Raw genomic sequence first — 118,717 nt, 5'->3', positions numbered from 1 at the left:
CTCCCCTCCCTCTTATCCTCCCCCTCCTCCATCTCTCACTTCCCTCTCTTACACCCCCATCTCCACCTCTCCCTCACACTCCAACCTCTCCCTCCCTCTTTCTCTCATGACCCCACCTCTCCCTCCATCTCTCATGCCCCCACCTCTCTTTATCTCCCCTGACCCCACCTGTCTCTCCATCTCTCACACCCCTACCTCTCTCTGCCTCTTCTACACCCCCTTCCACACCCCCAGCTCTTTCTCCCACACCCCCAGCTCTCTCTCCCACACTCAATAAACCTCTCCCAATACACATAACTCCCTCCACTCCACCAATACCCATAACCCTCCTCACCTCCCCAATACACATACTCCCCCACCCCAATACACATAACCCTCCACACCTCCCCAATACACTTAACTCCCCTCCCCAATACATATAACCCCCACCCCAATACACATAATAACCGCCCCAAATACATGTAACAACCCCATACACATAACATCCCCCCAATATACATAAGCCCCTCCCCAATACACATAACACCCCCATACACATAATAACACCCCACACACATACCCTCTATACACATAATACCACCCCAATACACATAACCCGCCTCCCCAATATACATAATAACCCCCCAATACACATAATAACCCCCCCCCCCCATACACTTAATAAACCAACACACACCTAACTTAGGGACCCCCTCCCGCAAGGGGGGGGGGGGGGAATGCAGAATTTGGGACCGACTTCCGGGTGGGCCCAACTTTTGGCGATCGGGGGTGGGGCCTACAGGGGAGGCCAGGCAGCAGCAGGGGAGAGAGGCCCACTGTAGGGGAAGAGTTGGGGCCCGGCAGGCAACAGAGGCCCTGCAGTCAGGCACGGATGTTGGACCCGACCTCTAGCCGGGCCCAACTTCCAGTGCTGCCCAGCTGGGCCCCCTGCAGTCGTTGGGCCCGGGACAGCTGTCCCGGCTCTAGCCCCCCCCTCCCCCCTCCCCCCTGTTGCTGTTCTGTAAAAACTCCTGTCCAAATTGGGGGAGATATATCAACTTAAAGAAAGTATGAAAATAAGTTTGTTTTGACATATTGGTCCTTTCTTGCATCAAATCTAAAAAAAGTGTTTACTGCCTTTACTTGTTAACCAGAAAAGTTTACACCACCTTGTACCTGGCCAATATTTTTTATTCAAATATAAGATAGAAAAGTGACACACGCAGACATCCCATTATAATCTGTGCGTCATATAACTTAACCTAACTCTTCCTATTGACCAAATTGGAAGTGGACGTGCACGGGTGAAAACTTAGAGCAAAGACCTTGATACATTGACATACAAGTCCATGGAAGTTTACGTCGGATTGATTTTGATAAACCATTCCGGCACTTGATACATGTGCCCAAAAGAGAGACGCACGATGAAAATTACGCAGTCCTCATACGTTTTGCAACAAATTTGTCTTGATTCGTCAGGCTCTTTGAATTATTTATTTATTTTGAAAATACATTGCCAGGAAAAAATGCCTCTCCTTTTTAAGTATGTCCCGGGTATTACATAGTTACGTAGTTACATAGTAGATGAGGTTGAAAAAAGACATGCGTCCATCAAGTTCAACCTATGCTAAAGTTAGATGACAGATACTTTATCCTATATCCGTACTTACAGTATACTGATCCAGAGGAAGGCAAACAAAAAACCCAAATGAAATATCATCCAATGATATCTCATAAGGGAACAAATAAATTCCTTCCGGACTCCAAGAATTGGCAATCAGATTACTCCCTGGATCAACATCCTTCCCATGTTTACTTTTTTGGTATATCCCTGTATACCTTTCCTTTCTAAAAAGATGTCCAACCTTTTTTACAACAAATCTATTGTATCTGCCATCACAGTCTCCATGGGTAATGAATTCCACATTGTAACTGCCCTTACTGTAAAGAACCCTCTCCTTTGTTGCTGGTGAAATCTCCTTTCCTCCAACCTTAAGGGCTGGCCCCGAGTCCTTTGTACTGCTCTTGGATAAATAGCCCTTGGGGTACAGAATATTATGATGCCAACATTATATAATACAGTTACAAACACTGTTAAAGAATGAAACAGCTGAAGTCTTGAAAGATGTTTATTATTGAATCCCTTCCCTGCCATGGGCACCAGCAACATATTGCAAAGGGCACATGAGAAACTTTATTGACATCAAAATTTCTCCAAAACACAAAACTGCTGGATGGTTTTATTACAAGACGTGAGATTATGGTGAAAAGGGGAGAGCAAGGGAACGTTGCCCAAAACTATGGGACTGTGCTTGAAAGCAGGGGAGTCACAATCTGGATAAAACAAGGGATATATTTATTTGCACCCAAACTCATTAGGGTTATTGTTCTAAAAAGAGAATGGTGATTTGAAAATCCGAGAGAATGTGATAATCAGCGGTATCCAGTACTTTTATTCCACTGGTCAATGTCACTCATTTTCTGTTTACTGATTTTGAAGCAGTTTTATTGACTTTTTGGCACCAACAGTCTTACTGATAGAAGTCAGTACTTCTGCATTAAAATGTCATTATTGGTCCAGAACATCCAAATTTAACTGACTTGTGTCTTCAAGGTTGACATTTTTTAATCACACAAGCAAAGCAATTCCCAGATCTAGCTAGCTGTATTTTACCTACTGCAGAACACTGTGTTAGAAAGCAGAATATTGTAGTTTACATAGAATTCAATGGCAGTGATGACACAGAATATCTTCTCCCATGGTGCGCCCGCAGGAGCAGTAACTCTAGCTTCATCTGTATTTCAGGCCCTTCTTGCCGCAAAAGTTTTTAAGCATCCCACATGTTGTCCGTGTGAGAACGTAAAGACACGGATGTTCCAGTTCTTTCACTTTAACAAGGGCTTGTGATTCCGAACTAATCAGTACCAAGGACTTGTTTTCCCAACAGACAAAGGGTAACAATTAGCAGATCGGTAAATTGATGCCATACTTCAGGGATGGCGAACCTTATGAATGACGTGCTGATAATTAGTCTTACTTCCGGTGTGTCAGAGGGGTCTGCAAGTCTTTCTAGAGCGATGTGATTCTTTTCTTGTGGGATGGTTGTTTCTACATTTTGTCTGCTACAGAATGCTCTTAAGAGGGAGAAGGAGCGGCTCAGTGAGTAACGACACTGACTGGCACTGAGAGTTTGAAGCAGGGGAGTCTGGTTCAATTCCCGGTGTCGGCTCCTTGTGACCTTGGGCAAGTCACTTTATCTCCCTGTGCCTCAGGCACCAAAACCATAGATTGTAAGCTCCATGGGGCAGGGACCTGTGCCTGCAAAATGTCTCTGTAAAGCGCTGCGTACAACTAGCAGCGCTATACAAGAACATGTTATTATTATTGTCATCCTGGGTACATACTGTATGTATTATGGTGAAACACATTTCAAGCTGACCAAGTTTCTTCACTGAGTGTAGTAAGAAGACTGGACAGCCAGGTGCCACCATGTGCCAGATTTGCACTTGAGCCATAAATTTGCCATCTCCGCCATAGGATCGATGTAGCACTGATGCAGTGCAGTTTTTGCTATGAAGCCATCTCCCCCTTTCTTGGGATACTCAAGCTCATGCATGATAACAATGCTAATATTTGAGTTAATTGCATGTATCACATTTCTGTATCTCTTGTCATCAGTATTTTCCAGAATATTCTGCACCAGTACAATCTGTCTGGGTGTGCAGGGCATAAACTGACCTGGCATGTATTTATAAAGCCAGGGCAGCGCTTACAACATATTACCAGCTGTTCCTGAGCGGCACCACTACAAAAACGTCCATTTGAAATAATCCTGGAGCAGAGGGGGCAAAGATACAGACGGCCGCGCTAATACGACGGGGTCCGTTCTATGGCCCCGCCGCAAAGAAAATCGCCGGAAAGCGATTTTCGGCATCTCCTGCAGGTCTACGCATGCGCAGACCTCCAATCCCCCCTTCTGAGCATGCGCGACCTCCGTTCTGCACATGCGCGAGCTACGGTCTGCGCATGCACAGCCTCGGCACTCCCAAATCAGCGCATGCGTGGCCTCGGCAGCCACCGTTCTGTGCATGCGCAGACATGGCGCCCCCCTTTCCGGTACTGCTGTATGAGTTGGAACGCCAAAAAGCACACATATCTGTAACGGTCAGACACCCACCCAATCTCACATTGGCCCCTGTGGTCTACTGGCCCCCCATTACATGTCTTTGTATGTTGTGGTGCACCTGCTGGCTTACAGAACTCCTGAGTCTCCCGCTGGTTGGTATAGGGGAATATCACCATGACAGGCCCCTGAGGTAGTGTCTCTGAGTCCTACTCACATTCGATGCAGCGCCTCCACCCCATCAGGATCTCTGCGGCCGCAGGGGGATGTATCTGATGGGGAACTCCTCTGTGGTACCTCCTTCTGCAGAATGACTCCACACTCACACAGAAGGGATGTAGTGAACAAGGGCATCTTTATTTGCATCTGATTAGGCAGACTGCCCCTCATCGCGGTCGTGCTCAGCCACTCATCTTCTTGAGGTACCCCCTTCAGAAGGTTCCTCCTCTCTCAATAGAGTTGGCTCACCTCTCCCCTAAGGGAGATCACCATCTGTGTCAGGTCCCTGGACACAGTGTGTAGTCAGCTAGCACTTGAATCTGACAGCCTTGAACTGCTGCAGACACTCCTTGTTACACTTGGTTTCCACCTAGACTCAACCAACTCCAACCCTAACTTTTGGCAGTGCTGTGTCTTATATAGACTCAGAAAACAGACACACCTCTGTGTCACTAACAGTGGACACAGAGCATGTTGTCACTTCCCTTGTTACATACGACACCTCACCAGGGTGTGAGGGCAAACCTCCATGATTGTTGCTGGCAACCCTGCATACTTACCAGGTTTACTGCCAGCATGAGAAAGAGATGTATACCATTTTTTACACATGGCTACATATCCATATACTGTACAGACACCCATGCACATATATGTATACACAGACACACATATACAGACACTCATGCACATATACATGCAAACACCCATGCACACACATACAGTATACAGACACATATGTACACATATATACATATACAGTACAGACACCCATGCACATATATGTATACACAGACACACATATACAGCCACTCATGCATACACATAGTTAATACATCTCACAGGAGATGCAATTGAGTCTCAGTACAGGACAGAAGTAAGAAATTAATTTAATAGAGGCTGCCATCGGGGTGAGGAGATGGGAGCTCAATACCGCCCCCTGTGGTCTGACCCTGTACTCATATAGACCAGAAGCACTAAGCTCTGTTAGCCTAGCACTGCCCTAAATTAACATCATGCTATGACGTGCAAAAGAGGCATTCCCCCTAACATCCCATATACACTAAAGGCCGTTCAGGGTAATACAGGGGTTTAACCTGTAAAGTTATTTAGGTCATACCAAAAGGTCGCATTACTCCTATCTGGACCCTGAAATATGGGTTTTGCTGGAGAGGAGAGAGGGAACGAGAGAAAGGATGGGAGTAAACCACCATTAGGTAAGACAGGCATTACAGGTGTCAGGTTATTTGATCCTAACGCGAGGCAGGGCTAAATTAACCTGGTGCTAAGCCTATGCTGATCAGTCAAATGATGTCCGTTGTCTTTGCATATAATTACCTTTGTGGATATGTGTTAAACTCAGGGAAAATAACATCTGTTACTAATTTAGGTAGGCCAAATGCAAAAAAAGGGGAAGAGAGCAGAGCACTTCCCATAGGTATAAAAAGGTAATTTAATGGATCATGAAATATAAAACAGAGGCAAGTACCCCCCCACCTGTGTTCGTGATCCATTAAATTACCTTTTTATTCCTATGGGAACGCATCTCTCCATTTTGTCTTGAAGCCTACATATGCGCAGTGCTCTTCTCTCTTCCCCATTTATTTTTTTGCATTTGGTCTACCTCTCGAGCAGATTGCACATGGAGTACCCCAGGCCCAAGGGAAACCTAATCCGGACACTGCACCAATACGTGAGTCCTTCTGTGAATATTACACAGCACAAGTCCATTTCCCAGATGACTACACAAGCAAGGAATTAACCATTTATTCTATTCGCAGTTATGTCTAGACAATAAGATGTTTTAACCTCACCACAGTGAACTGTGGTGTTCTCCAGAGAAGCATTATTGGTTCATATAACTAGTCACATAATATACATTATCAAAATAAGATACTTCAAGGGTGCCATATGAATTGGCATAATTAGGTGTGTTCTTGAGCACCGCACAGTTTCTGGATATTACTAATTTAGGTAACCTGACATTATTTGCCCTGATTTACCAGAGCCTCGTATATATGGGCTATAGTGAGCTCTGCGTGACAGGGACCCACAGACAGGACACAGCACTGTACTGCATCCTGCCAAGGCAGATACTTCAAAAGACTTGGACAAGTATGAGAGAGGCCCGGGGCCGTGATGGAGCAACTGCAACTGCACACGTGAACATGGTGTCACATGTAAAAAGCTTTGATTAACACTCATCTTGTTATAAACCAAGTCTGCTAGATATATAGTCCACGTGCTTTTTTAAATTGAGGGCCTCTTTATCCACTGTTGCTGGGAGATGGAAATGCCATTTAAGGGTTAAAGAAGGACTTTAGCCCTCCTGTCCTCTGAGAGCAACAGGGCTCAAAAGTGTCCTGCCACTTGATTTCTTTGTTATCCAAACCCTCAGACACACCCTTTTGTGCGTTGTTAAGTGAGTCTTTGATTGATATGGGGTAATGCTCCAGAGTTTTATGAACGGTTACATTTTCTGCTGCTGGCTTTCTGTTGGAAACGTTGGTTTCAGGACAAATGATTTATATGGAGAATTTTGGAAAGTATACAGCTTTAAAAAAAAACGTATTATGCCATGTTCCTACCCACAGATATATTGAGCCATTTAATACCTCCAAGTGTCTGAAAGCAGGACTGGGGTACTTCTCACTAATACCGAACAATGATGCGAAGTTGGTGACAGTTGTCATTGGTCTGTGCATTGTTGTGAAAGTGGAGACACTGCCTACACAAACACACATAGAGGTTTCCAAAAGATTGAGATCCAGATTTTCTAAGCGGAGCTAGTGCATGAAACACTTTCTTGCACTAGAAGATATTTATGGCCCAGAATAGGCTGTAATGTGTCTTTCAAGCCCAGGAACCCCGGTGTCGGCGCTGCACGCACGCCTGCCAGACTGGCGGCGCGTGCAGCTGAGATCTCTGGTCTGCACGGGGAAGTGACGGGGGGAGCGTGGCATGGGCATGGCCATGACATCACCCGGCAGGTTCACCCTCATTGGTTGAACAGCCTGGGGGGCGTGGCCAGCGCTCCGTCGCCAGTTCTGAAGACAGCTTTTCTGCCTTGAGAAAAATCTGGCCATGCAGCACGGCAGTATGTAGCGGGCCCGGCCCCATTGAGGGGCGGTTCTTGTCCCTGCATCGCACGCCATAGCGCGCACTGCAGCGGGCAGTGGGGACCTAGCCTTATGGGACAGCACCGCTTATAAATGTCCCTGAGTATACTTATGGAGAGTGATTCACATCTAATGGGTACTCATCCCTGCCTTCCTTCTGTTGAAAAAGGGAGATTGCTTCTTTAAGTGAGCGACCATTGATGTCATTCTGTAGGTCAGGAGTTCTATTTCTTCTTTATGCAAAGCAGTGCGTGGTTCGCTTTGTTCCTTCATTTCCTGTTGTTGTCACCTCACACCTCCTGCCTTCCTCTGCCTCATATTCCCGAGTGTTAGTGACCAGTGCTACATGGTAACCATTGCCCTGTCACTGGAGAGAGAGATTCTAACCCAAGGTGTACAGCAGTGCTGGGTGATAATTCCTGTGGCCGTGCTGTATTAGCCATGGTTGGATGTTGTGTTTTTTACATTAATTGACAATCATCTTCAAGAGTGAAAAGCTTATACCTCTAGCCTGATAGGAGATTACCTCATAGACTTAGAACAGTGCGAGTATTACATCTTGACATGTGTATAGCATAGTGCTTAACAAAAGCAGTATTATTACATATACCTATTTTTAGCTTAATGCTTTTGAATGTATTGATACCTTTATGCAGAGAAGGCCTTTCAGTATTTCAATGCAGGGGCACAAGATCACATTTTCACAGGGGGATAGGCTAGGATTTATATGTTGTTAGCGTTAACGCTATCATAGCAATAGACAATCAGGAATTTGGTCACCTATTGGTGGGTAAACTCCAGTGCGCCTTATTGTATTACAAATCAGGTATTTCAAGGCAAGTGGTCACAAGCTCAGCCCTTTTGATTGGAAGTTGGAAGTGTCCTTATATTACAGAGAGAGGATACAACCATCCAAGCCTTTCCACCTAGTAATGCTTCTGCTACAGAACTATTGTTTATTGTTTGTCTTTGGCTTCCTCAAAGCAAGGACTGTGAATAGGAGTCATTAACTACAGCTCAAATTGCAACAATCGCTGATGAAAAACGATTGCTAACGCTTTACCGTATTAGGCCTCGGTTATTGTGGGGGCGCACGCGACTGAGGACGTGATGTCACACGCGCCTGTCGGACAAGCGATCTGTGGCCTGTGATCCACAGCGACGGGGAGATGTGCCAGTGACGTCACGTGAGCGGTTCGCCCTGATTGGCTGAACCGCGCACGTGATCCGGCCATCGTGCGACAAAATTTGGTCTCCTGAAAAATCGGACACTCCTTCACGCGCTCTATGGCTGTCTTCATTGAGGCACAGCCTTTTGTTTGCGGCGCGCGGACTATGGAAGCGGCCTTACTCTCCTGCTGGAGCACAATGAAACCTTTATTTCTAGGGGTGCCATTAAATGACTGCTTTGCAGTGCACTTTCAGCAGTAACTGGTTTATTAACCATAACAGTCTTGGTGTGTTTCTTGGTGACTTTAATCCACAAGAGTTTCCTTGCCTACTCCATGATGTAACATGTTAATATGGGTTTGTTGCCATTCCTCTTTCTGATATGCCTTAGCCCCAGTGACAGATTGGTACCAGCTGGGCAGCTGTCTCACCCTGTGATGTCTCTGTAATTTCCCCACCCGGTTTACATTCCTCCCTCTTCGCTGTTTTGGTTATGCTGTGAAGTTCTAACATGTGCCATAGGAATTTTATTTGATGTGAGATGGTGAAATGATGTGCCCTTCTCTCTTTTCCTTCTTCTATTTTGCCCCTCAACTCTGTTTTGGGTAAAAGTTGTATAGCTGGACATTGGTTAATAAAATCATCTGGAAAATACCTGACCTGTGTTGCCTTTTCTTTCCCTGTCCTGTAAGTGAAGGATGAGTCCTTTGATGTTGTTGGTAACACTTGCAAACAAGGCATTTGCATGTTACACATAAAATCTGAATTACGGAGAGTTCCCGGACCAATGACGTTGCTGAACACAAAATAAAAAACAAATGTCACTGCAGATCCTTTGGTCATTTGCATTATATTGCAGGTATATTTTACTATTTTACTATACATTGAAAGCACTACAAGAACTTGGGAAATCTGACCTCCCTGCCTCACAGTTTTCTTCCTAACAATCCATTCACAATACTGCTGCTCCTCCAATCATTTCTTACTGTTCAAGACTCATGTCTGCATCTGACCTCCAGAAATCTCTTTGCTGGCTTCCCATTAATGTCTGTATAAATTACATCATTTTCTTCCTTTCCTTTTAGGGTCTACACCCCCCTGCACCTCCATATATCTCAACTTTGATCTCTCCTTGCATCTTATGCTCAACGCAAGGATGTCTCATAACCGCCTCTACAGCCCTCTCACACCTTAAACCTTTCTCATTAATCTCTCCCTACATATAGAATGATCTTCCAGTGAATATTCGTCAAGCACATTCACTTTCGACATTCAAAGCCCAGCTGAAAATTCACTTGTTAAATTATCTACGCCTGTACTACTGACTCCAGATGCACTTGACCTCCTTGACTGCACTTTTAATAATGCTTTTTTTTTTTACGTTGTGCCTTTTTTTGTGGAAAGTGCTGCGCACACTGTTGGCACTATATAAATACAATTATACATGCATACAGAGAAATGTGAATCCATTCGAAGCAAAAATTGGCTTTCAGGATTTATTTATCGTGCGATCATTTTCGGGGTCTTACGCCCTCAACATAAAGACAGAATTGTGCTAGTTTTATCTTTATTTAGTCAGTAATTGTAGAAATACTTTTTTTGTCAAATATAAATATGGCACACAGCAAATACATTCACAAGGTAGAGTATCAGTTATAACAAATTAGGCATCATTTTAATTAAAAGTTGTTAGCACATAAGTTTAGGGTGACCATATTTGTCCCGTCCAAAACTGGGCCAAATATCGCACATGCGTAATCGGCAGCTGCCGTCTGCGCATGTGCGAATGACAAGTGTCGACCGCGCATACACAAAGAGCTTTTGCCAGCTGTGCATGCGCGATTGGCATTTGCCGGTTGCTTACGCACATGCGCGATCGGAGCTTGCCGATTGCGCATGCGCAGTAGCAGCTAGCAAGCTCCGATCGCGCATGCGCACAAGCAGATAGCAAGCTCCAATCGCGCATGCACATAAGCAGATAGCAAGCTCCGATCGCGCATGTGCACAAGCAGATAGCAAGCTCCGATCGCGCATGTGCACAAGCAGATAGCAAGCTCCGATCGCGCATGCGCACAAGCATATAGCAAGCTCCGACCGCGCATGTGCGCAAGCAGCTAGCAAGCTCCAATTGCGCACATGCAGCTAGCAAGCTCCGATCGCGCATGCGCACAAGCAGCTAGCAAGCTCCGATCGCGGGTGCTCACAAGCAGCTTGCAAGCTCTGATCGCGCATACGCACAAGCAGCTAGCAAGCTCCGATCGCGCACAAGCAGCTAGCAAGCTCCGATTGCGCATGCGCACAAGCAGCTAGCAAGCTCTGATCGCGCATACGCACAAGCAGCTAGCAAGCTCCGATTGCGTGTGCACACAAGCAGCTAGCAAGCTCCGATCGCGCATGCAGCTAGCAATCTCCGATCGCACATTTGCATGAGTGGCCAGCAATCTCCGATCACGCATGTGCACAACCAGCTAGCAATCTCTAATTGCGCGCATGCAGCTAGCAAGCTCCGATCGCGCACGCACACAAGAAGCTAGCACGGTCCGATTGCGGTTGCGCACAAGCAGCTAGCAAAGCTATGATCGCGCACACAAGCAGCTACCAAGCACCAATAGCGCATGCGCACAAGCAGCTAGCAAGCTCCGATCGTGCATGAGCACAAGCAGCTATAAGCTCCAATCTCGCATGCACACAAGTGGCCGGCAAGTGTCAATCGCGCATGTGCACAAGCAGCTAGCAAATTCCAATTGCACACAAGCAGCTAACAAGCTCCGATTACGCACAAGCAGCTAGCAAGCTCCCATCTCGCATGCACACAAGTGGCCGGCAAGTGCCGATCGCGCATGCACGCCCAGCAGCATAAAAAACCGGGACAGTACCCCCAAAAGTCAGGACAGAGGCCTAAAAGGGGGACTGCCTCGGCCAAACCGGGACATCTGGTCACCCTACATAAGTTGCTATACTTTTTGTAAGCACTGAAGTGATAGCTAGAGAGAATTACTGTACTTAGTCACAATAGGTTAAAAGTGAAAACATAAATAAAATTATTCTGCACGACTATTAAGCCATTTCTATTTCATTGCAGTGCAAAACATTACGAAAACACCAATGTTTTGTAGAGACCTTTTCCCAGGCTCAACAATGTAGTGACATCACATAAAATGTTACACGTGTTCACATTAATGTATTGGTGCGATTTCATGCTAGGGTTTACTTGAAATCACTAAATCCAAGGTATTGTTGACATCTATGATGTTGTCACAGCTCTGTGGTGTCCAGGGCTTTATTGTTGTATGCCACCGGGCCCGGCATCTCTTGGGAAGTCTTCTGCCTCCGATTGTTCAGAGCAGCCGCTAAGGGTTCTTCCCTGTCACCGGTCTCCTTAGAGGATCCTGTGGGCATGTGTGCTTCTGTGCTCTCCTGGAAACCCTGTGGGAGTGGGAGAGAATTACATGATCCCAAAGTAAAAAACTCGGTCTATAGGCAAAGAGTAGCTGTGAGAAAAACAGAGAAAAGTAATGTCCTCCTTGCCCGGCTCCTAATGAGTTTACATCAAGAGTCTCATTAATTGGCTTCATCTCTATTACCTTGTCAGGGTGCTGGATTTGTGCAGTCTGGGCGTTGGAAATGCAATGCAATGAACTTTATTCATACAAACAGGAGCTTTAATAGGCACCGTTGATAAGTGCTCAGTCACCACATACAGTTCAATGTACATACTGTATAGTCTCTGATGTATTCACAAGTTGTACTGTTTGTATTATTTTCCCTAGCTGCCCCAATCTCAGCCCGTTAGGGAGGTACTGAGGCCTTAATCAGCATTAGTGACCTCATTTCCATTTCCTATATAGTGTATGTAGCACTCCATTCCATGGGTGCCCCTTCTGGGCCTTGTGGTATCTCCACTCATGTTGTCCTCAGTATCCCATGCTTGGGTACTGAATGCCACCTCATGGCATTCTGAATTAGAGTTAGCTATGGACCCTTCTGTTGGGCTGAGCCTGCTAAGCCTTCAGGTTACTACTTGGGGAACTCCATCTAGGCATAGGCTTCCTCCATGTGCAACAGGAGAGTAGGGATTAGCCATGTCTATGTGGGAAAGGAACTATCCCTAACTGCAAAACAAGAAAGGGGGGATCCCTTCCCTATTACCGGATCATATATACACTTATGTATTTACACTATACTCTGTGAGGCCCCTCCACAATGTCTGCTCTATGGACCTGAGTTTCAGAGCCTTCTCCCTCACTATATATACACCCTACTGTGATGTCACTTTCACCAGGCGGAAGTGGGTGGGGCTTACACTCTGCCAAGTCATCCCGTACCATCTGAGAGGGCATTACTCTCTGTGACCCCACACAGCTAACGCTCTAAGGCCATAGTTATACCAAGGGGTAGGTTACCGTAAGAAATTTCTGATTGATCAGCTACTGGAGAATGGACAGCGGATAACAAACTTAGTGACATGACATCTGTGGTTAGGTAGAAGTGATAAAGAGCAAGACAATAAAGACAGACACTGATGCCAAGGAACTGAAACAGTAGATGAGAGTAAAACACTTGCGATTTAAAATAGAGGATGGCCAGATCTCCATTTATCTGTTAAACAAGGTAACTGTTTTGGGTGTTACATGTTTACAGACGGCACACGTTCTCTCATGTACCGTATGGGATAATATAGGGCATCTTCACAATTTATCCCAAAAGATTAAATATTTGTGCAGACAATACCACGAATGCCCATTCTGGCCATTTCTTGAAGATGCTCAATGCAAATTGTGATTAGAGGCAGGTGACACTTGTCAGGAAGACATGTTCCACAAAGTGCAAAGAAATACACTGACTTATTGACAATTAATGATGACTGTGACCATTTCATCATCTTTAGTGGCTGCAAATGAGATTACTTGAATCATTCATTACCGGCAATATGGTAGAGGAACCCCCCATCCTGTCCATCATATTGTCATCAAGAGAGTTCACACTGCAAAACAAGTGGGACATTCAGTTTTATACAGTGTAGCATGCAGCCAAATACACAAGTACTGGTGTGTACACATGTATAAGCACTCGTGCATACAAACATATGTATACATTTATTCATACTATATAAATATACCAGATAACATAACTGATTATAACTCAGAATATTAGAATTTCCATATTATTCAATGGCTGTATTGATGTACAGTAGAATATCACGGCATAACTCACCAGAGAGTACAATGAAGCCCATTGTGTACATTGTTCACTCTTTATGTACAGCTCAACCCCCTTATAACGCTGTGCTTGGGGTCCAAAGAATCACATCGCGCTATAAGCGGATCGCGTTAGAAATAATGTAGAATTGTGTGCATTGTATTGCTGTATTACATGTATAGTAGTTGATTGATATTGTCATGTATTCACAGCGTTTGATAGTGGTTGTTGGACTCACCTGGAGGTGTCACTCGTGGAGCTGTTCTCTTCAAAGCCCAGATCTATGATGGGGTCCAAAGTGAGATTCAGCATGGGGTTGGCTCTGGAGAACACAGAACTAAGTAAAAACCCAGAAAGGCCAGAGATGGACTGTAGCCCAAACAAAACCTGCTTCACCACTGCCCACAGATGCAAGGCCAAACACAGGCCAGTACCCATAGATTATGGTGAGAAATTATTTTGGCTACAGCTGTGTGAAGTTGAGCTCAAAAGTATTCTGTGACAGTGGTGCTACCCAGCAGCTAGTTTAGCTCACACTTCTAGAGCTGTTAATTTGAACAGCAGAGGTTGTGTGTTCTGATCATGTTGGGCGTGACATCAGTACCCCCTTCACCATAACGTGCCTTCGGTACCCGCTTCATTATACAGTAAGGTGCCTTAGGTACCTGTTTCATTGTAAGGTGCCTTGTCAATATAGGTGTTACGGAAATCCTTGTGTGGAGTATGGGCCATTTAAATATACTTTGCATATTTCCTAGATATCTAAATGTGCTTCTTTTCGAGCACAGGTGTCTCTCCATGTGTTATTTGAGAGGGGGTATAGATATAGTCCATGGGACTCTAGTAAAATAGGTTTCTCTCTCAGCCTGCATAATAAGACTGTTCACAGACTGAACAACACATGAAACTGTAGTGCAATAACTGTCTTAAACCTGCAGAGATGGTGATCAGAAACAAAGCATTGTGATTGCAAACCAGAGCCTGATTTCAAGGTTGTGGAAATGCTACTGGTAAATGCAGCAACTTCACACTTTAGATAAGAGTTTTACTTTTTCCCATTGTATACAGTCAGTAACTACAACGTGGCCAGAAGTTTCCTTTCTTCATGTGTGAGATTCTCACCCATCTGAATTATACTTGTTGGTTCCAGGTATGGCACCCCCTCCTTGTGCAACCTCCACAGACAAAGTGTTTGCCATCTTCAAAGCTTTAACGGCCATTAGCTTCCTGTTGTGACTGTAACACAATATGGGTGAGACACATACTAAGCTAGCCACGCACCATACTCACATACTTGGCTACTATATGATGGATTGAAGCTATTACACGCAAGTCTAGTACATGACCAATTCACACACAAGACTAGGAAAGACAAGGAAAGTCAGGGATTAAGTCACCCCGTTTTCAGGCAACTCACAAAGGAAATCACACTAAGATTAGCAACACAAGCTATTTAAATACCAGGTGCGCCACATACCAGGTAAGTGATACAAGATGACATCACATACAAAAGGAACCACACATTCCATGGGTATCTTATTGGGCAAGCTAAGTATCAGGTGAGAACGATTTACCTCTTCCTCAAGCAGATCAAAGCTATGATCATAATCAAGAGGATGAGCAACACCGCACAAGCCAGACCTGCAATAACTCCATACAAGTTGTCATTCTTATTTGTGTCTCCAAGGCTGTCACTACCACCCTGCACATAAAGAAAAACAAAAGCTGATCCTTGCCGTCCCATGATGAAAAGCAAATCCCAAGACCACTATCGCTCCCCGATTCCCCTACCCCACAAGTAACTCTTCTGCCATCACAAGTAATCTCTCTCTCCATCTCCCTTCCCAATGTTTTTTGCCCCCTCCAAATCTCTCTTTCTGTCCATTCTCCTGCCCGCCTCTCTCTCCTCCGATATCTCCCCCTCTCTCTATCTTTTTAATGACCCCCCTCCAACATAATCAGTGCTCCGTTCTTTCTGTCCCCCATATTCGAAATGTTGGGAAATGTAGCTTACATTCCCTTGATGCATTCTTAACTATGTAGTAGCCTTATTTTCACCCTAGTTATAAATCCAAACCATTGATGAATGTGTTTGAACCTAGATGGGAGAGAAAACACAACTTCCTCTATATGCCTCACATTCCTTCTCCAATATTACCATACTGAATAGTTCCTATATCTCCTACCCATTCTCACTATTTCTGTCTCTCTCTCTCCTCTATTAAGTAAGATTCCAAATCATCTTATTTAATAGGGGAAATGTGTTTATGTTTTTTCAAGTGAATGGAAACGAATACAAAGCTAAATTCACCCTTCTGTATCCCATGTGAGAGGTTTGGATCAATAGTAGCTGTAAGATACTCACAATAATATATAGACTCAGCTGTAGAAGTTCAGATAATGCTTCCGTGTTGCTCTGAATAATCCTGTAACATCAACAAAAAACAAGTCACCTGGCACCATACTTACCAAAATAAGCAACATATAAGCAATGAGAGACAGAACCCCGCATCCACACAACAAAGCACTCAGAGAGATGTACTAATAACACACAGACACACAACAAACCATTCATATGGCCATACTAAGACACATACAGTACAAACAGCAACACACTCACAGAACTGTTATAACCCACATACATACAAGCCACACATAGAGCCGTACTAACACACTTACACACATTGGGTCACTCACAGAGTTGTACTAACACACAACAAGTAGCTCGTACAACCCCTTCCCATCTCCTTCAATGACTTGAGGCTGCACTCACCTGTTCAGTTCAAGTGGTGTTATTGCCGTCCCATTACTGTACACAAAGTATACATACATGATGCTTTGAGCTGTAGCACTGAGAGAGAAAGTTTGATAAGAGAGCACTGTATAATTACTATTCATTTGTAATATTAATATAGTCATCCATTGCACTATAAATATCTAGTTCACTAGGCTGAGAATGGTTTTATGATAAAGTCAACAGTGTCCAAAAAGCTTCAAATGAAATGATTGAGGCATGGCAACTTGCCAAAGGTTTACAAAGTAAGTGTCAGCAGCTGAGACTAGAATGGAACCAACAAGTCAATCAGTGTCGGTTTTGGGAGTTTTTAACTAAAATAGGTATTTTAAATGAACAGTACAATTTTTTTTTATCAGTGAGTCCCAAAGGAAGTCTATGAGATACTGATGCTAAAAATCAGTGAAACCCACTCACAATTAGGGAGATGGACAGAAAATCAGTGAAAGTGGATGGTCCTGGTGTTTATGCAATATATTATTCAAACTGATTATCATAAACTACACCAGGAAGACTTTATTGCAGTTTATAAAGGGTGGGTCAGGGGCCTCTTAATCCTAACCCTTCCTCCCTGGCGGAATGGGACCTTTGTCCCATGGTACAGTTAAAGATAGTGCATCGGAGCGGCGGCCGTGGGACTCCAAACGACTGGTGGCCGAAGTTCATTTTCGGAGCAACTAATTATACAGCGGTGACCTGCCCGGTGGCGAATTGTAGTGGCGGCGGACTGCTGGTGGTGCTTTGGTCACGGCCAATTGGCCACAGCCAAAATATCTTAGACCGCCTCCGTGGTGCATTATTGTAATGGTAAAATCCCCAAATGTTTTCAGCAGATATGGAAAACAAATAAAAATGCTCAGCCCTCTATTTCGATTTATTTTTTTTCAAAAATCTTCACAGCACATGTGTTAAGATCCGGAGTCATCCGAGCGGGATATCTCGCCCGATCTGGCAGGAACTGTAATTCAAGTCAGTTTTAATAAAAGTAATAATAACACCAGCATGGGAAAGGACAAGAAGATATCTCTTAACGAATGCAAAAAAATGAAATGGTGATCAGCAGGGACTGCTGTTTTAATAAATATGTCCCTTTATCCCTTCTGTGGATGACTATCAATTCCGTGTCTCCATTCAGAGGTGGAGATATCAGAACCTTGAGTGTGAAGCAGAACAAGTGCATGCTGATTTACTAGTGAAAACCCAAGGAGTTATGTATGGTTTAATTAATGTACCGTACATACAACTCCAAGTGCTGAATTGGGAAAACATGTTTAGGAAATTCCCCCTCTTAATAACCGTTTTTAAGCATTGCGACACTTTTTTTTTTTATAATGTTGAACTCCAAAGATATCAATTTCTCTGGGTTAGCACAACACGGGAGGCATTTTTCTTTGTAAGAAGTAAGGATTTTCATTTAGCGCAAATAATGTAATAATTAAAGTTTTTAAGGATAACAATGAAAATAAATAAACAGGGGGTTGGATAAATTGATTACATGATTTTGCCTTCTTTTAAAAAGATTTAGGGAGGATTGCACCTTATAAAAGGTTTAGGCTACTATACTTCTCGAGTGAAGGCGGACCTGCCGCGCATTACAAGGCAATGGTGTACCGGGTCCTCTGACACTTAATGGGTTAGGACATGAAAAGCTGCTTTTGGGCAGTCCCTGATTTTCCTACACAAGTATAAGCTTTTATCAGCCAACTCTTTGTGTCCTTCTAATTGACTCACCGGGGATTGATGTTTTTCGTGGAGTCAGCAGCTGTGATTCCAGCCACATACACGGTCGCTTTAGTTGCCAGGGTCAGAGACCTGTCATACAAAAAAACAACAAGAGTGCATCTCCTGGTTACAGAGGATATGAAAGTAAAGTGTCCTGCAGGCCTTGTGACCTACCCTGAGACACCTATAGGCAGTATTCCCCAGTGTGTGCTGCTCTGTGGTACTCTCCTATTCCTGAATGTGCTCTGTCATATTCTCTTTGTGTTCTGTGCTTAGAGTGTAAGCTCGTTGGGGCAGGGACTCCTTTACCTATTGTTGTATGTCTGCATCGCTTATTCCAATTATGTGTTATATAATATTATGTCACGTTTATTACTGCTGTGAAGCGTTATGTAACTGGCTGACGCTATATATAGTAAAAAAATGATATACACACACACACACACACACACACACACACACACACACACACACACACACACACACACACACACACACACACACACACACATACACACACACACACACACACATATATATCTATATCTATCTATATCTATCTATATCTATATCTATCTATCTATATCTATATCTGTCTATATCTATCTATATCTATATCCAGTGGTTGACAAATCACCAAAAAATCTACTCGCCACACAAAAAAATCTACTCGCCACCTAGTACCAAACGTGTGCTGCTTGGGCCAATATTTACTCGCCCGGGGGTTAAATCCACTCGCCCGGGGCGAGCAAATGTATAGGTTTGTCGAACACTGTCTATATCTATCTATCTATCTATATATCTATATATATACACATATACATATATACATACATTTGTGTGTGGTTGCATGATTCTCTCTGTGTGTGCTGCTATATGATACTCTCCTCATTTCCTCCGTGCTGCTCTGTGATACTCTCTGTGTGTGTGTGTATGTGTGCGTGCGTGCGTGTGCGCGCGCGCGTGTGTGTGTGTGTGTGTGTGTGCGTGTGTGTTACAGTGTAATATTTTCCCCCAGTTTTTGCTTGCTTCTTTCCCCTGTGCGTTCCTCACCTCTTGATCTCCTCTGATTGGTCACGCACCTTGTCTGCAGGGTTTAAGAAATACAGACTGACCCGATAAGACTGGTCTACAGCAAAAATCTACAGGTCAGGAAACAAGAGGAGAGCACAGGAAATGTCAGGGAAGAGAGGCTAGCATGCAGGGAGAGGTCAGGACAGAGATATGCCTTTAGAGGTCAGTGGCCAATCACCACTATGGTGACCAGAAAAAGCAGGAATCAAAGCTCAATATGGCAAGGGTTAGGGATTGAGGGTCAGTATCAAGGCAAGGGTTCAAGGTCAATATGGTAAAGACATTGATTGTTAGTCAGTTTGGTGAGTACTATACTACTGGATGGGACAACAGAGATCAGTATGATGAGGTCAGGAGCCACAGGTTAATACAGACTAAGAGGTTTTATGGAGAGCTCAGTAAAATGAGGTCAAGAAAGTATGGGAAGGTCAGACATGAATTTAAGGAGGCAATAGGTCAGAGACTAATATCTTATGTTAGGAGTCAGATGTCAGTATGCCCTGGAGACATTAACGCGCAATCCGTTGAATTGCGCCCGGCTTGTCGATAGCCACCATTACCTGTAATGGCAGATATCGCTGATTCTGGCACGATACAGCGGATCGCACTGTGATGGCTCTGGGGCCTGGAGAGTAATCATGTCTTACACTTACTGTACGTTAAGCCTTTGTTAAGAAAACAAAAGCATGTGATTTTGTTTAGGTTTGGTCTTGATAATACTTAATTAGCCGTGCTTATTTGAATACATTGAATGAGCAGTGTGCCGTGTTGTGCTGTCACTGCTAACCACATCATCACGGTAAAAAGTAGCAAGGCTAACTTCCGTCTTAACATGGTTACACTTCCCCATGTCTTCATTTGGGTATATGACAAAGTCAGCATACACCTCTTTTAGTTTGTAAAGTGAAAAGGCTCCAGCTCATTGCAATGAAGTAAAGGCAACATCAAGAAAAATGACAGTAATACCGTGTGTTACTTTAACAGATTGTGCTGCTTTCTATGGGGATTCCTCCTTTCTTTTACATACTGCAACTTTCCCAAGATATCTGCTCGTATTTTTTAGGTTATTTTAAGATTGTATAAAGTGGCTGCGGTTTGCTCCCACAGAAATGAATGATTTTGCTGTCTATTAATTCAATGTATATCATATGATTTCTATAAGAAAAAGGGTGAGCTGAACATGTGTAAAAATACTTTGATCTCCAGACTTTTTATCAAAACCTGTAAGGAAAGCACTGCACTCATATAAATATAAATAATGTAAGATGCTGTGCACTTTACCCTTCCATTGTATGCTAGTCTCTTTAGCATTGGTATAGTAAATATGGTAACTCATAAGTTTTCATGATTCGCCCTATATTTTGGGTGCCTTACATCCAGCACACGAGTGGAGCTGAGTGGAGGGGATCCTGCATCCGTTGCTTTCACGGTGACTTGATATTGACCTTTCAGAGATACATCCAGAGAGCTGGCGACCCTGCAAGGCAAACACAGTGTAAATATTTCAACCTAGTATCCTTGAATAACAGTCTATAATCCCCAAGAACGCACGGCCCAGTCCTTGCCATTTACCCTCTGACATTACTATGGGAAGTGGAGAACTGACCTAACACTACCCACGTAACCATCCTTCTCAGCAGCAGTGATGATGGTGAAGATGTTGGAGAGTGGTCGGACTTGTCCATCAGAGAAGACGAATTCCACCGAGATGATGGAGAAGATGAGCACCGCATTCACGCCAGTGTCTTTATCTTGGGCCTGGTGAAGGGAGAGAGGCATATATATATCAAACTGCGTTATTGGCCTACCATTCCATTTTCCACCCAACCCCTGTGAGAGAATTGTGGACATTGGCTGAAGTGCATTATGACAAGTAGTGGTGCTATGCTTGAATGCAGTCATGCGCAACCCTGATAAACAAAGGAGGATATTTACTTGGGCCCCCCAAAAAAATTATGATACAGGTCAGGACATGAAAGGCAAATGCTATTTTAAACGTGGTAACTCAGAAAGCTTTCAATAGTGTCACACTTTAAACACTGGGAAGGGAAAATTATATAAGGGTTACAGAAAGATAAAGAAACAGGGGATCAAAATCAGTTACCTTGACAAGGGCCACCTGGTAATCAATCGGAGCAATATCAGGCACAACCACTGTGTAGACAAAGCAACATCTGTAGCTCATGGAAACAAGCCCCTCACCAAAGCATGTTATACTGCACTACATCGTAGCCCCTCAAAGCCACCACACAGAGGGGGGCATATGTTAAAGTGACAGGAGAGCTGTAGTTGCAAAAATTAGCATTATTCATAATTTAAGATCACTATGTCCTTAAAGATGCAGTTCAGTCAATATCCTGCATGTGTGTTTTTTTTTAACAAATCAGTTCTGTAGTAAGAAAAAATACTTTTAGCATTTTCTCTTTTTAAAAAAACAACTTTGAAAGACCAATTTTCTTGTATTCTATTTTAACAACCATTTACTAAGGCACTGCCCCTTCATGTCATGTCACAAGCCCTGGAACACCCCTTTGTCAGCCCTGCCCTCCCTCTAGCACATGTCAGTGCAGGAGTGCTCATGAATATTCATGAGCTTCCACTGAGTGACAGAAGTAGAGGAAAAACATATCCCATATCTAAAGATTTTGCCCAATTTCGCCGATGAATACATGGAGAACGAATTGACTGGCAGCTATACAGTTCTTTAGGTAATTAGAGATTGCACACATGAAACTATTGAATTAAAAAAATAAATTTTTGTAAAAAAAGACTGAACTGCAGCTTTAAGTTGTCCATTGGTATTATTTTTAAACTCTTCCATCCCCCTGACATCCATCAGCCATGTGTTTTACGGTAGGTCTCTCCATAACATTATACAAAGTTATGAAAATTGTGTAGTCATAATGTTAGCAGGACTAACAATAAATGACCCCCAGGAAATAAACCCTTACAATCCCATCTCTTGATACCCATGTCAGTGAACATCACAACACTGAGCTCTGACCTCTTCATACCCAAACTACTAAGCATTTAATCCATACAGCATCACAAAGTAAAAAACTCATTTACCAAATGCTTCATCAATATCTGAGAACTCTGGAACATGATCATTAATATCTTCTATCACCACACGCAGGGAGACTAAACATAGAGACAGAAAGTCAGTTCGACATCTCCATAGAACCAAAAGACTTCACAAGTAAAATAATTTACCCCATACAAACAACATAAAAGAGGTGAGAGATTGTGTTGACTGGGATTAAAGGACAAATGAACAGTGGTAAAAGGACTGATGTAGATCATGGTTAAAAGCTAGATGAAAATAGGCCTGAGGATGGCTAAATAGAGGTCAATTGATAGTCAGAAGGTCAGAGGTTACATGGAAAGGAGTTAAATGGGTTTATTCGTTAAACTGTGATAGTGCTGATTTGGGTACTATTTCCATTGACTTTAATGGGACATTAAATGTGATAGTGCCTCGACCGGCACTATCACAGTTTAATGAGTAGCCCCTAAAGAATATTTTTTAAATAATATACAGTATGGTGAAAGATGGATGAACTGAGGGACAAAGGAACTCATAGATAGAGATTAAGGAATAGATGTGGAGAGGACTAGAGGATAGATGAATGAGTGTGAGAGAATGGATTCACAGGGTGCCAAAGAACAGGATGGATGTACAGATGGAAGTTTCAATGGTAGGTTACATGGTATATCAGAGGATGATTTGACATGGTTTCAAAGGATGAATGGACCAAATGTCAAGGTGGGGATGGACACAGTATCATAGGATGGAGGGACAGAGTATCAATGGGAGGATGGACAGTGGTCAGATGATATGAAGATAACATGTCAATGGGTGAATAATTGATTAATGGCTTTGTGACAGGGTGAAGTCAACCACTAACAGTTATGCCTGGCAGACATACGTCTGAGTGCTTCATCCAGCACTCAGAGGGTTAACCCAGGAGGAATGGTTGGGTAATCAGAAGGGAGCCGACACACCTGACAACCAGCATGAGATATAAGGAAGTCATTGCTGGTAATCAGGTGGCTCTCTCAGAGCTATCCTAGACAAGTTGCTATGCAGATGGATTCACAAGTATCTCTCTAAAGCACAGCAAGAACTGTTCATATTGTTTTTGGACTGTTTGATATGTTAATGGTTTGGTAATGGATTAGCCAGCCAGCCTGATAGATAGGCTGGAGTGTTAGTAAGTCCTCCCAATATGGAGCAGGTTTTATTTTGCTATGTTTTGTTTATGCCTTAAAGGGACAGTGTGCCCCCATGTTTAGTTATGCTGTGGAGCAATAAAGCCATTCAACCTTTGCTCTAAGGAATATGGAAAATAGCTGAAGCGCTCAAATGCAGGTATATCTCAAAATGATAATAAGCCAGACCACTGCTCCTTCTTTTGCGAACTTATTTATGGTATGGTGGGAAGCACTTTTTATCTATTCGAGCACTAATTTATTTCGTCACAATATTGTTTTTTATAAAAGATTTGTGGACGACCTAATTATTAATTGGAGGGGGGATGTCACTACACTTCACACTTTTGTATCTTATCTTAATAATAATCTTTATAATCTAAGATTTACATTAAATTTTCATTTCCATCACATTGAATTTCTGGATCTACAATTATTTGTAGACATAGACAAAAAAATCCAAACCGATGTTTATAGGAAGCAAAATGCCAGGAACACCTTTCTTAGGGCGGACAGCTGCCACCCATCCCATGTCATAAAGGCCATACCAAGGGGACAGTTCCTCAGACTGAGAAGGAATTGTTCCACTATGAGTGGTTTCCTTTCTCAGTCTGAGGAACTTACAAGGAGATTTTTGGAAAGGGGATACCCCAAATCACATTTAGCAATTGCATTTGAAAATGCATTACATACAGAGAGAGCATCATTGTTGCCCACACATCCAATTGGAGATTCTCGCCTTGCTAACAATGTTAAGACAATTGGTATTAAACAGGACTCACATGGACTGACAGAATTAAAAAACAAATGTCCTCTTTTTATTTCACAATTTAGTAAACAAAGTGGAAAAGTAAACTCTATAATTTCAAAACATTGGAATGTCTTATCCATGGACCCTGTCCTTAAAAAATATGTGGATTCTGGTCCTACTTTTGTATATCGTAGAGCGAGAACAATTGGATCTCATGTTTCACCAAGTGAACTCAAATCTTCTGGTCTCAAAAAACCTTTTATCACTAGGGGTTCCTTCAAATGTGGCTCTTGTAGTGCATGTAAACACATGAAGCCTGCCAAAAGTTTTTTCCAGTTTGCCTTGCCACCGCCACATGGTGTGAATATATTACCAAATAAGGAATTTAAGATTAACAGTTTTATAAATTGTAAAAGTCAATTTGTGATTTATCTAATAACATGTGGTTGTGGCAAGAGGTATGTGGAGAGGACGACTAGAGCCCTTAAGGTCAGGATGTTAGAGCATTTAAGGCTCATAAAATTGAGAGACACTAATCATCCAGTCTCAAAACATTTCACTGAATGTGGTCAGGGAGGAATTAATAATTTTTCCTTTTTGGGGATTGAATCAGTTATTTCTAAATCTAGAGGAGGTGATCATATCAACCTTCTGGACCGTAGGGAGGCGTATTGGATCTTCACTCTCCAAACGCGCTTCCCTATGGGCTTGAACATTGACTGGCAACTAACACATTTTTTGTAAACATTTTTGTGATAGACGTATTATGGTGTAATTAGTTGGTAATACAGATTAAATAAGACAATTGTCATTATATTGGACATTATATTCTTATCATTATAACCTTTGAACCTATGCCTTATCATGCAAATATTATGCTAATATGTAAGCTTAAATTGTTCTTTGATGTATCTTGTGGATAATACTTCATATTTTATAATGGTTGTATTTCCCTGGTTCCTATGATTTAGGTACACAATCTGTGTTATGCAGTATGTATGTGTAATATGTCTTTAAATTTACTTTTCTTGCACATTTTTTTAATCATGTCTAGAGGTTTTTATTTTTAACTTTTTTTTTTTTGTATATAACTTAGTTGCAACACAGCTAGTTTTTTAATCCACCTTGTTCATGTTTTTTCTTGATATAATAGTACCCTTTATTAAGCATTAGTTTAGTTTAATATAGCTTTATTTCGTTTAAATATGCTTGTCCAGTTAGCAGCAATGTATTTTGTTCTGCTGGAATGGTCAATAAAGCTTTGTTATTGTGTTCCTATGTTTGCCCACATCCAAGATGGCCACACTGCCTTTGGTACTTCCTTTTGCCCTTAGATCGGCACTGAGTCGCTCTGTTATGACGTCATCAGGTTCTGATTTTTGGCGCGAAATGGCCCACAGGTAAGAGGGTATATAATGGATGTTATCACATTGTGTTTTATCCTTGAAAAAGAACGCTGCGACGTTCGAAATGCATTGGATGGGTCTTTTGCCACATTGAAGTGCCCTTTTAATCATTTTTTTGTCTTGGGTTCTTCCTGCTCCGTTTCTGCTGGTGCGCTTTTTGGTCTCCCTTTTCCCTGTAACCTTTGCTCTAAACCTGAAAATACACGTGTGGACTACTGTCTGACCCGGCTACAGGCCGTCCTGCCACAGGCTTAATCTTAATGGATGGATAGATTGAGTGTCAATGGAAGGATGGACAGTGTCAGAAGGGACATGGACGGAAGGTATGAAAACAGATACCATGGCTGTCAGAGAAAAGATAGACAGTGGTGAGAGCATGTCAAATTGGGTTAGGATAATTGGTAGATGCAGGGTCAAAGGAAGGGCAGTGATGGGAGAATGCATAGAAAGGACCTCACATAATGGACTATTAAGGTGTAGGAGTATTAAATAGCAAGTTCTATAAGATGGATTAATAACATGTTAAGAATGGAAGGAAAGTATATGGATGTAAAGAAGTAAGGTCAGATTGATAGAGGGTCCAAGGTAGATGAATATTTTATGGGTGGAGTAGAGGGTGGAAGAAAAAAAAAAGATGTGTGAGCACAGTTTAAGAGTTTGCCTTACCATTCTGACTGTATCTGTCCCCAATCAATGTCAGCTTGTCCTCTACACGCAGTAACATCACCATCAGATCACAAAGCTCGTAGTCAACATCCTCAGTCCGATTTACAAAAAGCTCCCCACTGGGAGCCAACCAGAGCCAGTCATAGCAAATGCTGCCCACGTCATTCCCACTCTTAAAGCATTGCACAGACAGCTCCTGGAATTCCAGTGAATGGACCGTGTCAGGGTCCATTGCTTTTAGGGTGGTGAGCCTCTCCTGACCCACTGTCCTGTTCTCGACCAGATAGAGGTCCCCCAAAGAAGAGGGTTCCACATATGGTGGCTCATCATTCAAATCCAGCACTTGGATAATGGCAGTGGCACTTGCAGTGTGAGAGACACCCTGAAGCCCATTGTCCTGAGCCTCGATGATCAGAGTGAAGTTTTTCTGCTTCTCATAATCCAGTTCCAGTTCAGGGTCCAAAGAGAGCTCCCCTCTGTATTGACCTGTGCCCTCTTGGTATGCACGGATGAGAAAGTTCCCTGATCCACCCTGGGAAATCCGGAAACTGACACGGTTGTTTACCTCAGTCTGATCTCGATCACTGACCTGCAGACTTCCAATCTTTGCCCCTGAAAGACAAAATGAGGCAGTGGCTTTACCCCACAGAACAAAATGATCACCATATTACACGTGTTCAGCTATTAAGGGTTCAAGGTAAAGTGAGTTACATAAATGAAAATTCTAATTGTGTGTAGTAGATGGATTATAAGAGGTGTCCTGGATTTAAGCAATTTGCTAATGGATTATGAACAGCTTTATATAACTGGGGTTTTCCTCAGTCCACACATCGAGCACTATAATATGAAACTTTTATTACACCGATGTAAGCATCATGTTAACATTTAGTTAACATTTAGATAACATTTGTATTTCTACAATGAGAGAGAGGACCTTTTTTGTAATAAACTCTGTATATATGCAACGTAAATTAAATACATAAATATATGAGACACATACACACCCTTTTCAGAAAGGCTTTGCGGGTGATCTTGCAGTAAGAAAAACACTACCAATCTTCCTCTTTCTCCACCACCCTAGTGTTATAGGACAGACCTTCCTACAGTACAGTATATATACAGCCCATTTCTCATATACCATGATTTTATTTTAAATAATTTATTCTGACACATTTCTGTATGTAGACATAATAATAATAATAATAATAATAATAATACTGGTATTTGACATTGTCTGAACACATAAATATACTTTTTTCAATTACATATCAGAATACAAAAAAAAGAGACTAAACAAGCACCAACATTCTGTATATATGCAGTTTAAATAATGAATAAAGTGTCCATTAATATAAACATACAGCACATGTAACCTTCATATGCAATTGTCTGCCCCTATGCTATGAATGAGATAAAGAGACGGTGCGGCCTACCTTTTGTGCTCTCATTGACAAAAAAATGATACTCAGAGAGGTTGAACACTGGTCCATTATCATTCAGGTCCTGAAACAAAGATAACAGAGAAGGATAAAATAAGATTTATTTTTTCTACTCATACAAGCTATCATGTCCTTATCTTATACTGTTACCCCTGTACACCTTGGGATCACGTCCTTATCTTATACTGTTACCCCTGTACACCTTGGGATCACGTCCTTATCTTATACTGTTACCCCTGTACACCTTGGGATCACGTCCTTATCTTATACTGTTACCCCTGTACACCTTGGGATCACGTCCTTATCTTATACTGTTACCCCTGTACACCTTGGGATCACGTCCTTATCTTATACTGTTACCCCTGTACACCTTGGGATCACATCCTTATCTTATACTGTTACCCCTGTACACCTTGGGATACTCTGTTATCATATGTCAATCTTAAACTACTAAACCTAATAATACTCTGCTGTTGTGAGTCAAACTTAGATTGTTACACCTACTTAGGAATACTCCGTCTTCGTGATCAAACTTGATCCACAGAACTTCAGTTAATGACTTGTTAAGTGCTAACAGGGATCTTCAACGTTCCCTAATGATGCGCTAAGTTTTGTCTTAATGCTAAGGAAGCCTGCCGTTAAATGTAACCATTGTTAGTGTTGGTGCTATGCAAAAGAGGTGTAGAACACCTCAATGCATATCTGCAGCAGGCCATAAAATGTAACGCGAGCCTTAACCCAATGTTATTTTAGGCCATAATTATACCTGGTGTTAGGTGCCTATACCCGAACGCTGTGTTGCAGAAATGTTTTGACCTTGTCCATGGTTCTGAAGTGGCCATTCTGGCTTCCTACATTGCATTAGTGTGACAGGGTCTCTTCCCTGTCTAAAGGCTTGGAAGGAAAATCCTCTTGTTAGCTACCGAGCTAAGCAGAGAGCTGGTTAATCTGCAGCCTGCAGCAGTTAATCAGTCCCCACCTGGCTCATTAGCAGACTTTAAAAACCCTGCAGTAGTGACTGCAGGAGCTCTCCCTGATCCAGACACACAGACTGGACCATGATATAGAGCAGGCATACCTGGAATCTTCCTTGGCATATGACTAACGCGAGGCAGCATTACTGCCAGCTAGTGCCGGGCTGTCGTATCTTGATGTTAGCAGGCTAACACTGCATTGGGCATATGAAAATGAAGGCCCTAACAGACATTGTTTTTGCATATATTTAGCTTTGTGGGTGCCTGTTAAAGACAGGGACGCCAGCGTCTGTTAACTATTTTGTGATTTCCCTGATTTAACGGAGCTTTGTGGATCTATCCCTTAGACAGATACATCCAGCAATACTCTGCTATTATGTGCTGATTCTCAGCTATTACATCTGGTAATATTCTGATAATCACGGACTAGTACTTCTAGGAACACCGTGCCATTGTGTACTGATTCTAGTCTGTTAATTCAGTGCTATAATATTCCAGCATGCATTCTAGAAACACAACGCTCCTGTACAGTATTCCAGAGTCACGGGATGTAGGGATACACGGTTATAATATTCTAGACGCATGGCATACCTGCTAAACATTCAAAGCTATAGTATTCCAGAATCCGCTATAGGTCCAGACTCAGAGGGGGTTATTCGTTAATCTGTGACAGTGTCAGACAGGGCACTATAGCACATAAACTCCAATTGACTTTCCATGCCCATTTAGTTCCATTGACTTAAACTGCAATAGTGCCCCTATTTGCATTATCACAGTTTAATGAAACCCCCCAGAGTGTGCTATTGTTTGTCAATCCTGATGGTTATATCTATGAATGTCTTATTTTAGGGGGAGATTCACCAAACTTCGTTACGAGTTAACGTACTGTGATTCCACTTAAACTGCCATTCAAGTCAATGACAGTTAACACAAGGTAGGGTGTATTAGCCCATGCCAGTTCTTCATGAATAGCCCCCTTAGTATGCTAAGACTAGTGTTACAACCTGTAATATGTTTTTTTTTATAGACCTAGACTATTACATCTAAAGAAAACAAAAAACATGTAGCAATAAAGACCCTGGGGCAGTTGCTCTCATTTATGAAGATGTTCACCCTAGTCATGGTACGGTAGAGCCATCGTCCTCTACACACAGTTGCTACAAAAACCTTCTAGAACTACAATGAGATAGATGACAATTAGAACTTAAAATCTGGAAATTAACTTCTTTGGAAAACTTGGACAAGGTGATGATTCTAGTTATGACTAGGTCGGCAGTGCCTAAGTTATGTGAAGTAATTGTGTTAGTTGGGTGTTAAAAGTCATGTCTCAGGTTACCTCAACGTTGATGGTGACGTTAACATAAGAGGACAGGGAAGGAATCCCCAGGTCATACAACTCCACTGTCAGCACAATGCGCCCCCTCTCTGCCTCATCAATAGCTTCTCGGTCTAGAGGAGCCAGGCTTGTGATCAGCCCTGTGGTGATATTGATGGTGAAGTTACCACTCGCATCACCTGGCAGGAGGCGGAACTGAATGCGGCTATTATTGGTGTTTGGCTCATCGGCATCAAAGGCCTGTGAAAAAGACACATTTAGAACAGGGTCACAGGATCATAAACACAGAAAACACCCTACTAAGGACTCATAACATGACCATGGCCACCCAGATCTTTTTTTTTTTTTACCTCGATCTGGATGCTGATGTCATCAGTGTTCTCATTCACAAACACATTGTATAAGCCAGTTGCCTTGGGTATCTCGTCATTAATATCCAGCACCGTTATCTCCAACAGCGTGGTGCCTGTTGCATTCATCCCATCCTGTGCCTGCAAAGTCGCATAATACAAAGAACGGCGCTCCCGATCCAAGAGGCTTCCATCAACCACTGTGATTTCCCCAGTGACAGTGTTAACCTGGAAATTGTCACGTCTGGGGGGGAAGAAAAAAACAGCTGTCTAACTTACTTGGTGTCCCCCCCCAAAAAAAATTATATTATTTTTTAAATTGTTTCACCCTGATTGCATTGTGAAATTCTTCCACAGTTCTGGGAGGTGCAGATTTGGAGTAGGTTGTGATATTTTAATGTCCCAACTTGAAAGCTCTTCATAGATTACATTTATTGAAAAATCCTCTTCCTCACTTCTTTAACTGTTTGTCCGTTAAAAGGTATCAGAATCTACTACAAATCTACACGTCTTCAGGATCAACACAACTACAAGAAAATTGGAACCACTATCTTGGAGACATAATACTTTCTGGGACTCTTAGACGAATGCCATACTTGGCCCTGCTTTAGAAGAGGCTAAATGTAAATTAACTACTACAACTCAGAATACAGAGTCATTGTGACTAGCTCATTACATAGAAGGCAGGTGCAACTAACTCTATGGGGCTTATTCTGTATGCTCTGTTAGCGCTGTACCGAGCGATCTGCACGAAAAAGACTCATTGATTTGAATGGAGATTTCCATGTAGAACGCACGGTAAAGCGCTAATGGAGCTTACAGAATAAGCCCCTATGTATTTACGACAATAGTTCTTGTACAAATTTATTTATTTATATAAATGTTTTACCAGGAAGTAATACATTGAGAGATACCTCTCGTTTTCAAGTATGTCCTGGGCACAGAGTTATAAATAATACATGGTTACATTAAAAGAACAGGGTTATACAATGAATTCAGTGAATAGTGATCCACAGAATGCTCTGATATACTCCTGGGTAAGCATAGGCATTTAACTTCTCACTACTCACATAGATTCCGGCAAAAGCTCGTAGGTGATTTCTCCAAGCTTTCCAGAGTCCAGATCTGTTGCCTGTAACAAAAGAACGGCATCATTCCCCAGCAGACACTATCCCCTTTTCACCTTCTCATGTGTCCCCTCACTATCCAAACTACCATGGATTGAACAATATATGTAGCCATAAAATACTGGATGAGATTACAAATAAAATTAAGGCCATGAAACATACCGTGTATTAATTTTCACTGTATTCTGCTTTCTTTCATTTGAGAAAATGCATTTGGAAGGAATGAAGACTTATAGTTCTTACTTATTTACCCGGTGTATTTGCATGCACCCTGTACGCATGCAAAAACTTGATTATATACTATAGGAGTTATGCAAACTCACTGTAATATAAATGGCCTTATCTACTAAGGGGTGCTATTCCATAAGACGTGTTTGGAAGACACCTTAAAACCAACTACACCATAACCATAGAAAACAAAATATGTTGATCCTTATTGGATGCAACAATGTAGAAAGGGAGTAATGTAGATTAGTTAGGGTCTGAATAAATGTGTGTGCTTATTGACTGTGCTAGAAACATGTACTGGAAGCACCTTCTTTAAAGAACCACTCTAACCTAGCAAGCATTTTTAGAAACAACTCACCCACAACACCTCCTCTGACAATTTTAATGTTTGATTCATACTTACTGTAAATATCATATACGTAACAGATCTACTAACGCATAACTGAAAGCAACACTCTGAACAGCCCAATGGCACATACTGTACCAACAAATATAAATTATGTAGGGCCATATTTACTAAGCCGTGCTATTTCACAACACAGCTTCAAGGCTACTTCTAGAAGACACAGTGCATTCCATTAAATAAGCTGCAAGGTGCCTTCCAGCACTGGAAGATATCATATAGGATAGCACCGCTCACTAGACATGTGCCATAATGTTTTCATTTGATGCACCCGTCTAACTAAAGAGAGAATGCTGCGCTGCTTAAGATGTTGCAGTAATCAGGACCGAATTACACCGCACTCTGGAAAACATTCCCAGAAGTGGCAAATTTATGTTGCCACTGAAAATGTTTGGACCAAACCAGAGTCGATGGTGTTTTATATATATATATATATATATATATATATATATATATATATCTATATATAATTTTTAATTTTTTTTGCATTTCTGGTGTGTGGCTAATTCAGGCCTTCCTTGATCTTTGAGTAGGGCATAGTGTCACTTCTCTTATCGTACTGAAGTGTGAGCGGCTATTACTGCCTCTGGTGTTGTATCTGATGCCTCGGCATGAGAAGACATGCTGCGTTTATCAGAATCAGTCCTGCCATGTTATTATCGCCCGTCCCCCTTCTCACCGTGATGATTCCCATGGAGGTGCCATTGGCGCAGCTTTCCAGCACTTCGAGTTTGTACGTGGTCTGGGAAAACTCGGGTCTGTGGTCATTAATATCTATGATGTGGATCAACACAAAGGCAGAGGAGCAGCAGTTTTGGGGGTAGCCTGTGTCATTGGCCACTATCTAATAAGGAGACAGCACAGGCAGCATAAGAATAAGCATCACATATGTCAATATGGTTATCAGGCAGTCTAAATGATCATACGATACAGGGGGTCATTTTTACTATGTGGTAAGGAACGCTATGGGCTGTAAGGTGTCTTATGGTGCTTTAAAGCAGTATTAGCACCACTTATATGTGCGGAAGATTCTCTAAGGAAGAGGTTAACTCTGCTAGGGGCCCCAGTATGACAGGACTGTCATACACCCTGTGAGGCACAGAGAAGTGCAAAGGGTGATAAAAAGACAGACAATGGAGAACAGAGAGAGAGAGAGAGACAAAGCGAGAGAAGGCAGTTTGCCTGCATCAATAACCAATACATTCCTTATATTCCATATTGTTTTAACAAGGATTTTTTAGGGGACTTCTATCCAAATCTTGATCATTTTGCTTTGTGCACTGAATAGAGAAGAGGGGTCTCCAATATAAAACCAATAATGTGGAGGGAAGTTTAAAACGATTGGGAGCCACTGCTTTAAGGGGTCTATGTTTGAAGCCCCCCTTTTTAGCCCTGTTTGTAACGTTTCATACATATGATGCAAGTCTATAGTCTGACTGATCCCACGCCAACTCAGAACTGGAGATATGGAGACTGTGGAGACTAATGATTTGATGTATCACTTATCTTATACCGAACTGCTCCTGTCGCATCACATGCATTCACCATCCGCATATGAATGTGAGTGGAGCAAAGCACTTAATGACTAAAAATGACTCACTGAGCATCAATTTCAAGGCAAATCAGATGTTTTTGAAACTTGATGCACAGAGAACATACACAAGGGTATACTGTCGACTCTGTAAAGTAATTGTGAATTTTGACAGACATGGAAAGCTTATAATGTGCATTTTTTTCTACCACTAGTAGTCATTTATCATGCAGAAAGCTGAATATATCAGTTCTTTCCTGCATAGTTTTGTTCCATTGCTCCCAGTGAAACAATGCAACTTTTAATTGATGTACTGTGTTCATTTTGCCTTATTTTTAAGCCACAATGGGGCATTTTTCCCACTTTTTATATATTAAGTACAATAGCTCAGGGCACATGTGCAAGTAACATAAAGAAGAAAAGATTCCCTTTAGAATGCACTCAGGGCGTCTTCATTAAGTGAGTGAAGATTTAAATCCTTTTACTTCTTAATAATATAAAAAGTATATCAGACTGGTAACATCTAAGGCCAATCAGTGATCTATATACAAAAAGCAACAAGAAAATAACTGCTGTTAATTATATTCCCTATTGGGTCCACTTGGTATAGTATTGGGGCGGTGTCTATTTTTCTTACCACTTTGTATACTTAATGAGCGAAAATCAATAGATCTAGTAATAATCAAACTCCAGATCTATAAATGAGAGCTGGAGCACTAGAGACCCCCTATTTGTATTATGGGGTCAAAATGTGGACTGGGTTACAGTTATACTTGTATAATAAAACAGTGTGCATGCACAATTAATTGAAATCATGTATGGTCTGGACGCTCAATGTAGACCCTGCTGATAGATTATACTGGGAGCCTTATAATGAAGTCTTAGGCTAAGGCCCCGCTGCCTCAGACCACGCGCCTGCACTGCAGACAGGCGGCGTGTGGAGAGGCACTTGATTGCTACATGCGGTCTTTAATGTTATGTTATAGATAGGGACCAAACCCTTTTAAGTAAAGATCCCAGGGGAAGATTAAGGGAGTCCAAAATAAGCTTTGAAGTATGCAAACGGCATGCCACAGAGGGCGTCAGTAACGAGGACTCCTGGGTGCCGGCGGATCGGCTCTAACCCGCTGATCTGCATTAACAGTCCTCTCCGCAGGAGGGAAGTGGCAGTTCCCGCACTGACAAAAGGTATTGGGGTTACTTGTATAGGACCAGCTAGGATTCCCAATGGAACTAGCATTACTGGGTTAATACAGAGGGGTATCCAGAACAGAAGAGGGCCCGGGTCTCAGAACAGTTAAGCAACTAAGATCTAATATACCTCCCTCTGAGTGTTAAGATTGGGCATTCATGGAAGCACATAAAGCATTGATAACAATAAAGAAACCCTACAAGATTGTATAACATGTGGTGTGTGTGGTCCCTGTGCCTTGGGAATCTGAATAAAAGACTGTTGTACTGCACCGACACACTTTATTCGAGCAAATACCCAGTATGTACCTGGCAGATACCTGGAATGCGCCGCTCCTCACCTCTGACAAGCCCCGTTGCATTTGCCTTCCCAGCCTGGGTTCATGCCTGGCTGACGGGCGGCTGATCTTTTAAATGATAATGATTAGGATTTAATAGGCTGCAATGCTTCGCGTGTCTACCAGATGGCATAAATTCATGAATTGTAATGCAGTATATATATATATACTGTGCAGTATTGCAGCCAGCGGGAATAAAATGCTTCAATCCCTGCCGGAAAATAACCCAATGCACTCGGGCAGAAAACAGTCACAAACCTCAATACACCCGGGTATACCCGAATTCGTGGGACTAGCCGAGCTCGAATAAAGTGTGTCGCCAGTGTATGACAAAAGGTCCTGGAACCCATTATTCTACAAGCTTGCTACCTCATCGCCCAGCTGTCTGAATCCAGCCCCTGAGTCCAGGTAACCCATGCAGAGTAGATACATATTGCATACCGATGTGATCTCCTTAGAAGCCGGGCAGGGAGGGTAACATAAACATTGACTGACAGTTAACATAACAGCAATGATTATATAGTGCACCAGATACAAAAAGAATGGAGGCAGCCATCTTTCTTTTGACCCTCAGAAGATACATACTGTACACTGTTTCTTCAATGGAGTCAGTACTTTTGTTGAAAACTGCAATCATGTAAGGACAGGTATTGCATACCTCTGCTAGTAAATTTATTTTCATCAGGAATGTGAGGGGTTGCACTTTACACCCCTTCATTGCTGGACAGACTTGCAACACATCTCTCTGTGGTGGCTCAGGGCCAGCTCTGTGACAGAGCCGCCCATAAGTGTCCTTGCAATGACCTCCTTACCTCCACGCTCATTTTATCCACCTTCTCATAATCCACAGCGGCAGAGTCTCTGATCAGGACCTGCACCTGTCCAGTGTTTAGCACCCGTGAGGGAGACACTGAGAAGTAGTTGGCATCCGGGCCCTGCAAGTACAGCTCGAAGGCTCCGTTTTGATCCTGCACATGGAGAGGGAGAGATATACTGTAGAGCTACTGAACTCAGCAGCAACTATCACCTACAGCTACCATCTCCCATAAAACTATATCCCATGTGCAGCTCTCTCCTTGTGCTGCTCACCTCCTCATCTAAATCAACTCTTTATAGAGCTCTGCAGCTAACACAACTTCCTGGTAAAGCCCACTTGCTCATACAGCTTTCTCTTATAAAGCTCACCTCCAGATCTCCTTTCCGTACCAACTATCATACAATTCTCAGTTACACAGCACTGCCTTGTAACTCATACTCTCCTCTGCTTCTCACACAGCACAGCATCATATGCATCTTATAAAGCACAATACCTTATACAATTCTTAGCACATATTGCATCTCTATGCTGCTCGGCAGCTATTGCAATCTACTATATATTTCTGAAAGCGTCGTATGTGGCTATGTCTGTATGTGTCTCCCTGTGTCCCTCCCTTTGTCCCTAGCGGCAATCCTATTGGACCTTGGGCCAGGCCAATGAGATTGCTCCCTTGGGCCGGCCGCCCCCGCACACCTCTCATTGGCCTGAGGCGGAGTAACGGGCCAAAGGGGACACACACCCCTCTGTCCCCCCCCCCCCCATCACGTGCGCCGCCCTGCACCGGCTCCCGGACGGAGGGGAAGCGCAGCCCTTCTGCCCCTGCCGCCAACTGCAGGTTCCTCCCCCCTCGCTCTCAACCGGCTCCCGGAAACACGGAGGGTAAGCGCGGCACGGCCCTCCTACCCCAGCCGCCAACGCTCCCTTACCTCACCGGCGCTACCTTAACTCCCCGGCGCTCCCTTACCTCACCGGCGCTACCTTAACTCCCCGGCGCTCCCTTAACTCCCCGGCGCTACCTTAACTCCCCGGCGCTCCCTTAACTCCCCGGCGCTCCCTTAACTCCCTGGCGCTACCTTAACTCCCCGCCCGCTGGGGGGGGCCAAGCAGCCTCCTCGGATGTGTGTGTGTGTGTGTGTGTGTGTGTGTGTGTGTGTGTGTGTGTGTGTGTGTGTGTGTGTGTGTGTGTGTGTGTGTGTGTGTGTGTGTGTGTGTGTGTGTGTGTGTGTGTGTGTGTGTGTGTGTGTGTACATTTTACTCCTGCCAACAATTTGTGCCTCACTTTCATGCCCAACCCCTGCCCTTCCCCACCCCCCCTACCCGTGCCCTTCACTCCCCCTACCCTTGCCCTTCACCCCCCTACCCTTGCCCTTCACCCCCTCTACCCCTGCCCTTCACCCCCCCCCTGCCCTTCACCCCCCCTACCCTTTACCCCCCCTACCGCTGCCCTTCAACTCCCCTACCCTTCACCCCCCCTACCCCTGCCCTTCACCCCTGCCCTTCACCCCCCCACCCCTGCCCTTCACCCCCCCACCCCTGCCCTTCACCCCCCCCACCCCTGCCCTTCACCCCCCCCACCCCTGCCCCTGCCCTTCAGCCCCGCCCCCTACCCCTGCCCTTCACCCCCCCCTACCCCTGCCCTTCACCCCCCTACCCCTGCCCTTCACCCCCCCCTACCCCTGCCCTTCACCCCCCCTACCCCTGCCCGTCACCACCCCCGCCTGCCCTTCACTCCGCCCGCCTGCCCTTCATCCGCCACCCCACCTGTCCTTATCCCCCCCCATGCCTGCACTTCACCCCCCCCCCCACGCCTGCCCTTCACACCCCCCCACCTCTGCAGGCGCACACAGACACACCCTGACTGATGCATGCACACACCCTGACTGACGCACGCACACACCCTGACTGACGCACGCACACAAACCCTGACTGGCGCACGCACACAAACCCTGCCTGACGCACGCACGCACACAAACCCTGACTGGCGCACGCACACAAACCCTGCCTGACGCACGCACACACACACACACTGACTGACGCACGCACACACACACTGACTGACACATGCACACACTGACTGGCACACACACACAACCCCTGACAGCCGCACGCACACAACCCTTGACAGCGACACGCACACACACCCTGACGCACGCACACACACACACACACACTGACTGACACTGACTGACTGACTCACACACACACACACACACACACTGACTGACACACACACTGACTGACACACACACACTGACTGACACACACACACACACACTGACTGACAACCACACACACTGACTGACAACCACACACACTGACTGACACACACACTGACTGACACACACACTGACTGACACACACACTGACTGACACACACACTGCCTGACACACACACTGACTGACACACACACTGACTGCTGCGTGCGCGCACACACACACCCCCACACACACACACACACAGTGACTGACGCACGCACACACACACACTGACTGACTGCCGCACGCATGCACGCACACACTGACTGACGCGCACACAAACACTGACTGACGCACATTCACACTGACTGAGGCGCACACGCACGCACACACTGACTGAGGCACACACGCACACAGTGACTGTGTGTGTGTGCGTCAGTCAGTCTGTGTGTGTGTTTGTGTTTCTGCGTCAGACTCACTGACGTGCGCGCGCACACACACAGTGACTTACTGACGCACACACAATGACTGACGCACACACACTGCATGAAGCTGTAAAGGGGGACAAACAGAGCTGTAAAGGAGGGAGGGGGGGACTGGATTGATGTGAATGGGGGACAAACAGAGAGAGGGGGGAGGAGAGAGGAGAGAGAGAGGAGCGGGAACATTACATCCCCCCTACCCCTGCCCTTCACCCCCCCTACCCCTGCCCTTCACTCCCCCTACCCCTGCCCTTCACCCCCCCCTACCCCTGCCCTTCACTCCCCCTACCCCTGCCCTTCACCCCCCCTACCCCTGCCCTTCACCCGCCTACCCCTGCCCTTCACCCCCCCCCCCTACCCCTGCCCTTCACCCCCCCCTACCCCTGCCCTTCACCACCCCTACCCCTGCCCTTCACCACCCCTACACCTGCCCTTCACCCCCCACCCCTACCCCTGCCCTTCACCCCCCCTACCCCTGCCCTTCACCCCCCCTACCCCTGCCCTTCACCACCCCTACCCCTGCCCTTCCCCACCCCTACACCTGCCCTTCACCCCACCCCTACCCCTGCCCTTTACCCCCCACCCCTACCCTTCACCCCCCAACCCTACTCCTGCCCTTCACCCCCCACCCCTACCCCTGCCCTTCACCCCCCACCCCTACCCCTGCCCTTCACCCCCCCTACCCCTGCCCTTCACCCCCCTACCCCTGCCCTTCACCCCCCCTACCCCTGCCCTTCACCCCCCTACCCCTGCCCTTCACCCCCTACCCCTGCCCTTCACCCCCCCTACCCCTGCCCTTCACCCCCCCACCCCTGCCCTTCACCCCCCCCACCCCTGCCCTTCACCCCTGCCCTTCACCCCCCCACCCCTGCCCTTCACCCCCCCCCCACCCCTGCCCTTCACCCCCCCACCCCTGCCCTTCACCCCCCCCCACCCCTGCCCTTCACCCCCCCACCCCTGCCCTTCACCCCTGCCCCCTACCCCTGCCCTTCACCCCCCCACCCCTGCCCTTCACCTCCCTCCTACCCCTGCCCTTCACCCCCCTACCCCTGCCCTTCACCCCCCCTACCCCTGCCTGTCACCCCCCCGCCTGCCCTTCACCCGCCCCCCCACGCCTGCCCTTCACCCCCCCCCCCCACGCCTGCCCTTCACACACAGCCGCCGCCTCTGCAGGCGCACGCAGACACACCCTGACTGATGCATGCACACACCCTGACTGACGCACGCACACACCTTGACTGACGCACGCACACAAACCCTGACTGGCACGCGCACACAAACCCTGCCTGACGCACGCACACACACACACTGACTGACGCACACACACACTGACTGATGCATGCACACACTGACTGGCACACACACACAACCCCTGACAGCCGCACGCACACAACCCTTGACAGCGACACGCACACACACCCTGACGCACGCACACGCACACACTGACTGACACTGACTGACTGACTCACACACACACACACACACACACACTGACTGACACACTGACTGACACACACACACACTGACTGACACACACACACTGACTGACACACACACTAACTGACAACCACACACACTGACTGACACACACACTGACTGACACACACACTGACTGACACACACTGACTGCTGCGCGCGCGCACCCCCCCCCACACACACACAGTGACTCACGCACACACACACACTGACTGACTGTGTGTGTGTGCGTCAGTCAGTCTGTGTGTGTTTTTGTGTTTCTGCGTCAGACTCACTGACGCGCGCGCGCACACACACAGTGACTGACTGACGCACACACAATGACTGACGCAGACACACTGCATGAAGCTGTAAAGGGGGACAAACAGAGCTGTAAATTAGGGAGGGGGGGGACTGGATTGATGTGAATGGGGGACAAACAGAGAGAGGGGGGAGGAGAGAGGAGAGAGAGAGGAGCAGGAACATTACATCCCGGGCAACGCCGGGTCTCTCAGCTAGTATTTAATATTCATCCACTCTCTTACCATCACTCAAACGGCTTCATCGCCCATAACATTAAACTTGCCAACATGTCTGCAGATCCCCGCGATATCTGAATATCTCATTTGACCACTGCCTAACCTGATCCTATGTGAAGTAATACAGAATATGTTGGCTAGCCATGTCTGTGAGATAAAGGGCTGAGTACCTTGTCAGGGTCATGTGCAGTGATCGTCAGGTTGGCCACTGGTACACGGACTGAGGAATGTTCCTCTACCTCTCCCACAAAGTTGATTGTGGTTGGGAGAGAGTTGAAGTCACAATCGGGCATCTCACAGTTATAAAACTCCGGCTTATTATCATTCATATCTGTCACGCGGATAGTGACAATGGTGCTGCTAGTTGCATTCTCTTTTTGCACATTTAACTCCTTCTCTTGTGCCTGCAGAGAAAAAAGGTGGATGTAATGAATGAAGGAACAAATGAATTTGCTAACGAATAAGCAAATGAATGTGAGAAACAGAAAGTGTTAAAAAGTAAAAGTGGGAGAGTTGACAATTCTTAATAATGCTTATATCTCTACCCTTTCCTCTTATCTAGATCGTCACGCTCCCCTGCCAAAACAGCACACTGGTCCCCCTATTAGCATACTATGACTAAACAAAGCACAATCGCCTTCTTCACTCCTGGGCTTCCTTCTCTGATTACCTCCGCAGGCACTGCTCACTAAACAAAGCTACTTGTACATGTTAATCAAAGTGTAAACCACATCACCTATACCTTGTCTCTCTCCTCTGATCTATACTTGCAACATTTTTCTCTTTCTACATTACAACTCAAGGCCAGAGTCAATTGTATCCACCTTGCAATCCCCGATGTACATTCTTCCTTTTTCTATAGTTCTCCTTTCACACATCTCCCGCCACCTTTGACTCCTTCCCTTCTACTGCAGAGGATGAATGAAGGAGGAATTAGAGTTTCCTCTTTTCCTTCAACACGTCGTCTTGATCCAATTCCCTCCTATTTAATTAGAACTCAGACTCCCACCATGGTCACCACACTAACTCACGGATTTATTTACCTCCTCTTTCTGATTTTGTTAGAATGTCCCTCTCCTTCCCACATGCAATAGCCACATACATTCCCAGAAGAGCACCCTTTGCCCCTCACACTAACCCTTTATTCATACATGCTACACATCATTTATACTCTCTTAGAGCCTCTGTGAACAGGCTTTCATACCGTTCACACTATTGGAGAGGGAGTGGCTCAGTGAGTAAAGACACTGACTGGCACTGAGAGTTTGAAGCCTGGTTCAATTCCTGGTGTGGACTCCTTGTGACCTTGGGCAAGTCACTTTATCTCCCTGTGCCTCATGCACCAAAAACACAGATTGTAAGCTCCACGGGGCAGGGATTTGTGCCTGCAAAATGTCTCTGTAAAGCGCTACGTAGCTGGTAGCGCTATACAAGAACATGCTGTTATTATTGTTATTATTATTCTAACTATCCTTGCCAGGGTATTCAAAGACCTCAAGACCGCTGTAAATCAAGGTCTCTTCTCTATCATTCTATCAACAGTAAGATAGGAGGGTCAGGTTGGGAAGAAATATGAGTAGCTCCGTTTTTGACATGTTAAGTTTGAGTTAGTGGAGGGCCATCCAGGATGATATAGAGGAGAGATATTCAGAAACTTTGGTCTGTACAGCAGGTGTAAGTAAGGTCAGGGGTTGAAAAGTAAATGTGTGTCATCAGCATAGAGGTGACATTTGAACCCAAGGGATGAGATTAGGTCACCTACAGAGCGTGTGTAAAGAGAAAAGAGAAGAGGTCCCAGGACAGACCCATTTGATACACCTTACAGAGAGAGCGATAGAGGAGGTGGTGTTGGCAAACGGGACACTAAAAGTAAGATGGGAGAGATAACAGGGAATCTAGGATAGAGTTTTGTTACAGATACCAAGAGTATGGAAAATGTGGAGTAGAAGAGGGTGGTGCACAGTATCAAAGGCAGCAGACAGGTCAAGCAGAGTGTAGTGACCTTTGTCCTTGGCAGCATGGATGTCATTAGTTATTTTAGTGGGGACTGTTTCAGTGGAGTGAGCAGTGCGGAAGCCAGATTGTAGAGGATCTAGGAGAGAATATGAGATGAGAAAATGGAGCAAACAAGAGAATACAAAGACGTTCAAGGAGTTTAGAGGTAAAAAGTAGGAGTAAGACAAGACAAGAGTTAGAGAGACAAATAGGATCAAGCTTGCTGTTTGAGTCATGGTATAACTGTTGCATGTTTGAAAGAGTAGGGAAAGGTACCGGAGTAGAGGGATGTTATTCTTAACAATGCCTTTTCCAGACGAAAGCAGCACAAAACACAGCTTTATGAAGCTTTGAAGATACAAGTTAGCACTTAAAGAGGCGTTAACGTAGGGTAATACCTCATTAAGTCAATAGCGGACCTCCGTGTATCTGGGCATAAATCTTTTATCACCAAAACATCTCCCTGTTTAACACCTTTGCTGTATGTTGCAAGCATCCATGGTAGCAAAGGAGTTAAATATATATATTTTTAAAAACAGGAGATTTTCAAGTTCTGTGCTGTATGCTGCACGTCAGACTCACCACCACCTCCAGCAGGATCTGTTCATTTTCCTGCACCAGGGCCTCCCGGTCAATTACTCCAGACACATAGATCTCTCCAGTTATACTATTTATGCCAAGCAGGCCAGGTACAGAAGCATCTGCGTATAAAACAAAGGCTGACATAAGACTTTCATTAGAGACAGTCCAAGCGGCACTTAAAATATATATTTTTTTGTTTGATTTAATATAAGCAGCCTTTGAATACTTTTAATGAAAACGAATTACCTGAGCTGCCGATTGATTCATTCTACCATAATCTACCAGTAACGATTCTTCTTTCCTGGGTTCACTAAATGGCTGCCTTTCAGTTTCAATCAATCCTTCAGTCAGTGTAACTCAGCAGCTACAAAGTATTCTTAAATTGCTACAGTAACATTATTGTTACAGTTTGCAGCTCAAACTGCTGGGAATCTTGGCAACAAATGATCACAAACAGGAAAGTGTTACAAAGATCTGGCACTGCTGGGGAAGTGTGTTAAAACCTGGTATAGAAAATCAAAGGATGCTCATTCTATAAAAACTCATTAAAAATGCCATTAAGAGTTGACTTAAAAATGTAGTAAGTTTTATCTAAAACTACAGAACTGATTAATTCAAAACATTTATTTATTTATTTTAAACCCATGTAGGATATTACATGAATTGTTCCTTTAACCCGGCCAAAACCTGTGGTCCAGTATTTCATACTGATCAGAGTCTTTGATGTTTATCTCCTCTGAAAAAGCATGGGTCCGATTTCTTTTTTTCGATAGGCAAATGTGCACCAGAAACTACGCTGAAATCCCTAACTCCTTTAATTTATGTATATGAATGGTTTTAAGATTATTGATCCTTCCAAACTAGATCGCAGCTGGCAACCTAAAGTGTACTACAACAGGCATTAAAGTCCCCAAATGTTTACTGTCATACATTGAGGTAAAGCCTGTCACCTTCAAACGTTGGAGCCTAAAATGAATGTTTGTTCCATGTGGTCTTTGAGGATTCGTACTTTGCTGTGAGTCCACCGACTAGTATTCATAACAAGAAACAGTGAGGTACCTTGAGTGTACTTACTCTTGATGTAATACAGAATTTGATCATCAATTCCTTTGTCCCCATCAATGGCATAAACACTCAGTATTGGGGTATTCTGCAGAGAGGAAAGGATTTGTTAAACCATTGTGGGTAGACACATGTTGTCAGCTTCAGGGGGGATTCCTGTCACCCAGTCAGTGTGACCCTCTTCCTGAACATTCCATTTAGAACGCCACTGCATTATCAGTCTACCCCCGTCTACCACCCAACACAGAGTTGCAGTTTCAATTCAAGAAATTCAGGGCCAGCCTTGGGGCCAAGGCAAGCCAGGAGGTTTCCTTGGGCCCCATGCATTCGGGGGGCTCTGTGCTTCCTTCTCTCCCTCCTCCTGTTGGTGCAAGGATCCATATTCTGCCCGACCGGAGGAGGGAGCTGGGAGCCAGGACCGCTGCTCTGCTGCTCATCCCAAGGTGGGTGCGTTTGTGTGTGTGTGTGTATCAAGATGTCTAGGGAGGGGGAGTCTTACCTTCTCCGGAGCGGCAACGTCACCTCTCCTCCTGCAGCATCACGTTGTCATGGCGACCCAACGTCACATACTGCCATGACATAATGACGTTGTGATGCTGCCGGAGGAGGGGCCCCGCAAGAGGTAAGGCCAGCCCTGCGAAGTATAACAAGTTATTGGGTCATTTCACTAAGGTGTGAAAAATATAGAGGAGAGTCAGGCACACCAAACATCAGAACAAATCAAAATATAGCAACAAAGGCCATTTAATGACTAAAGAGTCAAAGTTGCATCCATCGTTTCGGTGCACATGCACCTTCATCAGGGATATACCCTGATAAAGGTGCATGTGCGCCGAAACGTTGGATGCAACTTTGACTCTTTAGTCATTAAATGGCCTTTGTTGCTATATTTTTATTTGTTTCGCTGTTTCGTTTGCTTGGCTCTCTTCTATATATTGCTTTGCCTTGACTAGAATATTTTGCCTTTAGCACCCTGCTCTATTGTTTTTTGCTTAGACCCCTGCGTTTACGGGCATCCCAAGTTGCTTTACCTGATTCTCCCCTCCTATTATGTTACTAAGGTGTGAAAGCCATAATAATTGCCCAGGTTGAAAGAGTTGAACCCACCTGAGCATTCATAGCTAGGTAATGCCCTACCCTGAGAGGATTATTACTATTATGTGCTAAATTTGTATATTTTCATCAATATAATAACACAAAAATTAAACACGGCCATACACTCTACTGCTGAACTGGATGGGTAGGCTGCCCACTGTGCTGCTAGTTTATCTCCTGCAAAGCCCCCAGATCTAATATCTAGTCTACCTCCCCGCTCCTCAGGATCACATCACCTTCCTCTGGAACAATTCTCTACCCGCCCCTATGCATTACATGCCTGACCCTCCGTAACATATGACCACCACTCTTGCCCATCTGGAGCCCATGCCCATTGCCGTACACTCCCCCATAACACTTGCCTGTCTCTCCACAAAACATGCCCATCCCTCAACAACATATGTGCCCCCACCACCTTCGCCCTTCTGACCCTCCAGATTACGTTCCCTCTCGTGCTTCCCCCTCCGTATCCTCTTTCCCTCCCTGCAAAATCCCATTCCCCCTCCTGTCCCCCTCAGGATCACACATCCTCCCCCACTCTTCTTGATCACATCCTTCCACTCCCTGGCTCTCGTGGATCACATCCTCACCTGAACCTCCAGATTTCTTCCTCGTCCGCCAGTCCCTCTGGATTCAATTCTCCCCCTCCCTCTTCCCCACCCATCCAGATCCTCTCCCTGGATCACATCCCCTTCTGCCCACACCCCCAACCTCCATATTACATCCCTGCCGCCTCTCCTCAGGATCACATCACCTTCCTCCTACCTCCCCACGCTCCTTTGGACATCCTGCCTGCACCAGCAAAGCAATAAAATCCCTGCTCTCTGATTTGGCAAACTGCCAAAAATTCCAGGCATTACAAGCCCTAAAGTTCTCCTCAATAGAACATTTAGAAACTTTAACCCTCAACAGTTTCTGGCTGATCTTACCAACTGCCCTTAGTACAGAATCGACTTAATTACCAACCCTGATTCTGCGCTCGACTATTTCCAATCCAAGTTCTTAAAACTCTGTGATAACCATGCTCCACTATGCAGAATAAGAGTACGGGGGGCCACCTACCGTGGGTTACAATTGACCTTATAGCGCTCTACCATTTCAGGGATGCCTTGTGGAAAAGCTACAAAGTAACTTGCACTACCAAGGATCTCAATCACTACAGATGCCTGCGGAACATGTGCACAAGGCAAACAAGACATGCAAACGCACAATATTCCTCTGACAATCTTCTCAAGAATACATCAAACCCAGCTAACTTCTGGAAGGTTATCAACAACATATTCCAGCCTTCTAACCACCAACAGCCAAGTAATATCACTAAGGAGGATATTACTCTGACAAACCCCACTGACATTGCAAATGCATTCAATGATTACTTTGTGGGCTGTGCTACTAACTTATTAGCGAAACGTAACCCAAACCACAAACATGAATCTCATTCTGTGAGAACCCCTATAGCCCCACCCTCTCCCAACACTGCCCACAATTTTCAATTTGTCCCATTATCCAAAGAGGAGATTACACAAGCGCTCCTCAAATTAAAACTAAGCAGCCAATGTGGACCTGACTTACTGCAATCTACGTTCCTAAAACTTGGCGTCCCAGCCATTGCCAAACCAATTGCTTCCATAGTCAACTCTATCCTGTCTGCAGGCCATATCCCTAAGACATGGAAAACTGCCAGAGTTGTCCCAATCTTCAAAAGTGGGGACAAAAACACTGTCTCAAACTACAGGCAAATCTCTCTTCTCCCAATACTATCCAAAGTCATGGAAAAATGTGTTCACTCCCAATTAAGCGATTACTATACCAAGACAAATTTCCCTAGCCAATTCCAATCTGGCTTTCGCCCCAAACACTCCACCGTAACTACCCTGCTAAACGTTTAAAATGAAATCCAGTGTGGAATGGAACGGGGACAACTCACTGTTGCAATATTCCTAGATTTTGCAAAGGCTTTTGATACTGTTGATCATGTTATCTTGCTTAACAAACTCCAGTGCTCTGGAATAGGGAAGCATGCTTTAAACTGGTTTCATTCCTCTCTATCAAGTAGATCCCAACATGTGTCCATCTCAGGCTCTAACTCCAACCCCTTGGATATCACCTGTGGTGTCCCACAAGGCTCTGTTTTGGGGCCCTCACTCTTCTCAGTGTTCATCAATGATCTTCCTACAGCTTGTAAGGGAGCTTCAATACACATGTATACAGATGACACACTCTTATATGCACACAGCCATAGCCTCTCCGACCTTGAACACATACTTCAATCTGACTTTTTGAGACTTGAAAATTGGATTTCCCAAATCAAACCGTTTTTAAACACTGACAAGACAGTAACAATGGTATTTGAGACCAAGGCTAAATTTTAAAGCTTCCAATGACTGAGCTCCAGATCAAAACCAACGCTAAAACCACCCTAACTCCTGTTACTAGTTTTAAATACTTGGGCATATGGTTTGACTCTCATTTAACATTCGGGATGCACATTGATACCCTGACATCCAAAACCTATGTCAAACTAGGTGTACTTTACAGGAACAAATGCTCCTTAAGTCTGCTGGTCAGAAAGCGTATCGCACAGCAGATGCTAATGCCAATTATCGACTATGGGAACATAGTATACGGCCCGGCACCCCAAACCCACCTTAGCAAACTTGACGCCCTCTACAATTCAATATGCCGTTTTGTTCTCCAATGCAACTATAACACATATCACTGCAAAATGCTCAAAGAACTAGATTGGTCATCACTTGTGTCTAGGCGCAAAGTTCATCTTTCCTGTCTTCCCTTCAAATACTTTCTGGGCAAGCTACCCATCTATCTGAACAAGCTCCTCACCCCTACCACATGCAACACTTATCCTCTGAGATCTGACTCAAAAAGACTGTTCATGGTCCCAAGGTTCAGCAAAGTATCCGGCCGCTCCTCTGTCTCTTATGGTGCACCCCAAAACTGGAACAATCTACCGGAGACTCTCGCAGCCGCCACCTGGCTAAGTTCTTTGAAAAGTAAAGCTGTCTCACATTTTAATCTGGTATGTAACTGTTACATACGCCAATAATATATATATATATATATATATATATCTCTAACTGTGCATGCTATGTCTTGTATATAATGTATACCCTGTTCACTTAAGTAACTGTATTTGTAACCATGTATTATTTGTCATCTTAACTCTATGCCCAGGATATACTTGAAAACAAGAGGTAACTCTCAATGTATTACTTCCTGGTAAAATATTTTATAAATAAATAAAATAAATGACTGACTATTAATTATTAATCCCCAGAGTTATGACCAAGCAGAGAGCAGAGATTTAATTAATGCCCATAATTTACATGCAGTAAACCTATAATGGCCAGATAATGGTCTGTCCTTTGGGGATTATAACTTCATTAATCACCAGTGGTAATTCATAGTGTGAATAAACCTTTGGGAATTCCCCTTTGAGTGCATATTAATATGATATTTTGTTTGTAAGAGATATAATAAAACCAGTTGTTAAAATGCCACTTAAAGTGGATATTATTTTGCTCCTTACCAGTGCTATATTTTCTGAGATAGAAACCACATATGGTTCATTAATAAATTTGGGGTCCAGATCGGGCAAGTCCATAATGTCCAGAGACACATAAGCTATAGTGCTTTGATGAATGAATGAGTTGTTCAGGAGGCCCCCTCTGTCCTGTTCATAAGAAAAGATAAATGTTATTCCTCTAACACAAATGGAACACATCCCTCTCACCCTAAGTCTACATTGTCACTTGACACAAAGAGTAGTACACTGTCGCCTGACACTGAATCTGCACAGTCATCCAAAAGTGAGACTACACTGATACAGTGGATTCACTGTCACCTGCTACAGAGACTACATCATCAGCTGAAACTGAGAATACTCTGTCACCTGAAACGGAGACTACACTGATACAGTACATTGCCTTCACTGTCACCTGAAACGGAGACTACACTGATACAGTACATTGCCTTCACTGTCACCTGAAACGGAGACTACACTGATACAGTACATTGCCTTCACTGTCACCTGAAACGGAGACTACACTGATACAGTACATTGCCTTCACTGTCACCTGAAACGGAGACTACACTGATACAGTACATTGCCTTCACTGTCACCTGAAACGGAGACTACACTGATACAGTACATTGCCTTCACTGTCACCTGAAACGGAGACTACACTGATACAGTACATTGCCTTCACTGTCACCTGAAACGGAGACTACACTGATACAGTACATTGCCTTCACTGTCACCTGATTATGATTATCTTTTATTTGTATGGCGCCAACATATTCTATATTCTGCAGCACAGTACAATGTGGGAGTGAGAAGAAGAATATTGTATGACAAAAGAGTACATATATATGTTAAGACAAACTGAGACAATAGTAAGGAGGTCCCATACAGGAGATACACATCACATGAAACGGAGACTACACCAGCATCTAAAGCTGAGACTACGCCATCAGATGAAATTGAATCTACACTGTTAGCTGTTACAGTAAATACACCATGACCTGATACGGAGACTCATCTTCTACTGCTAATACTATCATCACATCAAATACAGTGACTACACCTTCCAAGATTCCTGATGCAAACTGGAAAGCTTACCGTAGCTCGGATCTTCAGCTGGTAGAAGGTGCTCTTGCTGTTGTAGTTCAGGCTGCCATTGAGTACCAGGCTACCATTAGTAAGTATGTAGAAGAGATGCTGGGTCTCTGAATTTTTCGGTATGACCTAAAAGACCAGTTCGTAAACATGGGTGAATGCAGAGGATGCCATTCCAGCCACTCTAGATCTGGGTTTTATGGATCCACTAACTCTTTCACTCCTTCCCTCTACTCTTCTAGCATTTGCTGGTTTGCACGTTTTTGATGTGCCATATATAACTGCAATGTAATGAGACATTACAACACTTTGGCTACCCTTTAGCCAGTAAGCAAGGTAACAGCATTAAGGGGCTCACAAATGACACATGGGGTACGTGCACAGTTGGTAAAAAGGGGCAGTTAGTACAATGTGTAATGTTTTAGGGGGCTGTGCAATAGCTTTTAAATGCATGCGGACAGTGTAAATCATTATTATGACCCCAATTAAAAGCCTTTATGGTCACAATAACCCCTTTGCCCTGTAGCAGTGAAAGGGTTACAGTGCTAGAAATATATAACAGCACTTGGGTGCACCATTGTGAAATGTTTTTCATAGTTTAGCTCATCGTAATTTGTCCCCCACAGGTTAGCACACTATCACCTCATCAATGCCATACGTCACTGACACTTTTCCTCCATTGTCCAGGTCTGTTGCTGAGATATACATGATTATAGATCCCACTGGTTGATTCTGTAGAGGAGAGAGAACATTCATTATTTATGTCTCTGGCTATATGTGAGAATGTGAATTGCACATGTGCTATAAGTGAGGTGCATGGGTCTGTGTCAGTGTGAGCTATTCAGTACATGATGTATGTGAGAGATGGGCGTGTAGCTTCATCAGGATGACTTCTGACGAAGCTACACACCCAGTGAAACGCGTAGAGTCACTTGAAATGCCTTTCTTTGATTGAAACCATGTGAGTCTTCACTCGAAAGAATCTCTCCGAACACATTTTAATTCTAAAAAACTTTAGTTGCACTATGTTGTGTTTCTATTTGTTTTTCATTGCATATTGATACCTGCGCTCTCCCTAATCCTCTGACAATCCATTTAAAGGGTTTTTGAGCAGCATTGTTATATGTTTATGTTTGTTTTCACTTGATTATAACCAATTTGCTGTGTGTATGGGATATAATCCCAGTATTCAGGGCTCAGCTGTTTGTGGTATACATTTGATTATACATTTAATCACAATCCATCCAGATGCTTGAGCATGGATAAAGCTGTATGAGACTCACTGTGGTATATAGGCAGACAGGTGTACAGGCTATGCTGGAGGAATGACACAGAACTCTATATATACCATAAAGGCACTGTCTAAATCCCCAGTAAAACCAAAGTACATACCTTGTAATAAACAATTCTTTGTTGGAGCCTCAGTGGAACAGCTGCTCAGTCTTTAGATGAATGCGTGCATCACGCCAGTGACATAGATAGGTGGTGTGTGGTCCCGTGGGATCCGACGGCGGAGCACTGCAAATGTAAGCAAATGGGGCTGCAAACCAGTTCCGGATTAAAAAGAATTTATTGGGTGGTCATAAGGAGTACAAAAGAACACTCTGACGCGTTTCAGGACCTGCGTCCCTTTATCAAAGAGTAAATGCGCGTCTGCTAGGTTCTCCGTTATAAGCTCTGGCTCCCGCCCCCAACGATGACGTCACAGGGACTCCAAATATCGCGCGAGTTGCTGGATAAGCTAGCTCATTGGTAGGTATAACAACCAATAGCGCAACTCGTTGGAGAGTAGCCTCCCCTGTAGGAGTGGCCTAGGAGTCATATGTATAACGGAGAAATAGCAAAATAAACAAAAGACAACGTGAATAGAAACAAAGAAATATTTGCTAACACTATACTAATTAAAAAGCGCGACGTTAAAAACATAAGAGATGGAAAACTGTCTAATGTCTAGCACATAGTATAATTATGTATGTGCTAGACATTAGACAGTTTTCCATCTCTTATGTTTTTAACGTCGCGCTTTTTAATTAGTATAGTGTTAGCAAATATTTCTTTGTTTCTATTCACGTTGTGTTTTGTATATTTTGCTATTTCTCCGTTATACATATGACTCCCAGGCCACTCCTACAGGGGAGGCTACTCTCCAACGAGTTGCGCTATTGGTTGTTATACCTACCAATGAGCTAACTTATCCAGCAACTCGCGCGATATTTGGAGTCCCTGTGACGTCATCGTTAGGGGCGGGAGCCAGAGCTTATAACGGAGAACCTAGCAGACGCGCATTAACTCTTTGATAAAGGGACGCAGGTCCTGAAATGCGTCAGAGTGTTCTTTTGTACTCCTTATGACCACCCAATAAATTCTTTTTAATCCGGAACTGGTTTGCAGCCCCCATTGCTTACATTTGCAGTGCTCCGCCGTCGGATCCCACGGGACCACACACCACATTATAACCAATTTGTACACTATTTTACTCACTTGAAGCACTATATATAGTGTTTTATGTTTGGTTGCACTAATTAGGGCTTTTTATCACTTAAGTGCCCACCCTTGCACTTTGTTCTCACATGTAAGGAGAAGTCCCAGGAAGAGAACCAGACGATCCTGTGACTTGGGCCGGTGATGCAAAGGTGGGCTTTTCAAAGTTGCTCTGTTACGAATAGCAGAGCAACCGGCTTCATTTTTAGAGCTAAGAAAGCCTGCCTAGCTGAGGCTAAGTCAGACGTGAAGTCCAAGTTCTCATTTTAGTACGTAACGGTCGCGGCTAGAGCTAGCCGAAAAGAGGACCAGAAAACCTGGGTGGATATCCCAGTCAGGATAAGCCTTCCGAAGCAGGCGCCCTGCACCTATTTTAGCCTAGTTTTCACCCCCAGAGCCCCAGTAAGTGTGTTTTTCGTCTGTATTTTGTGTATTCATTGTGTGTACGAGGGTTTACCCTAATAAACTACATTTTATTCCACTACTGTGTTTTAGGTTTGTTGTGTGTGACAGAGCACAGCCAAATGACGTTCCAGCTTGGTAGAAAATCAAAAAAATCCAGGACAAACTCCAAATGAACTAATCAAATTATTGCAGGCTTCAACAGCTTTACCAGCAGTAGGACTACATGAACGCACCTACGCGTTTCATGCCAGAGCACTTTATCAACTTTATCAACACTACTGTGTTTTGCCTAGTGAATGATCCAGGTATAAAAGTGTTAAAAGTCCTGGTCTCCCATGACACACAAACATTTTTTTACCTTGAAATAGACACACTGGTATTAGGTGATGACTTGTGAGCAATATCTAAGTGATGTATGCGAGCTGTGTATGAGCTTTTGTGTAAGTAATGTGTGACTTTTTGTGGTTTATGCGTTTGCTCAATCCCTGCACACCAAATAAACAAAAAAAATTGATTAAACATTATAATTAAAATACATCATAACCACTGCACAACCATATAAGACCATACCTCCAGGCTAACAGTGAAGACCTCACTTAAACCCTGGACTAGCGCCTCGAACCCTCGACTTGCACCTCAAACCTCCTTCAGTACTTCTTATGGTCCTGTCAGCGGCTCTCTGTACGCTGTTCTTTATATACTATTGTAACCCTTCATGCCTGGCTCTTAAGGAGTTTATATCAAAGAGTCTATCTACATGGCAATGCTCAGTCTTGGTTAGGGTGCAGGTTTCGTGCAGGCTGGGTATTGGTAAGAAATTATGGGTGCCAGGAACATTATTCATTTAAACAGCAGTTTCATTATCTTTAAGATACAGTCTCACACATTATATACAGTGTATCTTGTATATCCACTTGTGTCATTTTGGCTATACTGTTTGTGCTGCTTCCCTAGCTGCCCCTGTCTCGACCCACTATGAAGGCGCTGAGGCTTTATAATGCTCATGTTATCTAACTGATCTCTCTGCTCTAGCGTTGGTGGTGCTCCATATCCACTGGGCCACTGGCGGACCTGGTGCTACTCTCTGTCTGTGATCAGCTTCCCCATCTTGGGTACTGAATGCCATCCCATGGCCTTCTGGGTGAGAGTCAGTTATGGAACCTTAGATGGGGCTAGTCCACCTGTGCCTCAGGGCTGTGACCTGTGGTGCCCTGTCTGGGCATAGTCAGCCTCTCTGAACTTTTAGAGTAGTGTGGTGCCATCTCTGTGGGATGCTATCTAAACAGCGTAATGTCCTTAACTAGAAAACAATAAAAGGGATCCTTATGTTAAACCTATCTATATACTGAACATATATACACTATACTACACAGTGAGATCCCACCTCTGTGTCTCCTACATGGACCTGACTTTCTAGAAGCCTCTCCTCTATATATAGATATCTTTACTGTATACATAAAGTCATGTGAAAAAGAAAGCACACCCTCTTTGAATTTCATGGTTTTACATATCAGGACATAATAACATTCATCTGTTCCTTAGCAGGTCTAAAAATTAGGTAAATACAACCTCAGATGAACAACAACACATGACATATTACCCCGTGTCATGATTTATTTAACAAAAATAAAGCCAAAATGAAGAAGCTATGTGTGAAAAACTAAGTACACCCTTACTGTTTCCATAGGAATTAAGATGCTAAGTAGCAGACAGGTGCTGCTAATCAAATGCCCTTGATTAATTGATCATCAGCAAGTGTGACCACCTCTATAAAAGCCAAAGTTTTAGCAGTTTGCTGGTCTGGAGCATTCAAGTGTGTGTTAACACAATGTCAAGGAGGAAAGACATCAGCAATGATCTTAGAGAAGCAATGGTTGCTGCCCATCAATCTGGGAAGGGTTATAAGGCCATTTCCAAGCAATTTAAAGTCCATCATTCTACAGTGAGAAAAATTATTCAAAAGTGGAAAACATTCAAGATAATTGCCAATCTTCCCAGGAGTGGACATCACAGCAAATTCACCCCAAGGTCAGACCGTGCATTGCTCAGAGAAATTGCAAAATACCCAAGAGTTACATCTCAGACTCTTCAGGCCTCAGTTAGCATGTTAAATGTTAAAGTTCATGACAGTACAATTAGATAAAGACTGAGCAAGTATGGTTTGTTTGGAATGGTTGCCAGGAGAAAGCCTCTTCTCTCTAAAAAGAACATGGCAGCACGGCTTAGGTTTACAAAGTTGCATCTTAACAAACCACAAGACTTCTGGAACAATGTCCTTTGGACAGACGAGACCAAAGTGGAGATGTTTGGCCATAATGCACAGCACCACGTTTGGCGAAAACCAAACACAGCATATCAGCACAAACACCTCATACCAACTGTCAAGCACGGTGGTGGAGGGGTGATCATTTGGGCTTGTTTTTGCAGCCAGAGGACCTGGGAACCTTGCAGTCATTGAGTCGACCATGAACTCCTCTGTATACCAAAGTATTCTTGAGTCAAATATGAGGCCATCTGTCCTACAGCTAAAGTTTGGCCGAAATTGGGTCATGCAACAGGACAATGATCCCAAGCACACTAGCAAATCTACAACAGAATGGCTGAAAAAGAAAAGAATCAAGGTGTTGCAATGGCCCAGTCAAAGTTCAGACCTCAACCCGAATGAAATGCTGTGGCTGGACCTTAAGAGAGCTGTGCATAAACAAATGCCCACAAAACTCAAAGAACTAAAGCAACGTTGTAAAAAAGACTGGGCCAAAATTCCTCCACAACAATGTGAAAGACTGATAAAGTCATACATAAAACGATTACTTCACGTTATTGCTGCTAAAGGTAGTTCTACAGCTATTAAATCATAAGGTGTACTTAGTTTTTCACACATAGCTTTTCCATTTTGGCTTTATTTTTGTTAAATAAATCATGACACGGTGTAATATGTCATGTGTTGTTGTTCATCTGAGGTTGTATTTACCTAATTTTAAGATCTGCTAAGGAACAGATGATTGTTATTATGTCCTGATATGTAAAACCATGGAATTCAAAGAGGGTGTACTTTCTTTTTCACATGACTGTATATCTCCTGCCATGATGTCACCATCACTGGGCAGAAAAGGGTAGGTCTCTGACTATGCCTAGTCACCCAGCAATATGTGATGGGGAAGGAGTGTTACTCTGTGTAGGCCCACACAGTTAACCACTTAAGGCCCTAGTAATCCAAAGGGGGGGTTACGACATCTTGATGTGGTGTATTTCCTTGTTGTACAGTGCTTATGATGTATTGTAATTAAAATGTTTAATACATTTTGATATCGTTTTTATATTGGTATGCTGGGACTTCTTGTTATTTTTTTTGGTTATTTTTCTGGTGGGTAAACCTGTCCTTTGTCAGCCTTTGTATTTAGTTTTTTTTTCATTGTGTGCTGTCCTTACCATTATTTTTGTGATCATTTGTGTCTTTGGTTAAGAAGTAAGCTTTTTGTGAGTTATAATTAAATACTTTGTAAGCAAGTAAGGTTGTGAACTGTGGAAGCAACATCTACAAGTGAGAAAATGTAAAGCTGTGATTGGGTTACTTGTTAGAAATATGGGAGCTATAAGTGAGCTAAGTGTGACTGATGCAGGTGATACGGGAACTGTGGATCTGCTATGTGTAAACTCTGAGTGACAGATGCATGTGCTACTTGATCTGTACATATTCAACATATAAGCTTTGCGTGAGCTATTGTATGCAGGCATATATATTTGCAATGTTTGATTTATGCATTAGCAATAAATGTGCTTTGCATGAGCTATGTGTTAGCTGTGTGTGAACATTGCATATGCTATACGTGCGTGATGTTTGAGATATGCATGAGCAATACATGTAATATGCATGAGCTGTATGTGAGCATACCTCAGGGATGGTGTCCACATAGGGGGTGTTGTGAAATATAGGTGCATTATCATTGCAATCCTCCACTATCACATCCATGTTCTGGATAACCTATGAAGAAAACATGTATTGAGAATCATCATCTCACATATGACCTATTGCAGATTGCTCATCCATACAAATTTCCTTTAGTGCAGGTGATACTTAGTACTCATCTTAACACATTTCACAGACAACAGTTAAATAGAATAGAGGAGACACTGCACTTACCGGCGCATTGCTTAGATCTTGTACTTTGATGAGGATTTTAAGAATTTCTTTGGTCTAAAAAAAATTAGGAAATGTGTATTAGGTAATCATGGCTGAGTGGTGGATAAACATGTCCCTTTATAGCAGAGGTTCTCAACTCCAGTCCCCAGGCCCCCACCCCCCACCCCTCTCCCCCCCCCCCCCAACAGGTCAGGTCTTAAGGATATCCCTGCTTCAGCACAGGTGGCTCAATCAGTCACTCAGTCTTCAACTGCACCACCTGTGCTGAAGCTGGGATATCCAGAAAATCTGACGTGTTGGGGGGTCTTGAGGACTGAAGTTGAGAACCCCTGCCTTAAATGACTAAAAGCATCCTGTGTTTGAACCTTCGGATATTGACAGCTTAATCCATCTAGAAATTATTGTCCAATGTTATCATTTTTCTACCTCTCACATATTTTGTTACATTTCTATCACAAATGTATATGAAACTTTGATCCAAATGAAACGTGGTCATGTATGCCTTTGTTTCTCCACTATATTCTCATATATGTCACCACTAACTCATATACATCATGTTCAGAACAAAACTTCCTACCCACCATCCTAACATCTAAATTGTGTAGTATCGGTCTCGTACACACAACGTGTGTGTGTCACTACAAATGCGCACTCCTACCCCCAAAGCGGTAACAATGCACCCCAATTATGCTGTCATTACCAGGATTATTTCCGGACTTATACCTCAGGAGTCCTACAGATGAAGCAAGACTTACTGTCCTCGGCATCGCAAATGAACAAGCAAACGTCTGCTGTGCCGGGGGACAGAGTGCATGCTTCTGAATGGAACCCACACAGTGTTAATCCTTCGGTGATGCAACCGCTCATGGCAGCGGCACCGAAGATAGTAAGACTTGCGACATTTGTAGGTTACCCCAGTCTACCAGAAAAACATACAAATTAAACAAAAACACAATTTTGCAAAATCATTATTTATATGATTGTCACATGTATTACTACTGTGAAGCGCTATGTATATTAATGGCGCTATATAAATAAAGATATACATACATACATACATACATACTTCATAACACTCTTCCCGTAATCACCAGATTGATGGCACCCATAGCCTTGCATTCTGGGGATTGTATGAAATGCTTACGTATCACTAATGACAGTCCCCTTTATATCCAGGAGTGCGAAATCATGTATCTGATATTAATAAAAACTATATCGTCCCATGTTTTACAAGACCACATTCGTGTATTCTTCCCATTTACATATTTATATCTGACAACCGAGGGTGGTACTGAACACAAATTATCTTATAAAATATCACTCTGTAATGATATGGAAACAGTGTCCTATAAATGACGCGCAGGACACCTCATTTTGGTGGATGCAAGGTACGGTCCAGGACATTGTGTCACGACTGTTCCGCCACAACTCTCCGCCGCCAGAAGCTACTGCCGTCTGTGCATGCGCAAGTGCCGGATGCGTGTGCGTGATTAGCGCTTGCTGGACGTGCATGAGCGATGTGCGCTTCCAGAGTGCTGATCGGCGCTTGCTGGTTACGTGTGCGCATGCGTGGCAGGCGCACAGAAAAACCGGGACAGAAGGCGGAAAAGTTGGACCCAGGGCAAACGGTCAAAAACCTAGCCTATCCTGGCTAAACTAGGATGACTGGTCAATATAGAAATGTGATGGGTGCTCCAACAGTCCTGGAATCTTTATATATATATATTCATCAATCATATAAAAACAGTGAAGACTCAGATGATGGAGTGGGTAAACTACTGGGTGAGTGACTATAGCCACTGAAAGCATGAATCTCCTGAAGGCAACAGAAAAAATATGAATAGCACACTTCGCTGTACCTCATTGGAAATAAGTATGATAAAGTCCAGCACTCACCCCAGGTTGTAGTAATGAGGATCCATATAACAGTATATCTTTGAAGATCTTACCCACTCCTAGAGTCCACTAGATTTCTGGGGGCTTGTCCAGCCGCTGATTAAGTTCCAAACGATCCAAAAAATGCAAAAGAATGCACAAAGCAGCGCACTGCCCAGGGACACAGGTGTATCAAAAGTAAAAAGTAGATTTGTTGTCAGTCAGACATAGCAAACAAGGAGGTACAGACCCTCCAACGCGTTTCACACAACAAGGTGCTTTATTAAGGAGTAAGGTACAGTACATGGAGGGACCTTTATATACCTGGTATAACAAGTGTGGTGATTTAGTCAAATTTCGCACCAAAAACGCATATAAATTACGTCATCAGAGCGACTCTGATCATCCCTATAATGTGTATACCTAAAGACTTCAGGTCCCTCCCTAATCACGCCCCTCCGTGACGTCACTACCAATCCGCTCCCTGGCATGGCTAGTCTATGCGATCGGTACACTTTCCCCTTCACAGCGGAGATCCCAACACTAAAAAGTGTGGGTTACAGACTCTCCGCTGTGCTGGTAACAGTGCCACATCCCCGCGCTGCCAATACCTCAGAAACGGGGTAGCGCCGAAACAGCTGACGCGATCGTGGATAGATACGCCCCTTAGTGACGTCAGCATATCGTTGGTCCTTGGTATCTATGGCTAAGATGGCAGGAACGCCCCCCGCCCCCCCTTTATCCCCTCTCTCACAGACAGAGAACTGCTGTCATCATGGAGGGGGCAGCGCTAACAACCATAGCAACCACAAATAACAATACGGGGACAAATGGTATTAACCCCATATAAGACCTTCTGATATGCTGCAGTCAGATAAAAGGGGATGTATCAAGGACACTGATAACAATATCTCAACCATAAGTCTAACAATTGAGATACTCTGGGTCCCCCAATGGTCCCCCAATGGATAAAGACACTAAGGGGCGTATCTATCCACGATCGCGTCAGCTGTTTCGGCGCTACCCCGTTTCTGAGGTATTGGCAGCGCGGGGATGTGGCACTGTTACCAGCACAGCGGAGAGTCTTTAACCCACACTTTTTAGTGTTGGGATCTCCACTGTGAAGGGGAATGTGTACCGATCGCATAGACTAGCCATGCCAGGAAGCGGATTGGTAGTGACGTCACGGAGGGGCGTGATTAGGGAGGGACCTGAAGTCTTTAGGTATACACATTATAGGGATGATCAGAGTCGCTCTGATGACGTAATTTATATGCGTTTTTGGTGCGAAATTTGACTAAATCACCACACTTGTTATACCAGGTATATAAAGGTCCCCCAATGTACTGTACCTTACTCCTTAATAAAGCACCTTGTTGTGTGAAACGCGTTGGAGGGTCTGTACCCCCGTGTTTGCTATGTCTGACTGACAATAAATCTACTTTTTACTTTTGATACACCTGTGTCCCTGGCAGTGCGCTGCTTTGTGCATTCTTTTGCATTTTTTGGATCGTTAGGATGCCTGGTCACCCTACCCCTACTCTAACGGTTCAAACCCTTAAATTAACCCCCTACCCTAACCAATAATAAAACTTCCCTTCGAAGCAGCCGGCTTCATTGTGGGCTGGCCTTGCTAATCTAATCAAGGACACAACATATAATGAATCCCATAGAATTACATACAACATTTTAAAATGATCTAATTACAGAGAGCAGCAGCACATAATAACTTGTGACAGCTGGCTAACTCACAGTTGCACATTATACCTAGGCTGGCAACCATCTTGTCACTTAAGATTGCTACTGGGGCCCAGTTATTTGGTCGCCATCTTGACGGGTAGGGGCAACCGTGGGTTTAGCCTTTAATATACTGAGCCAGGCTGCCCCTACAGTCACAACAAGCAATTAGGTGTTTTGCATTTTATTAAATATTGTATATTTAATTCAGTAGTGACAAAGCCATTTAGTATTTTTGGCCCATTATGATGGCGTTGGTTCTTTTGATGAAACACAGAGGTATTTTATAGCAGATGTTTCAGTGTTAAATTCTGCAGCTAATGAAAGGGGTAATCCACCTAAACATTGTGCATTTGTCCATACACCGAGAAATTAAATACACTTGGATCTAATCTACTCAGGAACCATTATTGTCTTATTCAAGTGCAGTGGATAACTATACATGATTTATTGAGTGATATTGAGAGCAGATTGAGGGTTCCAGGTATGTTCACGCCAACACCAAAATAGCAATACCACAGAATACTAAGGGGCACATGCATCAAATTGCCGGTACAGGTTATCTCACCCACTCCGGCATGAACTCATATTCAAGTCAATGGGAGTACCAGCACTGGATGCATGTGCCCAGATGATTCCAAGTGAATACTTAAACTGGAAACCAAAGCTGAAGTTTGTCTTCTTTAACACATTTATTTTGACAATTTACTTTATTGGCTATGAGTAGAGAGAGACAGGGATTGATATTGAGAGAGAGATTGACATTGAGAGAGAGATTGATTGAGATATTATTTACAGGGGTTAATTAACATAATAATAGGCCCACAATCCCTTTAAGGAAAAACTAATCATAAAAATAAAGCCTACTCCTATCAGGAGACTATCTAAACATCAGCTCTTTCTCTCTGATTGTTGCTGGCCAACTAAACTGGTTCCCAGATTTAAATAACCCACTCGGTTAGCAACCATATCAACAGTCCTTAGGTACCCCAAATATACATTATTTAGTCCTTATCTATTGTTGGGACTTGGTCCACCAATAGTTCAGGAAATCCCTCTGAATCCAATGACCTGGACAGGACAGCCCTGCTTTCACAGCAGTCGCACGTCCTTGCTTCTTCCTGGGTGTTCAACTCAGGCAGTCCCAGCAGGCTCTGCGACCAACATCCAGCAAGCCTGTGTCAGCAAGCTTCCTCCTGGCTGGGAAGAAATCTCTCTCTTCCACCTCTCTGGGGGCAAGCAATCTCCATGTGTGCAGCTCTCTGTCTGCCTTTTACACCTTCTGTTCAATCAGGAGTGCTGCTTGATGATTTGTTGCAACTGCAGAAAACCTCACCAGGGGAGGTTAACTCCCTGTAGGCTGGAAAGCACAGTTGCTGCACCGCTCCAGCCCATACAGAGACAGTAACTGTATCACATATCCCCCTCCCCAGCGTAACATTGTCCTGTGAAGCAGCCCGTGCACCATTCTCGTGCACCAGCCTCTTTCTCTGAGACGTCCGACTCATTTATTTATTATTTATTTATTTATTTTCTTTTTTTCCAGTTGACGCTTTTTACCTTTTGGGCAATTACCATGGTCCGGGGGTCTGCACAACAGTATTTCGCCTCCTCCTCTTCCATGTCACTCACACAAGGATCTGTGTCCGGTTTCACACAAGTTAGCTCCAGTACTTCAACGTGGGTGAGATTCTCATTTTCCCCACTTGCACCCCATGGCGCCGCTCTATTACAGTTGGCAGACTTGTAGGCTTGCGCCTTTCTTGATTCCTTAACTTACTCTGATGGAGTATTGCTGGATAATCTATGAGGCCTTTCTCGGCATATGATCACGGACACCCTTCTGTCCCATTCTCATCCTAGACTGCATCTTTACAGTGGCTGCCCTCATTGCAAGGAATCCACTTTGGACCCCATGGGCACTGCAACACGACTGGATTCTTACTGTGCTACTCAATCGCAACTTGGCAGTCTCTGCAGGGCAGGCTTTCTGAGCTTCAGAAATGAAGCCGGTTACTCTGCTATTCATAACAGAGCAACTTTGAAAAGCCTGCCCGCGCGTCATCGACTCAAGCCACAAGATCGTCTGGTTCTCTATCTCGGCCAACTCCTTATATACCTTCCCCTGTGCTATCTTCAGCATGGAAGTAGGAGGAGCGACCAATCAGAGCGTGGGAATTCCCTCCCACTAGCCAATAGGAACAGCGGCTCATGCTTTGGCTGATGTCAGTGGGGGAAGCGTGCCAAGCTGACTCGAAAAGCCGGGTGGGTGGAAAATATGGATTAGCCAATGGGAAACGTCCTACGAGCACCATCTTCCCTCAGCTAGCCCATTGCCACCCGCTGGGCAGGCTCCGATAGGTCTGGCAGACACAAAAGTTGTCCCCAAAGGGTGCCCTATTTTCTCTGGGCCTGGCAATTCACCCTTACTCGCCCACCAAACGGTTTTGTCACCTCTGGACATCCTCCCTCCTTTGAACTCCGATGTCTATGCAGACATCCCGGCACCTATGTGGATGCCCGGGCTGACTGCATAGACATTTATAGAAAATGCACCCAACACAATAAAATATGTTTTAGTACAGAATATGACTTGGGGGGATCCATACCTGTGAGGGAAATGGGTCTGGGATATCTGGGTTTGAAAACCAGGAGTCTGGGGGATACTGGGTAGCCCCGGTGTAATTCAACCCGCGTACCGGCAAATCATGCCTGCTCGCCGGGGAGAATTGGGTAACTTTAGCCCCCGAACTCCTGCAAACAAAATAACTGCTTTTCCACCCAAATATCCCACCTAAAACTTACACTCCTGAAGTTTTACGTTTCTGGGGTAGGGGAACAGGGAAAGTGGAAAAGCAGGGCATACTTTGACTTTTACAGTTTACATTACATGGCCCTGGCTTATGGTGCTACGTAGCTGCCAGGAACCCACGGTTTTCAGGTGTAACCAGTCGGGCTTAACCTTTATTATGCAGACCGGCTACCCCCTACCGGCACAATCTAATTGGTAAGTAGGAAGAACATAAAGAGACAGTAGGAAGGTGTTCTGGTAAGTGCATCTGCAGGGGGCCAAGCTTGATGTATGAGGTGTAAAGTATCAGCCACAGAGCTACTCATATGCTTCATTAAGGAGTTGTGTTTTAAGATGGGTCTTAAAGGTAGTATGACAGTCACTGACTCAGTAGGCTGAAATGGAGGATATGTGTACCTTCCAGCACTCAACCAGTTAACCTGCCTGCACCTGCAGCCTAATTAAGCAGGATTCCTGAGAGACTGCAGGTTCAAAAGATGCAGGAAGCTGTGAGACAGAGAGCCAGAACAGAAAGCCAGTGAGAGAGACTGACCGTTTGCCCTCAGAGAAGGAGGGAGGCAGAAGAGGCTCCCCAGCTACCAGAAGCTGGTATAAGAAGCTGTTAAAAAGTGAGATACTGTTGAGAGAGCTGTGCTGAAGCAGTGTGAAGAAGCTGACAGAGTGAGAGACATTGCTGAGAGAGCTATGCTGAAGCAGTGTAAAGAAGCTGGCAGAGAGTGAGACACACTGCTGAGAGAGCCGTGCTGAAGCAGGGACACCTTCGCCAGATGGATTAAGGTAAGCAAACCCTTTATTGCTACAATATGACCAAAGACTGTGCTGTTTGTTTATTGCCTATGCCAGGACATGTTTTGGGGTGGGAACTGGCTTAGCTGGCTGCCCGGTAGACAGGGCTGAAGAAGTAAGTTAGATCCCTGACCGGGATAGGTTTTTATTTATGCTTTTTTATTTTGGTTTGGTTTCTTAAAGAGACGGTGGGCCTGCGAATACATTACTTAACCCCTATAAATAAACCCCACGTAAATAGAAGTACTGTGTTTCCGGCCTTATTTGGGATAAAAGGGACCTCAACATGATGTGGTTGTGAAACAGTAGTTAGAGAGGTTGCTAGTCAGATATTGAGGAGAAGGGCAGTCAGTGAGAAGGGTTTAAGGCGGGAAAGGGCTTTAGACACACAAGGGGTAGAGAGAAGACATCCTTGAGCAGAACGCAAGAGTCGGGATGGTGTATAGGAAGGTTGCAGTGAGATCCCTGCACGGTGTCAAGAGTCCAGTGCTAGGGTGCTGTTTTCCTACCACCAATACACATTAAAAAGAGACCTTTACACACTTTTGTATCTATAAAGAGTGTTGGTGCATTAAAAGGTTTTCACAACCTGTAGTATATGTAGACTCCTCCAGGACCAATATGGCTACAAGAATTCCCTCTCATAGTGATATATGCAGTGCTGGGGTGCAGTGTGTTCCCTGCACAGTGTGAGAGATTCAAAGCTGAGGTGCAGTGTAGACGTGTACTGATTTGCTAGTAAAAACTGAGATTATAAAAGACCTACCTCAAAATCCAAGGGAAAAGCGAGCTCCACCTCTCCTGTGTTTTGGTTAACATTGAAGTAGTAGGAGTCTTGTCCCTCTATGCTGTATGTCAGGGGGTCATTTTCCTTGTCCACAGCCACCATCCAGAATACCGCCACCCCTGATGAAGGAAGGGATACCATGACATAATGTAATAAGAGGATAAAAACAGAGGCCATCTGGAGCAAACTAATCAAATGAAAATCAAAAGCACCATAATATGACTCCATAAACAACTTGGTATTATCACTGTACCCTACCGTATGTCAGCACACAATCGCACATTGGTGACTGTCACGCTGTGCTCTGGTATAAGAGAATGAGAGGCCTACTGAATCTGGAATAAAAGAACCTGGTTTGCAGCTCTGTGCCAACACTTTGTGATGCTGGGAATATCCTTTCACCAAAAATAAAGCCCCATGCATAGTGTCTAGTGAGCCATAGCTTGATACATGTACAGTAATGGCTAGTCTGTCAAACAGATGTAACACAGTAGGAGGGAGATGGGGCTGAAGCATGAAATGGATGTAAGTGCAAATATAGACACTGTCACATGTACTCAGGGGCACTGACAGGGGGGGACCGCCGGGAATCCTCTCCCGGCCAGTGAGTCAGTAAAGAAACACAATGACTAGCTTAGCTGTAGAGCCAATCAGGACATTCCTGGTGAGAGGGGACTAGCTGAAATAAGTAACTACACATGCAGGAAAAACGTGTTTGAATCTTCCTGGCTGTGCAGCTGCTTATCCCTAATCATAAACCACCCCAGGACCCGCTTCCGCCGTCCAGAACTCTCTCTCCACTCTCCACCCCCCACTATAACAACCCCCCGCCCCTCTAGCCCATAACAACCCACCAACTCCATCCGAATAAATGTGTTGTGTCTGCACATAGGGCTATGCAGAGTGAATTTGTTTTCTTAGAAGCGCTCTTACTCTGCCTTATTTTATGTTACTGTCTGCAGTTATATTGCTGCACTGTACGTGGTCACGGTCTGACGTACATTGTGGCCGCAGGATTCATACGCGTTCCACTCCTGTATAATGTGAATGCTGCTGGCAACCTAAAGCAACTGGCCCAGGAATCAGGTGGCCAGGACCCACAAACAAATACAAACGCAGCCGCACAGAGCATATACATGTAACCCCTCCTGGCCCAGCTCGCACTAAGGAGGGTTACAACTAAGTGCGGTGGAATAGGCTTGTGCAGGTGTTGGTGCTTAGACTCTCATACCTTTTTCTCAGGGTGTTGGTGTCTGGGCCGGGTGGTATTGTAAGCGGATATAAGAAGGACACCAGGGACTTTATTTGACAGACAGGTTACTTTATTGGACAAGACAGACTTCATACATTCTTCTCCCCTGGGAACTCAGATAGTTCCCCAGAGAGGTACACATAGCTTTGTTACCTTCTTGTATGGTTGCCAGGTATCATTTATTAAACCGGACTGTCCTGTATTTGGACACTCTGTCCAGTAAAACATGAGAGGTAATACTGGGCATGTATGTGTATACTGGTATTACCTCTCTGGACATAGTGGCCTGACCGGGTTGGGGGGCTGTGGGATTTCCCCTGAGCAGGGAGAGAGCAGGGCTGCTGCTAGGGGGCTGGGCAGCTTCCTCCATCCTGAATGGCTGCTGGGTAATGCAGCCAATCAGGAGGAGGTGTCAAGAGCCTGAGGGTGGAGCAAAGGTGAGAAGGAAATGGCAAATAGCATGGAGCAGAAAGAGAGGGAAGTGTGTGTGTGTGTGTCTGTCAAGTGTGTTTGTGTGTGTCTCGAGCGTGTGTATGTTTGTGTGTGTCTCGAGCGCGTCGGACCTTTCACCATTGTGTCCAGTATTTTTGGAGAAGCCACATGGTAACTCTATTCTCTTGCCCATGGTTAAAGGGAACTTGAAATCTCTGGAGTCCCTCCCAGGTACTGTACAAGACTCTTTATAGGGGTGTACTTCTACCGAGGTTCCCATCCTTACAATGCCCTAGAAGTCTATACAATGGCAACCTGGTGTGTATATGCATAGGGTTGGCGTTAGAGCTACTCTCCCTATGACACTTCCCTGGAATCCTGATGTAAGGATCCTTTACTTTGAAATGTTACGCACGTCCTCCCTTAAAGAAAATATAGCATTCTCCGGCATCTTGACTATTGCAGTGGCCCTTCCTAGATAAGGGACACTCTTCCCTAACTGTAAAACAATAATAGTTAACTATACTTCACAAAAAGTTGCAAGTTAAAGACATACCATTAACACCATACCATGAATGTCTCTCTGTGATATCATCCTGGATGGCCCTACACCGACTTAAACTTAACATGGCAAAAACAGAGCTCCTCATACTTCCTCCCAAACTTGGCCCCACTACCTCCTTCCACATTACTGTTGGAAGTTCTGTCATACACCCCGTAGCCCAAGCACGCTGCCTAGGGGTCACACTCGACTCCTCTCTCACACATTCTCCTCTCAGATTCAAAACGTATCTAAAACCAGAGGACGTGATGACGTCACACGTCACGCTTTCCAGCATGGATGCCTGCAGCTTCTAGCAGACCTCATCGTGTCACGGCTTGAGCTCCCTTCGGCTGCACACTCCACGAGGCACTTACCCTGGCTGATTGAAAGGATCGTGTATCCAGGGCCAGCACAGATAAGTTACTCAGGGTCCTCTTTCCCTCTTTTCTGTCCTCTACTCCCCCCCTCTCCCCCCGTGTGTTGTAGGGTATGTTATTGAGGGTCAGACCTAGTGGATTTGCACGATCCTGCTGCATTACTCTCCCCCCACAGGGTTAGTATAGATTGGTGTGTAGGGCATTCCTTTTCCCTCTTTTCTGCCCCTGTGAGTAGTTACTAACTAGCAGGGACAGTTTCTGTGGGGTTCACACCACTATTGCTCTATTGTCCATTTATTATATTGGTCCATTTATGTCAGCAGTGTCAATATTTGTGTGTGTTATCATTGACCATTCCTTGCTACTGTTTTGTCATTTATCTTTATAGCAGATTATTGATGCATGGTTTACAGTGAGCTAGTATTCACACACACTGCCTCCTGTGGGTGTATATATTTTATATAGCGCTCCAGTGACGTCATACATCACAGTTAGCCCCTACTGCCTTATGGCATAGGTTTAGCGCTTTCTGTTATTAATAGTGCTTATGTTTATTGCTCCATTATTTTTCGATCACATTCTGGCAATTTGCCTAATAGCACTAATTGTATTCAGTTCACCTTATTCACCATATTTTCTGGTACCAATTATTTTAATTATTATCAATAAAGCATATTTAAACACTACTCTTAGGTTTGGTTCAGATTTTTTCTGTGTTGTTGCTTATTTACTAGGGTGACCTCCCTCTTCAGATTTTGAGTGCATCTATAGGGCCTTATCTGTATTTATTGTGTCTTTATGTCATACAGTGTTCTCTGTGTTCCGATTAGTCTCCCTGCCCTATTGCACCAGTCTGAATTAGTGATCCTAGTGGTCACACTAGGTTGAGCGGGCAATTTTCTTTTGGTATCTAAAACCTGTTGCTTTTTTCTCCGCAATATAACAAAGATACACCCTTTCCTCTGTTTCTCGACTGCTAAAACTCTGACTCAAGCCCTCATTCTCTCCCATCTCGATTACTGTAACCTCCTGCTGTCCGGCCTTCCTGCCTCTCACATGTCTCGCCTACAATCTATCCTAAACGCTGCTGCCAGAATCACTCTACTCTTTCCTAGATCTGTCTCAGCATCTCCCCTCCTGAAATCCCTCTACTGGCTTCCTATCAAATCTCGCATCTCGCACTCAATTCTCCTCCTCACTTTTAAAGCTTTACACTCTTCTGCCCCTCCTTACATCTCTGCCCTAATTTCTCACTATGCACCATTCTGACTCTTGCGTTCTTCTGAAGGATGTCTTCTCTCTACCCCCTTTGTATCTAAAGCTCTCTCCCACCTTAAACATTTCTCACTGACTGCCCCACACCTCTGGAATGCTCTTCCCATCAATACCCGACTAGCACCCTCTCTATCCACCTTTAAGACCCACCTTAAAACACACCTGCTTAACGAAGCATATGAATAACTTAGTGGCTAATACTATACACCTGATGTACTTACCAGAATGCCCTCCTACTGTCTCTGTACGTTCTTCCTACCTACCAATTAGATTGTAAGCTCTTCGTAGCAGGGACTTCTCTTCCGAAATGTTACTTTTATGTCTGAAGCACTTATTCCCATGATCTGTTATTTGTATTATTTATATGATTGTCACATGTATTACTCCTGTGAAACACTATGTACATTAATGGCGCTATATAAATAAAGATATACATACTGTACATACATACCATACACTTAAGTGACACTATTCTCCTATGGTGTCCTGCAGGAGCCTGGGGGTCTAAAAGCTTCTGCAGCTCCTTTTTATACCCCTGTGTGATGTCACCTATCCTACCCTGGTAACTGGGGAATATACAGACACCCATAGCCTATCAGGATTCACACATGTCAGGTGATCATTCCGGTACGTTGTGGAACTAAGGAGTGGCCAGTCACCTGACATGTGTTTCTTTAGCCCCATAAGATACATAGTTGGAGCCTTTCCTATACAGTACATTGACCCGTTACTTCCCCTCATCATACCACAGTAAACCCACTACGGGGGTTACATACATGCACCATGTACACACTGATGAGCATCAGCTACACTCAACATGCACAAATACATAGTCCACATACATTCTACATGCACCATTTACACACATCATACGTGCATCATATAAGTACATATATTATATATACTTTAAATGCATATGTAACCCTCCCTGAACGGCTCCTAGGGAGTTTACATCAAATGTCTCAGCATAGCTTGCGCAGAGTTGATTACATTGTCAGGGTACTGGATTCGGCAGGCTGGGCATTGGTAAACAATGATGGGGCACCAAGAACTTTATTTATTCAAATAGCAGCTTTATTATCCTTTGGACCAGCGGTGCGCAAACTGGGGGGTCCTCGATTGTCTGGGGGGGAGAGGCGCGGCATTTATAGAGGTGCCGCGCTCTCCCCCCAGGCATTTAAATGAAATGCCTGGGGACCGCACAAGGCCTCTATAATAAACTTACCTTCCCACGTCGTCCTGGTAACCTGACGTCAAATGACGCCACGAGGTCACGTGACATCATGTTACCATGGCGACGTGACGTCACATGACCCCGTGCGTCATTTGACGCTGGGGTCGAGCGGGGAGGGGGGCGAGGCGCTGAGGAGATCAGGCAGGATGCGCATGGAGGGTGGCACGGAGGAGGGTGGCACAAAGGATAAGGTAAGAACTGTATAGAGGCCCAACGCTCTCCACAGCAATCAGTGGGGACAACAGCGGCGCCTCTGTATATGGGAGCCACATTTCCCAGAAAACTGAACATTCCACGATAGAGGAAACTCTGTTGCTGAAGCAGAATAAAGTGCTGTATGTTATCACTGCCTGCTTTTGACTGAGCACAAGCTCCCCGCGCAAACACTCAACAGAACTGTATACGGGGACAGAGAGAAAGAGGAGCGTAGACAGAGAATTATTTCAATATGACATACTCACCCACAGGAGTATCTTCAGCGACAAATGCACGAGTCATATTCAAACTAAAAACGGGGGCTGTGTTACCTGAGGCTAAAAACAAACAAACTTGTGTTACTAAGCGTGACCACTCTCTCCTTCACCCCAACGTATACAGAATGTGAGAGAAACATGGAGTGATGGACCTTTTCCACCTGTGTGACATATTCCCGGAGCCTCCCACCCTGAGGGTCTGACACCAGACTTTGGGGCTAATTATTAACATATGATAGTGACGATCGGGACAGTATCGACCGGAAACTCCCATTAACTTCTGTGACCGTAAAGGGTAACCAGGCTATACAATAAAGGTTAAGCCCTCTGGTTACCCCTGAAACCATGGGGTCCCTGGTAGCTACATAAGCCCCATAAGCCAGGGGTCAGGGATAATACATGTTGAAAATAAAGTGACCCCTGCTTTTTCCTATTTCATGTTCCCTTGGCCCTAGAACTGTGAGATTTCTTGTGTGTCAGTTTAAGGTGGGATATTTGGGTAGAAATACAATTATTTTGTTTGCAGGAGTTTGGAGGCCAAAGTTACCGGTAGTCATTTAATTCTCCCCAGCGAGCAGGCATGATTTGCCGATATGCGGGGTGAATTACACCAGGGCTACCCAGTGTCCCCCAGATTCCTGGATTTCGAGCCCAAATATCCCAAATCCATTCCCTTATAAGTATTAGGTTCCCCAAAGTATATACTTTATTAAAGTGTACTTTATAATGTTTTATACATTTATTATAAGGCTCTATGCAGTCAGCCAGGGCATCTGTTTAAGGTGCCAGCAAGTCTGCATAGAGTACGTAGTTCAAAGAGGAGATGTGATGCTGAGAAGTTTCGGGGTGCTAAGTGGCTGGGGCAGGGTGGACTACTGGGTCCGGAGAACAGTGACCCCCTGTGGGTAGGACACTCTGGTTTGCCGAACTCAGTGGAGCCTGCCCAGTAGGTGGCAATGGGTTGACTGGGGGAAGCAGCAGAATGTCGGCGCATTTCCCATTGGTCAATTTGTATGTCCTGCCGACGGGGCATCCCGAGCCAGCTTAGCACGCCCCCTCCTCTGACGTCAGCCAAAGGACAAGCCTCTATTTCTATTGGCTGGTGGGGAGGCATTCCCACGCTCTGATTGGTCGCTTCTGCTACCTCCATGCTGAACCTAGAACAGCGGAGTGTATGTAAGGAAATGGCCGAGTCAGAGAACCAGACCATCCTGTGATTTGAGTCGATGAAGCTAGGGCGGGCTTTTCAAAGTTGCTCTGTTCGAAATAGCAGAGCAACCGGCTTCGTTTTGAAGCTAGAAAAGCCTGCCTCCCGTCTTTTGCGGCCAAGTTCTACAAATCGGAGTAACGGTCGCGGTCAGGATTTCTTGCTGAAAACATCTCCAGGACTATCGCGACTCTGTCCCTGTCAGGATTTTCTGTTGAATCTTGATCCAGGACGTCCGGATCAAGGTTCCGATCAGGGTACGCCCTTGCAAGCGGGTACCCTGCACCTAGGAAAGGCTAGATCTCAAACCCCAGTAAGTGTGCATATTTCTGTATTTTGTGTTTTGTTGTTTTTCCGAGGTTTTATCCAAATAAACCCCATTTTATTTCACTGCCTTGTTTTGCTTGTTTAATGATCCCAAAAATATAAATGTGTTAAAAGACCTGGTCTCCCGTGACAACGTCAATGAAAGTTTCTATCCATTAGTGCTCCGATCGGCACTATTTCATTTTAATTATTAACCCCCCAAGGCTCAGATCCACAAAGCTACATTAAGTCACTATGTCTATGGGGCTGATTCTATATGTAACAAAACTATCCATCGGCCAATTTTGGCCTGAAATTCCCTATTGATAGGGTGCTATGGCACATATAGAATCAGCCCCTAAAGGTTTATGTTTAGAGAACAATAACCTAACATTAAGCAATGTTTTTTCAGCAAAGAGCATAGGGTTAACTATACGTTATTGATAACTGCATGCAAATTTTATGCAAATAAGGCATATCCACAAATGTCTGTTAAGGAAATAGAGCTGTTACCAGGGTGACCAGATTTCCATAAGTAAATACCAGGACACATTACAAAAATATTTCTAAAAAAAATTACATCAATTTAAAAAATATATTATAATGGTATTTGTCTAATAGCGTCCCCATTTATGCTGTATTATTGATTTCTCTCCCTCTCCTCTTTCCCCCCCCTTTCTTCTCTCGCCCTGCCCTCTCTTAACCCCCCCCCCCCCCACCCTTACCTCTCTTCTCCCTCTCGTCTCTCTTCTCCCCCTCTCCCTCTCTCTTCTGTCCTTCCCCTCCACCCCCTGCCTCTACTCCTCTCCCCCCTCTCTTCTCCCCCCTCTACCCTGCCCTCTCTTCTCCCCTACCCCACTATCCCCCACCCCCTCTTCTCCTTGTCCCTCTCTCTCACCCCCCTCTTGTCTCCCTTCCCCCTCTCCTCCCTCCCCCTCTCCTCTTCTCTTCCTCCTCTCCCCCCCTTCCCCTCTCTACTCCCCCCTCTCCATCAACATTAACATGCCAACGTGCGTATGCTAAAGAGACATCGAGGCCTATTCTCATAGCAACGACGTGTACAATCCGCTTCTAAAGAGCCCTTTCCAATGGGATTGGCAGCTTTGCTATTCTGTAAGCCCTTCTCGCATGTCCAATCCGCGTCTGAAAGGCTTTTTTTTAAGCAGTTTCACTCCGGCTCTGCCAATCCGATCGGTTTGTCAAAAAAGCCTCAAACTGCATTTTTTTACGCCAACTGCAATTCTCGTAGCTCCGTTATTATGTAAACCGCTTCTAAAAACTCGCATTTGGTTCCCGCCACCTCAAGGGGGGGGGGGGGGGGTGAGATTTGTATTGCAAGTCACATCCAGAGCCTGAAATATGGGTTTGGCTGAGAGAGCAATACCCATAAGTCAGACTGGAGGTGGAGTTAGCAGCACCTCTGCTCATTCCGCTTCTATAGCAAGTGCAATCCGGGCGGTGTGGCTGTTAAACCGGGCGGTTTGTCCCTTTTTTATAGACGCAGCTTAGAAGATGTGATTTGTCACAGAGAATAGGGTGTTTACTCACATCTCATTCCGCTGCTTCTAAACTTGCCAAACCGCGCAGTTTGGCACAGACAACTTCGGAGCCACGAGAATACGCCCCATTGTTTGGACGTTAACTCAGGGAACATCACGTCCGTCGCTGTTTCAGCTAACGTTATGTTTTGAGACCTAATTTAACATAGCTTTGTGGATCTAGCCTTAAGTGAGCCCCTAAGTCTGTGTGTAACACTAGCACAGATTGACAGAGCAACACATCCTATGGGTGATACTAATACATATTGGTGGCACATTTAACCCTTTAGGTGACACTTGCACAGGTTAACAGAGCTCCTAGCTCTGTGTGTGACACCAGCATAGCAAATATGTCAAAAGTCAATGATTTGGTCTCTCTTACTGATTTCAGCATTAGTGACTTCATATATTTCAGTGCATAATCACTAATAAAAAATTAGATTTTTTTTCATTAAAGAACAGGGTTTTTTTGGGGCCCAAATCCCTAAATCTCACTGACTTTGGTCTTTGGAGATAGTTATCTCTGCTAAGAAAGTCTTCCCCTGTGTCACACTACCGAAGACTAGTGGAGCTCTGTCCTGTGTATCACATTAGCACAGACAAAAGACTGATTCACTACAATTGAAAGCATTGAAAGCAGTCGATTTTGAACTGCGCACATTTAAATGGTAGTTTTCGGCATGTCAAAGTGTAATTGTCCGTCTCCGAGTATATTGAATCATCCACTATGGAAGCTCTCTGAGCTGGTCCTAGCCTTGTGTGATGCTACAGTATGATAAATAATCTGATTAAAACAATACCGGTCCCCATTAGGAGAAAAGGCAGCAGAAACTGAATCCACAGCATTCTTTCAGGACATGACATCTGCAAACACAGAAAGGTAACCCTGTGACATCATGTTACCGGACACCTTCACAATAACCTGTACCCCAAATGACCCCAGAACTTTAGCAGAGTCTAAATATCTGTCCAGCAGGCACAGAAACGAAGGACCTACCATGACGGTAAACCCCATGCCACTGTCCCTTATGTTTTCACTCTCCCTTCCTTTAAAATTGTCATTTTATCCCACTATACTGTCCCATTGCACTGCGCTGCAGAATCTCTCGTTATAAATACATTGCAGTCATAATAATTCTAATAATACTATTAATAATAAACGGTAGAGCCCAAGCTGTGTGTCTTATCTACACTTGAGCACTGGTCATAGGCAGTTATGGCTTTGATGAATATTACAAGATATAGGGGTCGGGATATCATCAATAAAATGTAATGCGTAGTTAATTGCTGAGGCATGGAAAACAATAAGGAAATAGATACATGCTTGGGTTTTCATATGTAAGTTCTAAATAGATTTTAGGGTAACAATCCAAAATCCCTAGCCTCTTGGTGCCTACTGTATATTATGACCGAACAGTGGTTACAAAGGAAGACGAGTACTGTAGTAAGGTGCAAGGTTTTTATAAACAGCTGGGTGTGATCCTATTCTAGTAGTATTAACCGTCGTCATTCCCATGGGATAGGAGTACATTGGGGTGACCATAAAGAGAGGAGATGGTTTACACAAGAGAGAATGAATTCTTATAGGGTGAGAAAGGAAACATTGGACAATAGAGAGAAAGAGAAAACAATAATGAACACGGGGAGAAGAGAAATAGAGAGGTAGGGGGAGGTAGAGAGAAGCAAAAGGAATGGGGGGGGGGGAGAGAAGGCAATCGAAAGAGATAAGGGGTTCATACATTGAGTAAAGGATAAGGAAGGAGGGATGGAGAGGGAGAAATGGAGTGGGAAGGGAAGAATGGGGGTCTAAGGAGGGAAAAAGCATGAGGAAGAGAGAAATCCAGGCAAACAAGAAAGGACACAGACAGAAAAGCAATGCATTGCTGGCCCCACAGGCAGATAAGTAACCCCTATACAAATGTAACAGTGAAGGGACATTTATACAGGACATATCAGATCTCTAGAATAATATTAACAACACTAACGATTTGAAAAGTACTCATACCTGGATCTTTGAAAGTGCTGGGCTGTTCTCCCTCTTGTCCCTAGTGGTATAATGAGTCTCACAGACCTTTGTATCCTACTCCCTTCTCCATCCCATCGTACATACATTAATTATTAACTGGAATACTTCTCCTCTCCTTCCTCCTTCCCTGAAGACGGGGCCTGTGTGCAATCTCAAAAGGTATTTGTGCTCTAGAAAGAATAAGGTAAAGGGTGCCAGAACCAAAACATTGTGTCCAATATTTAGTAAGTGGTGCTATGCCATAAGACACCTTCCTGCGCCGTAAAACACCTTACAGCCCATTCAAGTAAAGGAAGGTGTCCGATGGCATAGCACTGCTTAGTAAACATGGGTATATGCCTCAGACCCTCCAACACTGGGCACATGAAAATAGGTCAACTTTAGTTTCCTCTGTCAATGTGGGTTACAGGAGCCTACACTCAAGTTAGGACCTTCTACGAAGACACCGTAACATGCATTTATTGCAAGCAAGGCCATTTACCAGTAACATACTTGTATTTCTGGATTTTATTTTTTAGAGTAATAAATGATAGGAAAAAGCAAGTTGGACTTGGACCCGAGGAAGTGGAGTGGGACATTTGGTTGCGGCCTTTTCGCCACTTTGCCACAAGCGGACCCTCCGTGCGCAGCCGATCCGCCACTAGAATCCCTGTCGCTGGCCGCTTCTCATTTAAGTTTTATTACTTTTTAGATAGGGGGATAATTTAAGGGGTTTTACTGGTTAAGTACAGGGGTCAATTTGAGGGTTTTAGCAGTTAAAGTAGGGGGTTAATTTAAGGGGTTTTAGTCGTTAGGGTAGGGGTTTTAGGGTAAGGGATTACAGTCAGGGTTTTAGTATAAGGGTTTGGGATAGGGGGTTTAGGGTAAGGGACTACAGTCAGGGTTTTAGTATAAGGGTTTGGGGTAGGGGGTTTAGGGTAAGGGATTACAGTCAGGGTTTTAGTATAAGGGTTTGGGGTAGGGGGTTTAGGGTAAGGGATTACAGTCAGGGTTTTAGAATAAGGGTTTGGGGTAGGGGGTTTAGGGTAAGGGATTACAGTCAGGGTTTTAGTATAAGGGTTTGGGGTAGGGGGTTTAGGGTAAGGGATTACAGTCAGGGTTTTAGTATAAGGTTTGGGGAAGGGGTTTTTAGGGTAAGGGATTACAGTCAGGGTTTTAGTATAAGGTTTGGTGTAGGGGTTTTTAGGGTAAGGGATTACAGTCAGGGTTTTAGTATAAGGGTAGGGGGTTTTAGGGTAAGGGATTACAGTCAGGGTTTTAGTATAAGGGTTTGGGGTAGGGGGTTTAGGGTAAGGGATTACAGTCAGGGTTTTAGTATAAGGTTTGGGGTAAGGGGTTTTAGGGTAAGGGATTACAGTCAGGGTTTTTGTATAAGGGTAGGGGGTTTTAGGGTAAGGGATTACAGTCAGGGTTTTAGTATTAGGGTTTGGGGTAGGGGTTTTAGGGTAAGGGATTACAGTCAGGGTTTTAGTATAAGGTTTGGGGTAGGGGTTTTTAGGGTAAGGGATTACAGTCAGGGTTTTAGTATAAGGGTAGGGGGTTTTAGGGTAAGGGATTACAGTCAGGGTTTTAGTATTAGGGTTTGGGGTAGGGGTTTTAGGGTAAGGGATTACAGTCAGGGTTTTAGTATAAGGTTTGGGGTAGGGGTTTTTAGGGTAAGGGATTACAGTCAGGGTTTTAGTATAAGGGTAGGGGGTTTTAGGGTAAGGGATTACAGTCAGGGTTTTAGTATAAGGGTTTGGGGTAGGGGGTTTAGGGTAAGGGATTACAGTCAGGGTTTTAGTATAAGGGTTTGGGGTAGGGGATTTAGGGTAAGGGATTACGGTAGGGGATTTAGTATTAGGGTTTGGGGTAGGGGTTTAAGGTAAGGGATTACAGTCAGGGTTTTAGTATAGGGGGTTTGGGGTAGGGGGTTTTAGGGTAAGGGATTACGGTCGGGGATTTAGTATAAGGGTTTGGGGTAGGGGTTTAAGGTAAGGGATTACAGTCAGGGTTTTAGTATAAGGGTTTGGGGTAGGGGATTTAGGGTAAGGGATTACAGTCAGGGTTTTAGTATAAGGGTTTGGGGTAAGGGGTTTTAGGGTAAGGGATTACAGTCAGAGTTTTAGTATAAGGTTTGGGGTAGGGGTTTTTAGGGTAAGGGATTACAGTCAGGGTTTTAGTATAAGGGTAGGGGGTTTTAGGGTAAGGGATTACAGTCAGGGTTTTAGTATAAGGGTTTGGGGTAGGGGGTTTAGGGTAAGGGATTACAGTCAGGGTTTTAGTATAAGGGTTTGGGGTAGGGGATTTAGGGTAAGGGATTACGGTAGGGGATTTAGTATTAGGGTTTGGGGTAGGGGTTTAAGGTAAGGGATTACAGTTAGGGTTTTAGTATAGGGGGTTTGGGGTAGGGGGTTTTAGGGTAAGAGATTACGGTCGGGGATTTAGTATAAGGGTTTGGGGTAGGGGTTTAAGGTAAGGGATTACAGTCAGGGTTTTAGTATAAGGGTTTGAGGTAGGGGATTTAGGGTAAGGGATTACAGTCAGGGTTTTAGTATAAGGGTTTGGGGTAAGGGGTTTTAGGGTAAGGGATTACAGTCAGGGTTTTAGTCATTAGGGTAGGGGGTTTTAGGGTAAGGGATTACAGTCAGGGTTTTAGTATAAGGGTTTGGGGTAGGGGGTTTAGGGTAAGGGATTACAGTCAGGGTTTTAGTATAAGGGTTTGGGGTAGGGGATTTAGGGTAAGGGATTACGGTCGGGGATTTAGTACTAGGGTTTGGGGTAGGGGTTTAAGGTAAGGGATTACAGTCAGGGTTTTAGTATAGGGGGTTTGGGGTAGGGGGTTTTAGGGTAAGGGTTTACGGTCGGGGATTTAGTATAAGAGTTTGGGGTAGGGGTTTAAGGTAAGGGATTACAGTCAGGGTTTTAGTATAAGGGTTTGGGGTAGGGGATTTAGGGTAAGGGATTACAGTCAGGGTTTTAGTTGTTAGGGTAGGGGGTTTTAGGGTAAGGGATTACAGTCAGGGTTTTAGTATAAGGGTTTGGGGTAGGGGGTTTAGGGTAAGGGATTACAGTCAGGGTTTTAGTATAAGGGTTTGGGGTAGGGGGTTTAGGGTAAGGGATTACAGTCAGGGTTTTAGTATAAGGGTTTGGGGTAGGAGGTTTAGGGTAAGGGATTACAGTCAGGGTTTTAGTATAAGGGTTTGGGGTAGGGGGTTTAGGGTAAGGGATTACAGTCAGGGTTTTAGTATAAGGGTTTGGGGTAGGGGGTTTAGGGTAAGGGATTACAGTCAGGGTTTTAGTATAAGGGTTTGGGGTAGGGGGTTTAGGGTAAGGGATTACAGTCAGGGTTTTAGTATAAGATTTGGGGTAGGGGGTTTTAGGGTAAGGGATTACAGTCAGGGTTTTAGTATAAGGGTTTGGGGTAGGGGGTTTTAGGGTAAGGGATTACAGTCAGGGTTTTAGTATAAGGGTTTGGGGTACGGAGTTTAGGGTAAGGGATTACAGTCAGGGTTTTAGTATAAGTGTTTGGGGTAGGGGGTTTTAGGGTAAGGGATTACAGTCAGGGTTTTAGTATAAGGGTTTGGGGTAGGGGATTTAGGGTAAGGGATTACGGTCGGGGATTTAGTATTAGGGTTTGGGGTAGGGGTTTAAGGTAAGGGATTACAGTCAGGGTTTTAGTATAGGGGGTTTGGGGTAGGGGGTTTTAGGGTAAGGGATTACGGTCGGGGATTTAGTATAAGGGTTTGGGGTTTAAGGTAAGGGATTACAGTCAGGGTTTTAGTATAAGGGTTTGGGGTAGGGGATTTAGGGTAAGGGATTACAGTCAGGGTTTTAGTATAAGGGTTTGGGGTAAGGGGTTTTAGGGTAAGGGATTACAGTCAGGGTTTTAGTCGTTAGGGTAGGGGGTTTTAGGGTAAGGGATTACAGTCAGGGTTTTAGTATAAGGGTTTGGGGTAGGGGGTTTAGGGTAAGGGATTACAGTCAGGGTTTTAGTATAAGGGTTTGGGGTACGGAGTTTAGGGTAAGGGATTACAGTCAGGGTTTTAGTATAAGGGTTTGGGGTAGGGGTTTTAGGGTAAGGGATTACAGTCAGGGTTTTAGTATAAGGGTTTGGGGTAGGGGGTTTAGGGTAAGGGATTGCAGTCAGGGTTTTAGTATAAGTGTTTGGGGTAGGGGGTTTTAGGGTAAGGGATTACAGTCAGGGTTTTAGTATAAGGGTTTGGGGTAGGGGTTTTAGGGTAAGGGATTACAGTCAGGGTTTTAGTATAGGGATTTAGGGTAAGGGATTACAGTCAGGGTTTTAGTATAAGGGTTTGGGGTACGGAGTTTAGGGTAAGGGATTACAGTCAGGGTTTTAGTATAGGGGTTTAGGGTAAGGGATTACAGTCAGGGTTTTAGTATAAGGGTTTGGGGTAGGGGATTTAGGGTAAGGGATTACAGTCAGGGTTTTAGTATAAGGGTTTGGGGTAGGAGGTTTAGGGTAAGGGATTACAGTCAGGGTTTTAGTATAAGGGTTTGGGGTAGGGGTTTTAGGGTAAGGGATTACAGTCAGGGTTTTAGTATAGGGATTTAGGGTAAGGGATTACAGTCAGGGTTTTAGTATAAGGGTTTGGGGTAGGGGGTTTAGGGTAAGGGATTACAGTCAGGGTTTTAGTATAAGGGTTTGGGGTAGGGGGTTTAGGGTAAGGGATTACAGTCAGGATTTTAGTATAAGGGTTTGGGGTAGGGGATTTAGGGTAAGGGATTACAGTCAGGGTTTTAGTATAAGGGTTTGGGGTAGGGGGTTTTAGGGTAAGGGATTACAGTCAATGTTTTGGGGTAGGGGGTTTTAGGGTAAGGGATTACAGTCAGGGTTTTAGTATAAGGGTTTGGGGTAGGGGGTTTAGGGTAAGGGATTACAGTCAGGGTTTTAGTATAAGGGTTTGGGGTAGGGGGTTTAGGGTAAGGGATTACAGTCAGGGTTTTAGTGTAAGGGTTTGGGGTAGGGGATTTAGGGTAAGGGATTACAGTCAGGGTTTTAGTATAAGAGTTTGGGTTAGGGGGTTTAAGGTAAGGGATTACAGTCAGGGTTTTAGTATAAGGGTTTGGGGTACGGAGTTTTAGGGTAAGGGGTTACAGTCAGGGTTTTAGTATAAGGGTTTGGGGTAGGGGATTTAGGGTAAGGGATTACAATCAGGGTTTTAGTATAAGGGTTTGGGGTAGGGGTTTTAGGGTAAGGGATTACAGTCAGGGTTTTAGTATAGGGATTTAGGGTAAGGGATTACAGCCACGGTTTTAGTATAGGGGTTTAGGGTAAGAGATTACAGTCAGGGTTTTAGTATAAGGGTTTGGGGTAGGGGGTTTAGGGTAAGGGATTACAGTCAGGGTTTTAGTATAAGGGTTTGGGGTAGGGGATTTAGGGTAAGGGATTACAGTCAGGGTTTTAGTATAAGGGTTTGGGGTAGGGGTTTTAGGGTAAGGGATTACAGTCAGGGTTTTAGTATAAGGGTTTGGGGTTGGGGGTTTTAGGGTAAGGGATTACAGTTAGGGTTTTAGTATAAGGGTTTGGGGTAGGGGGTTTAGGGTAAGGGATTACAGTCAGGGTTTTAGTATAAGGGTTTGGGGTAGGGGGTTTAGGGTAAGGGATTACAGTCAGGGTTTTAGTATAAGGGTTTGGGGTAGGGGGTTTAGGGTAAGGGATTACAGTCAGGGTTTTAGTATAAGGGTTTGGGGTAGGGGGTTTAGGGTAAGGGATTACAGTCGGGGTTTTAGTGTAAGGGTTTGGGGTAGGGGATTTAGGGTAAGGGATTACAGTCAGGGTTTTAGTATAAGAGTTTGGGGTAGGGGGTTTAAGGTAAGGGATTACAGTCAGGGTTTTAGTATAAGGGTTTGGGGTACGGAGTTTTAGGGTAAGGGGTTACAGTCAGGGTTTTAGTATAAGGGTTTGGGGTAGGGGATTTAGGGTAAGGGATTACAATCAGGGTTTTAGTATAAGGGTTTGGGGTAGGGGTTTTAGGGTAAGGGATTACAGTCAGGGTTTTAGTATAGGGATTTAGGGTAAGGGATTACAGCCACGGTTTTAGTATAGGGGTTTAGGGTAAGAGATTACAGTCAGGGTTTTAGTATAAGGGTTTGGGGTAGGGGGTTTAGGGTAAGGGATTACAGTCAGGGTTTTAGTATAAGGGTTTGGGGTAGGGGATTTAGGGTAAGGGATTACAGTCAGGGTTTTAGTATAAGGGTTTGGGGTAGGGGTTTTAGGGTAAGGGATTACAGTCAGGGTTTTAGTATAAGGGTTTGGGGTTGGGGGTTTTAGGGTAAGGGATTACAGTTAGGGTTTTAGTATAAGGGTTTGGGGTAGGGGGTTTAGGGTAAGGGATTACAGTCAGGGTTTTAGTATAAGGGTTTGGGGTAGGGGGTTTAGGGTAAGGGATTACAGTCAGGGTTTTAGTATAAGGGTTTGGGTAGGGGGTTTTAGGGTAAGGGATTACAGTCAAGGTTTTAGTATAAGGGTTTGGGGTAGGGGGTTTTAGGGTAAGGGATTACAGTCAGGGTTTTAGTATAAGGGTTTGGGGTAGGGGGTTTAGGGTAAGGGATTACAGTCAGGGTTTTAGTATAAGGGTTTGGGGTTGGGAGTTTTAGGGTAAGGGATTACAGTTAGGGTTTTAGTATAAGGGTTTGGGGTAGGGGGTTTAGGGTAAGGGATTACAGTCAGGGTTTTAGTATAAGGGTTTGGGGTAGGGGGTTTAGGGTAAGGGATTACAGTCAGGGTTTTAGTATAAGGGTTTGGGGTAGGGGGTTTAGGGTAAGGGATTACAGTCAGGGTTTTAGTATAAGGGTTTGGGGTAGGAGTTTAGGGTAAGGGATTACAGTCAGGGTTTTAGTATAAGGGTTTGGGGTAGGGGATTTAGGGTAAGGGATTACAGTCGGGTTTTAGTATAAGGGTTTGGGGTAGGGGGTTTAGGGTAAGGGATTACGTTCGGGGATTTAGTATAAGGGCTTGGGGTAGGGGTTTTAGGGTAAGGGATTACAGTCAGGGTTTTAGTATAAGGGTTTGGGGTAGGGGGTTTAGGGTAAGGGAGTACGTTCAGGGATTTAGTATAAGGGCTTGGGGTAGGGGTTTTAGGGTAAGGGCACTTACATTAGCGGCCGGCGGCAAAGTTGCCGGCGAACATATGGTCGCAGCGAAACGGCCACGACCAAATGGCCTAGACCACCAGGAATCTCCGGTCAACCCTATTCATTGTAAGACATTAAAGTAGAATTACCTGAAGAAAATGTGATGTTCGAGCCAATTGACCTTCATATGGGTCATTGGACATTAACAGTTATGGATTTCTGGAGAGTTGTTGGCAGGTTGGGTGTAGTATTGAAATATCATATATAATAATGAGAAATGCAACAGCTTAACAAACATACTCTTTGTATTACCACTTTGCTACCAGAAAGATCTGCAACACATTGAGTGCCATTTGAATGGGGCTAAAACCTTCCCAAGAAAGAAGAAGACTGCTTCACAGCATATAGGATTGGAGCCTTAATCTGTGGGTATATTGGACTCCACATATCATGCCAATAATTATATCTATAGATATATCATTTTGTATATAGTGTGCCAAATGTAATAACCGTTAGAGCTTCTGTGATATACTATAGAGTGCCAAGTTCAATGTTTCCACTTGAAATCCTATGGTAGACTATATTCCTGTCTCTTTTCGGTATGCACTAATGACTTCCCCAAGGCTGGTTTTACATAACACGTAGTATGTCCGAGGGAGAAAAATACCAAGACCAACGACCTATTTCCTGGACAAAACTCAGACTGTCCCTGTCCTGTCAGGCAGAAGATAATACAGCCACATCCCATAGTGCCAAGAGGTCACCTCGAGCACCCAGGCATTCAGAGCCCTGATAGCTCGAGAACGCTTAGTCCGCCACACAGATCCCTTTTAGTCTTTAAATGGCCAGATTACCAGGAAAGGTCCCACTCAGTAACATGCATTACAGCAGCAGCACTCAGCAAGGTTACACATTCTCTGCCATTTTATAATTATTCATATGGTCAAAAAAAAAAAGAAGGTTTTTGCATTGACGCCCAGAATCCTAATTATAAATAAATATAAGAACATACAATACATATTGCTTTAATTAGGCACTAATTGGTTCCAACGTTCAGGTGTAGGTATGAATCCGGTATAGAAATCTCAAATAATGACCATGTTTGATTGGTGATATATATATTCTCAAACGCAGGGCACAAGTATTACACAGAGAACAGAAAAACCAGGCTCTCCATCAAATCATTTTGCAGATTTATTCAACATTTTCAGCTCCCGACAGAGCCAAGAACAAAAAGCAAACATATGGCCAGTTTACAGATGTAGCAGCTATTAATTCTCCCGCTGACGTGTTGGAGTAGGACGCACAACGCTCCGGCGGAGAAAACGCCAATGTCCAGACATTACTCACGTGTGAAAAAGGCAAATGTTCTTTTGCACCTGCTGGCTAGCACCGGTGGGTGCAATAACGCCTGCTACATCTGTGTACCCTAGAACACCCTGGTAGATCAACCCCCAAATGTTAAAAAAAAGGTGAAAATTATGTAAATTAAAAGTGATGGCAGTAGTGCAGAATACAGATTCTAACCCAAGTCCTAACACTAATATGAAGTACAAAGGAAATAAATGATAAAATCAATACCACAGTGACAATAAGGCTGATAATAAATGTTTAAAACATAGTTACAGACTCAACTTCGTGGTGGCACACCTGGAACGTGCAATAGTGTCATCACTAATTGTAGTGTCCATGATGTGACAGTCTGAACATATACAAAGATATATTTACAAATTTACATCATTTGCACGTTTTTTCATGTTTTTTTTTCACATTTGGGTGTTTTCCTACAGTACCTGGGTGTTTTAGGGTATAAATGGGTCATTTGTTGTTTGCTTTTTGTTCTTGACAAAAGGAGGCAAAACATTGAATAAATCAGAAAAATGATTCGATGGAGAGCCTGCTTTTTGTTATATACAGTATGTATATACACTACAGTATCAGAACAAATAACAGCGGCACTAACACTAACAGTGATATGCTAATGTAAATGAGTGTTCAAGTGAACTAAATATACATGTGATGTGAAGGAAGTGCTAATATAGTGATTTGTAAATATATATATATATATATTAAATAAGAGAAAAAAATACTAAAACAGTTAATGAAACTAATTATGTGAAATGGAATCTCTAAGAATTAAAACAAAATACAGAAAAGTCCTTTGATGAAACGGTTTCCGAGATAGAACCCAACAGGATTTGGAGATGTGCAGTGGCAATTTCTTGCAGCTTCTTGAAAGACGAACCAGATCTGCATAGAATCTAGGAAGAAAACAAGAGAAGCGCGTGCCACATAGCGTACAATTGTATAGACACTTTAATAAAAATGTTTAACCTTGAGTTAATACACACTCACAAGGATCATTGTAAAAATCACTTGTGAGTACTCATCTCATAGAAATAGGAGCCAGCATGCCACAATCGTATGGTAAATACATCCAGTTTAAAACTATGCCGGATTGAAGAGTCCCGCTGAGAGGATGTCACGTCGAGAACGCAGAATGTATTGCAAAGCTGGTGTCCCGCAAGTCTCTCTACCAGAGCTTGCTATGGACTCGTTGACTTCACTATCTCCCGCTGACGGTCTAACATCAAAAGAACGTAACCCGACGCGTTTGATACAATATTGCCATATAGCACTGAAATACTAACCCTTTGGGCTTGAGAATAGCCCTTATAATGTAAGGCGCACCGATGGTGGACTTAGAACAAACAACACTGGGAGAGATTGACCAACTATAAGAAAACAAAATAACAAGAAACCTCCATAAACCATAGTGCAAATACATGGGCAGGATGAGGATGAAGATGGCCTTCATCGTGGGTGCCTGGAAAAGGTAAGTGCAAAATGTATTTACTGTACTTATTGTGATTCATGAATTTTTAATGGCCAAATGCACTATTATCCATATGTGGATAATAGTAATTTTGCCCATTACTGTATTGTATGTGTTAGGGGCGGGGGGGAGGGGGGTGTTGTATATTGCAATGTTTATTGGGGGCAATTGTCCCCAATAAACATGCTATTGTGCCTTAACCCCTTCATTGCCTTAGCAGGTCGCCGCTAAGGTAATGAAGCTGCTTTAATGTATTTTTATTAATAGTGTGCGGGAGCAGGGGGTCCCCTGAGCTGAACCGCATTGATTTCTGGCTCAGGGACCCCCTGCTTCCTGAGTTACAGGCCCCGGTAAGGGGCATCAGTGCCAGTGTCGCCGCCATCTTTATAGCGTCCACGTCGCGTCTTGTACGCTATAAAGATGGCGGCGACACTGGCATCCGATGCCCCATACTGGGGCCTGTAACTCGGGAAGCAGGGGGTCTCTGAGCCAGAAATCGATGCGGTTCAGCTCAGGGGACCCCCTGCTCCCGCACACTATTATTAAAATTTACATTAATGCAGCTTCATTACCATATCCGCTACAGTAATGAATTATTGTTTATTGTTGTGTGTGTTTTGACAGTAGTGTACATGTGTAGGGGGTCTCCAGAGCTGAGCCCCCTACTTCAGGAGATACAGGCCCCGTTATGGGGTGCCGGTATCCCCTGCAGAATTTAAATCCCCCGGTCACGTGACGCGGAAGCTTTAAAAGTGCAGGGGATACCGGCACCCCATAATGGGGCCTGTATCTCATGAAGTAGGGGGTCCCCAGACCTGAAACCAATGCGGTTCAGCTCCGGAGACCCCCTGTTCATGTACACTATTATTAAAATGTATATTCTTAATGCACGATCGCCTGTAACAGCCGTGCATGGAGATGCAGAATCTCGATGCAAATGTTACAGGAGGCTTTTGTTTCTATCAGCTATCGCACTTGAACTTTAAACGCAATAGCAGGGGGGGGGGGGAAAGCACGCACGATCGGGATCCCGAATGCACTGAACTCCTTAGTGAATCGCGCCGCCGGCTTCACTTTTTAGCGGACGTGAAAAAAAATTCACGCCAGCGCAAAAGCTCACCGCTTAGTGCATAGCCTCCTTATTCTGAAACTTATAACTGTACAGACTGAATCAGTAAGCAGTACTACAATATACTCCACACTGAATCTCAAAGCACTTGTAGCCCATCTTCCCCCACCCCTAAGTGAGATTGAAGGGGGTATGCCCTTTTCTGCTACTCTGATGCTGTAGGTAATAGGAGGGCTGAGCGCTACGCGGTGGTATGGGGAGAAACAGGACAGGAAGGACAGGTTACCTTGGTCTCACTTGGTGCAATGCCTCCAGCCAGCAGGAATCCCCTGTAGATATTCAGGGGATGGACCCCTACTGACACTCCTCCATTCAACAGAGACAGGAATACACAGCATGTCTTTTCTGATGCTTATTTGGCAGTCAGCTCACAGGACATAGATTAACAGTTCTCACATATCCATCATAATCATCTGCTTCTTCCTCGCCTTCTCTCTAAATCAGAGCCCTGACTCAGGCAGCATAATTCCCTTCCCTCCCAGCTCCTCATGGGTGGGAGGGAGAGGCTTCTCTCTCTGTGTTGACTGAACTTGTTCCTTGAACACTCTTTCCAGACCTCTCCAATTTGGGAAGATGTCACAATTAATCATCTTTGGGGAGTGTCTCTAACTCTGACTCATAGCAAGCCAGAGCCGGATACAGATTGGCCCACACACACCAGGGGGCGTTCCAACCAAAATCCACCCCTCAGATTGACATCCTCAGAAGTTTCTAGGCCCGCCTTTGAATACTGATACATCATTCAAGGCTGTAACACACACACACAGGCCTAAAGAAGGAATTAACCTGGGGGGGGCGTGTCCAGGACGCCAACAGGAATGGCTGTGTGAGACAGGAGCTCCGCAGACCCTAGTAACTAAACTCGCTTAAAAGCGCCTTTCCCCCCAACCCCCAGACCCCAAAGTGCTGACTACGGTAGCCCGAACAGGCAGACATGGCAACTAAACAAAAATCACAACCTGCACAAGGGGTAACGAAATTTTTCTCCCCCTCACAAAAAGGCACCGAAGCGGCCAGCAAAATCCAAGATGGCGCCGGCTCCACGAGCGCACGAGGCGCAAGGCAGCAGGCCCCGAAACGAGAGCGGGGAGACGACACACAGAACCCAGAGACAACCCTTACCAGGGAATATATGTAGGACATGATGAAAGCTATGCTGGACAACCTACATGTCTCCATCCAGAGTGACCTACGGGCGGTAGTAGCGGAGCTCAGACAGGATGTCAATGGCCTGACCGAGCGCACGACCGCTCTCGAGACCAAAATGGAGGAGACACACCAGGCTCAAACAGCGGCGGAGGATGTGATATTCAGGCTGGGGCTGGAGATGGCCTGAAGGACACTCTAGAGGATATAAAATCGTGATAGACGACAGAATATCAGGCTAAGAGGAATCCCTGAATCTGTCCTCCCCGACCAGCTGCAAGCATACCTCACAGACCTTTTTGCCTCGCTGTGTGAAGATCTGGACGCGAAAGACCTGGAGATGGACAGGGCCCATCGCACCCTCGGACCGCGCTCGGACGACCCAAATAGAACAAGGGACGTCATAGCTCGCCTCCATCGATACACGGTCAACAACAAAATAATGAGGGCCTGCAGGATGAAGGAGCCTATCACGTTTCGAGACAACCATCTCCAGGTCTACAATGATCTAGCAAAGCTCACAGTCGACAAACGACGCTGACCAAAATGATGAGGGAACATGGAATAAAATATAAGTGGGGATTTCCATTCAAGTTAATAGTGAATCGGAACGGAAAATTCCACACCATAAGGCACCCCGCAGAGATGACCCGCCTGGCCAAAGCAGTAGGCCTTAAACCCCCTCCAACGTGGGAATCAGACACCTCCGGGACCCACAGTCGAGACACTGAGGAACCACCGGTTAGGGCATCACAAAGCTTGGCCGGACAAAAACAACAACAAGCAAGAAGATAAAGACACAAACACTCACCTGTATTGCCTTGATCCCAGTTTAAAGTTGTTCCACAGCCCTACCCAGTCACGTTGACGGAGGACGCCTCATGAGACCAGGAAAACCTAGCTGCAGCGGTTGCGAACCAAGACCACAGAGGACCCACAAAAGGGGAACCCCAGAAGCAAGCCTACAGCCGTCTACAAGAGGCCGGACCTCCACCGCCTCCAGACCCATGTCCACGGGGACACGGAATAAAAATGGCCACCGACTCACCCGGGATTCCCCCGGGGCCCAGGAGCAGCTGTCCAAGATCTGCCCATAAGGGGAGATGAGGGGAAGAAGGGGTAACTCCCTCGACGTACGAGGGAAAGGAGCTGCTGTGAAAGAGCCGTCGTTTGCCCCCTCTTTTCCCTCTTTTTCTCTTCCCCCCTCCATCCGCTGAGGAAAAACCTCCTGAGCGGCTTAGGTGCAATGGCCGGGAGCATGGACAGGCCGGGATATAAGCGCCTACCGAGGTATGTGGCCAAAGGGTGGAGACCTCGGACAGACATCCCACCTTAACCGTGAGTACAATATCCCGTTAGGCTAGACTCCAAGCATTAAAGGCGGAAGGCACTCAGCGAGAGGCCTCGGACCCGCAAAAAGATAAAGCATTCCTTAAGACTGCAGAATCAATATTCCGGGTCACCCGGGCCATACCCACAAATAACCTTTGCACCAATGCTTGGACTGGACCCAAGGGGGTTCCAGACTTCATAGTTGCCACAGCAAATATAATCAATGTGGCCAACGGTGACACCCCCCTGAGCACCCCTGTCCCCCCATCCCCCCCACCTCCGTATACCCCCCCCCCGTTCTATTTTGTATTATTCCTACCGAGGGGTCCACATAATGTACAATATTGATGTATACTGCTGTATCTTACTTGAAATGACTTTCCGAGTTATTGCAAATGATGTGTTTTTCCCACAAGATCCTTAAAAAGAATATTAAGACTGCTACACGGGCTGTCACTCGCGTTACAAAATCTAATAGGCGGGAACACAGCCACATAAGCCCCAGTAAGCGCAGCCCCGCCCGCTCTGAGGAGGGGAAGGGAACACCTAAGTAATCCAAATGGTGATATAAGCAAACTCCCATTATGACCCCCAACGCAACAGCGAAGGTGCCCCCCCCCCTTCCCACCCCCGCCCTCCTTCCCGCCCCCCCCCCCTCCTTCCCACCCTCCCTCCCCTAAAGCTCCCGTACCAGGGAATGACTAATGGAAAAGAGAGGAGCGTCGCCGATGGGCCTGCACAGTGCTTAAAGCAAATGACTGTCATTATGTTTGAAATGTTTGTATGAGTTGTTGTAAATGATCCGGTCGTCTTACAGGAGCCCCTAAAAAATGACCCGACAGGAATGTTGTATTGTTCACTTCCCGGATGTGAAACCCAACAGAGGGACTATTACCACATAAGCCCCCCCCCATATATGCAGTCCTCCCCTCCTCTACCTCTTCCCCCCCCCCCACCCCCATGCCCTCATCCCTTTCCCCCCCCCCCCCCAACACAAAATAACCATCCAAGGCAGCGCACGGGTCCGTAACTGAAACCACAAGGCCCAGTAGTAGAGAGTAAAGACGGAGGCAATAAGGATTGCTCTGACCAGCTCACACGGCAGAGCCCAGACATCTGGTAATCACCCCAGTCTCATGGGACATTAAGATGCTGTATAAACCTCCCTAGCGGAGGACTTACTCCACGTGTTAGAGGGAACAAAACTGTTAAATATTGTTGTTAGTTACAGAATCCAAGGTTGAAAACAAATGTTAAAAGGACTCTGAATATGTTTTCCCTCCCTGCCCCCCTCCTACCCCTCCCCCCCTCGCCCTTCTCCCATCCCCCCCCCTCCTCCTTCATCCCACCCCCTCCACCCCCCCCCCCCCACTCACCTCTGCCCCCCCCTCCCCCTCTCATCCCTCCCCCTCCCCTCCGCTCCTAGTCACCCTCCACCCCCCCCCTCACCCCCCCTAGTCACTCTCACCCCACCCCCTCCACCCCTCCTCTCCACCTCCCCTCCTTCACCTCTCCTCCCCCCCCACCCCCATGCCCTCCTACCTTTCCCCCCCCCCTCCCCAACACAAAATAACCCTCCAAGGCAGCGCACGGGTTCCCTTAACTGAAATCACAAGGCCCAGTAGCAGAGAGTAAAGACGGAGATAATAAGGATTGCTCTAGGCAGCTCACACGGACGATGTTGTATAGACCTCCCTAGCGGAGGACTCACTCCACGTGTTAGAGGGAACAAAACTGTTATATATTGTTGTTTGTTACAGAATCCAAGGTTGAAAACAAATGTTAAAAGGACTCTGAATATGTTTCCCCTCCCCGTCCCTCTCCTACCCCTCCCCCCTCCCACTCTCCCACTCTCGCCCTTCTCCCATCCCCCCCCTCCTACCTCCCCCCCCCCACCTCCTCCATCCCTCCCCCTCCACCCCCCTCTGACCCCCCCTTAGTCACCCTCCCCCCCCTCCCTCCCCCCCCTCTCCACCCCCTCTTCCCCCCCGCCCTTTTCTCCCCCCCGCCCCTGCCCCTACTTAAGTAACCTAAGACAAATGTTGGGCTCAGAACAAAGGGGTAGAGAGGGGAAAGGCGCATTATGTTAGCAACAGAGGGTCTGGACCCCCCCTGTTGCGCACCGGCCATTGGCGCCGGACCCCACCCCAGTAGGGCAAGTTTGCCCAAATGCCGGTCACTCCTAGACCTGGCAACATCACTTTAGGACCTAGAAAGGCCCTAATCCTATCTACTCTCTATCTGCTGACCCTTTCCCAGCAGATCTTCATCCCCCCCTCCCCCCTCCCCCCCACCCCTGCCCCCTCCTTGGCAGGCCACACACACCCCTCCAAAGAACACTTAAGGAGTTCACATTCCCCTCCCAAAGAGCAAATAAGCCAAGACACGACAAATCCCCAAGAAATAAACGCAAGATCTCTCCTAATGGGAAAGGGGAGGTCCCGAGACCCCGAACCATAAAAAAACCACAATGATGTCCACAGCCCCAATTAAGGTCCGCTCATTAAACGTCAAAGGCCTACAAAATAATTGGAAGCGGAGGCTAGCCCTCCAGGATATGAAAAAATCAGGGGGAGACATCATATTCTTACAGGAGACCCACTTCACATCACAAGACCCCCCAAACTTATTTAAAAAAATGTTCCCAATGTGCTTTTTCGCATCATTTAGTAGTAAAAAGAGGGGTGTGGCTATCCTAATCAGACAAGGCACCCCATTTAATCATGTTAAAACAACAGTAGACCCAGAGGGTAGATTTTTAGCGGTATATGGCTCCCTAGCGGGCTCGGCAATTGCTCTGATCAATGTGTACGCCCCGAATGAGAACCAAACGGAATTCCTACAAACTATTCTCGAGGGCGTTGACCCGGGATACCTATCATCGATGATAGTGGGAGGGGACCTAAATATGGTCTTAAACCCCACCGAGGACAGATCGACCACAGTGGGTCCTCCCCGTACAACCCACTCCCAAATCAAGGGGAAAAGGTTTAGGGGAATCCTGAGCGAGTTTTCACTAGTGGATGTCTGGAGATCCCAGCATCAGGGTCAGAGAGACTACACCTTTTACTCAGCACCTCACCAGACCGACTCTCGAATAGACCATTTTCTGACCACCAAAAATGTGATGGCGGCAGCCATTGAATCAGACATTGGCTCAATCACTTGGTCCGACCACGCCCCGATCACCCTGACACTATCAATCCCCTTTGAAAAAACAACAAACTACTCTTGGAGACTAAATGATTCACTACTAAATCATCCTGCGATAGAAAGGGAAATTAGAACCTCACCTAAGGACTATTTCTTTTTCAACACAGGAACAGTCTCCTCTCCAGCAATCCTATGGGAAGCCCATAAGGCAGCCATCAGAGGGAAATTTATTTCCATCGCGTCCCACAGGAAAAAAGCCCGCCAAGCGCTAATCAAAGAACTCACAGATAGCATCAAAACAATAGAACAAGCCCATAAGGCTAACCCCTCAAAAAATATATACAAAACATTGCTAACAGCTAGAACAAAACTTAGGCAAACTCAGCTGGAGGATGTTGAAAAGGCCCTCAAATGGACCAATCAACAATACTACGATAAGGGTAACAAGGCCGACAGGCTCTTGGCCAGTAAACTGAGAGGGGTACAAAAAAGATCACAAATAACGGCGATCAAGAGTAGGTCTGGTGAGATACAATATAGTGACAGCAAAATTGCAGCGGAATTTACTAAATACTATACTGAACTTTATAACCTAAGATCTAAAAACGGCCGACCTGAACCAATAGCAACAGAACTAATAACACAATACTTAGACAAATGCCAACTCCCCACATTAACGGAGGAGGAAAACACAGTCCTCAATGCTGAGGTCTCAAAAGAGGAACTGGAAGAGGCCGTCAAATCACTAAAGATAACTAAGTCTCCTGGCCCTGACGGTTTCACCAATGTTTACTATAAGAGATTCTTGCCCACATTATCCACGCATCTCTTAAAAACATTCAACCACTTTATGGAAGGGAACCAAATCCCCCAATCAATGTCTCTTGCCAACCTGGCTATAATACACAAGGAAGGCAGAGACCCGATGCAATGTGGAAGCTATCGCCCAATCTCCCTTCTCAACAGTGATCTCAAATTATACAGTAAAATACTTGCAAACAGATTAAACCCCATTTTACCGAGATTAATCAATATTGATCAAGTAGGATTTGTCACGGGCAGGCAAGCCTCAGACAACACCCAGAAGATAATCAACATTATTGATCATGTCCACCTCACAGGAACCAAAGCACTACTTTTAAGCCTAGACGCAGAGAAGGCGTTCGATAGAATAAACTGGCAATTCCTGGACCGTACTATGCGCAAATTTGGCTTCAAAGACGCATATCTAGAGGGGGTCCGTAGACTCTACCAAAACCCGTCAGCATCAGTAAAATTACCAGGGGGCAATAACCAGAGATTCGAGATCACAAATGGAACTCGGCAGGGATGCCCCCTATCTCCTCTCCTCTTTGCACTAACCATAGAGCCGCTGGCGTCGGCAATACGACTCAATATAGACATCCAGGGAATAGAAATTGGGCACAGGCAGCATAAAATATCCCTATTCGCAGATGATGTCATTCTAACCCTCTCCAAACCCCAAATCTCCCTACCCAACCTTCAAATGGAACTCCGAGATTTTGGAAAAATCTCAGGATACAAAATAAATAACGATAAATCGGAAGCCCTGAACCTAAGCCTGCCAGAGCCAGAGGTGAAACTCCTCAAACTAAACTTTAACTACCGTTGGAGCTCCTCCTGTATCAAATACTTGGGAGTCAAGATATCGAGGACCTACCAATCTAAATATATCAACATAACTATCCGGCACTGTTCCAAAAAATCAAACAAGATCTAGACAAATGGGGAGGATACCAGATATCATGGATCGGGAGAATGATCTCAGTTAAAATTAACATACTCCCTAGATTGCTATACTACTTTCAGACTCTCCATGTCCACATCCCTGGCTCGGAATTGAAAAACATCCAAAAGTTAATCTTCCAATTTATTTGACAAGGGAAAAAACCCAGAGTCACCAGAACGGTTCTCTTGGCCTCAAGGGGGAGAGGAGGACTGGGAGTCCCAGACATCACAAGATATTACCTAGCCGCCCAATTGCGACAGGTAGTAGTCTGGAACACGAACCCAAATCAGTACTGCTGGCTAGATATAGAAACACAATATGCCGGGACGCCCTCACTGCCGGCTTGCCTTTGGTCCCTGAGCAGGGAGGACATGCAGAATAGCAAATTCAAATTAGGCCCGATGAGACACACATGGGAGACCTGGACGAAGTGCAAATTCAAATTTAAGCTCACAACACCTCAATCCCAATTTACACCAATTCACAAAAATCCGAAATTCCCACCTGGCTGTGAGCCCAGACAATTCGACCAATTCAAAACAAAAAATATCAGAGCGGTAGCCGACCTCTTGAGCTTCGGGGAGTTCCTGAGTTATCAAAATCTACAAACCAAATATGAAATAGTAGGACTAAATGTTTTCAAGTACCTACAAATTCGGCACTTTATTCAAATGTTATCCCCAACGTTGGAATTTCCCCCTCTCACTGGTTTCGAGCGGCTCTGTAGAGAAACAGGCCACCAGAGAGGTCTTATAACACAAATTTGTGCAGAACTGGAGAGGGCCACAGAAGCCCCCACCCATGACTATATGCTACATTGGGCAGCAGAATTGGATATGGTTATAGACCGAGAGGACTGGGAAAGTATTTGGGAAAATGCCTCAGGAACTTCCATATGTACCACAATCAAAGAAAATATATACAAGATACTGTTCCACTGGTATCTTACCCCAGTTAGAATAAATCAAATCTACCCCCTGGCTTCCGACCTGTGTTGGAGAGGCTGCGGTCAAAAGGGGGACATGGCCCATATCTGGTGGACATGTCCGGAAATTCAGAAATACTGGGAAACGATACAAAAATTAATAAAAGAGGTCACAGACCTCACAATACCCATTGACCCGCTGACCTATCTGTTGGCCAGGCCCTTAGATACGCTGGACAGACCAACAGGCAAATTAGTCTCCTTCATTCTCACGGCGGCTAGATGTGCGGTGGCAGCCGCCTGGAAGAAGGTGTCTCCCCCCTCTAAACAAACAGTAATAAAAAGGATGCAAGAGGTGATGGATATGGAGAGACTGTCCGCCTTTTTGAAAAGGTCCACTACCTCATTCAATAATATATGGGACCCCTGGCTAACCCAAATGGCGCTCCTACGTCGAAACACCCCATAACAGTAGAGGGGAAAAAATAGAATCAAGGCCCAAATTAGGGATGTCAAGGAGAAGGGGAGTAATGCCCCCCCCACAATGTCCCCCCCCCCCTCCCACTTTCTCTCTTTTCCCTGCCCCCTTTCTGTTTCCACACTCACGCCACCCCGGTAGACCCCGAAGGGTCAGGGGGACGTTGAGACTCTTTCCTTTCCTCCCCAGTTAAAAGGTAAAAACTTGCATTAGGCTAATATATTGTTTGTATTTTCAATACTGTGAAATGTTATAACTGCCTAATAAAAAAATTTGAAACAAAAAAGAAGGAATTAACCTTTCCCTTGCCTGCACTAACAGGACTGACAGAGGAAAGGCCCAGGGAAAAGAAGTAACTGCCGGAAGGCTATGTTATACACTATTTAAATTTTCAACAGAGGCTCTAATAACACTTTAGCAGTATTCGTAAGAGAGTAACAGAAATGCCTGGTGCACGTCTTTATATAGCAACAATTTGGAAACTTGTGGAATGATACCTGGCTTCACCTTCAGTGCGCGCACACAACTGTGACACACAGCACAGTCACACACAACACACACCTGTCTGCAGTCTCTTAATGCAGATTTCCAAGTAATGAGCCGGCATTTTTACACTCCCATACCTCACGAGGTGCATAGCATTATGGGAAATGTAGTTCTTTGCCATCGCGTGATGTCACTAGGGGCGGGTAGTTCTTTGCCATCACGTGATGTCACTAGGGGCGGGTAGTTCTTTGCCATCACGTGATGTCACTGGGGGCGGGGTTAGTGTGTTGCAATGAAACCGCCCAGCCGGTCACAAACCCACAAACAATTTTTGACTTTTATATATATATATAGAAGATAGATAGATAGATAGATAGATAGATAGATAGATAGATAGATAGATAGATAGATAGATAGATATGGAGAGAAAAAGGCTTGGGGGAGACACTGGGATGTGGTAAAATCAGACAAGATAAAAACATTCCAGGAAATAAAGGAGGAGTTTGACCTACCAGATATGCATCTGTACCAATATTTATAAGACATTATGTAACTTCAATACAACCCGCACAGAATGTTTTTAGACCACAAACTATTTTCGAGAAACTATATTTAGCTAGTGTATATCATAAAGGATCTATAGCACAACTATACCATACCCTTATTACACAGAAAGTCGACCTGCCAAGTAAAAACAATCTGGACTGGGAAAATGATTTTGGGCGGGCGCTGGAGAGAGATGAGTGGATGGAAATATATGAGAGATCAGCTAGACCTCGGTGCTAGGCAACCCGAGAAATCAATCTCAAGATACTACATAGCTGGTATTATACCCCAACCAGACTTCACTCATTTTTTCTGGCTTCCTCCCTCCTATGTTGGTGCAATTGTGGCCAATTAGGATCATTCAAGCATATTTGGTGGACATGTCCAAAGATAGCAATATTCTGGAGAAAACTTAAAAGACTAATAAAGAGAATTATGGGGCAAGACTGCCCATGGAATATAGAGACAGTATTAATCCTAAAACCAATAGAGGATATAGAGAGGAACGTAGACAAACTAATGATACATATTCTGTCCTCAGCAAAGGCAGTTTTAGCTAAAAACTGGAAGCAGAACGATCCACCGACAACAGCAGAGGTCAAAAACAAACTAAATTATATTATGATAATGGAAAACTAACCAGTTTAATACAAGACAGGTATGAAGGATATCTAAAGATATGGGTACCATGGATGATCTACTGGGATAGGGTAAATGAACAAAGTTCAGTAATAGTGCTCTAATGACCGTGGTAGTTGTGCATATAATAATGCAATAAATTCTTGATTGGAGACTTGTAGTGGCTAGGTGCAGGTATATGAGTGAGCAATGGGGTATATATGGGTGAGCATATATGTCTGAACCCAAAATAAAGGTCCTGGTGAGTGTGGGTAATGGAGATATATGAGCCCCACCCCCTCACTGCCAATGTGGACTGGGTCTGACAGCTGCCTAATGACACCGATGAAATACCCCAAAGTACAAATAAAGTACCAACTCACGTGACCATGCCCTTGATGCCTTCCAAGATGCGTGCTTCTGCGAGTAGGTAGAGGATATGGTAGCCACAAATGCAGGTGATGCAGTGCACAGCAAAGGAACAGGATACACCGGAACAGCAGCAGTAAAATAAAAGTCCTTTATTGTAACTTCATGGTGCAGACAGGAAGCGCCGCACAGGCGTGAAACGCGTAAGAGAAGGAGGTTTTTCTGCACCTATTCCTGTCTGCACCATGAAGTTACAATAAAGGACTTTTATTTTACTGTTACTGTTCCGGTGTATCCTGTTCCTTTGCTGTGCACTGCATCACCTGCATTTGTGGCTACCATATGATCTACTGGGAAGCTAATGTTTAAAAACCTTCTAGTCATTCTATATCTAGCCAGTAAAAATGCGACGGTAATATGAACCAAGCCAAAATGCAAATGTATGTGTACTAAAGTATAAATGGATGCATTGTAAACAAAGTCAAGATGGAATTGTAAGAACAAAATACAAGTTTAAAAAAAAAAGGCATTTATGTTGTCTTTCACGGCTCGGAAAAGAACCGGGTCATAATGAAATTTACGTTTTATTTCGTCCATAATATTTCTGCACAAATTTGAAGACAGCACTTTCTTGCCCCTATTTCCATCATAATTAACCACCTTAAACCACTGAAGATACAGCTCATAATTGACATGGTGTATCATACTGAGAAGGGCTAGTATGATGACTTTTCCACCGCTTCTGGAAAAGTATTTTTCCCGTATGCTCTGCGGAAGGTCTGTTAGCGTCATGTCTGGGATCGTGCACAGATCGAGTTGCATTTGAAGCTGTACTCTCCTGGGTGCTATGGGTCGTGCAACAGGTGTGTTTATTTCACTGGGTGAATATAGATGGTCTGGGGGGCTTCGCATTTGCACCTGTACACCACTGGGTGCAGCGGGTGTTGGTGGAAGAGTTGTGCTTCTGTCAGTGAGTGAGGGTAGAGTGTCTGGTAGGATGCTTTCCTCCGGTGGTGTGTATTGTCTTGGCGGCGTGCAGGCCAATTCAGGTGAAGAAGAGGGTGCAGGTGGTGGATGATGCTCCTCCAAGTCACCCTCCTGCTCCTGTGTCAGACATACAGGGGGAGGGACAGAAACCAAATAATAGAGCCCAGCAATGTCATTGTCAATGTTGCACATGCCCCTCTCCATCTCCTCCATTCTCTCCAAAAGTTGATCAAACTTTGCCTCCATTCTTTCCCTGTATTGCTGTGTTGTTTCAAATTCTTTCGTAGCCACTTAAAGATTCCAGCATGCGACCTACGGGGCTCGGGCTGACTAAAGGTGTCAGGGTGGAATCCGGTTCTCTCTCTAAGAGGCTGGGTGATCAGAGGGGGATGTCCGGTTGTGCAACGGTGGGACAGGGGAAGTCTTGTTCTGCTTCAGTTGTCAGAGGGCCGTCTGGTTGTGTATCGGGTGGCAGGGGACGTCTGGTTCGGCTTCTGTTGTCAGGGGGATATCTGGTTGTGCATCAGTGTGGCAAGGGACATCTTGTTTGGCTTCTGTTGTCAGAGGGCCGTCTGATTGTAAATCAGTGCGACAGGGGACGTTTGGTTGGCTTCTGTTGTCAGGGGTACGTCTGGCTGTGCATAGGTGGATCCGGAGACTTCTTGTTCATCTTCAGCTTGGGTAGACCGAGGGTTGTCTGGTTGGGCAACATTGCCTGTAACCCATTTAATGTCTTTATTTATGACAGTTCCAATTTTCTTCTTGCAATAGCCCGGTCCAGGATGTTTTGCCATGGGAACTTTTGGTGCCTTTTCTTTAGGCACCGTAGGCTTTCTGGCCATCTTTGCCTTTGGCACGCAGACAGCTGCTGCTTTTCTCTTTCTATTCTTGGGTCCAGCAGCAGTTAGCCGCTTGTTGTGTGAGTAGAATACGGCCTGATCCATGGCAGAAGATTAAGCACAATACAATATCTGGACAGAAAACAGTTGTTTCAGATACAGAACAGCCCTAGTGAAGGCCATTTATTTTGGGTCACCTTTTATGCACTGTATCCCCGATTCGATGGTACAGGTGTTAAAAGAGGGTGTAAACATTAAAGGTACATGATAAATGCTGTGCATACGTTAACTGTGCTTCGTTTAATTTCTTTTCAAAAGCAGCAATGCTCAGAACAGTTATTTCAAAGGATATCAGCCTGAGAATACGGCAGATGTACATGAAAGGACAACAAATACGGCATATCCAAGCCTGGTTAAATAGCTCGGGCCTCGACGTCACTCATAGCTATGTCAGCTATCATGCCCATGGAAAGAATAAAGTTATAAAGAAGATTCGGACTGCCAGAACAGTGTAAGTACTGTACTATATCCACGGTATAACTGTACTGTATATTATTGAATGTGAATATTATTGGTTCTGTTCCCTCCTTTCTCCCTTATCCCATCTCCCTCATTCTCCACTTAGGTGATGAAAAAACAATAATAATCTTAAAGTAATAACACTGTGATTATGACAATATAATTAAATATAAAAATAATATGCCTGACGAAGTAATTAAGTTTACGAAACACGTAGGAGTGATTTGTGGACACTGTTCCTGTGATACACTGTTGCCTAAGTCGTAACTCAGCAAGCTACAGGACTCTATAATCACGAATTGGGTGGCGCAGAGGAGCGGTAACCGCAGTGACGTCATCTGTCCCGCTGAGTGGTGTCGAGGGCTTTTATGAAGCCACGGTACCACATCACCTTGTGGATCGGTCGGCGTGGAGGAGCGGTGAACCAATCAGGGAGAGGAATTATTTATTAATTTATTTATTTTTTAAAAATTGAAAATTTTGTCGCAAGCAGGGGGAAATTAATAGTCGCAGTGTCTCTCTCTGTGTCTCTCTCTGTGTGTCTCTCTCTCTGTGTGTGTCTCTCTCTCTCTGTGTATGTGTCTCTCTCTCTCTGTATGTGCGTCTCTCTCTCTGTGTGTCTCTCTGTGTTTCTCTCTCTGTCTCTCTCTTTGTGTGTGTCTCTCTCCTCTCTGTCTCTCCCCTCCCTGTCTCTCCCCTCTCTGTCTCTCTCTCACCCTATCTCTGTCTCTCTCTCTCACCCTCTCTCTGTCTCTCTCTCACCATCTCTCTGTCTCACCCTCTGTCTGTCTCTCTCTCTCACTCTCTCACCCTGTCTCTCTCTCTCACCCTGCCTCTCTCTCTCTCACCCTCTCTCTGTCTCTCTCACCCTCTCTCTCACCCTCTCTCTGTCTCTCTCTCTGTCTCTCTCTCTCTCACCCTCTCTCTGTCTCTCTCACCCTCTCTCTCACCCTCTCTCTGTCTCTCTCTCTCACCCTTTCTCTGTCTCTCTCACCCTTTCTCTGTCTCTCTCACCCTCTGTGTCTCTCACCCTCTCCCTGTCTCTCTCTCTCTCTCACCCTTTCTCTGTCTCTCTCTCTCACCCTTTCTCTGTCTCTCTCGCTCTCATCCTCTCTATGTCTCTCTCTCTCACCCTCTCTCTGTCTCTCTCATCCCCCCTCTCTCTCTCACCCTCTCTCTGTCTCTCTCTCTCTCTCACCCTCTCTCTGTCTCTCTCTCACCCTCTCTCTGTCTCACCCTGTCTGTCTCTCTATCTCACCCTCTCTCTGTCTCTCTCTTTCACCCTCTCTCTGTCTCTCTCTCACTCTCTCACCCTGCCTCTCTCTCTCTCTCACCCTCTCTCTGTCTGTTTCACCATCTCTCTCTCTCTCACCCTTTCTCTGTCTCTCTCTCTCACCCTTTCTCTGTCTCTTTCTCACCCTCTCTCTGTCTCTCTCTCTCAACCTCTCTCTGTCTCTCTCTCTCACCCTTTCTCTGTCTCTCTCTCTCTCACCCTCTCTCTGTCTCTCTCACCCTCTCTCTGTCTCTCTCTCTCAACCTCTCTCTGTCTCTCACCCACACTCTCTCTCTCTCACACTCTGGATCTCTTATTTACCCATTATATCTTAACTGCCCTATACCTACACCGAAATAACCTATACTGCTTTCTTCCAGATCTGACTCAAGCTTCACACAGGAGACATCGGAACCCCCCCTTACCCAGAAGACAGGTAGGGAACACCTCCCCTCCAATGTATAACATTGCGGGAATGAGGGTACCTGGACATTGAGGGACTGCGGATCAGGTAAGATCCCAGGCGGGATTGCTGCTTTAAATATTGGGAAGTGGGGGCATCCAGACACTGGTTAAGGGGTTCAGGAAACTAGTCATTCACATCTGGCTTTTTTTTCTAAATCCGACATTTACACAAACACACACACGTAACAAGGACTAATTGTAGCATAATGTAATACAATAAATAAACATATGTCAAAAACGAATGTTCTTACAAGGAATTTATTTTATTTATGCATTTTTTTTAAGCGGGACTAGGGGCGGGGATGGGGGCGGGACTAGGTGGCGAGTAGATTTTTTGGTTTGGCGAGTAGATTTTTGGGTGATTTGTCAAGCACTGTGTATATATATATATATATATATATACATACGGTTGAGCTCCCATGTGCATCCTATTGATTAGGACATTCGCAGTGTGTGTGCCTTCCAAACCTCTGCAATACATGATTGGTAATTATTGTTCTACCGGCGACCGGACTGCTGAGATTTTATCTCATAAATGCTGTTTGAATTTGTTATTTATATATAAAGAGAAGCGCAAGCTCCATAGCGTAATACTGTATGGGATATTTAATAGTACAAAAAATACAAAAAGGTCTCTTGGCCTTGCACTCACAAGAGGACAAATTCAAACAGCATTTATGAGATAAAATCTCAGCAGTCCGGTCGCCGGTAGAACAATAATTACCAATCATGTATTGCAGAGGTTTGGAAGGCACACACACTGCAAATGTCCTAATCAATAGGATGCACATGGGAGCTAAACCGTAGGGAACCACAGACGCAGTCCCGATTGAGTCTTCACCCACCGCACACCACCTCTGCCGGGCTGGAGGAGCTCCCTTCCTTCCAGAGAGAGTAACCGTGAATCACCTGAGGGTACTGGCTGCAGCCCTGCTTGAACTTCCTTGTTGGCTTGCGGGTGGACGGGAGTGACGTCACCACATGCAACGTAGCATCCTGACACGTTTCATCACGTGTAGTGACTTCATCATATGGCCATTGTTTTATTGCACACACATCTAGGAAACAGATTATAGCGCTACTTTATTGTTCTTGTTTGTATAAATATAAAAATATATATATGCATTAATATATATATATATATATATATATATATATATATATATATATATATATATATATATATAAACATACAATACCGTTCTCACAGGAATCAGCAGACAGCACTCAGGTTTTGAATTGTAGAATAATCAGACACCAATCACCAACGTTTCGGACCCACAAACGGGACCTTCCTCAGGGTATTTTAAATTCTCTCCTAATTTGGATCACATTGCAATAGATTTGGTACAGTATCTTGTTTCCGCAGCTAATCCTGTCTTGGCGATGGGGTTGGTTGCGGGATGGCAGTTAATAGTGCGCATGCGTGCGAAGTGTGTTGTATTACAAACCTTACATTCTCTTCTCTCAGGTACGGGGGAGTGAGTTTGGCTGGATGGCGATGGGGGTTGGGGTTTGGGTATGTCAGTTAATAGTGTATAGCGCCTGTTGAGGCTAGGCATCCAGGAAGGAGCCACTGTGAAGTCAATGCACAGCTTGATCCAATAACCGTAACATAAAAAAAAGGTGGAGCACAGACAATGCAATAAACAAACATATATTTGTGTACACACAGACTGCAGTATATGTATTTATTCTCTGCTATAGTTGTGAAAGGGGGGTGGGGGGACACGGAACTGTAATCTGTAAACTGTAGTCCGGCGCATTCACTCAGCTGTTCTGTATTTACAGTATCATGCATCCATGAAATGTAACTCAAAGGGATCACTGCGTGAGACTGTGTGTGTGGGTAAAGATATACACCCACACCCACTCACAGTACAGTTATGTGAGGGAAAAAAACATGAAATATTTCAGTGTGAAGTTTTTTTTTTTTTTCCAAAAAATTTTTATTAGGCAGTTAAACAATTACATGGTATGTACGGTATAAACAATATGTCAGCCTAATGTACATTTTTTTCTTTTTCTTGAGAGAAAAGAGAAAAGAAAAGGCTCAACGCCTCCCTGATCTCACGAAGTCCATCAGGGAGGCGCGAGTATGGAAACAGAGAGGGAGTAGAGAAGGGGGGGCAGGGTGTGGGGGGGGGGAGGGAGGAGAGGGTACAAAGGGTATAGCGGGGGGTGGTCATGATCCCCAGAACCTTGGTGATTCTGGTTTGGGCTTTAATGTGAATTGGGCTTCTAGTTTGTTAGGGGGCGTTTCGTCTTATATGCGCCAAATAGGTGTACCATGGGTCCCAAATTGCTGTAAATGAGGTGGAAGACCTCTTAAGGAAAGCAGACAATCTCTCCATGTCCATTACTTCTTGCACCCTTCTTATTATTGTTTGTTTCGAGGGGGGAGACACTTTCTTCCAGGCGGCTGCCACCGCACACCTAGCCGCCGTGAGGATGAAGGAGACTAATTTTCCTGTTGGTCGGTCCAGATAGTCTAGGGGCCTGGCCAACAGGTAGGTCAGCGGTTCGACAGGTATTTTGAGGTCTGTGACCTCCTCTATTAATTTTTGTGTTGTTTCCCAGTATTTCTGAATTTCCGGACATGTCAACCAAATGTGGGCCATGTCCCCCTTTTGACCGCAGCCTCTCCAACATAGATCGGATGCCAGTGGGTAGATTTGATTTATTCTGACTGGAGTGAGATACCAGCGGAACAGTATTTTGTAAATGTTTTCTTTGATTGTGGTACATATGGAAGTTCCTGAGGCATTTTCCCAAATACTTTCCCAGTCCTCTCGGTCTATAACTATATCCAATTCTGCTGCCCAATGCAGCATGTAGTCATGCGTGGGGACTTCTGTAGTCCCTCCTAGCTCTGTGCAGATTTGTGTTATTAGACCTTTCTGGTGATCTGTTTCGCTGCAAAGTCTCTCGAAACCTGTGAGAGGGGGAAATTCCAATGTTGGGGATAATGTTTGGAGAAAGTGCCGAATTTGTAGGTACTTGAACACGTTCAGTCCTAATATGTCATACTTGGTTTGTAGATTTTGGTAGCTCAGGAACTTCCCGAGGCTCAGGAGGTCGGCAATCGTTTTAATGTTTTTGGTTTGAAATTGGTCAAATTGTCTGGGCTCACAGCCAGGTGGAAATTTCGGATTTCTGTGGATTGGTATGAGTTGGGATTGTGGCGATGTGAGCTTGTACTTCAGTTTGCTTTTCGTCCAGGTCTCCCAGGTGTGTCTCATTGGGCCTAATTTGAATTTGTTATTTTGCATGTCCTCCCTGCTCAGGGACCAAAGGCAAACCGGCAGTGAAGGCGTTCCGGCATATTGCGTTTCTATATCCAGCCAGCAATATTGATTTGGGCTTGCGTTCCAGACTACCACCTGTCTCAATTGTGCGGCCAGATAGTATTTTGTAATGTCTGGAACTCCCAATCCTCCTCTCCCCCTTGAAGCCAAGAGAACTGACCTGGGGACTCTAGGTTTTTTACCTTGCCAAATAAAATGGAAGATTGATTTTTGAATATTTTTCAATTCTGAGCCAGGGATGTGGACCGGGAGAGTCTGGAAGTAATATAATAATCTAGGGAGTATATTCATTTTGACCGAGATCATTCTCCCGATCCATGATATTTGATATCCTCCCCATTTTTCCAAATCTTGTTTGATTTTATGGAACAAGGTCGGATAGTTATGTTTATATAGTGATTGGTAGGTCCTCGATATCTTAACTCCCAAGTATTTGATACAGGAGGAGCTCCAACGGTAATTAAAGTTTAGTTTGAGGAGTTTCACCTCTGGCTCTGGCAGACTTAAGTTCAGGGCTTCTGATTTGTCATTATTTATCTTATATCCTGAGATTTTTCCAAAGTCTCGGAGTTCTTTTTGAAGGTTGGGTAATGAGGTTTGGGGTTTGGAGAGGGTTAAGATGACATCATCTGCGAATAGAGAAATTTTATGCTGCCTATTTCCAATATCTATTCCCTGGATGTCTTTATTGAGTCGTATTGCTGAAGCCAGTGGTTCTATCGTTAGCGCAAAGAGGAGAGGAGATAGGGGGCACCCCTGTCGAGTCCCATTAGTTATCTCGAATCTTTGGTTAGTCCCCCCTGGTAGTTTTATCGTTGCTGATGGATTTTGGTATAGTCTACGGACCCCCTCTAGGTATGTGTCTTTAAAGCCAAATTTACACATAGTCTGGTCCAGAAATTGCCAGTATATTCTATCGAACGCCTTCTCTGCGTCTAAGCTTAACAGTAGTGCTTTGGTGCCTGTGAGGTGGACATGATCGATAATATCGATTATTTTTCGGGTGTTGTCAGAGGCTTGTCTCCCCACAACAAATCCTACCTGATCAATGTTGATTAACCTCGGTAATATTGGGTTTAATCTGTTTGCTAAAATTTTGCTATATAGCTTGAGATCACTGTTGAGGAGGGAGATTGGACGGTAGCTTCCACATTGCATCGGGTCTCTGCCTTCCTTGTGTATTATTGCCAAATTGGCTAGAGACATTGTTGGAGGGATTTGGTTCCCTTCCATGAAATGGTTGAATGTTTTTAGCAGATGCGTGGATAGGGTTGGCAAGAATCTTTTGTAGTAGACATTTGTGAAACCGTCAGGGCCAGGAGACTTAGTGAGCTTTAGTGATTTGACCGCCTCTTCCAGTTCCTCTTTTGAAATCTCAGCATTGAGGACTGTGTTTTCCTCCTCCGTCAGTGAGGGGAGTTGACATTTATTTAAATATTGAGTTATAGTTTCTGACGCTATCGGTTCGGGTCGGCCGTTTTTAGTTCTTAGGTTGTATAGTTCTGTGTAGTATTTAGTAAATTCTGCTGCTATTTTGCTTTCACTATATTGAATTTCTCCAGACCTACTCTTGATCGCCGTTATCTGGGATCTTTTTTGTATCCCTCTTAATTTACTGGCTAATAGTCTGTCAGCTTTGTTCCCTTTGTCATAATATTGTTGATTGGTCCATTTGAGGGCCTTTTCAACGTCTTCCAGCTGGGTTTGTCTAAGTTTTGTTCTAGCTTCTATTAATGTTTTGTATACTTTTTTTGATGGATTTGCTTTATGAGCTTGCTCTATTACTTTTATATTCTCTGTGAGTTCTTTGATTAGCGTTTGGCGGGCTTTTTTCCTGTGGGATGCGATGGAAATAAATTTCCCTCTGATAGTTGCCTTATGGGCTTCCCATAGGATTGCTGGAGAGGAGACTGTTCCCACGTTGAGGGAGAAATAGTCCTTAAGTGAGGATCTTATCTCTCTCTCAATCTCTGGGTGATTAAGTAGTGAATCATTCAGTCTCCATGCATATGTTGTTGTTTTTTCAAAGGGGAGGGGGGAGGGGGGGGGAGGGGGGGAGGGGGGGGGGGAGGGGGGGAGGGGGGGGCAGTCTAGCTATGTTGTGTTGGTGATGTTTGTTTTCTATTTGTGTATCTGACTCTGTCGCGTGATCGCTGTATATGGTGTTTGTTCCTGCTAGACGCAGCCTTTGTGTGTATGCTTCGGTGGGTGGCTTAGCAGTTCCTTTAGCCCGAGGCCATTGATGCTTATTTTTGCCTCTGCTTGTCAGCCTTTCCCTCAGCCCATATATCATGCGTTAGTCTTAGGTCACCGGTCCTTATGGCTAAGCGAGTGGGCGGGGTGGCAATTTCAAACTTAATTGTCCCGGCTCGGTGTCTCTTCTCTGTCAGGCCTCCCCCGGCTGTGCGGCACCAGGCCGTGAGTATGGGTATCGCCCGAGGGGAAAGCGCGGGGGCACCCGGGGAGGGGAGAGGGGGGAGGGTCCGCTCTTCTCAGCAGAACCAGTCCACGAAGATCCCAGACCCCATCTCCCAGCCGCAAGGCCAGACCAAGGGTCTTCCAGGTCGCGGGGCTGGGCCACCCGCTAACATCCAGCCAGTGAGGCGTAGCCTCCGTGCGTCGCCCCCCTTCAACTCGCTGCGTGACCCCCCCCCCCCCAACCCGACCGGCACCGTCAATCTCTCCCGAGATTTTTTAGGGATTACTCACGGTTGCTGGAGCAGTTCGACCTGGGCTCGGGAGATCATAAGGCCGGTAAGGACCGGCTCTCCACCTCCAGGGACCCCACACGGGGAGGGTCGGGGGCCAAAAGAAGCCGAAAGGCCGTAGGTAGCCAACAAGAGGACGGGGACATGGCGAGAAAGGGGGAGAAAGAGGGGGGGAAAAAAAAAGAAAAAAGCAGAATGCTGGTCCCTCCATCTCCCGCCGATCGGAGCCCCGTCTCACTTTTCAGGTAAGTGAAGTGGGTGTTGCAAGCGGTTGTGAAGATTTGAGAGCGGTGCTGTTCCCTCGTCAGCTGTCTCTCCTCTCCCGGTGGGTCGGTGTAGTCATCTCCGGCAGTGCTCGTCCTCTCCCTGCAGTGCTGGTAAGGTGGGGTCTATGTGTCATTCTTGGGGATGGTGCCTTTGTATGTGCTGAGAGTGTGGGGTTGAGTTCTTCTACTTAATCCTCTGACCCCTCTGTCCCGCCAGCCTTTCCGAGGCCCTGGTTGGGGGCTCTTCTTCTCTGGGTCCTTCGTTTCTCCAGCTGGCAGGAGGGGTGAGGTTTAGTGCTTTAGCAAAGTGCTCCATATCTTCTTGATGTTTAATTGAGAGCATCTTTCCATTGCGCTGCACCATTAGTCTAAATGGGAAGCCCCATTTATACTTTACTCCGCTGTCCCGCAGTAGTATGGTTAGGGGTCTTAGGGCCTCATGCAGTAAGCGTCGATTAAGTGAAATCGGCAAGTTTACCGATTAGTCATGTTAATGGCGATTTTTCCTCTCCGTATGCAGTAAGTGCCGAATACATTCAAAATCAACCCGAAAACAAATCCGCCCACTCTCACGATGATTATCCGATCACACACAGGTGTATCGGCGTGCGTGGCGGGGTGCTGATAGGTTGCCCAATCACAAATCTTGCTGAATCAGGCGAAACAAGCATGTATTGGATTGCGCGCCATATTTACACTGGCGACACACTTTATTCGAGCTCGGCTAGTCCCACGAATTCGGGTATACCCGGGTGTATTGAGGTTTGTGACTGTTTTCTGCCCGAGTGCATTGGGTTATTTTCCAGGCAGGGATTGAAGCATTTTATTCCCGCTGGCTGCAATACTGCACAGTATATATATATATATATACTGCATTACAATTCATGAATTTATGCCATTTGGTAGACACGCGAAGCATTGCAGCCTATTAAATCCTAATCATTATTATTTAACAGATCAGCCGCCCATCAGCCAGGCATGAACCCAGGCTGGGAAGGCAAACGCAACGGGGCTTGTCAGAGGTGAGGAGCGGCGCATTCCAGGTATCTGCCAGGTACATACTGGGTATTTGCTCGAATAAAGTGTGTCGGTGCAGTAAAGGCAACGTGTACTGCTAATCATTCTCTGTGTTGTTGGGAGTGAGAGAGAGAGAGAGACGCACAGAGCTGGCTGATTGAACAATTGCATATTGACGGAGAGACTTGTTGTGTATTGGGTGAGCTTTGTCCATTGTTGTTTTGTTTACATCTTTGTCTTGTTTTATATGTGGAAGTGTTTCGTGTGATTGGCTGTACATTAGTTGTCTGTTTTTTGTGAGTGCTGGAAGTATGCCCGCAAAGCGTGGGAAGAGTGATGCTGGTGGGAGTGGGAGTGCTACTCGTGCGAGTACGCGTCGGAGTGAACGTACTGTTCAGGGGAGTGATGTTGCTGGTGCACCGAGTGGTGTTGCTGGGAGTGGGAGTGCTGGTGCTGGGAGTGGGAGTGCTGTTGCTGGGAGTGGGAGTGCTGTTGCTGGGAGTGCTGTTGCTGTGAGTGGGAGTGCTGTTGCTGTGAGTGGGAGTGCTGTTGCTGGGAGTGGGAGTGTTGTTGCTGGGAGTGGGAGTGCTGTTGCTGGGAGTGGGAGTGCTGGTGCTAGGAGTGGGAGTGCTGGTGCTAGGAGTGGGAGTGCTGGTGCTAGGAGTGGGAGTGCTGGTGCTGTGAGTGCTGCTGGTGGCGCAGTTGCTGATGGGGTGTCTGGTGGTGGCGTGCTTGCTGGTGGGCAGCTTTTGGAGGCTCTTCCATTGGAAGAAGGAGAGTCCAGTCAGCACCAGCCAAGCTCTGACCCTAAACCTGCTCGGAAGAAACGTGTGGAGAAGCCACGTAATCCTCGCTTCAATGACCAGGAAAATACAGCTCTTGTCACTGGCATTCTGGAGCACTATGACAGTATATATGGACATTTACTAGGTAAGTGTACCTTTACATTTATTATTCAAATACATGTGATCCTAGGTCATCTGAGTTTTGTTCATATGCAAATATGGGTTCAGAATATTTTTCTATGTTAATTAGTCTGGAAACACAGCTTTTTATCATGCCTTACAAGGACAACTAAACACAGGCGGTCAATTTGCCATAACTGCATACAATATGAATGCAACCTTGCTTACATGTATAGGTTTAGTAGTGAATGCTCATGTGCTTCACATATTACACATAAAACAGCATGTTTGCTATCTCTTGGAACAGCTAGCAGTGTAGGAAACTGGTGCTTCTATTATTAATCATTTACCTCATATATTTTATATGTTTTTCAAGGGCGGACAAGTTCAGCAAGCAGAAAAGAAATGTGGGACACAATAGTCATTGGTGTCAATGCGTGTGGGAATCATGTGAGGGACAAGCGGAATTGTCACAAGAGATTTGATGATATTAGGTCCAAATTGAAAAAGAAAATACAACACCAACGCGTGCATGCTACTGGCACTGGAGGTGGGCCGACACCACAACGTCTCATATTAAGTCCATTGGAGGAGCTGCTTCGGGCAAAATTACTTCCCGTCGTCGTGGAAGGCTTACCTGGTGACCGTGATATAGGAATTTACCCCTCACAATTTCCACCAGGTGAGAAATATTACTGTACTAGGCGTGTCGTTGCTTACAGTTATTTTGCATAGTTACACTGCTTTTTATACTGTCTTCACAATATAAGCATACCTGCATCTATATATGTATATGTCTGATTCTGTATATATATATATCTCAAAATAGACATATATGTTGTAGTCCTACTAAAAGCAGTAACTAATATAGCACGTGCCATTGCGTGCTCATTTACATGTGAATTCCCAAAATGCATTTCTGCAGTGGAAGCAATTGATGGTGGGCGAAGATGGGGAACAACAGGGTAGTACACATGTGTAACACATGTTAATGAGAAATTATTACTAGCTACAGGTACAGAACAGAAATATGTATAATATTATTGTGTATTTTATTTATTTTACTCCGACAAACATGACATTACTGCCTATTTTAAGCATGCATCAAATATATTGCATGCAATGGCCTACAAACATCACTTGCACTAACACATCTATAGTTGTTTATGAAAAGGTCCATTTTTGCTTTAAGTCATATACAGACAGCATAATGAGGCACACGTATCATATTTTATGTCATTGTTTTCATAACTTAAAAACTGCACACGACTATTTAGCTCATCTACCATTGTGTTAAAGCAGCTGCAATTAATATCTCATCACAGCATACACTTCAACAGAGGGGGTGGGGTTCAGCACACACACTAATTACAGCCTCATTTTAGGGTCAACTTAGTTCACACCATTTTCACCTGTTTCAAGTAATTGAAAGGTGTGGCTGATTAGGCTTTTTGGGGAAGGGAATACCGTTCTTACAACCTGACTAGCACAACTGAAGTTAATCACACTCATTTGAAAGCTTCACTTTAGCTACTAAATGCCCCAACAACTCATTACTTATCAAAGCGTACGTCACACATTAGTTCACTCATATCTATAGTTGAACTACTACTATCAACGACACATTATCACACACTGCATGTGTTTTCTTGTTTAGTCACAGCCACATTCATGTGTGCCACATCTTATATTAATGTACCACACATATCCTCTACCAAAAACAACACTTTTTGCAATATGACCACCTTCATGATAACCATTGTGAATGGTCATCTCATGATAGTTATGTACATTATGATACTGATATCACTACACAACATATGATTTTTATGTACTAATTTTATCTATTTATCCTCACGCATTACTGCAGGAACATAGTATGTTTTATGTTAGGGAACTCAAAAGTTCTAAGTACACAGGCATGCACATTGTTATTACAACTATTTATGTTCACTTTCACACACACATTTTGGGTTAAGGAAATGATGCTGTTAGGTACTCATAAATACAGAACATACAATAACTGTTTGTTCAATATTTACACATGTAAATGTAAAACTTATGTTATTGTTATATATAGTTGCCCCTGAAGGACATGTGTCACCTGAGACTGAACAAGTGTCTTCACCTGGGTCAGCCAGCTCAACACACCTAGAAGGTGAGTGTATCAGTTGGTGGCCATATAATATGTGCTCTTCTATATGTTATGTTGTCATGTTCATTATTTGTTTTGCACATCTTCTTTAAATAGGATTACTTAGTGTCAGTGAAAATGAAGTGTAAGGCAACTTGTATTGTGTTAGTGATGTTAACTATCATGTAGGAGTTGTGAGTTTACAGCAAGTTTTCATTCACTCATATTTCATACTGAGTCCAAACATTATTCTTAAGTCAAGGTAGTTTTTAATGTGAGGTTATAAAACGTATGGAAACATGTTAGTTGTTACTTATGACACAGTACAATTACATAGTAACACAGCAGAGATTAACATGCCATTTAATAATGTGTACATTTATTTGTAGAACATGATGAAGAGGATTTTGATGATGATGATGATGATGATGATGATGCCGCCGCCGCCGCCGCCATAGACACACAAATACAAGCAAGTGACCATGAAGAGGTTCCAATTGAAACTGTTTTACCGCCAAAACGTCCAGCAAATACCACATATGATGCAATTGTAGCTTCTGAGGGAAAAATTGTGGAAGCAGAAAATCGTCGCCATTCTGACCTGATGACAGTGCTGGAAAGGATGATTGCACTGCAGGAAGAAACAGTTTCACAATTGGCACATCTCCACAGAGTCTTCATTGAAGTGCCTAAACAGTTGCAAAAAATCAACACCTCATTCGAAGCATTAGTTGTTCAGCAAACACAAGCTAATTACTGGAGAATGACTAATGTACCACAATTCAACACCTCACAGGCAGGATCTGTTCATGCAGGTCAGTTTTCACCACATTCATCTGATATTCATTCACCAGGCCCAAATGTTACCGGTCAAGTAGCAGACATTGCTGTGCAGGTTCCTGATGACATCCTACCGCTGCCATCTGTACAAATTCAGCAGCAGACACCTACAAAGGAGGCGACAAAAACAAAACAAGACACACATGAAACAGACCAACCATCACTTGTGCAGTGTCTACCAACTTGCTCACATGTGTCAGTGGGCACAAGCCCTGTCCGTGAACAGTCACTACCCAAAAGCCCTGTAGGTGAGTCACTGCCCAAAAGCCCTGTAGGTGAATCGCTGCCCAAAAGCCCTGTAGGTGAATCGCTGCCCAAAAGCCCTGTAGGTGAATCGCTGCCCAAAAGCCCTGTAGGTGAATCACTGCCCAAAAGCCCTGTAGGTGAGTCACTGGCCACAAGCCCTGTAGGTGAGTCACTGGCCACAAGCCCCGTAGGTGAACAGTCACTACCCAAAAGCCCTGTAGGTGAGTCACTGCCCAAAAGCCCTGTAGGTGAGTCACTGGCCACAAGCCCTGCCCGTGAAGTGCCAGAGGCCACTCAAAGTGGCTCTGTTGTACCTAAAGTTGGTGGCAAAAGAAAAAGGAAAATTCAAGAGACAACAAGCAGGCCTGTTACTCGCTCGCAAAAGGAACAAAAAAAATAAATTTTAAAATTCACAAAATATGTCTTTGGCCTTGTTTTGTTGACTTCAGATTATCTAATTACTATTGTATGTATGCTGAAGACTGTGTTGTTTCCAAACTTTCAAGTATGTTCTTGTACACGTGAAGTTTTGGAAATGTTAACACTCCTAATTAATGAATAGTGTTATAAATATTGATGTATTAATCGTCTGTTCAGTAATGGTCCACCAGGAGCCAGTTGCTAAGTTTAGAGAAGCTGCCATTGACTTTGCAGCAAAACATTGCATTTGGGTGTGTTAATTGATGTAATCATTGCATGTGCATATTATTTTCATGCAATTATAAAAGCACCTATTTAACTGCAAACATCTTTCTTGTACGTGTACAGCAGGATTTTGTGTTAAATATTACTTACCTTTGGTGGCCATTGTAATGTTGTCCTTTAATCATTTATGTGTTCTTGTTTCAAGCACATCTCTGAATTGATACTAATATATATGTAGTATGTATTGATATATGCACACACACACACACACACACAGACACACACTGTGTGTGTGTGTGTGTGTGTGTGTGTGTGTGTGTGTGTGTGTGTGTGTGTGTGTGTGTGTGTGTGTGTGTGTGTGTGTGTGTGTGTGTGTGTGTGTGTGTGTGTGTGTGTGTGTGTGTGTGTATATATAGTACTATCTAAACTGGTATAGATGTATTTACAAATAACATACACTTCATGCTTCCTTGTGAAAACACACTATTTTAATAATACAGGCCTAATGTTTGACAACTATACTAAGTGTGAGCCTCTAACATTATTGGGTGCAAACAAATGTTTATGACTTAATTCACTCATGTTTATCACCATTTAAATAGGTTTCATACAAGGCCTACTTACTGCCATCAATATGTTGTGTGTACTCCTGCAATATAAAAAAAAAAAAAAAAGATACATTATATATATATATATATATATATATATATATATATATATATATATATATACATATACATATATATACACACACACACACACACACACACACACACTATACATATAGTACAATATACACTTTATATATATATATATATATTTTTATGAGAGAGATATATTTATATATATATAGATACACACGTATTTAAACTCATGCAGACAGGTAGTTAACCAGACTTTCAAATACACACAGAAAAGTATGTGGGAAAAAAACATTTCATTTTGCAGGTGTGTGTATTTACTGATATGGCTGTCTAAGCACTATTTTCACACAGTGCTCTTTGTTATTTTTCTAGAAAACTCAATGTTACTGAAATAAGTGTAGGAATGTTTTCACAAACGAGATAAAAAATGATACATGTTTTTCCCACATTCGCCTATCACTAACCACAAAACTTAAACCAATTAAAAGGACACATCCAATTGGCGTTTGAAATAAGGAGTAAAAGTAGTTACTTTTGTTGACCTTGAAAACGAAACACAGGAATTTGTTAGCCATTGAGCAGAATCATTTTGATGAGCAAAGAAGACAGAACTGCACACATCTTTTGTGCTACTCTGACATGGCTGATGAATTCGTTAACCATATGAATCCCCTTTTAGGTTATAAGTACATGGTTTCAGAAGCAATTTTAAACAGTCGCGGACACAAAGCAAGCACACGCCAAATCTATGATTTGATTCGAGCTAAATATCCTTATTACCAAGACCGTAGGCATGCGCGGAATTTTAATTCCTCAATAAGATTCACTTTATCAACTAATGACTTTTTTGAACGTGTGCAGGATAAGCTAGAACACACCTATGGTTTCTGGAAGATTGCAAAGGAAAAGCATTTTACCCTGAAAGAGGGCACATATATTGTTGTGAAAGGCATATTTATTCCTAATGCCAATAGCAATGGATCCGCTACTACTGTTCCGTGTGAATCGATACCTGCTGCAATATCTGCACCCTCCATTCCTGAAACCCACATTGTACAACAACAAAAGTACTATGATTATGTACCAAGCCTTTCAGCTGAAAATGCATTGGAATGGGAACCAGAAGAAATGAACCTACCTCCCGACCAATTGTTTGAAGAAAGCAGTGGCGATTCCTATGAGCGCTTCATGGAGGAGATGTGTGTCATACTGGATTCAGCGGGTGGGTCCAGCGTGGATGAAAATGCCTTGCATTTTTGGAGCGACCAGTTGCAGCCAGACGAAGAGTTAATTCTAGAAGAATGGTAAATATAACAACCGTTATGCGTTGACTGTGCGTTTAAATGTTTTTTTTTTTTTTTTTTTTTAACCACCATTTTCCCTTTCAATGCGTGGATACAGCGTAACATTGCAGACTGCATAACATGTAGCGATCACAAAGAAATTGTTGCCGAATACAATATAGTATAACCTGAAAGAGTAGTACACATTGCTGACGGAATAAATATACGTACTTTCCTATCCCTTTAACCATATTAGCAACATTTTAACATAACTCTAACACATACCTTTTTTGTTATCATGCAACATTTAAAAGCGGGTCCACCACGTATGACGTGGGACCCTTGTCATGGCCCAAGGCGTCCTTAAAAAGGATTACGGATGTAAGTCCCGCCCCCAAGCGACGTGCGCGCCTCAAAGCCTATTGGCTGTCATGTTTTGTTATAGTAACGGTAACTGCAGTGTGTCATGTGTGCGGCTCAGTGTTTGTAGCCGTAAAGTGGGCGTTAGCCGAATGTTAATTGAGTGGGAGGAGAGTTAGCGTGCGTTTCACGCTGGTTTAACATGACGTCACACGTATTGCATTTGCGCATTGTGTTATCGGCCGTCCTTTCTGTCCAAACACGTCTGTTTAAAAAGAATACAGATGTACTCGTTTAGAACGAATGTAGTTTCGTATTCATTGTATTTGAAATAAAGATTTTATGTTTAATGGTATTTTCAAGATGTATTGAACGCACAACGTACGCTTTGTTTTGCGCATGCGCTAACAGTTAGTGCAGCCAAGCCTGAAGTGCGTGCGCACACTAAGATGTGCGCGCACATTTTTCAGTATACAGGCAACGTTCACATCATATACATAGTTATGCCTGCTACAAATTTAAAGAAACATTACATACTGATGTACACTTGTACTTCTAACATATAAGTGAGTGACGTGTGTATGTACACAATCATATAGAGCTGTGTAATGCGTTGTCACGGATACATATATAGTAAGGTGCCATATTTGACCATCATGTGTTTGCTGTATTTCAGAGATGTCGGGGAAGATACAATCGGATCAATGTATGATTTCAGAAGAGTCTACCTTTATATGAGATGATTGTGAGGAGGAGCCACCGACTACTATACTACATATGGAACTAATTTTATATTGCTTGCAGCGCTTATTAACAAACAATTAAAAATGTGATACCCTTATGCCTATATTGCATAAGCACTTAATTAACATAATGATGTTGCAAAATAGTGCCTCATGAATTTTTATTGAGTGTTCTTTAATGACTACTATCATTTTATGGCATGGTGTGTTTTATATATAACAACCATTCCCACTCTGCTAACACATTTGTGAATTCTATTGTGTAATGGAACGTATGACTGTCGAAACTATGTAACAATAATAATAATAATAATAATAATAATTATTATAATATGAGCATGTTCATGTATAGCGCTGCTAGTTGTACACAGCGCTTTACAGACACATTTTTCAGGCTGAGGTCCCTGGCCCGTGGAACTTACAATTTATTTTTTGCCGCCTGAGGCACAGGGAGATAAAGTGACTTGCCCAAGGTCACAAGGAGCCGACACCGGGAATTGAACCAGACTCCCCTGCTTCAAAATCTCAGTGCCAGTGTGTGTCTTTACTCACTGAGCCACTCCTTCTCCCAATGTAAAGGACACTTACAACCAACTAGCCATTTATTGTTAAAAATCTCTTGTTACATGGGTATGTTGATAAAATGGTTTGGGACTGTAGCAAATAATGTTATTGGCCAGATGTTGTGGTCCCCTACAATGCATGATGTTCTGATTATGACATCAACATCATGTAATGAAGTACGTTTCTGTGTATATTTCATTAACCTAACTAACTATAGTTTACTGTGTTTATTAAACGTTCTAAAAATACATAGTATAGTCAATATGATGATATAAGCTACCATAATAAAGCTGGTGTTATCATTTGTCGGTGTTATACATGGATCCTACACAAATTGATACAGACACAAACAGTTGTCTTACAAAGTGTGTCTATGCTAATGTGCACGTGATTGACGTTACAATTGTGAGAATACTTGATAATTATCATCATGATAATGATGAAGTGACGTGATTTATATTGCAAAAATATTACCAACATTGTCATATTGGTAAATTATAAATGCTAAATGACAGTAACATTAGCGACAAATTTGTCTTCTCTGTTAACAGTTTAACACTTGGTACATGTAGGACACATCCACACACGTGTGACTTATACATACACATGTCACAAATTTAAATTAATGTTGACTATTAATTCCTAGCATTACAAAACACCAACATTGCTAAATATAAGATGTAGTACGCATTGTTGTGATTGCAGGCATTCATGCATGGAGTTTTATGATCAGTCAATTTCATCCGTGATGAATGATCTCCCGTAAGTAAAGAAATAAGTACAGTTATCCCCTTGTCTCCAAACACCTCTATATTACATTAATGGAATTTATAAGGAAACATACATAAAATGTGATGAAATGTGAGTAATCATTTTCTAATACAATGCACATGAAAGCTCAAGAGTAGCTAAATGCATATACATGATACAGAAAGTACATATATGTAACATTTGTGTTTAAACCAATATGTTGGGTTTTGACTTCAAATAATTATAGGAAGATTGATGTAGGCACATCTTATGAGAGTTGTCAGCAAATATACATACCATGATCAGTCATACTGGAGATATACCTATAATGCAAAGGAACAATATATAAATTGCAAACATTGACATGCCATCTTCAGTACCGTAAACAACACAGCAAAGTGTGTATTTGGTGTTAAATGTGCAACACCATGTATATTTCATGACATTCAAAATGTAAATCAGGTTGGTGTACACATCATA

At 44.3% G+C, this 118,717-nt stretch overlaps 2 protein-coding genes and 1 long non-coding RNA gene across 6 annotated transcripts in view; 1 reads left to right on the top strand and 2 right to left on the bottom strand.

The window, feature by feature from the left end:
* Positions 1–9,978: 9,978 nt before the first annotated feature.
* Positions 9,979–100,922, bottom strand: CDHR2 (cadherin related family member 2). 4 transcript variants are annotated; one of them, XM_075600778.1, is made up of 33 exons: positions 100,383–100,921; positions 75,876–76,066; positions 74,671–74,734; positions 70,808–70,879; positions 65,212–65,351; positions 57,236–57,289; positions 56,987–57,076; positions 50,851–50,940; positions 50,212–50,337; positions 49,120–49,263; positions 44,490–44,565; positions 43,416–43,534; positions 41,009–41,242; positions 36,162–36,317; positions 32,969–33,133; positions 31,602–31,663; positions 30,532–30,775; positions 30,182–30,421; positions 27,866–27,935; positions 26,433–27,044; positions 22,467–22,538; positions 21,502–21,551; positions 21,004–21,155; positions 20,772–20,874; positions 19,377–19,465; positions 18,333–18,413; positions 16,581–16,658; positions 16,173–16,233; positions 15,382–15,509; positions 14,930–15,043; positions 14,046–14,129; positions 13,532–13,592; positions 10,072–12,034 (listed from the first exon to the last, which is right to left on the bottom strand). In XM_075600778.1, exons 3-33 carry the CDS (start codon positions 74,732–74,734, stop codon positions 11,864–11,866), a joined length of 4,002 nt encoding a protein of 1,333 aa, XP_075456893.1. In that variant the 5' UTR covers positions 75,876–76,066; positions 100,383–100,921; the 3' UTR covers positions 10,072–11,863. The 4 variants fall into 4 exon arrangements, with proteins under 4 accessions (XP_075456892.1, XP_075456893.1, XP_075456894.1 ...); XM_075600777.1 differs by lacking the exon at positions 75,876–76,066 and having other exon boundaries at positions 9,979–12,034; positions 100,383–100,922; XM_075600779.1 differs by lacking the exon at positions 100,383–100,921 and having other exon boundaries at positions 75,876–76,180.
* Positions 100,923–107,556: 6,634 nt separating this feature from the next.
* On the top strand, positions 107,557–113,761 carry LOC142494670 (uncharacterized). Its single transcript, XM_075599103.1, has 4 exons — positions 107,557–107,730; positions 108,324–108,390; positions 112,109–112,186; positions 112,552–113,761. The coding sequence occupies exons 1-4, from the start codon at positions 107,557–107,559 to the stop codon at positions 113,646–113,648; spliced, it is 1,416 nt and encodes a 471-aa protein (XP_075455218.1). The 3' UTR covers positions 113,649–113,761.
* Positions 113,762–115,680: 1,919 nt separating this feature from the next.
* Positions 115,681–118,717, bottom strand: part of LOC142494443 (uncharacterized) — a 30,461-nt gene continuing 27,424 nt past the window's right edge. Inside the window, exon 3 of the long non-coding RNA XR_012801442.1 lies at positions 115,681–115,830. This is a non-coding gene — a long non-coding RNA (uncharacterized LOC142494443). The remainder of the gene's footprint in view (positions 115,831–118,717) is intronic.

This window comes from Ascaphus truei, chromosome 5, assembly GCF_040206685.1.
Source record: "Ascaphus truei isolate aAscTru1 chromosome 5, aAscTru1.hap1, whole genome shotgun sequence".
NCBI lineage: Eukaryota > Metazoa > Chordata > Amphibia > Anura > Ascaphidae > Ascaphus > Ascaphus truei.
The sequence above is the reverse complement of the archived record's forward strand: the minus strand, read 5'-3'. Positions and strand labels throughout refer to the sequence as shown.

What these genes read in the sequence shown, in the direction of transcription:
- LOC142494670 (XM_075599103.1), top strand. Translation starts at nt 107,557, where the DNA reads ATGGGTATCGCCCGAGGGGAAAGCGCGGGGGCACCCGGGGAGGGGAGA. An exon ending in CACCCGCTAACATCCAGCCA is followed by an intron (nt 107,731 to 108,323) that starts GTGAGGCGTAGC and finishes CTGTCCCGCCAG; the next exon opens with CCTTTCCGAGGCCCTGGTTG. An exon ending in CAGCTCAACACACCTAGAAG is followed by an intron (nt 112,187 to 112,551) that starts GTGAGTGTATCA and finishes ATTTATTTGTAG; the next exon opens with AACATGATGAAGAGGATTTT.
- CDHR2 (XM_075600777.1), bottom strand. Translation starts at nt 100,424, where the DNA reads ATGACGTCACTGCGGTTACCGCTCCTCTGCGCCACCCAATTC. An exon ending in AATTCTGTATTACATCAAGA is followed by an intron (nt 43,535 to 44,489) that starts GTAAGTACACTC and finishes TTTTATACGCAG; the next exon opens with ATGCTTCTGTACCTGGCCTG. An exon ending in AACAAGTATAATTCAGATGG is followed by an intron (nt 14,130 to 14,929) that starts GTGAGAATCTCA and finishes TGTGTTCTCCAG; the next exon opens with AGCCAACCCCATGCTGAATC.